A 144179-nucleotide genomic window follows, 5' to 3' on the forward strand; every position below is an offset into this window, starting at 1 on the left:
CCCTCACTAACTAGATAGGACAGGAAAGAAAAGCAACTGTCTGCAATCACGCAAAAACCCTGCCAAAAATAATGTCCAACACGTCTGATAGAAAAGGCCCTGAAGTCACTAGACTTCAAAATCACTATATCAGCACTCAGGTATATTCTGAAAACAGAGCAAAGAGATCAACCGATCAGAGACAAAAATGGAGTTCAGCCAGTCCCAACCAGGGCTGGCTGAACACAAACACTAAGTAAACCAGACAAAATCTCATGGAATAGCAGAGCAAAAACTTAGCTTTAGTAGACAGGACTAAACTGGAGGCCAGAGCTCAGAGCAGAGAGGATCACCAGTAACCCAGCAGGGCGTTGGCGGCCTTACATCCACTCAGAGATTCCGGATGTCCAATCACACTCCACCTGTTCAGATGACAGGTTTTTCCCATCCAAATCAATTTCACTACCTCCTTTCACCAGCAGAGGGAGTTCATCGGACATCAAAGGTGAAGGAGAAAATGAGGTCATAACAGGAACAATTACAAAAGATCTAAGGGATAATTTGATACCTAAATACCCAAAAACATCATGTGTGTACTTCATTCCTAAAATCCACAAGAATGTTTCCAATCCTCCTGGGCGACCAATTGTCTCGGGCAGAGACAGTTTGTGTGAACAAATCTGTAAATATCTTGATTTTTACTTAAAACCACTAGCCCAGAATTTGCCCTCGTATATTAGAGACACAGGAGACGTTTTGTCCAAGGTAGAGGGCATACCTATGGACAAAGACATGTGGCTGGTTTCATTTGATGTGGAATCATTGTATACTTCCATCAGACACAGTGATCGCATCAAAGCAACCAGGATGTTTCTCACAATGTCAGACCTTAAACCAGAATTAATTGAATTCCTGAATTCCCTCCTACAATTTTCTTTTGAGCATAATTATTTCCTGTTTAAGAACACAGTATATTTACAACAGTGTGGAACTGCAATGGGGGCAGCATTTGCCCCCTCATATGCAAATCTGTTTTTAGGCCACTGGGAAAGAGACATGTTTTTTTCTAAACCCATTGCATTTATTGAGAAGGTCCTGTTCTGGGCCAGATATATTGATGACATCCTTATGATCTGGCAGGGTACAGAACAGGACCTTCTATCTTTTCTTGATATTCTCAATGATAACTCAATGAATATCAAATTAACATGTAAATATGACAGAGAGAAGATTGAATTTTTGGATATTCTAATTTTCAGGGGACCTGACAATCTTCTGCAAACTGATGTGTATAGGAACAATACAGCTGTTAATGCCTTTTTGCATGCATCCTCGTCACACCCTCAACCATTGTTGAATGGTATCCCAACGAGTCAATTCTTACGAATCAGAAGGATCTGCTCAAATGATTACCTTTTTAGGAAACAGGCGAATGAATTAACAGAAAGATTTGAGGATAGAGGGTACTCAAAAATAAGTATTAAACGAGGGTATAATAGAGCAGCAGCAGAAAAAAGGAATAACCTTCTACAATCGAGATCCAGGATACAGGAAAAACAAAAGGTAAGATTTATTTCAACCTATAGCGAGAAGTGGTCCGATATGAGAAGAGCTCTGAATAAATTTTGGCCAATTCTGAAGGCAGATCATGCTCTTACAAAGCATGTCTTTGACACTCCCTCTATCACATATAGAAGATCTCGAAACTTGAGAGATCTGTTGGTCCATAGTTATCATACAGGAGAAGAAATGGACATCAGTATGGGATCTAAGGGATTGAAAAAGGGTTTTTTTCCATGCATGGATTGCATAGCATGTCCAAACATGCAACGAGCGCTCACATTTAAAACAAGTGATGGGAAAAAGATTTTTAAAATCAACATATAACATGTAGCTCGGTAGGTGTAGTTTACTACGCGATGTGTCCCTGTGAGAAAATCTACATCGGTCTTACATCAAGACCTTTGAAAGTGAGAATCAGAGAACATGTGAGAGACATTCACAATGCCAGAGACACTGCCGGTGATGTGGATCTAAAACCCATACTAAGACATTTTAAACAAATTCATGACAGCAATGCTAAACTCCTCAAAGTGATTGGTATAGATAGGGTGTTCATAAGTCAAAGGGGAGGAAATTGGAGGAAAAATTTGGCTCAATTAGAAGCCAAATGGATATTTAGGATAGGCTCTGTTAAACCAGATGGGTTAAAAGAAATTTTGAGTTTTGCCCCTTTCTTGTAATAGGTTTTCATGTACGTCTTGTTTTTATTTAATTTTGTTGGTTTTAATTCTCACTTTTTTAGTTTTTAGGACTCATGTATTATTTCATCATCATTTTTTCAAATATGGAGAAATCCGTACCTGTCTTGTCTGGAGAATTGAGGGAATCTACCTAAGGGCACTTTTAACCTTACTGGAAGGACTAAGAAGAGGAGAAAGGAGAAAATTATGGAATTTTTTTGCAGAATTATTTTTCCCTCCTGTTTTCACAGGGGGATTTTTTGAGTGTACAAGAAAATATCTCTTTTTTCTATCCACTTTATTGTGGGATTCTGTTGTGGATAGTAAGCTAATAATGGTGGAATCATTCTTATAGAGCTGGCTCCAGTTCTTTTTCATTAAAAAAAAGCTTTGTAAAAAATTTTTTTCCTCCTGTTTTACAGGGGGATATATATATATATATATATATATATATATATATATATATATATATCCAATTGTACACTTATATACACGTGTATTGGAGAATTTTTTGTCTTCCTTTTTTTTTCTGGCTACATATATTTTTTGTCGGACCCTATGTTGGGTAGTATGTCACTAATGGGGGTGATATTTTTGAAAAGTGAGGTAGTAAAAAAATTTTTTAAAAAATTATTAATTAAGTTGGCACTTTTAGTGTCATAACACCAAGTTCACTGCACTACAAGACTTAAACACAGTATATTAATCTAACAATTATTATCTTTCAAAATATTTTTTATATATTTTTTATTCACGGTCATATCACAAACACATGACTTTGTACAAAGAGAAGGCTGGTAGTGCAATAAAACAGGGGTCCCCAACCGCCGGTCCGCGGCCCAGCACCGGGCCGCTGCAGTGCCCTTGCCGGTCCGCGGACACAAGGGGAGCCAGGGGCGGTCAGTGGCGTAGCGGGGGCTGGGACTGGGGCGGCCAGGGAGCGATCAAGCAGCTCCGCTGCCTGCAAGAGGGAATAGCAGGAGCGGAGCTGCAAGGACCCGTCCACCGTCCACTGCGTCCAGCTTCCTGCCCGCCGCCCGCGCTTCCTGTCTCTGACTGACACAGAGAGGAGCGCGGCCGCTGCTGTGTCAGAGTGAGGAAGCGCGGGCGGTGGGCAGGTGAGAGGAGAGAGGTGGTGTGTGTGTATGTATAATGTGTGTGTGTGTATGTATGTCTGTCTGTGTGTGTACATGTATGTGTGTGTGTGTGTGTGTTGGTCTGTGTTTGTGTAGCCTGGCCCTGGAGGAGATGGGGAGTGATGGAGAGACGGCAGTGATGGGGTGATGGCAATGATGGGGAGAGGGGAGTGATGGGGTGAGGGCAATGATGGGGTGAAGGCAATGATGGGGAGAGGGGAGTGATGGGGTGAGGGCAATGATGGGGAGAAGGGGGTGATGGGGTGAGTGCAATGATAGGGAGAAGGGAGTGATGGGGTGAAGGCAATGATGGGGAGAAGGGAGTGATGGGGTGAAGGCAATGATGGGGAGAGGGGAGTGATGGGGTGAAGGCAATGATGGGGAGTGGGGAGTGATGGGGTGAAGGCAATGATGGGGAGAAGGGAGTGATGGGGTGAAGGCAATGATGGGGAGAGGGGAGTGATGGGGTGAGGGCAATGATGGGGAGAAGGGAGTGATGGGGTGAAGGCAGTGATGGGGAGAGGGGAGTGATGGGGTGAAGGCAATGATGGGGAGAGGGGAGTGATGGGGTGACGGCAATGATGGGGAGAAGGGAGTGATGGGGTGAAGGCAATGATGGGGAGAGGGGAGTGATGGGGTGAAGGCAATGATGGAGAGGCGGCAGTGATGGGGTGAAGGCAATGATGGGGAGACAGCAGTGATGGGGTGAAGGCAATGATGGAGAGAGGGGAGTGATGGGGTGAAGGCAATGATGGGGAGAAGGGAGTGATGTGGTGAAGGGAGTGATGGAGAGATGGCAGTGATGGGGTGAAGGCAATGATGGGGAGAAGGAAGTGATGGGGTGAAGGCAATGATGGAGAGATGGCAGTGATGGGGTGAAGGCAATGATGGGGAGACAGCAGTGATGGGGTGATGGCAATGATGGAGAGATGGCAGTGATGGGGTGAAGGCAATGATGGGGAGACGGCAGTGATGGGGTGAAGGCAATGATGGGGAGACAGCAGTGATGGGGTGAAGGCAATGATGGAGAGAAGGGAGTGATGGGGTGAAGGCAATGATGGGGAGAAGGGGGTGATGGAGCACTTATTCAAAACCTATGGTGAGTTGAGTCACATTATAAATGTTATTTAATTATAAGTATGCACTGCTACACTACAACCGTGTCCATAGCCCCACCCCCTTATGACCAAAGCCCCGCCCCTGCCACACCTCCATCCCCGCCCTGCCGGGCCATGGAAGAATGGTCTTGCTTGAAACCGGTCCCTGGTGCAAAAAACGTTGGGGACCACTGCAATAAAAGACTGCGCTGCTGTGGTAGAATTCAAGATATCTTTATTGCCAATGCGTTTCCTGAGCCAGTCCCAGCTCACTTCATCAGGGCATGTTACAGAAGATCATTGCTGGGGTATATATACATAAAAAAAAAAAAAAAATAAGGGGGAGGCGCCAAGAATAGTGGGGTGACACAACAGCATGGATACATATACATGAATCATACAAAACAATAAAACTTTATTACAACCATATTAAAAACGATGTTTAAAATGCCATAAAAAGAGTGTTGGTATAAAAAACGTGATTAAAAAATAAAAAGACACGGGGGGATCACGAGGTAAAAGATTAAAAAATGGCTCTCGAGTCCTGGGGTGGATTAGAACTTGCCTCAGAGGATATAACTCATGGTATTAGTCCACTATGCTACATGTGAAACTGGAAAGTAAGGAGAAAATGGTTAAATCATGTGTAAATAGCTAAAACTAGTCTCAAATATCTTTTTTCTAGGTGGAGAAAAGAGAAGAACAAGAAGAAACTTTATGGAATAGGTGATATAAAAATGGTTAAAAATTGACTGTTAAGACTTAATAAAAATTAAAAAAAAATTAAAAAAAAATTCATGGTTGAAAAAAAAGTGCATAAAAAAATTTTTCTTTAAAAAACGAAGATGATGATATTAAGGAATTGAAAGGATAAAATATTAAAACACAGGGTCAAAATAAAATCAATAAAAACTTCATTGATGATATTAAGACCATTGGGCTCAATAGATTTGAGTTTGTAGATCCAAAAAACTTCCTTTCTGCATAGTGATTGAAACCTATTGGGGATGTGGTCTGGTATGTGATCAATGGGATAAATGGTGGCTTTACTGAAATCTCTGGAATGTGTGGTGTCAAAGTGTCGTGAAAGTCCATGTTTTTGGAAGCCTATTTTGATATTGTGACGGTGTGAATTCATGCGACAATGTAGTGCGACCTACATACAATCTGGGACAAGGACAGGAAATGACATATAAAACATGAGAGGAATGACAAGTGAGGTGGAATTTGAGGGGAAATTTTTCAAGTGTAATGGGGTGGACAAACACAGACGTACAGTGTGAAATGGTATGACAGCAAACACAATTAGGACGGTGACACTTATAAATCCCTGGTGATGAAATGGTATGGGTAGTAGGCTTCTGAGGTAGAAGTCTACTTGGAGCCAGAATATTCTTTAATGACCTGGCCTTTCGGAAGGTGATAGCAGGTTTGTCTTGTAGGACCCCATTAAGTATGGGGTCCTTCTTAATGATGGGCCATAAATTATTTAGATTTATGGCCCAAATAATTTATGGCCCATCATTAAGAAGGACCCCATACTTAATGGGGTCCTTCCAGACAAACCTGCTATCACCTTCCGAAAGGCCAGGTCATTAAAGAATATTCTGGCTCCAAGTAGAATACTACCTCAGAAGCCTACTACCCATACCATTTCATCACCAGGGATTTATAAGTGTCACCGTCCTAATTGTGTTTGCTGTCATACCATTTCACACTGCACGTCTGTGTTTGTCCACTCCATTACACTTGAAAAATTTCCCCTCAAATTCCACCTCACTTGTCATTCCTCTCATGTTATATATGTCACTTACTGTCCTTGTCCCAGATTGTATGTAGGTCGCACTACACAAGCACTACATTGTCGCATGAATTCACACCGTCACAATATCAAAATAGGCTTCCAAAAACATGGACTTTCATGACACTTTGACACCACACATTCCAGAGATTTCAGTAAAGCCACCATTTATCTCATTGATCACATACCAGACCACATCCCCAATAGGTTTCAATCACTATGCAGAAAGGAAGTTTTTTGGATCTACAAACTCAAATCTATTGAGCCCACTGGTCTTAATATCAACAATGATGTTTTTATTGATTTTATTTTGACCCTGTGATTTAATATTTAATCCTTTCAATTCCTTTTTTTAAAGAAAAACATTTTTATGCACTTTTTTTTTTTCACCCATGAATTTTTTTTTATTTTTTTTTCAATTTTTCAATTTTTTTTTTAATTTTTATTAAGTCTTAACACTCAATTTTTAACCATTTTTATATCACCTATTCCAGAGAGTTTCTTCTTGTTCTCTTTTCTCCACCTAGAAAAAAGATATTTGAGACTAGTTTTAGCTATTTACACATGATTTTAACTATTTTATCCTTACTTTCCAGTTTCACATTTAGCATAGTGGACTAATACCATGAGTTATATCCTCTGAGGCAAGTTCTAATCCACCCCAGGACTCGAGAGCCTTTTTTTTTAATCTTTTACCTCGTGATCCCCCCGTGTCTTTTTATTTTTTAATCACGTTTTTTATACCAACACTCTTTTTATGGCATTTTAAACATCGTTTTTAATATGGTTGTAATAAAGTTTTATTGTTTTGTATGATTCATGTATATGTATCCATGCTGACGTGTCACCCCACTATTCTTGGCGCCTCCCCCCCTTTTTTTTAATGTATATATACCCCTGCAATGATCTTCTGTAACATGCCCTGATGAAGTGAGCTGGGACTGGCTCAGGAAACGCGTTGGCAATAAAGATATCTTGAATTCTACCACAGCAGCGCAGTCTCTTATTGCACTACCAGCCTTCTCTTTGTACCAAGTCCTTGGACCTCGTGCAGACTGCTGCAGCTGTTTTATGCGATTATAGGTGTTGTGACTCTCACAACCCTATAAGGTGAGCCTAACACTTGCTGTGCACTCATCTACTTTCCATACAGACCTACGCATTGGAAGCGCCCTGTCTCCCCCTTTTCTAAACATGACTTTGTAATTTCACATAATCAGGTTAAAATTAACACATTTGATATCACTACGATTGTAAAGCATTTTCACTTATTGCAGACATCAGCATCCTTTATGCACTTTGCATACATATTAAACACAAGCTTATAATCCTCCGGCGATGGAATGAACTCCCCTTGTTGCGGTAAACCTGCTTTAGCTCCGTGCACTTTTATACAATCTCCGTCTTCCTTCTTTTTTCTTCTCCCCTCAGCTCTTGGCGGTGTGCGCTTGTAATTATTGCCGGTCAGTGCGTCACCATGGCAACGCGTCCTAAGCGTGGCCCACCCTCTTCCTTGCCCTGACGCGTCGAGCCGAGGATTATGGGTTGATCACGTGGGACGCTGAGTCTCCTGCCATCACCTCACTAGCGATGTGAAGTAAGCGCCATTACAGACCGCCCAGGTAATAGGAGACATGACTATAAATAGATCACACAACAATACTTGACATATACTTACCCCCCTATTGAAGAAGCTCATGCGAAACGCGCGTCGGGGAACCGCTGCCACTGACAGGTTAGGTATTTGCACTTAGCTGCCATGTTTATTTAATGTGCTGGTTCTTTACTGCGATGATGGGCTTTTCTATAGAGATATGCTTTACCATGGTTGGATATTAACTCTGAGGCTGTTTATTTGTACACCGCCATTAGGTAATTTATACATGTGATATTCATTTCTTATTGCACTTTGCACATAGCACTTTATGAAAGAGATATACATATTCTTTTGACAAATTAACTCTTAGTCTGTCAATTTTTGCCCCTAAGCAGTAGTCCTGAGAACATTCAGCTTGCAATCCATACTAAACATAGTTTGGCAGTTTTTTATCAATCTATTTTGGAAACAAATGCTAGATATTGATCACAGTATTTGGGGACAATGTTATTTATTTCTATATTTTGGTGCACAGGCGTCAAACAAATCGCATGATGTTATTTTCAGCGCACTTTCTTTAGACATACTGTATATCCTGTGCACTATAGCAATACTATACTTAGTCATTTTTTCCTGAAATCTGTCTATTGTGATACCCTTGTTAGTGGTTTTATTGTGCATCGTGTATCTCTATTTTTTGTGATTAATACAATGAGTATGTAATTTTTATATGACCAAATAAATGTTGGTTTTAACCAAATTGAATGTCTGTTATGAAATTGTGGTCCACACTTCCTTTCATTTTTGTTTGATATTCTATAATCAGTTATAGTCTTCGGGATCGGGGGATTCATTTGGGGACATGGGACCCCTTCTCCTGAAGAAAACCTGAGTATTAAAGACCAAAGTGATAGGGGGAGGCTGGAGTAGCCCATAACAAAAGAGATTGAAATGGCTATTATATCTATGGCTAATAATAGGGCCCCGGGGGCAGATGGTATCCCAAGTGAAATTTAGAAACAATTAATTGAGATGTTAACACCTAGAATGCAAAAGGTTTTTGAAGAGGCTCAACGGGAGGGAGAATTACCGGCCTCCATGAGGGAGGCGGTGATGGTGATCAATTCCGAAAGAGGGAAGAGATCCGGGGTTGGCAGAATCTTATAGGTCCATCTCGTTGCTGACGGTAGATGTAAAGATTTTGGCTAGCTGTTTGGAGAGTGTGGTTCAGGATCTTGTTCATCCTGACCAATCCAGATTTATGCCAAATAAGTCTACGGTGATTAATTTGCGTAGACTTTTTCTGAATTTGCAGCTGCCATCGGACAATAGGGGCAGTAGGGTTGTGGTATCATTGGATGCGCGTGAAGCGTTTGATAATGTTGAGTGGCAGTATCTTTGGAGGGTGTTGGAACGCTTTGGTTTTGGGCCGACCTTTATTTCAAGGATACGGTTGCTATATACTTCCCCGACCGCTATGGTGAGTTAACGGGCAAATGTCTGGGAGTTTTGCGCTTCATAGGGGGACTAGGCAGAGGTGCCCGCTGTCCCCGCTACTTTTTGCTTTGGCAGTGGAGCCCTTCGCGCAGACAATTAGGATGGCTTCGGTTAAAGGGTTCAGATATGGCTTGGTAGAAGAAAAAGTATCACTGTATGCAGATGTGGTGTTGCTTTTTTTGGAGGATTCCGGACAGTCGTTGTTGAGAGCAATGGATATTATTAAAACATTTTGGTCTCTATCGGGATTAGAAATTAACTGGGAAAAAGCCACTGTCATGGGTGTAGATGATTGTGTTGTTGATTTGCCAGTGTCAGGGGAGGGTAGTAGGTTGGCAGTGGTGCAACAGCTTAAATATCTGGGCATTCAGGTGGCAGTTCCGATTTCGAGCTATGCAGATTTGAGTTTGATTCCACTGCTGTGTAAGGCTAGTTTCACACTAACGTATTTTTGCGCAGTGCAAACGCATACAAAAAGCGCATCATGCGTTTTGTATGCGTTTGCTGCTTTTTTGTGCATGTGTTTTAACCATTTTTTAGCCATTTTTACGCTTAAAACGCATGCGTTTTTAAACGCAGACGTGCGAATGTCCATGCGCACATCTGCGTTCCCATAGACTGTAATGTGTTTTTTGCGCATTCTGTGCGCATGCATTTTTTTGAGACAGGTCAGATGGACCAAAAATGCAACAGGTAGCATCCGGCGCAAGCTACAAAAAAAACGCATGCGCACGTAAAACGCATGCAAACGCTAGACCATGCGCACCCATGTTAAAGATAGGGGGAAAGGACGCATGCGCATGTATGCGCAAAAACGCAGCGTAAAAAAACGCAAGTGTGAAACCAGCCTTAGTTTAGGCGTAAAGTAGGGGCGTGGTGTAAACTGTATCTTTCAGTAGTGGGAAGAATTAATCTGATTAAGATGATTTTGATGCCCCAACTGCTGTACATCTTGCACAATGCCCCTATCTGGTTTACTAGGCAGTGGTTTCATAATACTGACTATATTTAGAGATCTTGTGTGGGGAAAAAAGCAGCCAAGGATCAGACTTGAGATATTACAGAGGCCCAGGGATGGCGGGGGACTGGCGCTTCCAAACCCTTGGATTTATTGCTTAGCTGCTCAGGGCCAACAGATGAGGGGGTGGAGGGATGTGTCTGGGGCTGGCTCAATAGAAAGAGTCTTGGTCCAGGTGATGGGGAAGGATCCCTTGGTTCAGGGGTTAGAGGCAGGAAGTTTTAGGAAGTTGGGGTTGATGTATCCTACTTTAGCGCTGATACATAGTCTGGGAGGCAATTAAAAAGATTAGGGGTTTGGAATACTTGACAAATTTTTCCCCGATATGGCAAAACGAGACTCTACCGGAATTTGTTAAAATGGGAGAATTTAAAAATTGGATGAGACTGGGAATACAGTACATGGCTCAGGTGCAGGAACTGATGCCCTATGGAAAGTTGCAGGAAGATTATGGGCTACCAGAGGTCTGCAGATTTCAATATGGGCAGTTTAGGCATGCTTATGTTATGCAGAGTAGGACGATGAATATGGAGATTCACAAGGATATATTGATTATGTCTGTGCAGAGGGGGGGGAACAAAAAGGGTAGTGTCAGGCATTTATAAGAATCTAATGCAAGCTTTTTAAAATTATCCTATTAGAGCACAAGGGAAATGGGAGGAGTTGTTGGGTAGGATAGAGGAAGATAAATGGGAAGTGATTATGGAATATATACCCCAATTATCGCTAAGTGAACCAGGCAGACTCTCACAGATATATGTACTCCATATAGTATAATGGACTCCTGAACAGCTGTATAGAGCAGGTCTGAGACAGACTTCTGAGTGTCCTCGGTGTCGAATGGAGGGGCTGGAATACTCCATATGTTATGGCAGTGTCCAAATCTGAACCCATATTGGACAGCGGTGCATAATTCCATAGGAGCGTATGGTTGTAGGATTGAGAGGAATCCTGTGGTGTGTGTATATTGGGAAATGTGGAGGCGGTCCAGGTACATAATATAAAGTGGCAATAGCTAGATTATTATATATTGCGCGAAAACTAATTGCCAGATACTGAATAAATGAAGATCCGTTGAAGGAATTTTTCAGACAGTCTGACTATTCTGAACATGGAAAAAAAAAAAAAACATTTACTTTAAGAGAAAGGGCATAAGAACATTTGAGACAATGTGGACACCTTGGCTGGAGAGATGACCCTGAACTTACGTTACACCATGCATTATTTGCTGCTCTTGTATGTAATGGGGAGGAAGGGGAGGGGAAGGAAGGGAGGGAATTTCTGAAACTAATGACCATTGTTAATGTTGTTCTTATTGCGATTTTTGTTCTATTGTTTTGTACCTTGAATTTGGTTAAATAAAAATTTATCTGATTTAAAATAACCAGCAGAGGGAAAGCCGACAGCTGGGGCCGATGTTTATAGCTTGGAAAGGGGGGGGGATACCCACAGAACTTCCCAGGCTATTAATATCAGCTCACAGCCGTATACTTAACCTTTACTGGCTAATAAAATGGAGGGCCCTAAAAAAAAAAAAAAAAGATGTAGGGGTCCCCCTATAATTAACCAGCAAAGGCTATGCAGACAGCTGCAGGCTGATATTAATATCTAAATAAGGGGCCATGGATACTGCCCCCCCAGGCTAAAAACTTCAGCTCTCAGCCTCCCCAGCAAAAGCACATTTCTAAGATGCGCCAATTCAGGCACTTAGCCTCGCTCTTCCCACTTGCCCTGTAGCGGCGGCAAGTGGGGTGATTGCATAGGGGGGGGTTGATGTCACCTTTGTATTGTCAGGTGACATCAAGCCCCAATGTAAGCAATGGAGAGGCGTCAATAAGACGCCCCCATTACTAACCCGATACTCACATTGTATAAAAACACACACACCAAGAGTAAAGTCCTTTAATTGAAAAAATGACAGACTACTCAAATAATCTTAATTAAACCATACTTATAATCTTGCCTAATTACATTGAAGCCCTCGTTCTGTAATAAACCAAAAATAATAAAAACAATATACCTCACCTCTCCGTCGTTCTGTCCCATGCCGTAATCCATGCCTGGGTCCGGTGTGGTTGCATCATACAGCCTGCTATCTAGATGTAGCAGAGCTGGCTGAGGTCACATCCTGCTGTCCTTGATTTTTCTACAGCACATACACTGCAAGAAAAGTCAACCTGCGTATTTGCAGCATTTTTTCACCATCCATTCAAGTCAATGGGTGAAAAAACATTACAAAAATGCTAAAATAAAGCTAATAGAAGTGACATGCTCCATGTAAAAAAAAAACGCTGCAAAGCACAAAATCCTGATGACAAAAAACTGTGTACATGAGATTTCTGAAATCGCATAGGTCTTGTTGGTACTGTAGAAAGCAGCTGAAAATTAGCATAAAAAAAGGAAAAAAAAGAAGGCAGCAAAAACCCTGTGTGTGAACTTACCCTAACAATGGGCAAAGCACTATGCAATGTTTTCTCGCATAGCACTCGCCCATATTCTACTGTAGTGTGACACCAGCCTTCATCAGCTGCTCCTGCTCTGTAAATAATTAAAAAAAAAAACCTGTGTGTTCCCCTGTATTTTTGATAACCAGCCAGGCAAAACGTATAGCTGGGGGCTGCAACCCTCAACTGTCAGAAAGGTTGGTTAATAAGAATAGAGGGGTCCCCACGCCGTATTTTTGAATTATTTAAATAATTTTAAAAAATGGCATTAAGTCCCCCCCACATTTTTAACTACCAGCCTTGCTAAAGCAAACAGCTGGGGGTTGGTATTCTCAGGCTGGTAAGGGGCCATGGATATTGCCCCCTAGCCTAAAAATAGCCTCAGTGACATCGAGGTTACCTCTGGTCAGAGGCTGCATTCCCAGCAGGGTTGAAAAGCCGTGACCTCAGCACCGTGGGGAAAAGTCAGTGATTAGGTCACCTCAGATCATGGTGAGAAATTCTCACCATGATGTGCTGTGAAGCCACTGTGCTTGAACTGCAGTAACACATTCAGTTTTCCCACGGTGCTAGCAGGGAGCTCACCGAGGTCATAGCAGATCAGCACGGCAGGGAACGCAGCCTCATTGATCGGACGTAACCTCGATGACATCACCGCCGGCTTGAGGCTCCGCTCACAGTAGTTCATTCCCCAGTTGTTCTCAGCCTGGACGGTCATATCTTGGCACCATCCAGGTTGAAAATGATTTATCCCCCAGACATGGTTAACGGTGTGGGACAGAATGACAGACAGGTATGGTATTTTTTTTAATTTTAGTTTTATTACAGAACAAGGGCTTTGGTGGATTTAGGCGAGAATAATTGTTAAATAAGTAAATAGAGAAAGGCACCGTGCTCACAGGACGATTCAAAGATAATAACGTAAAAGTGAAAGTCCTGCCTTTCACACATAAGCCCGATAGTCAAAGCGTGCAGGAGATGAAAATCTGCCACAGCAAGATACACTGATGAGTGGTAAAGGACTTGTACAAACTTACCCTAGCTCTGCTGAATGAAGGTGCTGTGCTGATCACAGTGAATGATCCACAGAAATGCTGGAAAACCAGGTGAGAAGTTGGGAGGATGAAGTGAATGAACTAGCTGACTGGGGTGCAAGTAATGAAGAGAGCTGGGTACCTTGATGAAGAAGCACGTTTTGCTTTGAAACGCGTAGGTTTTTGGCCCCAGCTAGGCTCCGTAGCCTCAGCCTGTGACGTCACACGCTGTCAGTGCAGGACAGTGTCGGCCCCCCTCAGCTGTGCATCCAGGACGCTACCGGCCGGAGCTATCCTGGCTCTGCCCAGCTCTCTTCATTACTTGCACCCCAGTCAGCTAGTTCATTCACTTCATCCTCCCAGCTTCTCACCTGGTTTTCCAGCATTTCTGTGGATCATTCACTGTGATCAGCACAGCACCTTCATTCAGCAGAGCTAGGGTAAGTTTGTACAAGTCCTTTACCATTCATCAGTGTATCTTGCTGTGGCAGATTTTCATCTCCTGCACGCTTTGACTATCGGGCTTATGTGTGAAAGGCAGGACTTTCACGTTATCTTTGAATCGTCCTGTGAGCGCGGTGCCTTTCTCTATTTACTTATTTAACCCTTTTTTGGCAGAACAAGCACAGCTTCTGTCTAGGCACCAGCAGCCCTCCTTTTCTATTGGTAGCGCCGGTGTATATCTGTATACAAGAATAATTGTTATTTTTAAATAAAATCGGAAATGGTGTTTAGTCTCATTTCTAATAAAGGACTTTATTCTGGCTGTATCATTACCAAAAAACTATAGGATTAGCAATGGCTAAGTGTCTTTTAGACGCCTCTCCATTACTAATCCATGTACTTGATGTCACCTGACAATACAAAGGTGACAACAACCCCACAAATATGAACCCGACTAGCCACTACAAGGCAAGTGGGAAACACAGAGAAAAGCGTCAGAATTGGCGCACTTAATAGATGTGCCTTTTCTGGGCAGTTTAGGGCTGCTATTTTTAGGCTGGGCGGGGGCCAATATCCATGGCGCCTTATCAGCCTGAGAATACCAGCCCCAGCTGTTTGGGGGGATCCCACCCTTTTAAATTAAAAATACAGTGTGGGTTACCCCTCTATTCTTGATAACCAACCTTGCTGAAGCTGACGTCTGAAAGTTACAGCCCCAGCTGCAAGTTGTGCCTGGCTGGTTATCAAAAATAAGCAGCGTCAGCTGATGGGAGCTGTAGTTCCATCAGCTGACACCAGTGACAGGAGGTAAACATTTTACTTCCGATCACAGCGGAGCGCTCACGCCGTCTGACAGCGTGGGAACTGAGGCTCTCTGACCGGCGGTGATGATTTCACCGATCAGAAGCGCTATGTCGATGGTTACCCCGCGGTCACACAGCTTGGGAAGCACCAGCTTTTGTGCTGGGCGTTTTCAGCTATTTGATAGACAATTAAAATCGGCAAATATTGCAAATTCGGCAATTGTGAGCCGAACATTGAAATATTCGGTCACCTCTAGTCATAACCACTCAAGATTTGGCCCAGAAGTCGATTACTATAAATTGTTCTGGAATGCCGAATGACTTGATAATAAAGGTCAACACTGTAAATATTGAGTGTTTTCATGAACTTCATGCAATGGAAAAAAAAGTTAAAAACTTATGAAATCTATAATTGTACTTCAGTAACTATAAAAAAAAAAAAAGACTAAAGATGTAAAAAACACTAGCAGAAAACTGAAAAACAGAAATTTGTGTCAGTCATAACATTTGGCCACAATTGTATATTTACAGTGGGGAAAAAAAAAAATTTAGTCAGCCACCATTTGTGCAAGTTCTCCAACTTAAAAAGAGGTGAGGCCTGTAACTGACATCATAGGTAGACCACAACTATGAGAGTCAAAAAGAGAAAACAAATCCAGAAAATCACCTTGTCTGATTTGGCAAGATTTATTTTGCAAATTATGGTGGAAAATAAGGATTTGGTCATCAAAAAATAAACTCAATATTTTGTTATATATCCTTTGTTGCCAATGACAAAGGTCAAACGTTTTCTGCAAGTCTTCACAAGGTTGGCACACACTGTTGGTGATAGGTTGGCCCATTCCTCCATGGAGATCTCCTCTAGAGCAGTGATGTTTTGGGACTGTCGCTGGGCAACACGGACTTTCAAATCCCTCCAAAAGGTTTTCTATGGAGTTGAGATCTGGAGACTGGCTAGGCCTCTCCAGAACCTTCATATGCTTCTTACGAAGCCACTCCTTCATTGCCCTGGTGGTGTGCTTGGGATCATCATCATGCTGAAATACCCATCCATGTTTCATCTTCAATGCACTTGCTGATGGAAGGTTTGCACTAAAAACCTCACGATACGTGGCCCCATTCATTTTTTCATGTACATGGATCAGTCGTCCCGGTCCCTTTGCAGAGAAACATCCCCAAAGCATGTTGTTGCCATCCCCATGCTTCACAGAAGACAGGTGTTCTTTGGATGCAACTCAGCATTCTGTCTCCTCCAAATGATGAGTTTGTTTCTACCAAACAGTTCTACTTTGGTTTCATCAGACCATATGACAGTCTCCCAATACTCTTCTTAATAATCCAAATGCTGTCTAGAAAACTTCAGATGGGCCCGGACTTGTACTGGCTTAAGCAGGGGGACATGTCGGGCACTGCAGGATCTGAGTCCCTGGTGGTTTAGTGTGTTACTGAGGGTAGACTTTGTTATGGTGGTCCCAGCTCTATGCAGGTCATTCACTAGGTCCCCCCGTGGGGATCTGGTATTTTTGCTCACCATTCTTGGGTTCATTTTGACCACATGGGGTGAGATCTTGCGTGCAGCCCCAGATCGATGGAGATATCAGTGGTCTTGTAAGATTATTGCTCCCACAGTTGAGGTCATCAAACAAAGATGCTTGCCTATTGCAGATTTAATCTTCCCAGCCTGGTGCAGGGCTACAATTTTGTTTCTGTGTCCTTCGCCAGCTTTGGTCTTTACAATAGTTGAGTTTGGAATGTGACTGAGGTTGTCGACAGGTGTTTTTTATACTGATAACAAGTTCAAACAGGTGCCATTACTACAAGTAATGAGTGGAGGACAGAGCAGCCTCTTAAAGACGTTACAGGTCTGTGAGCCAGAAATCTTGCATGTTTTTAGGTGACCAAAATAGAATTAGTCTTACCGGTAATTCGGTTTCTAGGAACCTTCCACGACAGCCATATCGGAGGATGTCTCCCCGCCCTAATGGGGGACAGGAAATGCACAAGAGGTTAATTAACCCTCCCCTTCCTGCTACCTCCAGTGTTTTTTCTGGACACATTAGCATATATAGTTACCACCAAAGTGCAGGAATCATCCAATAAGAGTATCAGATAGGGAGGGAAATTAGTGCTGTCGTGGAAGGTTCCTAAAAACCGAATTACCGGCAAGACTAATTCTATTTTCTCTAGTCCCCTTCCACGACAGCCATATCGGAGGAAAACCAACAACTTATTTCTTAGGGAGGGACAACAGCCTGCAGAACACGTCTGCCAAACGTTAAATCCCTGTTGAAATTTAGTCTATATAGTGTCTGGTGAATGTATGGACAGACGACCAGGTGGCAGCTCTGCATATCTGCTCAGAAGATGCGTCCCCTCTTTCTGCCCATGATGTTAATACTGAACAAGTAGAGTGGGCTTTCAGAGATGTAGGAGGAGGAACATTCTGTGACAAGTATGTGAGTGTGATAGCTTGCCTGATCCAATTTGCAATTGTATTTTTTGCCACCTTTTTGCCTTTATTCCGACCTGAAAATTGAATGAATAAATTCTGGTCAATCCTCCAACTCTCCGTCTGCTGGAGGTAGAAGAAAACTATCCTATGGACATCGAGGGTGTGGAAGACTTCTTTCGCTTTGGACAGAAGGAATGCAATACAATGTCCTGGAACCTATGAAAGTTCGAGACTACCTTAGGCACAAAGGAGGGATCTAATCATAGGATGATGCTATCTTCCGTGATGGTAAAGTATGGCTCTTGTATTGACAGGGCCTGTAATTCTCCTATGCGCCTTGCGGTAGTAATTGCTACCAAAAAGTTTTCAATGTTAAGCTTTTTAGAGTCACGGATGACAGAGGTTCAAACGGCTCCTTGGTCAAGCCTTTAACAACTAGGTTCAAATCCCAGGGGGGGACATGACTAAGGAGTCTAGGATGAATTCTAGTTGCCGAGGTCATGAATCGTTTGACCCATCGATGGCTCGCCAGATCTTGATCGTAAAATGAACTGAGAGATGACACCTGAAACTTCAGTGTACTAGGTGTGAGTCCCAGATCGAAACCGTCTTGAAGAAACTCTAAGATCTGTGCGATATTAGGATGGAAGGGGTCTGGAGTATCTGGGGAACACAAAGTTGAAAATTTTCTCCAAACCTTCCTGTAAATGGCGTTAGTCACTGGTTTTCTACTCTTCTGTAGTTTGAATCACTTTCTCGGAAAGGCCTTTAGCATTCCGGCTTCAGTAGCCAGGCCGCAAGGTTCATCTTGTGCGGGTCTGGGTGCAGTAGAGGGCACTGTTGAAGGAGGCCGACCCTATGGGGCAGAAGTATTGGGCCTTCCTGAGCCATGTTCCGTAAAGCTCCATACCAGCTTCTTCCTGGCCACATGGGAGCCACTAGGATTGTAGTGACTTGCTCTGCCTGTATCTTATGCAGCATTCTCGCCATCATAGGAATTGGTGGGAAGGCGTAAGCCAGACTGAATTGCCAAGGTTGGGAGAGGGCATCCACTCCCCCTGCTCAGTCGGTGGGACTGAGGGGAAAAAAAAAAAAATATATTATATATATATATATATATATATATATATATATATATATATATATATATATATATATATATATATATATTCCCACCTTTGCATTTTGGCTGCTGGCAAAAAGGTCCACATCGGGATTTCCCCACCTTGACACCAGGGACCATTTGGTCCCTGGGGTTTGATCTAAGCACCATTCTCCGGGATGAACGTCCTTCCTGCTGAGGAAGTCCACCTCTGCATTGTCCGATGCCCTTAGATGTACTGCTGATATGGACAACAGATGTTTCTCTGCCCAGGAAAAAAATTCTTGCAGCCACTCAGTTTAGGTTGAAGTATTTTGTGCCTCCTTGGTGTCGGAGGTAGGCCACTGTAGTCACATTGTCTGAGCAAATGCTTACATGATGATTTCGGACAAGGGTTGATTCTGCTTTCAACGCCTCCTCTACTGCTTTCTGTTCTCTCACATTTGAGGAGCTGGCTCTGACGTCTGTGGTCCATACCCCCTGGAAGTGTGATCTCTCAACTATAGCACCCCAGCCTCTCTGACTGGCGTCAGTGGTGATGATTTTTAGGGGGGAGCTGATCCCAGCTGAAGATTCTGGTACTCCAGCCACCATAGGTGAGAAGCCTTCAAATGACCAGGAGGGGGAGGGGGGGGGTGTTCTCTTGGTCAGTGTATTCCGAGACTTCTTTGAACACCGGAGTACATAGGACTGACGTCCGAGTATGGGCTTGAGCCAAGGAGACAGCTTGGATGCACATTGTAATTGAACCTAGGATGGACATTGAGTCCCTCAGGGTTGGTGCTCTCTGATCCCTGAACCTGGAAATACTTTGAACAAGGTCGAGCTGTCGCTCCCTGGGTAGAAAAGACGTTCTTTTTTCTGAGTCCAGGATTATCCCTAAGAACTTCTTCCTTGGTGAAGGTCTGATTTTTCTAAGTTTGGGATCCAACCCAAGGACTGTAAAATCTCCAGGGACCGCTCTGCGTCCTGATTCAGGCAAGTTATGGATGGAGCCACTATTAGGTCGTCTAGGTACGGGACAATGCAAATCCCCTGCTGGCGAATGAGGATCATTGCCTCTCCCATTATCTTGGTAAACACTCGAGGCGCTGAGGATATCCCAGACAGGACATTGAATTGGTAGTGGTTGACCTGGTGACCCTGGAAAACTGCAAACATGAGGAATTTCCTGTGGTCTGGATGAATAAGGACGTGATAGTAGGCGTCCCTCAGGTCTCAGGTATTGTGGCCATAACCCAATTCTGACCTATAAGAGGAATTGCTGACTCCATTTTGAATCGTCTGTACTTTACTACTTGGTTCAATGGTTTCAAGTTTATGATGACTCTGTGCTTCCCTAACGGTTTTACTATTACGAACAGGCGAGAGTAGTGGCCTCTGCCTATCTCCTGTTGGTACTGGGGAGATCGCTCTTGCCTGTAGAAGTGTTTATGTCTCACAGCAAGGATTTTTGGAGGTGCGCCTGCAGTGATGTCACTCTTAGGCATTGAGAGGGAGGACTCTCGAATTCCAGTCTCAGTCCATTGCGAATGGTGCAAAGAACCCATTGGTTTGAGGTTATGGATTGCCAACGATCTATGAAATTCGAGTCGGCCCCCGGAGAACAGTCATTGCTTGTCCGTGGAAATTTGTTGTTGGGGGGCAAGAACATTTCTGCCCTTACCTCCTTTAGGATAACTCCACCTGCCCGTTTTGCCCTTCCCCTTGAATTCTCTGGGAGGACTGGTCACGGGGGTGGGGACAAAAAAATGGTTTCCTAGGTTTCTTTGGTTGTGGAAGCGACTTCATTTTATCAGTGGCTTTCTCCAAGATATCATCCAGAGCTGGGCCAAATACATACAGTGGGGCAAAAAAGTATTTAGTCAGTCAGCAATAGTGCAAGTTCCACCACTTAAAAAGATGAGAGGCGTCTGTAATTTACATCATAGGTAGACCTCAACTATGGGAGACAAACTGAGAAAAAAAAATCCAGAAAATCACATTGTCTTTTTTTTTCATTTTATTTGCATATTATGGTGGAAAATAAGTATTTGGTCAGAAACAAAATTTCATCTCAATACTTTGTGATATATCCTTTGTTGGCAATGACAGAGGTCAAACGTTTTCTGTAAGTCTTCACAAGGTTGCCACACACTGTTGTTGGTATGTTGGCCCATTCCTCCATGCAGATCTCCTCTAGAGCAGTGATGTTTTTGGCTTTTCGCTTGGCTACACGGACTTTCAACTCCTTCCAAAGGTTTTCTATAGGGTTGAGATCTGGAGACTGGCTAGGCCACTACAGGACCTTGAAATGCTTCTTACGAAGCCACTCCTTCGTTGCCCTGGCGGTGTGCTTTGGATCATTGTCATGTTGAAAGACCCAGCCACGTTTCATCTTCAATGCCCTTGCTGATGGAAGGTTTGCCCTCAAAATCTCACGATACATGGCCCCATTCATTCTTTCATGTACCCGGATCAGTCGTCCTGGCCCCTTTGCAGAGAAACAGCCCCAAAGCATGATGTTTCCACCACCATGCTTTACAGTAGGTATGGTGTTTGATGGATGCAACTCAGTATTCTTTTTCCTCCAAACACGACAAGTTGTGTTTCTACCAAACATTTCCAGTTTGGTTTCATCAGACCATAGGACATTCTCCCAAAACTCCTCTGGATCATCCAAATGCTCTCTAGCAAACTTCAGACGGGCCCGGACATGTACAGGCTTAAGCAGTGGGACACGTCTGGCACTGCAGGATCTGAGTCCATGGTGGCGTAGTGTGTTACTTATAGTAGGCCTTGTTACATTGGTCCCAGCTCTCTGCAGTTCATTCACTAGGTCCCCCCGCGTGGTTCTGGGATTTTTGCTCACCGTTCTTGTGATCATTCTGACCCCACGGGGTGGGATTTTGCGTGGAGCACCAGATCGATGGAGATTATCACTGGTCTTGTATGTCTTCCATTTTCTAATTATTGCTCCCACAGTTGATTTCTTCACTCCAAGCTGGTTGGCTATTGCAGATTCAGTCTTCCCAGCCTGGTGCAGTGCTACAATTTTGGTTCTGGTGTCCTTTGACAGCTCTTTGGTCTTCACCATAGTGGAGTTTGGAGTCAGACTGTTTGAGGGTGTGCACAGGTGTCTTTTTATACTGATAACAAGTTTAAACAGGTGCCATTACTACAGGTAATGAGTGGAGGAAAGAGGAGACTCTTAAAGAAGAAGTTACAGGTCTGTGAGAGCCAGAAATCTTGATTGCTTGTTTCTGACCAAATACTTATTTTCCACCATAATATGCAAATAAAATGAAAAAAAAAAATAGACAATGTGATTTTCTGGATTTTTTTTTTCTCAGTTTGTCTCCCATAGTGGAGGTCTACCTATGATGTAAATTACAGACGCCTCATCTTTTTAAGTGGTGGAACTTGCACTATTGCTGACTGACTAAATACTTTTTTGCCCCACTGTAATTTCCCTGAAAGGGAATATCACAATTTCGTTTTTGATGTAAAGTCTCCTCCCCAAGATTTCAGCCACTGAGTTCTCCTGGCTGAGTTGGAGAGGACCGCAGATTTTGCTGCTACTCGGACGGACTCAGCGGAAGCATCCGCTAGGAACCCTGTCGCTTTTTGTAACGGGGAAGTCAAGAATTTCTTCCCTGGTCGTCCCCTGAGGTGATCCTCCAGCGTACGCAACCAGCGGAACAGGCACCTGGCTACACACGTAGAGGCTATATTGGCCTTAAGCAGGGTTGTGGAGGCATCCCAGGATTTCCCAAGCAAGCTCTCCATCTTCCGATCCATAGGATCCTTGAGTTGAGATGAATCCTCAAATGGAAGAGCAGTTTTAGTTACCCTGGACACCTGCACGTCCACATTAGGGACTTCCCATAAGGAGCAATCCCTGTCCAAGGGAAACAGATTTCTCAGTTCTGAGGGGACACCAAGTCCCTTCTCGGGAAGGGCCCATTCCTGCAAAACCAGATTCCGGATATTTTCATGAATGGGAAACCCCTTTTGGGCCTTAGGCTTCAGCCCACCAAACATCTCATCCTGTATAGAGAATTCCACTTCCTCCGCTTCCAATCCCATAGAGCCCCATACCATACTAATTCTCCCATATCTTCGGAAAAGAAATAGTATTTTTTATTACCGGATTTGGTGACGGAAGTGGAACCCTCATTTTCTCAAGTATCCTCTGAGTTAGAGGTATCAATTTTGCCTGAGTCAGATTCCACAGGTGCCAATTTCCTTTTCTTAGAAGGAAGTGGCTGGGATGTCGGGGTCTGGGAAAATGTTTCTGATATGGCGGAAAGTTTTTATACTGTCCAGTAGGGAGGGCTGCTCTGCACGCAATAAATCGTCCGTGCAGGGCTGACAGAGCTTCTTCCTATATGAAGGAAGTCTGGAACCAGACACACTTGCAGCTTGGCTTCTTTTTAGAGTCAGAGGCCTTGTCTCCCTACAAGCGAGAGAGAGAGAAGGCATACTAAGTCACCTCAGACAGAAAAGGGGGGACCCACCCTACTTACAGTAGGCGGGCGACCGCTGGGCTCCGCAGAAGCAGGCAGTAAGGGTTTGTCGCCATCCATGGTCAGTCTGTCACAGTCACCTGTAGATATAATGGCCTTACCTGGATTCACCCAGACCAGGATTTAAATAACTGAGGTCCATCCAGCGTGTTGTGTGCTCCTCCTCCCCTCAGTCCACAGGTGGGGGTCATTTCAATCACCCCCTCCTCCACAGCTGATTCTCCAGCTGCTCAGTGGCTGCCCCATCCGCCGGTCCGGTAACTGCAGGCCGCACGTGCGCTCCAGCCTGGAACGCAGGTGGGATGAAAACCGGAAGTTCGGCGCCGGTCCCGACGTCATTTCCAGTGCGCGCGCAGCCCGGGATCACATGCTGCATGGGGAGGATGACGCCGGGGAGCTCCAGGAGGACCCCGGCAGCACAGCACCGAACCGCTTTACCCCAATGAGGGGGCGCAGGAGGGGCGGGCAAGGGTACCGAGTACCACCGAAGTGGAGACGGGAGCAGCCTTCCCACAAAGGAGAGCAGAGCCCCCGACCATTGGCTGCCCGGCAATTACAGGTATTCTGATGTTGTAGTGCCTCCGGTCGCCGGCCACGGCAGCACTATCAGGACCTCTTCATGCCCCATAGGGGACAGGAAAAACACTGGAGGTAATCAGGCAAGGTGATCTCTGGATTTTTCTCATTTTGACTCTCATAGTTGTGGTCTACCTATGATGTCAATTACAGGCCTCATCTTTTTAAGTGGGAAAACTTGCACAAGTGGTGGCTGACTAAGTACTTTTTTCCCCCCACTGTACACGACTCAGAATATTGTCACAATGTGTAAACTATGGACTTAGGCTACGTTCCCACAGTCGGTAATCGCCAGCACTTTGGATGCAGCACGTCCACTGGGTCCAGAGCTGCCGGCCTTTGAACGCAGGCGATGCCACATGTGTTCACTGAACCATGCGGAATCACAGAGTCCAATACATTGGACAGGTGAAATTTATCTTGTGGAGACTAGAGTTTTCGCAAGTTATTTAAATGGACATGCTGCGGTCTGGAAAGACGTGCTGCATGTCAGTCTCCGAGGGTGTCCGTGCGCACAGTGAGAGTGGGATTTCTTGAAATCCAATCCATTATGCTGTAACCTCTAGATGCTGTGAGCTGGACGCCGTGGATGTATGCAGCATCCAACCCGCAGCATTAATTGACCTAAATAACCTAAAGCAATGTTCCCCGACTCCAGTCCTCAAGAGCCACCAAAAGATCATGTTTTCAGGATTTCCTTAGTATTGCACAGGTGATTGAATTCTTGCCTGTTCAGGTGATGCAATTATCACCTGGGCAATACTAAAGAAATCCTGAAAACTTGTCCTGTTGGTGGCTCTTGAGGACCGGAGTTGGGGAACACTGCCCTAAAAGGTATGTTCTCACGATGAGCTTTTGGTGCCTTTTTTTTGACATTGCAGAATTTCTGCACCTGTTCAAGTTGCTTGCTTGCATTTTCTTCATTACTTTAACATGCATTTTTTGTATGTTTGGCACTTCATTCTTTAAACAAAAGCTGCCTTGTTTTTGAAACTTTCTGGCATTTTTATTTCATGGCACTTTGACATATGTAGGTGCGGATTACATGCGTTTAGTGCATTTCCACTGCGGAAAAGCACTAAAAACTCATGTGCGCTTACCTGCGGACTGCTGCATCTGATGTCAGTCTATGGGGAACATCTGCACAGAAAAACTCCGCATACCCGTAATTGAAATTAACAAGCTGCAGGTTTGACAAAAAAAAAAAAAAAAAAAAGCACAAGCAAGTTTACGTAGCATAAATAAGCACAGTGGGCATGACACTTCTAGTAGTACCAACTACTAAGTTGGAACTGTAAGACGCTGCATTTTTGACACAGGGGAAAAAAAAAAAAAAAAAAATTAAAAGCTCATAGTGGGAACAGACTAAAAGGGCCATAATTTTTCTTGATAATGAGAAACAACATCTCTCAATGTGGACATATTTAGTATTACAGTCGATGACCTAGATCTGGCATAGTCTATCAATGTTACATCCTGAAATGAAAAATTCTTAAACTACAGTTGCAGGTGCCCTAATTGGAAAACCGAAACAGATTGGGTTGAGCTTTCATTTACGGTAATTAAGCACAGTAGATCAAGGTGTTAACATTTGTACAACACAGACACAAGGCTTTCCAAACAAACTTTTTGCACATTTATTTATCCCTTAAAAAGTGAATAGTCTGGCAAATATCTTTTTCAATATGCCTTCTCTCCGTTTCTGTATATACTTGAGTCGCATCATAAATTACACTTTTGCCAACATGCATGTTTATTGCTCATGAGGTTTACACTACAGCCAAATATGAAAAAGCAAAACATTTCAGATTTTCAATGTGCATAATGAAACCAGCAGGCAGTAGAATAACTCTAGAGAAACCTGGGTTAAAAAAAAAAATAAAAATATTTGCTGTTTTTTCTTGAAACTGCTTTGATGAATTGGGACCTATTTGTTGGCCCATGAAGCCATTATGCCGTTAATGCGGTTTCTTATAAAACGTGGTGTTTTCATGTATGCAGCAATCGCCGGCAGAGCCTGAAAGGGAAAAAAAAAACCCATTATATATAGGGCAATTCACTTGCTACTTTATCCAGAAAAATTGCTGTAACTTTGAAAAGACAATCATACTGAAATTTTAACTGTATATACCTTGGTTCATGAGAAATGTCCACCGCTTACATGTAAGCATGCGCTGTTCCATATTACTGAATGCAAAAGAAAAAAAAAAAAAAAGAAAAAAAAACCTCCAGCGACAAACCAATGTGAAGAAATTGTTAAGAAAAAGTACTTTCTTTATTGAATCAAATATATAAAAAACTAGTGACTACTGGTCACCAAGACATAGCCATTTCTTTCTGATTTTGCCGTCAATGTCCGAGACTGGGACGGCTCAGTGCATTTCCACTCTACAAGTCAAGGCGTATCGTGATGTGGGGAGCTGACTTTCCATTTCCTCTTCCCTTTTCCTTATATATTGTTGAAAGGGGCCATACCCTAAATTTCTCTGTGTTCTCCGAGTGCCTGTAATGTTCATGGCTTGTTTAAGTACACTCGACCTTTCAAATGGCTCTAAAAGTAAGCTTCCTCAATGCCTATCCAGTAACGTTCCTGTACATTCCAGCTTATTCACCAATGACAATACAGGGTTTGGATGGTGCATTTTGACCTCCAAACTTTTTAGAAACTCACTTTGGCACCTCTAAGGATTCGGCAGGAGTGAAATGCAAGCACCACACAAACTACTAACACGAAGAAAAGCGTGCAGCAGCAAGTATCTCACAGTGGAAATGACTGGCAGAGCAAGACAACCATTCGGCGCAAGGATGTTTCTTGTTGCTAAGGTTCCTTGCACTCACTTCTCATGAACCAACGTAAGGTTTCAGTATGGTCGACAGTCTTGGAAATTACAGCAATTTTTCCAGGTAAAGTAGCAAATGAATCACTGTACAACACCATTAATTTCCATAGCACTTTACAGACATCAGTGTCTCCACTGAGGCTCACAATGTAAAATTCCCTAGCAACCACTGTAAATAAAAAACACTATATGTCCCCACCTGCTATCATTAAAAGAAAGCTTCCTTGTGATTTTTGGATTCATGATACAGTAACAGAAAAAGAGCTGCCATGCTTTCCATAAACAGGCTTACAAGCCTTCTTTCATTCTAATTTTACCTATTAACATTACCCAGTACAGCCATGGTTTGGAACATTTAGGCCATGTTCTGATGGCTGCATGTCACAGTTTGACCGAATTACTATATACTTCTCGCAGTACAGAAGGAGCAGCATGATCAAATATAGTAAAATATACATCATAAAAAATAAACAAGACAATGTGAAAACTACAGGAATAGTACAATGTCTACATGGATCAAATACAGGAACCAAAAAAAGGCAAACCATTACATCCTATATAATACTAAAATAGTGAATATTAGTATAGGTATGAACTATAGCTAGATTATGAAATCCATTTTTTTTTTATAAAAAAGTTAATATGCATCTTGGGGTTATAAAATAAAAAAAAAAAAAGTAAAAAAAGTTGCACTCTAGTGCTAAAGCATATCAATATGAATCGTAATACTGCTTCTGGATACTAGGAAAAAAAATGAGACGCCTTAGCACATAATTTGGCCAATTCATGCATGCCCAGCAATCAATGACAAGGTGATCTCAAAACTGCTGGGTCCCAACGTGTCTAGTGTCAATACCTCTCTAAGGCTGAGGTCACACTTGCGTATGGCATCCGATGCGATAGTATTGGATGCGATATGCGAATGATCCTCGGCTCCGGCTCTGCTGCGAACGGGAGCAGAGTGTCATGCTTATGTGCGCCGAGCCTCTAACACAGAATCGGAGCACAGCTGCCGAGGCAGATCTCCTCCATTGCCGGCATTGGCTTACAGTACTCGGATGATACCCGAGTGATGTGTGCTGTGTCACACGCACCCATATGCGTATATATGTGCGAGTGCGCCGAGACTCAACTGAGTGTCTGTGCAAATCCAGCATGCTGCGATTTCACTCGGGCGCTGAAAACGGCCAAGAAAAATAACGCTTATGGGAGCTGCCCAATAGATCAATACTGGTCCGAGTGCTATGCGATGTTTTATTGCATAGCACTCGTCCGTATACCTCACAAGTGTGACTCCGGCATAAGGGTACGTGCACACACTGCGGAATCTGTTGCGGATTCATCCGCGTGGATTTTGCAAAATCTGCAGATAAATCCGCAGGTCAGAAGACCTGTGGTTTATCTGCGGATTATCCTGCGGTTTGGCCCTGCGGTTTCACCATCTCCACAATGGTGGAGATAGGAATCCGCAGAAAGAATTGACATGTCAATTCTTTCTGCGGTTTAGAAACTGCAGATAATCCACGTGGAAAATTCCGCAGCGTCTGCACAGCGGTTTCCATTTCCCATAGGGAATAATGGTACTGTACACCGCAGCAGAAACTGCTGCGCATCCGCAGCAGCCAAATCCGAAGCAGAATCCGCAGCGTGTGCACACACCCTAAGACTGAGGTCTGAATTCCTGGGTAGATGTGAATACCTCTCTGCAAAGTCTGATTTTATGGGTAGGTAGGACCTCTGTTGCAATTAAAATACACCTTGTAGTTTGTTTTTTTTTGTTTATTGTATATGGAGGTAACTGCTCCTAGTTTGCATCTGTTCACATTAGGTTTCCAAGTGCAAGTCAGTCTTTTTGTCATCGCTGGGTTATAGTTAGTTCAAAAATGGAACATGGAATATAGCGCTTTTCTATTCCTGATAAAACTGCAGAGGAAGTGAAACATGCATCGAGGTTCGGTATACAAACCTCACATCCTCTTTATCATGGCCACAGGTAATGGATCTAAGGAAATGTATACCTTGATCCGCTGTGCTATTTTAGCGTGACTATCTAGCCATTCTGTATATTTTTTCACATACTATTTCTGTGTAGCCATATTTGAATTTGTGAACATCTTTATTAGTTATATTTATGAACCAACTATAACCCAGAGATGCTTATTACCATTTTGATATAAGGTCTTTCATCATCTATTTATAGTTCATACCTATATTTAATGTTCACACTGTTATTTTAGTATTAATTGTATAGGATGTAATGGTTTGCCTTTTTTGGTTTCTGTATTCATGTTCCATGTACTGTAGACCGTGTACTAAATCTGTTTTTACATTGTGTCGTGTATATTTTTTATGGATTTAATAAAGGTTGTATACTTTACTAAATATTTGATCATGCTGCGTCTTCTATGATGCTATAGGTATACTATATGTAGTTTTAAAAGGATTGATTGTATTTTTATGTGAGGAATACTATTGGATTTATGACTAAATTACAGTGCCCAGACTGAATATGGCTCTCGTGATCCCAGCTTACAGCCTCATAGGAATTTATGAGTTTCAGGTTAGGTGACTGGAGGGCAGTCCATACTTGGACCGGTCTTTACAAATATGTGAAACTGGCCCCAGGTTATGTGCACATGAAGTCTTTCAGATGTCGGTATCCAATCCGAGCTTTTCAAGGTAAATGCACACGATGCATTTTTCCTGCGGATCCACAGCGGATTTTACCGCATAGAAACGCTGCAGATCCACAAAGTAATTTACAGTACAATGTAAATCAATGCAAAAAAAAAAAAAAAACGCTGTGCAGACGCTGCGTTTTTTTCCACGCGTTTTTTGTGCGGTACAAAAAATGCAGCATGTCACATCTTTTGTGCGGTTTTCCACCTGCTTCATTCTCCAAATCCGCAGGGGTAAAACAGCAGTGGAAAACCGCACAAAAAACGCTGGAAAACCGCAATAAAAAAAAGGAAGAAATCCGCAGGAAAAATGCAGGTCATTTGACCTGCAGATTTCTTCAAATCTGCACGGAAAAATCCGCAGGATGAAAATCTACGTGTGCACTTAGCCTTAGTAAAACGCTGGTGGCATCTTCATTGGCATTCCCCCCCAATCGTTGTCAGTTTCGCAAAATTAAAATTTAATGTCTTCAAAACAGCCAAAATAATACATTTGCTACCTTTAAACACTTCACGATTTTCAACGCCTGAAGCAGTTTGACCCCTTCATGCTGCAGCCCTGTTTAGTTTTTGCATTTGTTTTTCGCTGCCCTTATTCCCAGACATATAACTTTTATTTTTAACTCAATATGACCATGTGAGGGCTTGTCTTTTGCGGGACGAGTTGTAGTTTTTAACGACAATTGGTTTTACCATGTCACGTACTCGATAACGGGGAAAAAAAAAAAAAATCCAAGTGCGGTGAAACTGCAAAAAAAAAAAAAAAAAAAAAAAAAAAAAAAAAAATATAATACAATTCCACAACCGTTTTTGATTTTTTTTGCTATGTTCACTAAATGCTGAAACTAGCCTGCCATTATGAGGTCATCACGAGTTCGTAGACACCAAACACGTATAGATTTTTTTTCACCATTTAAATAAACAAAATTGTGTCATTTTCAGAGACCCGTAGAGTCTTCATTTTTTGTGATCTGGGGCTAATGAGGGTTTATTTTGCGCGACAAGCAGACTTTTTAATGATACCATTTTGGTGAGGCTACGATCTTTTCATCACCCGTTATTGCATTTTAATGCAGTGTTGCGGCGACCGAAAAAAAAACAAAAACAAACAAACAAAAAAAAAAAAAAAAAAAACAATTCTGGAGCTTTGACTTTCGCTACGCCGTTTACCGATCAGATTAATTATTTTTATAGCTTGATTGGGTAATTCTGAATGTGGCAATACCAAATGTGTATATATTTTTTTAAAATGGTTTTATTTTGCATGGGGCAAATTAGGGAGCTATTTGAACTTTTATATACCGTATTTTTCGGACTATAAGACGCACCGGACCATAAGACGCACCCCAATTTTCAGAAGGAAAATAGGGAAAAAAAATAATAATGTGTCAAATGGGGGTCCGTCTTACAGTCCGAATTCAGCTTACCTGGGAAGGGATCCGACACAGGTGGAGGAGTGATCACAGGGGTCATTCAGTGGTCCAGGCTCGTGCGGTGGCGGCTCTGTGCTGGGGCAGGTTGGTTGTGCTGGAGAAGCTGGGCTGTACTGGGGCAGGTGGGCTGTGGCAGCTGTGCTGGGGCAGCTGAGCTGGGGCAGCTGAGCTGAGCTGGAGCAGCTGTGCTGGGGCAGGTGGGCTCTGTGGGGTGAGGGTGGCGGCTCTGTGCTCCGGTGCAGGGGCGGCGGCATTTCCTCCAAGCCCAGAGGCCCCAGCACATCCCTTGCTGGAGCATGGACGCCGGGAAGATGGCCGCCGGTCCGGGGACTGCGCATGTGCAGGTTCAGATCTCGTCCCGAGATCTCGGAGGACGAGATCTCGTTGCCGAGATTTGAATCTGATCCCCCGAGATCTCGGGACGAGATCTGAACCTGCACATGCGCAGTCCCCGGACCGGCGGCCATCTTCCCGGCGTCCATGCTCCCGGAGGCAACCGCAACATGGCGGCGGCCAGCAAGGGATGTGCGGGGGCCTCCTGGCTTGGAGGAAATGCCGGCGGAGCCGCCACCCCTGCACCGGAGCACAGCCCGCTGCCACCACCGCACTACAGAGCCCCGCGGCACCCGCACCAGCCTCGGAGGTAGGAACATTGTGACCATAAGACACACCCCCCACTTTCCCCCAAAATTTTTTGGGGAAAAAAGTGCGTCTTATGGTCCGAAAAATACTTTATTTTTTTTCCCACTGTCTGCTTACTTCAATAGTCTTTATGGGAGACTAGAAGCTGCAGTTGTCCGATCGCCTCTACTACACAAAGGCGATGATCAGATTGCCTGTGTGTAGCAGAAACGCTCACTTTCTATGGGCAGCGCTCACAGAAATCCGGCAATGACAACCATAGAGGTCTGCTGGAGATCTCTGGTTGTCATGACAACCTCTCCTCTCGGTAACCCACAATCTTGTGACAGGGTAACCTGTGGGTGGGATTAGTGCGATCAAATTAAATGTTGCTGTCAGAGGTTGACAGCGGCATTTAACAGGTTAACAGCCATGGGTGGATCGCAAATCCACCTGCGGCTGTTAGTGGCACATGTTAGCTGTTCAAAACAGCTGACATGTGCCAAAAAAAGATGTGGGCTCAGTGCCAGAACCCACATCAAAGGGAGGGACACGACATGAGCAGCACATGCTGTGAAGGGGTTAAAAAGTGACAAAAGACTGAATTTCCACAGCAAGTCATTTTGCTATGAATCATTCATCCCTTGTAGTTTTTTTAGTATTTCTCTGATAGTTTTAGGCTGAATCCAACTGAAAGACTGAAGACTTTTCAAATTTTTATTTTTAGTCAGTGTCACCACAAAACTACAGTACAATAGCAGTAGATACAGCCAGATACTGAAGGGAGATTTTACTTATGTTATCACACTCCTGGCAAAAACATTCCAGTATTGGTCCTCCATAGGTGGATGAAAACCTCAAACAGTGGCATTAAGTCAGTGTCTTCATAGGAGAGAATTTAAAAAAAAAAAAAAAAAAAAAAAGTGAGCACTCTTATGCCCCGACCAAGAGTTTTTAAACTGAAAATATTGATATTGTACCTTTATCTTCTGCCGTACAATTACAAGTTGTGTGAACTGTGGATTGCACAAGTTAAAAATAATTTAAGCATATTGTGTAAAGTGGTGTGCTGTGCCTACAAATTCTTCTTTGATCTCAGACTGTCACATACTTTAGTGCGATGGGTATTTATTTTTGCTTTCTTACGAAGACATTTGTCAACTCCATGAACCAAATAAGATTTTGTACTTGGCAAAAAGTGAGAATTGTCCCTAGCAGAAGAGAGGAAGGATTAATGTTTGATTGCCTACCGGTTCTGTAGTTTAGAGGCATAAATATAAAATGTACCTCAAATCTTGCATGGAAGTCCTGCAGGTTCTTGAACTTTTGAAGGCAGGTAGGATCCAATATGTTGTGCTGATCCAGGACATCATACATGAGAAAGTCAACAAATGTAATCTTTGGGATAGATGGAAATGCAACAAATGTAAATAGTGATGTATAAATTAACCAGCAAGATAGAAGTATACACTATAGGAGCATGAAAGCATCTATACTACCCAAAAAAAGGCCTAATATAGATTTACCTTGTCCCCGAGAAACCAGTGTTTTTCCCCTAAAAACTGAGAATATCTTGCCAACACAGTCGGGAGCTTTTCAAGGTATGGGCCCTTCAGCTCTTCCTGAAATATTGAAAATCAAAAGGATTATTTAAACATTTTAACCCCTTCACCGCCAAGGGTGGTTTGCACGTTCATGACCGGGCCAATTTTTACAATTCTGACCACTGTCCCTTTATGAGGTAATAACTCTGAAACGCTTCCATGGATCCCGGTGATTCTGACATTGTTTTCTTGTGACATATTGTACTTCATGATAGTGGTAAAATTTCATTCAAATAACTTGCGTTTATTTGTGAGAAAAACGGAAATTTGGCGAGAATTTTGAAAATTTCACAATTTTCCAACTTTGAATTTTTATGCCCTTAAATCATAGAGATACGGCACATACAACTTGATAACTAACATTTCCCACATGTTTACTTTACATCAGCACAATTTTGGAACCAAAATTTTTTTTTGTTAGGAAGTTATAAGGCTTAAAAATTGACCAGCGATTTCTCATTTTTGCAACACCATTATATTTTTACAGACCACATCACATTTGAAGCCAGTTTGAGGGGTCTATATGATAGAAAATACCCAAAAGTGACACCATTCTAAAAACTGCACCCCTTAAGGTGCTCAAAACCACATTCAAGAAGTTTATTAACCCTTTAGGTGTGTCACAGGAATTTTTTTAAATATTTAAAAAAAAATGATCAACTTTTTTTTCACAAAAAAAAATACTTCAGGTTCAATTTTTTTTATTTTACCAAGGGTAACAGGAGAAATTGGACTGCAAAAGTTATTGTGCAATTTGTCCTGAGTACGATGATACCTGATGTGTGTGTGTGTGTGTGTGTGTGTGTGTGTGTGTGTGTGTGTGTGTGTGTGTGTGTGTGTGTGTGTGGGGGGGGGGGAAACGACTGTTTCGGCACATGGCAGAGCTCAGAATGGAAGGAGCGCCGTTTGACTTTTTCAATGCAAAATTGGCTGGAATTCAGATCGGACGCCATGTCGCGTTTGGAGAGCCCATGATGTACCTAAACAGTGGAATCCCCCCACAAGTGACCCAATTTTGGAAACTAGACCCCCCCCAAGGAGCTTATCTAGATATGTGGTGAGAACTTTGAACCCACAAGGGCTTCACAGAAGTTTATAACGTACAGCGGTACAATTAAAAAAATCATTTTTTCCAAAAAAAAAAAAATGATCTTTTCACCCCCAATTTTTATTTTCCCAAGGGTAACAGGACCCTAAAAGTTATTGTGCAATTTGTCCCGAGTATGCTGATACCCCACATGTGGGGGTAAACCACTATTTGGGCGCATGGCAGAGCTCAGAAGGGAAGCAGCGCCATTTGACGTTTTGGGCTGGAATTGAGATCGGACACCATGTCGCGATTGGAAAACCCCTGATGTACCAAAACAGTGGAAACCCCCCACAAATGACACAGTTTTGGAAACTAGACCCCCCAAGGAACTTATCTAGATGTGTGGTGAGAACTTTGAACCCCCCAGTGCTTCACAGAAGTTTATAACGCCCGGGTGTGAAAATAAAAAATTCGTATTTTTTCCACAAACATGATCTTTTAGTCACCATTTTTTTATTTTCTCAAGGGTACCAGGAGAAATTGGACCCCAAAAGTTGTTGTCCAATTTGTCCTGAGTATGCCGATACCCCATATGTGGGAGAAAACTACTGTATGGGCACACGTCGGGGCTCGGAAGGGAAGTAGTGACGTTTTGGAATGCAGACTTTGATGGAATGGTCTGCGGGTGTCATGTTGCCTTTGGAGAGCCCCTAATGTACCTAAACAGTGGAAACCCCCCACAAATGACCCCATTTTGGACACTATACACCCTAAGGAACTTATCTAGATGTGTGGTGAGCACTTTGAACCCCCAAGTGCTTCACAGAAGTTTATAACGCATGGGCATGAAGATAAAAAAAAAAAAAAAAAAAATAATTTTTTTCCACAAAAATTATATTTTTGCCCCCAATTTTTTATTTTCCTAAGGGTAACAGGAGAAATTGGACCCCAAAAGTTGTTTTGCAATTTGTCCTGAGTAGGCTGATACCCTACATGTGGGGGTAAAAAACTGTTTGGGCGCATGGCAGAGCTTGGAAGGAGCACCATTTGACTTTCAACTCAGAATTGGCTGGAATTGAGATCAGACGCCATGTTGCATTTGGAGAGCACCTGATGTGCCCAAACAGTGGAAACCCCCAATTCTAACTCCAACCCGAACATCAACACACCCCTAACCCTAATCTCAGCCCTAACCCTAGCCCTAGACCTAACCCTAATGGGAAAACGGAAATACATACTTTTTTTATTTTATTATTTTTCCCTAACTAAGGGGGTGATAACGGGGGGTTTGATTTACTATTTATGGCGGTTTTTATGTTTGGCAGCTGTCGCACGCTAAAAGACGCTTTTTATTGTAAAAATAGTTTTTGCATCACCACATATTGAGAGCTATAATTTTTCCGTATTTTGACCCACCGAGTCATGTGAGGTCTTATTTTTTGCGGGACGAGTTGACGTTTTTATTGGTACCATTTTCGGGCACGTGACATTTTTTGATCACTTTTTATTCTGATTTTTGGGACGCAGAATGAACAAAAACACGCGTTTCATGAATTTCTTTTGGGTGGTGCGTTTACGCCGTTCCGCGTGCGATAAAATTGATAAAGCGGTTTTATTCTTTGGGTCAGTATGGTTACAGACCTCATTTATGTCTTTTTTTATGTTTTGGCGCTTTTATGCAATGAAAACCATTTTATATAAAAAATGATTATTTTTGCATCGCTTTATTCTGCGAGCTATAACTTATTTTATTTTTTTGCTGATGATGCTGTATGGTGGCTTGTTTTTTGCGGGACAAGATGACGTTTTCAGCGGTACCATGGATATTTATATGCGTCTTTTTGATCGCGCGTTATTACACTTTTTGTTTGGCGGTATGATAATAAATCATTTTTTGCTTCGTTTTTTATTCTTATTTTTTAAGGGGTTCGCTAAAGGGGTTAACTAATGGGACAGTTTTATAGGGCGGGTCGTTACGGACGCGGCAATACCTAATATGTGTACTTTTATTGTTTTGTTTTTTTTATTTCCAAAAAATGGATTTATTGGGGGAATATTTTTTTTTTCTCCAATTTATTTGGCGTTTTTAAAATTTTAACATTTTTTTTTTTTTTTTTTTTAACTTTATTACAAAGTCCCAAGTGGGACATCACTGTCCTGTGACAGATCGCTGATCTGTCACATCACAGATCACTGTGACAGATCAGCGGTCACAGGCACTGCTGACTTCCTCATGCCTGCGCTTTGCAGGCACTGAGGAAGCCAGCTCCCTGCAGGCCCCCGTCGCCATCTTGGATTCGTGGGCCTGTAGGGAAAGAGCCCCCCCGCAGCAGCGCTGCACATTGCGCTGCCGTGGGGGGCTCAGGGAAGCACGGAGGGAGCCCCCTCCCTGTCGATGCTTCCCTTTAACCCCCGGTACACCGCAATCATGTTTGATAGCGGTGTGCAAGTTGTTAACGTGTCGGGGGTGGTCCGTGACCACCCGACACATAGTGCCGGGTGTCAGCTGTGATAATCAGCTGACACCCGGCCGCGATCAGCGGCGCTCACCACGTGGGCGCCGCTGATCGCGCTAGACGTACTATCCCATCCATGGGCATAGGGGCCCGGGTCACATGGACGGGATAGTACGTCTGATGTCAGAAAGGGGTTAATCTGCAGCCATGCCCATAGTCTAGTCAAAATTATGTGTACTACCATGAGATATGCGTTACTGCATATACAGTATTTACACCATTCATACTATGAAACTCAGGATTTAGGCTGGGGTCACACTACTGTATAACACAGCCGAGGGCCATGTGATAAAACATAGCACTGCCCAATGTTATACTATGGGGCAGCTCAGATCTGGGATTTTCTCATGCCGATTTGGTACTTTTTGAATAAGCACAGCATGCTGCAATTGGCAGCAAGACTCTGCTCACTCACAACCATACAAGGCTATGTGAACATGTGAAACATCTGACTGCACTCTGGTGTCATCCCCTTGCAGTCAGATATACGCAGAGTCAGGCCATGGAGGAGATGGAGAAATTACTTTCGCCATCTCCTCCGCACCTGTGCTGAGATTCTTTCAGCGCACAGTAGCATGACACTCAGTTCACTGTCAGTAGAGCAGGAGCTGAGTGTCATTAGCAAATCACATCCATAGCTCTCACATCGTGTGCCAGTCTGATACCAGCTTTAGGCTGTGTTCACACACATTTTTTTTCGCGTTTTTCCCACGGATTTATCAAAAAATGTTATTGCATTTTGCACTTTGTGCATATTGATGCGTTTACCGCGAAAAAAAAAACGCTTTGCGGTAAAAAACGCAGCATGTTCATTAGTTTCGCGGTAAATTCCGCATTTCTGGCTATTTTCTGTGTGTCTGGGGACGCGCAGAAAAAAAGCGCGTTTTCTGGGAATGCGTCCTGTTTATATGCAGAAATTTTCTGCATACGTGTGCACATAGCCTTACAGTGATTGGGTATTTACCAGGGTAGAAACATGATTTTATTTTTTAAAGAACAGCATTGGCTCTGAGTTTAGACAATCAGAAGAATTTAGGAGTTTTACATAAGTGCAAATGTCCATTCTTTTCAGCTTTTACCACATTTTATAGATTATACCCACCTGAAACAGACATTGTGTAGCAATACCCCAAGTTTATTCATGCATTGCAGATCCTGCAAATGAGGAAGTTACCAGAATTCTGTTTCCAGAAATCCATGAGCTAGCGGCCCAAACAATTTCACTAACTTGTATAGTGACTCGACATAACAGTATACCCCAACAAATTTGTCAGAAAAACTTACATTTCTTTTCAGAATCAACATTTTTCTATGGGATACTATACTACAGAGTGTTCCCACAAAAAAAAGCAAAAAAAAAAACAAACTAATTTTGTATGCAAATTCGTTTTTAATAAACTCAATGGTACAAATTATAAATGGCCACAGATAGGCATACCCATATAAACAAACATAAAATGAAATTGCTACTTCAATAAAGTTAGAGAAGTTTATGTATTAATTATTTCTGCTAATCTAGCAATGCAAGAGTCATTATTGGACCCATAAGCAAAGAAATACCGTATTTTTCGGACTACAAGATGCATTTTTTCCTTCAAAAAATGGGAGGGGCCTCTTATAGTCCAGATGTACTTGCTGTGGCTGTGGATGTGGGGGAGCAGCGGATCACAGGAAGCAGCTGCTGTGGCTAACACCATGCCTGCTGTTAAAAGAGATGAATATTCACTGCTCCCCTCACCCATAGTCCCTCCCACCTCTTTTTACCATAAGTAAAAATAATTTAACGTAGTGTCACAATTGATCTGGTGGTTGTCAGCACAATACAATAATCAGCAAAAGTATCAGTGCCTCAAGAGCAGAGATCAATTTTCATAAAATAGTAACACAATGGAAGAATGACAGCAATGGATAAATAGGTACTGCTCTAGAATAGAAGGAAATATCTTAAATATTAGAGCAACACTCCCATTAGTCAAAATCATGCTGTAAATTAGAGACCAGCCATGATCCTGTTAGGGTATGTGCACACGCTGTGGATCCGCAGCAGATTTTGCTGCGTTGTACAGTACCTTTATTTCCTATGTAAAAAAAAAAACAAAAAACACTGTGCACATGCTGCAGATTTTTCCGCGTGGTTTTGCTGCGGTTTACAATCTGCAGCATGTCAATTCTTTTGTGCAGAACCGCTGCGGTTTCACACCTCATCCATTATGAGGTGTGAAACCGTAGGGCAAAACCGAAGGCAAATCGGCAGATAAAATCGGCAGATCCAAAAAACTCTGTGTGCACATACCTTAAAGACCACAACATTCACCCCTTAATGACAGGACCTTTTTTGGTTTTACGTACTTTTTTTATTTTTCCGTCAATATGGCCATGTGAGAGCTTATTTTTTGCAGGATTAGTTGTACTTTTGAACGACATCATTGGTTTTAGCATGTAGTGTACCCGAAAACGGGAAGAAAATTCCAAGTGCGGTGAAATTGCAAAAAAAAAAGTGCAATCCCACACTTGTTTTTTTGTTTGGCTTTGTTGCTAGGTTCACCAAATGCGAAAACTGACCTGCCATTATGATTCTCCAGGTCATTACTAGTTGATAAGAAAGAACCTAGACTTGTTTGTCTATCTAATTGGTGAAAACATATTCCAAAATGTAAAAAAAAAAAAAAATTGGGGCAATTTTCCAAGACCTGTAGAGTCTACATTTTTCATGATCTCAGGTAGGGTGAGGGCTGTAGATAAGCCTCCGATGTAACCTGAAAGAGAAGAAAAACACGTTTTATAATAGATTCACCGAGGTGGGCGGTCCGATGGGTGTTGTGGTCCGGCACCTCCCTTCTTCATGCGATGACGTCCTCTTCTCCAGTCCTGAAATGGCTCCGGCACATTGCTCTGCCCTGTTGAGGGCAGAGCAGAATTCTGCAGTGCGGAGGCGCCAGACCTCTCCCGACGCCTGCGCACTGCAGGACTCTGCTCTGCGCCGGAGCCATTACAGGACGGGAGAAGAGGACGTAATCGCATGAAGAAGGGAGGCGCCGGACGGGACGGCGACACCCATAGGACCGGACCGCCCACCTCCGTGAGTATAATATAACGTGTTTTTCTTCTCTTGCAGGTTACATCGGAGGCTTATCTACAGCATTACAGAATGCTGTAGATAAGCCCCCAATGTCTATGCCGGCAGCTGAAAGGCCAAAAAAAAAAAAAAAAAAAAAAAAAAAAAAGGTGACAGATTGCCTTTAATGATAACACTTTTGTGCAGATACGTTCTTTTGATCACCTGTTATTGCATTTTAATGAAATGCCACGGTGACCAAAATGGGAGACTAGAAGCTGCCACAACTTGATCGCCTCTGCTACATACAGGCGACGCTCAGATCGCCTGTATGTAGTAGAATTACAGCACTTCTGAGTGCCGATCACAGGGTGGCGCTCATAGCAATCTGGCATCAATCATAGAGGTCTCAAGGAGACCTCCAATTGTTATGCCGACGCACCGATGACCCCCGATCACGTGACAGGGCTCAGCAGTGCACGCATTTCTGACCAAATGGCCAGAAGCGCGCGTTAAATGTCATTATCAGTGTTTGACAGCGGCATTTAACTAGTTAATAGGCACGGGTGGATTGCAATTCCACCCGTGCCTATTGTGGGCACGTCAGCTGTTCAAAACAGCCGACATGTCCCCGACTTTGATGCAGGCTCACCGCCGAAGCCCACATCAAAGCGGGGGTTACTGCCATTGGATGTACTACTCTGTCCAATGGCAATAAGGGGATAACAGATCAGAGGATATAATGGAACCATACATATACAACCTGGTGGTGAGGTAACACTAACCCCAACACGCATTTTGCTGAACTGCAGACACGGTGAGGTTAGTGCCATGTCACCAATTAAAATGATATCCTTGTTGATGAAATCAGTCTTGTGGTTGTTTAAACTTTATTTGTAGATTTCATTGAAGGAGATTCTCATGCTCCAGGGTGGTTAAATTTGGTTCTCTGTTCTCATTCATCCTTATGGGCTTATGACAGGTCACTGAACCATCAGTGACCTACCTCCAATTTTACAACATACTGCATATAATAATGTTGTCTTTAACCCCTTTCTGCCATATGTTGTACTATCCCGTCCATGTGCCCTGGGACTTAATTCCCATGGACGGGATCGTAAGTCATCACGATCAGCAGCGCTCACGGGGGGGAGCGCCGCTGATCGCGGCCGGGTGTCAGCTGATTATCACAGCTGACACCCGGCACTATGTGTCAGTGGCGGACACGGACCGCCCCCAGCACATTAACCCCTGGCACACTGCGATCAAACATGAACGCAGTGTACCAGGGCATAGGAGAGAAGCGCGCAGGGAGGTGGCTCCCACTGTGCTTCCCTGTGACCCCCTGGCGCAGCGCAATGTGCTGAGTCGCTCCGAGGGTCCTCCTCTGCAGGCCCCTGGATCCAATATGGCCGCGGGGGCCTGCAGAGAGCAGGCACGAGGAAGCCTGCAGCAGCGCCTGTCAGATCGCTGATCTGACAAAGCGCTGTGTGAAGTGTCAGATCAGCGATCTGACACCTTATAGTGATGTCCCCCCCGGGACAATTAAAGAAAAAAAAAAAAAATTCCCCAATAAATTTTTTTTGTAAATAAAAACCATAAAAAAAAAAAATAAATAAATAAAAAAAAAATGCACATATTTAGTATTGCCGCATCCGTAACGACCCGCCCTAAAAAACGGTCCCACTTGTTAACCCCTTTAGTTAACCCCTTCAAAAAAAAAAAAAAAAAAAAAACGAAGCAAAAAACAATGCTTTATCATACCAAACAAAAAGTGCAATAACGCGCGATCAAAAAGACAGATATAAACATGGTACCGCTGAAAACGTCATCTTGTCCCGCAAAAAATGAGCCGCCACACAGCATCATCAGCGAAAAAAAATAAAAAAGTTATAGCTCGCAGAAAAGCGATACAAAAATTATTTTTTTTTATATAAAATTGTTTTCATTGCATAAAAGCACTAAAACATAACAAAACCAACATAAATGAGGTATCGCTGTAATCATACTGACCCAAAGAATAAAACTGCTTTACACCGTTCCGCGTGTGGTAAAATCGATAAACGCATCCCCCATAACAAATTCTTGAAATGCTGGTTTTTGTTCATTCTGCGTCCCAAAAATCGGAATAAAAAGATCAAAAAAGGTCACGTGCTCGAAAACGGTACCAATAAAAACGTCAACTCATCCCGCAAAAAATATAAGACCTCACATGACTCGGTGGGTCAAAATATGGAAAAGTTATAGCTCTCAAAATGTGGTGATGCAAAAACTATTTTTACAATAAAAAGCGTCTTAGCGTGTGACAGCTGCCAAACAAAAACTTGCCATAAATAGTAAATCAACCCCCTCCTTTATCACCCCCTAAGTTAGGGAAAAATAATAAAATTAAAAAAAAAAAAAAAAAAAAAGGGTATTTCCATTTTCCCATTAGGCTTAGGGATAGGGCTAGAGCTAGGGTAAGGCTGTGTGCACACGATGTGGATTCTACTGTGGATTTTTCCACGCAGATTTTGCTAAATCCGCAGGTCAAATGACCAGCGTTGTACCTGCGGATTTAGTGCGGATTAGCCTACGGTTTTCCCCTGCGTTTTGACACCTGGTAATGGAGCAGGTGTCAAACCGCTGCGGCTTCCGCACAAAAGCGACATGCTGCGGATTTAAAACCGCAGCAACTCCGCATGGAAAAATCCGCAGCATGTGCACTGCGTTTTTCATTTGCCATTGAATATAAAGATACTGTACAACGCAGCAGAAACTGCTGCGGATCCGCAGGGCCAAATCCGTTGCGCATCCGCAGCAGAATCCGCAACGTGTGCACACATCCTTAGGGTTAAGACTAGGGTTAGGTGTTGCGAGCTCATCTGTTCATTCATCTTTTGTGTCCGAGGATCTCCCTCTTCTGGTGAAGGAAGGTAGTGAGGCTGATTTAGATGAAAGAAACCAAACACCTGATCAGGTGGATGGTGACTGGGTAACGGGAACTACAGACTGGATATAAGGCAGCCGACGCCCTTCTGAGTCGCTGGTGATTTCTCTGCTGGATTCTTGGAGACCAGTCTGATTCCTGCTTTCCAAAGAAAAGTTTTTGCTCTGCTATTGAAATTATTAGTTTTGGTTTTGTTTACTTTGTTTTTTGGAGTTCAGCCATCCCCGGCCGGGGGTGTGCTGATTCTTTTTCCTTGATCAGTGTTCTTTTGCTCTGCTTCCAGAATATTCTGAGTGCTGATATAGGGTTTGAAGTCTAGTGACTTCAGGGTCCTTTTTGCTTATCAGTTGTGTTGGTAATATTTTTAGCAGGGTTTTCTCGGATTGCAGACAGCAGCTTTTCTGTCCTGTCCTTTTTAGTTAGCTTGGGCCCCATTGTTTGCTCAACCTATCTTTCTATCTGAGTTAGTGTTTTCATCCTGCTTCACCGTCATTATATGTTGGGGGCTGCCTATTGCTTTGGGGGTCTGCTCTGGGGCAGTCGGTTTTTCCCTTTTCTCTCTTTAAGTTTATGTAGATCTCCGGCTGTGACGAGGTGTCTAGGATCACCGTAGGAACACTCCACGGCTACTACTAGTTGTGTGATAGGATTAGGGGTCTGCAATCCGCTAGTTTCCAACCTCTCTGTTTTTTCTGGGCTGAGCTTGTGTTTTGTTTTTTCCTCCTCGGTGACTCAATCATAACAATTAGGGATGTGTTGGAGTTAGGGTTGAAGTTAGAATTGGGGGGTTTCCACTGTTTGGGCACATCAGGGGCTCTCCAAACACAACATGGCGTCTGATCTCAATTCCAGCCAATTATGCTCCTTCCCTTCCATGCTCTGCCATGCGCCCAAACAGTGCTTTACCCCCACATATGGGGCATCAGCCTACTCAGGACAAATTGCACAACAAGTTTTGGGGTCCAATTTCTTCTGTTACCCTTGGGAAAATAAAAAAATTGAGGACTAAAAGATCATGTTTGTGAAAAAAAAAAAAAAAGATTTATTTTAATTGTACTTCTGTGAAGCCCTTGGGGGTTCAAAGTTCTCACCACACATCTAAAGTTCCTTTTGGGGTCTAGTTTCCAAAATGGTGTCATTTGTTGGGGGTTTCCACTGTTTTGGCACATTAGGGGCTCTCCAAATGCAACATGGCGTCCGATCTCAATTCCAGCCAAAAAAAAAATGGCGCTGCTTCCTTTCCGACCTCTGTCATGCGCTGAAACAGTGGCTCCCCCCGCATATCAGGTATCAGCGTACTCAGGAGAAATTGGACTGCAAAAGTTCTTGTGCAATTTGTTCTGTTAACCTTGGTAAAATAAAAATTGGACCTGAAGTAAATTGTGAATAAAATTTACATTTAACTTAACATTCAAAAAATTCCCGTGAAGCACCTGAAGGGTTAATAAACTTCTTGAATGTGGTTTTGAGCACCTTGAGGGGTGCAGTATTTAGAATGGTGTCACTTTTGGGTATTTTCTATCATATAGACCCCTCAAAGTGACTTCAAATGTGGTGGTCCCTAAAAGTAAAATGGTGTAAAAATGAGAAATCGCTGGTCAACTTTTAACCCTTATAACTTCCTAACAAAAAAATATAATTTTGGTTCCCAAATTGTGCTGATGTAAACATGTGGGAAATGTTATTTATTAATTTTTGTGTGTGCCATATCTCTGATTTAAGGGCATAAAAATTCAAAATTGGAAAATCGCGAAATTTCAAGATTTTCGCCAAATTTCCGTTTTTTTCACAAATAAACGCAATTATATGAATTAAATTTTACCACTAACATGAAGTACAATATGTCATGAGAAAACAATGTCAAGAGTCACCGGGATCCATGGAAGCGTTCCAGAGTTATTACGTCATAAAAGGGACAGTGGTCAGAATTGTAAGAATGGTCCCGGTCATTAACATGCAAACCTCCCCTTGGGGGTAAAGGGGTTAGGAAAAAAAAACCAAAAAAAAAAAAACACACAACTACATACAAAATCTGTAGTAGCCCACTCTACAAATCCACAGTTCTCACCCGATTTGGGTGAAATTTGGCACGCCCCCTCTCCACCCACAGAAGCACAATTATTATTTATTTATATAGCGCATTTAAACCCCTTTCTGACATCAGACGTACTATCCCGTCCATGGGACTCGGGCCCCTATGCCCATGGACGGGATAGTACGTCTAGCACGATCAGCGGCGCCCAAGTGGTGAGCGCCGATGATCGCGGCCGGGTGTCAGCTGATTATCACAGCTGACACCCGGCACTGTGTGTCAGGGGCGGTCACGGACCGCCCCCGACACGTTAACCCCTTGCACACCACGATCAAACACGATCGCGGTGTACTGGGGGTTAAAGGGAAACATCGGCAGGGAGGGGGCTCCCTCCGTGCTTCCCTGAGCCCCCCACAGCAGCGCTGCGGCGGGCTCTTTCCGTGCAGGTTCCCGGATCCAAGATGGCGACTGGGACCTTCGGGGGCCTGCAGGGAGCTGGCTTCCTTAGTGCCTGCAAAGCGCAGGCAAGGAGTAAACCTGCACACTGCCTGTGACAGATTGCTGATCTGTCACAGTGATCTGTGATGTGACAGATCAGTGATCTGTCACAGTACAGTGATGTCCCCCCTGGGACAACCTAATAAAGAAAAAAAAAAAAAAAAAAAAAAAAAAAGTGTAAAAATTAAAAAAAAAAGTACACATTTGGTATCGCCGCGTCCGTACCGACCTGCCCTATAAAACTGTCCCATTAGTTAACCCCTTTAGCGAACCCCTTAAAAAGTAAAAAAACGAAGCAAAAAATGATTTATCATACCGAACAAAAAGTGCAATAGCGCGCGATCAAAAAGACGCATATAAATATCCATGGTACCGCTGAAAACGCCATCTTGTCCCGCAAAAAACGATCCGCCACACAGCATCAGAGAAAAAATAAAGTTACAGCTCGCAGAATAAAGCGATGCAAAAATAATTCTCATATAAAATTATTATTGCATAAAAGCGCCAAAACATAAAAAAATGACATAAATGAAGTATCGCTGTAACCGTACTGACCCGAAGAATAAGACCGCTTTATCAATTTTACCGCACGCGGAACGGTGTAAACGCACCCCCCAAAAGAAATTCATGAAACGCTGTTTTTTGTTCATTCTGCATCCCAAAAATCAGAATAAAAAGCGATCAAAAAGTGTCACGTGCCCGAGCATGATACCAATAAAAACGTCAACTCGTCCCGCAAAAAATAAGACCTCACGTGACTCAGTGGGTCAAAATACGGAAAAGTTATAGCTCTCAATATGTGGTGATGCAAAAACGATTTTTACAATAAAAAGCGTCTTTTAGCATGGACAGCTGCCAAAAATAAAAACCGCCATAAATAGTAAATCAAACCCCCCGTTAATCACCCCCTTAGTTAGGGAAAAATAATAAAATTTAAAAAAAAAAAAAAAAAAAAAAAAAAAATGTATTTATGTCCATTTTCCCATTAGGGTTAGGGCTAGGGTTAGGGAGCGGTTAGGGTTAAGGCTGTGTTGGGGTTAGGGTTGGAGTTAGAATTGGGGGGTTTCCACTGTTTGGGCACATCAGGTGCTCTCCAAACGCAAAATGGCGTCTGATCTCAATTCCAGCCAATTCTGCGTTGAAAAAGTCAAATGGTGCTCCTTCCCTTCCAAGCTCTGCCATGCGCCCAGACAGTGTTTTACCCCCACATATGGGGTATCAGCCTACTCAGGACAAATTGCTAAACAACTTTTGGGGTCCTATTTCTCCTGTTGCCCTTAATGACAATTTTTTATTTTCCTATCATTTTTGTGAGAAAAAAAATACGATTGTTTTTATTTTCACGCCCGGGCGTTCTAAACTTTTGTGAAGCCCTTGGGGGTTCAAAGTTCTCACCACAGATCTAGATAAGTTCCTTAGGGGGTCTAGTTTCCAAATTGGTGTCATTTGTGGGGGGTTTCCACTGTTTAGGTACATCAGGGGCTCTCCAATGGCAACATGACACCCGCAGACGATTCCATCAAAGTCTGCATTCCAAAACGTCACTACTTCCCTTCCGAGCCCTGACGTGGGCCCATACAGTAGTTTTCTCCCACATATGGAGTATCAGGGTACTCAGGACAAATTGGACAGCAACTTTTGGGGTCCATTTTCTCCCTGTACCTTTGGGAAAATAAAAAAATTGGGGACTAAATGATCATGTTTGGGGAAAAAATACGATTTTTTTATTTTCACGCTCGGGCGTTATAAACTTCTGTGAAGCACTGGGGGAGTTCAAAGTGCTCACCACGCATATAGATTTTTTAATTGCACTGCTGTATGTTAAACTTCTGTGAAGCCCTTGTGGGTTCAAAGTTCTCACCACATATCTAAAGAAGTTCCTTGGGGGGGTCTAGTTTCCAAAATGGGGTCACTTGTGGGGGGTTTACACTGTTTAGGTACATCAGGGGCTCTCCAAATGTGACATGGCGTCCGATCAGAATTCCAGCCAATTTTGCATTGAAAAAGTCAAACGGCGCTCCTTCCCTTCAGAGCTCAGCCATGCGCAGAAACAGTGGTTCCCCCACATATCAGGTATCAGCGTACTCAGGACAAATTGCACAATAACTTTTGCAGTCCAATTTCTCCTTTTACCCTTGGTAAAATAAAAAAAATTGAACCCGAAATATTTTTTTTGTGAAAAAAAGTTAAATGTTCATTTTTTTTTTTTTAAATATTCCAAAAATTCCTGTGAAGCACCTGAAGGGTTAATAAACTTCTTGAATGTGGTTTTGAGCACCTTGAGGGGTGCAGTTTTTAGAATCGTGTCACTTTGGGGTATTTTCTATCATATAGACCCCTCAAAGTGGCTTCAAATGTGATGTGGTCCGTAAAAATAAAATGGTGTTGTAAAAATGAGAAATCGCTGGTCAACTTTTAACCCTTAACTTCCTAACGAAAAAATTTTGGCTCCAAAATTGTGCTAATGTAAAGTAAACATGTGGGAAATGTTACTTAAGTTTTTTGTGTGCCGTATCTGTGATTTAAGGGCATAAAAATTTCAAAGTTTGAAGATTGCGAAATTTTCGCCAAATTTCTGATTTTTTCACAAATAAACACAAGTTATATGAATGAAATTTTACCACCAACATGAAGTACAATATGTCACGAGAAAACAGTGTCAGAATCACGGGGATCCATGGAAGCGTTTCAGAGTTATTACCTCATAAGGGGACAGTGGTCAGAATTGTAAAAATTGGCCCGGTCATGAACGTGCAAACCACCCTTGGGGGTAAAGGGGTTAATTCCATGGTGCTGTACATGAGAAGGGGGGTTACAAAGTTATAGATATTGTGAACAGTAAACAAATTTACAATGACAGACTGGTAAAGAGGGGAGAGGACCCTGTCCTTGCGGACTTACATTCTAATGCTGCGCACGCTAAATCTCACTAGCGTCCCCCCGTTAGGGCCTAACTTTGGTGGTCCCAATCCCCTATACATTAAATGGAGTCGCTGTTGAAGGGGCCGCACCACCACACACACAATTTCACAAACACCATACAAACATCACAGACAGCACACATACACCAATCCGCAAGCACAACACCACACAAATGCCACAACACAACCATCACCCCACACACACACCACACTCAGATGGATGCACCCTATGCACACAGATGAACATTACTGAGCAGCAATATTGGTCAGGTGAAAAATGCTTCATAGTAAGAATCTCATTATTGCTTACTATACAGGGAGCTTTCATCGCTGAAGCTGCTGAGGTAAAGTGAAACCTGGAGTTCTGATTGGTTGCTATGGGCAACTAGACAAGTCTGCTTGTGAGGCGGATTTCATTCCAGAGATGTGAGCTCCTTCAGGTCATAGTAAAACTGTGTGAGGGCTGCTCTGTATTTCCTATTCATCCTATTACATCTCTTATCAGTGTCAGATGAATTCTAAGGTTCATAATACTAAGGACTGTTTTTTAAAATGCCGCCCAAAAAAATGACCATCTATTGGGCAAGTTCATCGAAAAGCTAAGAAAGCAAAATCGTGTCAAAGAGCTGAGACAAGTGAACAACGTGACTTGCGGCTTGAAAAGAAACGGATGAGACAGGCTAAATGTAAGGCAGCCGAGTCATCAGAGCAACGGGAATGTCGTCTTCACGAGACTGGGATAAGCAAGGCTGAAGCAAGGAATATCGAAACATCTGAACAAAAGGATTAACCTTGTGATAATGACCGCATATACTGTAACATATGCAACATGTGCAAAGATGTAGGCAGGCTGATTTGAGTTTGGAAGCATTTCACAACCCAATTCAAGACTATAGGTCACATGAGAAAGTCATAATTGGCAAAATGGACATAATATGAAAACATAGTCAAGAAAAGAAGTTTAACTTTGAATCGCCTGGTATGAGCTGCTCAAACAGCAAGGTCAGTTTGCCACCTTTAAATCTACCTCCTGAGCCACTTCTTTCATACATGTCAGGAGCAACTCCCAAGTCCAAGCATTTTCTGCAAAATATTAGGCGATACAGTTAATCTTTCCAGATGGCATCCTTCGGTACGAAAGCTGGACTCCAGGAAGCAGGATTTATGAAATTTAAAGTCCAGAGCCAAATATATATACACACACACTAGATTAAGGCCCGATGCTATCGCATCGGGAGGATAGTGATGTAGCGTTGACCACGTGTTGTGCGGCACTGAGCAGCGCACCTTGAGAAGGAGATGTGGTGAACAGCCATCCAGCCTCTCTCTTTAGCTGTTCACAAAAACCCAGCCCTGTTAAAAGGGGAAATAACATAACGGCATATAGGATGAAGTGTGGTAGTAACTGGTTCCACATGCTGATGTGGAAGCATCCTGTTGTGAGTCTACTAATAATGATTAGGAAGAAGCCGTCTGTTGTCGGCGGTGACGGCGTGCAGAGGCGTCATCAGCCAATCTAATGGATTTAGAGATAGGGGATTCGTGTGTGAGACGACGGCGTTTATAAGCCTTAATCTTGTCAAGGCGATGGTGTTTTTCCTCAGGAGTCTCATTAGCACGGCGTTGTTTTTGACGTAGTGCTAAAGCGGCTTTCCTTTCACTGGCATTAGCATACTTTTTGGTATGACTCATGTTGGCACAGGTAAAGGAGTCTACTTGGCAGTTATCTGGCAGTGAAGAATGCATCCTGGAGTATTGTAGTGTAAACAGAGACTTATAGTACTTCTAGCCTTCTTATAGAAGTGGGGTACAGCAACACAGGGCATATAAACAGCGTGAGATAAATGACTTATTAACTGGTGTAATTATGCAGAAGACTTAAACTGGGGTCCTCCTGTAGTTATGCTTGACGTTTGAAGAAACTGGTGTCCTAGTCGAGGCAAAATTGGCGAGATTTCGCCGACACCATCTTGGATCCCGACATCGTCCACGCCATCTTGGATCGTCGAAATCCCACGATCCTCAAGATGGCGTAGGCGAAATCTCACGAGATTTCGCCGACGACATCTTGAGTATCGCGGGATTCTGCCGATCCAAGGTGGCGTCGCCGCAAGAACATGTCGCCGGCGTGGACAACGTCTGGATTCAGGATGGCGCCGGCGGAAAATGTCGGGGATCGTGCCGATGGCGATCGTGGAGCAGCAGCGATGACGGCGTGAGTATGAGAGAAGGAGTGAGAGAAAGGGTCGTATCTGGAGTGAAAGGGGGGGGGGGAACGTGAGTGGAGATGGTGAAAGGTGAGAGGAGTGTGTGTTGAGGGTTAACATGGCAAGAGGTGTGTGGTGACGGCTGGCATGGTGAGGAAGGTGTGCATTAGGAAAGTATATGGTGTCGGGGAGTGTGCGGGGCGCAGAAGAGGTACAGTGCTACCGCCAAAGGCAGCTTCTGTCTGGATGTGACGTCACCAAGTTACAACCAGACGGAAGCTGCTTAGCGCATTTTTATACAATTATCACAAAATCGGTTCAATGCTTCCAGTAGCAAATGAAGATCTAAAGTTTTTACAAATGTATTTTTTGGGAGACGAACAAAATGCAAGCCGATAGACATTCTGAAGCTATACTTGAGACCAAAAAAAAAAAAAAGTGTGCTGATGTAAAAATCTTTGCAAATTCAACAATCATTTAGTAAACCTTTTTAAAAATAGCCTTAGAAAGAATGCCAAGTGATGAATATCAAGTTGTAATAAGAGCAGACAAGATACCGGTTGGCGAACATGAAAGGCGATTTAACCCTTTTCTGACTTAGGACGTACTATCCCATCCAGGTGACCCGGGCTCGTATGACCGTGGACAGGATAGTAAGTCATACCGATCAGCCGAGTTCACGGGGAGAGTGCGGCTGATCGCGGCCGGGTGTCAGCTGATTCTCACTGAATGGATCTGTGCAGTTTAGCAATGTGAAAAGAGCATGAGTGCGATACATAGGAGAGGAGAGGCATGAAGGGCTGATATGGATGGAGTGTAAAGAATTAATGCAAGGACAGTGATGAGTGAATGCAGCAGCTAGGACATACATTATACAAATGCATATGGTAAAAGTTGGTGGTAGTCCAAAAGTACTGGGAATAGGTTTGTGTAAATGTCTTACCTGTCTCCTGCCCTGTCTAACTGTCATGGAATAAGTGTCAAGTACTTTGATAAAATGTACTTTGATTAAAATGTTCATAAATGCTAACCCCTGCATAAATGCTTCCCCAGGCTGTGTCTCCAAAAAAAAAAAAAAAAAAAAAATAATAATATATAGGAGGCTAGCTCTAAGATCTCTCACTATTTTACCTCATAGCAATCTACCGTACATACTGCGTGTATAAGCCGACCCCCCTAATTTTGCCACAAAAAAATTGGGAAAACTTATTGACTCGCATATAAGCCTAGGGTGGAAAATGCAGCAGCTACTGGTAAATTTCAAAGATAAAAATAGATACCAATACAAGAAAAGTTATTTGAGACATCAGTAGGTTAAATGTTTTTGAATATCCATATTGAATCAGGAGCCCCATATAATGCTCCATACAGTTCATTATGGGCCCCATATTCATGGGCCCCATAAGATGCTCCATACAAAATACACCCCATACAATGCTGCACCAAAGGTTAATAATGGCCCCATACAATGCTGCACCAAAGGGTTAATAATTGCCCCATACACTGCCCCACAGAGGATATGCCCCCATACGCTGCCTCCATAAAATGCTCCATATATTATGCCCCCATATGCTGCTGAAAAAAAAAACAAAAACAAAAAAAAAACAACAACAGGCCATACTCACCTATCCTGCTCAGGACCTCACCTGTCTGGGGGCCATCGCTGCTCACCGCTGTTTGCCATGTTGTCTGTCAGTGACGTTCAGGCAGCAGAGGGCGCAGCGCGCAATAACCACGTCACCGCGCCCCCTGCTGCCTAAACAGTCACAGACAGAGGATGCAGCAGACAGCGGTGAGCAGCGATGGACACCCCGGACAGGTGAATATCACTATACTTACCTCCCCTGGCGCGGTCTCGGCAGCGGCAGCCTCGTTTCTCCACGGTCTCCCTTCCCGCCTTCAGCGGTCATGTGTACCGCTCATTACACTCATGAATATGCGCATAATGAGCGGTACCATGTGACCGCTGAAGGCAGGAAGGGAGACCGTGGAGAAGCAGGGTGGCTGCAGAGACCGCGCCAGGAGAGGCAAGTATGATCTGACACCCCCGCCGAACCCCAGGTATAGGACTCATGTATAAGCAGAGAGGGGGACTTTCAGCCCAAAATAATGGGCTGAAAGTCTCAGCTTATACAAGAGTATATACGTTAAGTTAAGACAGCAGAACACAATAAATGTAGTGAACATAAACAAAATGTGCAAGCCTACAAGGATCATAAACCCCTGAAAAAAGTTACATGACCTCACACCATCAAAGTACAAGCAAAGTAAGTTGAATAAGCTAAATACCATTACAAAATATGTCTAATAAAGAGAATATTTTAAATCTATCAACTTGGTTCGCTTCCTTCTGGTGGATACAAAATATTGTTGCCAACTCATTGTTTAGCTCACTCACATAGAATAGAGTGATCACATGCAGGATGGATCAGTGCAGGAGTTGATAATTAGGTAAGATTTGAGGTCATCTATGAAGGAGGATCTGATGGAGGCGATACCATTTCTCAACAAATTCATAGACTGCACAAGTGTTATTCAGTACGTTTATTGAAAACTGCCCCCCTACTTACACACTATGCAGTAATAAATTGTAAATATGCAAATTTTTTTGTTCTAAAGTTGTATTCCAATAAATATACAGGGTGGGTCATTTATATGGATACACATGGGTTGGCCATTTATAAAATGGTCGCCACGGTCACCAACCATCTTGAAAAGTTTTCCCCCTCCCACATACTAATGTGCCACAAACAGGAAGTTAATATCACCAACCATTCCCATTTTAATTTAGTTGTAGCCATATAAATGGCCCACCCTGTATTTTATGTCCTATCTAAATGGCATGATTATTGTATCATAATGATTAAAAGCCTGATTATTACCATTTTACTACAGTAAATTTATCACTTAAACATGAGCCATGTATGAGGGAGACGGAGTCATGGAAATTGAGGAGTCAGAGGTTTGGCTTACCGACTCCACAGCCCTGCTACGGGGAGTGTGTTAGGCTATATTGAGGACTATGGGAAGCATATTATACTTTATGGAGGACTATAAGGTGCATTATACTGAACAAGCAAAATGCTGCCTATTCATCGAGTGATTTAATTGTTTATGCAGGAACAAAAAACGGTAATTAGACCTACCGGTTAATTGTGTTTCCAGGAATCCATAAGCAGTGTCCACATTATTTACATTGCATTTATGGTTATGATAACCAGGGAGCAAGTCTGTGCTTTATCTAGCTAGCTGTCATTTTGGATATTTTGATCTTGCACTATGCAAATATACTCTATGTATTTGTCAAGTGGCACCTAGCACTTTATGCATATTATGCACTTTGTTTGCAATAATGCACAACAGATTTTTTTTATGTAACTATCAATGGCTGTCATGAAGTTTTATAAGAGGAACTAAGCGCTTTATGTAATTACTTTGAGTGCATATTTTGTTCTTTTGAGATTACAATACGCTGTTTTCTCCGTATTCTGGTGTAAACATTTAACCCTGGCATATTTTTGGAAATTTCCTTGTCTTGCTACATTTTTTTAATCTTTGATTGACAAATTGAGATTTTATATATATTTTTTGGCCTATGCCTTTCTTTTCTTGCATTATTCACATGTAAGATTTGGTGATATTATATAGTATTGGAAGGTGGTATTCTAATATTGTGGATGATTCGATATGTATACATTATCCACAGTGGGACAGGAAACCACAACAGTTTTAAAGGACCCTCCCCCTACCACCCTTCAGTGATTTTCCAAAGTAACACATCTGGATGGATGCAAAAAAGGAGATTTTTATTTAAACCAACATTCATCATACACATGTTACATCACAGTAGTATGGAGATTATCATAGGGAGGGAACTAACAGTGCTGTCAGGATGGATTCCTGGAAACAGTCTAATTACCGTTTTCCAGGTCACCACCTGACAGCACGCTGGAGTAGTACCAAAGGAGATTGGTCCTAGGGTGGGACTACTGCATGGAGCACTTTCCTGCCGAATGCTAGTGGCGTCGACACCACATTCAATTTGTAATGCTTAGAGAAGGTACTGAGACTTGCCCAAGATGCGGAACTGCAGATCTGTTCTGCTGAAGCCCCTCCCCCCCTTCTCTGCCCATGACGCGGCCATGGCCTTAGTTGAGTGGGCTCTAAGGCTCCCTGGGGGACTCTGACCCTGTGCTCTGTAGACTAAGCTAATTGTGGATCTAATCCACCTTGCAATTTTGGATTTTTATGCTGCTTTCTTTCCTTTATTCGGACCTCTGTATTGAACAAAAAGATTATTATCCTGTCTCCAAGGCCTGGTTGCGTCCAGGTACCTGTTTCCCTGACATCCAAGTTATGGTAGGTACTTTCCTTCTTATTTTTAGGAAACTGACAAAATGAAGGGAGCACCACCTCCTGATTCATATTTGAATCACAGATAACTTTAGGGAGAAAAGCCGGGTCAAGCCTTAAGACTAACCGATCCTCAAACACCTGTAGGTAAGGATTCTGGATAGATAGGGCCTGAAGCTCTCCTAGCCTTTTCGCTGACATGATGGCTACCAGGAACGCCGTTTTCAGTGAGATTACCAATCTATCTCTGCCGCTAGCTCGTATGGGTGTCTGCATAATGCGTTCAAGACTAAATTAAGGTCCCAAGGAGGGACAGTTTTTCTTATTAAGGGTTTCAACCTCTGAACGGCCCGGGAGAATCGGGCTATCCAAGGGTGCGACAATAGGGTAGAATCATAGAACACGCTTAGGGCTGCGATCTGTACTTTAGAGTACTGGGTCTAAGGCCTTTCCTGAACCCTGCCTGTAAAAAGTCAAGGATCCTTGGGATGTCACGGCAGTCAGTATCAACTGTTGCCTGTCAGGAACACCGCACTACACTCGCTCACTGAGCCAGTGTGCGTGTCCTGAATACAGAAACAGTGCTAAAAGATACCTGTGGAGCAGGGCAGCAGAGGTGACAATGCGTGCTTCAAACTATCGGTGTCAGGATCCTGTCAGCGCCGGAAAGTAAAGCTGCACAGGACCTGCGGACACTGAAGTTAGCAAGCTGGCACAGGACCTATGGTCATGTGACTGCAAGGGGCGGGGCTTAGCGTCCTGCTTTCAGATATTACAGGACACCATACAACAACTCAGTCAGGCAAAACGGAGGTCACACACAGTATGGGCAAACGAGGCACAGGAGGGACAAACAGACGGGTGGTCAGACAAAGCCAAAGGTCATACACAAGAGGGCGACGTGGTACCAAGGGGACGAGCAGAGAGAATTCGGGTAACAAGCAGAGAGTCATACACGAGAGGTAGCGCAGTACAAGAGGGACAGGCAGAACTCGTAACAGAGACAGAACCGGATCAAAACCAAAGCAGCAAGCTAGATATCAGGCACAAGGCACACGTACACACAAGGTCAACTAACTCAGCCGAGGGCAGGAGTATAACTGATACCGGACCTAGGTCCAGTGAGCATTAAATGGCCGCCCTCTGCCAGAGAGAGGCGGAACAATTAACCCCCAGTCTGATCAGGACGGGCCAAAGCGAAACCCCGTCCTGGATCATGACATCACCTGTTGTGAGTTCATTTTTCCCTTCATCATTGAGGTCTGATGAACTCCCTCCTCTGGTGAAGGAAGGTAGTGAGGCTGATTACCAAACACCTGGGCAGCTAGATGATAACTGGGTGGCTGGAATTGAGGACTGGATATAAGGCTGCCGACGCCCTTCTTCCTGGCTGGTGATTTTCCTGCTGGATTCTTGGAGACCAGTCTGATTCCTGCATCTCAAAGCTAAGTTTTTCTGCTCTGCTTTGTAATCTTCAGTTTTGTTTTGCCTTGTTTTTTGGGAGTTCTGCCATCCCCGGCCGGGGGTTAGCTGAATTCCATTTTTGTCTCTGATCTGTTGATCTTTTGGTCTGTCTTCAGAATATACCTGAGTGCCGATATAGTCTTTTGAAGCCTAGCGACTTCAGGGCCTGTTTTTCCCATCAGTCGGTTGGCTCATTTTGATAGGGTTTTTGCGGATGGCAGACAGCAGCTTTCCTATCCTGTCCTATGTAGTTAGCTTGGGCCCCATCATTTGCTCAACCTATCTTTCTATCTGTTTTAGTGTTTTCATCTTGCTTCACCGTCATATGTTGGGGGCTGCCTATTGCTTTGGGGTCTGCTCTGGGGCAGTTTAGTTTTTCCCCTGTCTTTAGGCTATGTAGTTCTCCGGCTGTGATCGAGGGGTCTAGGGCACAGTAGGAACCCCCCACGGCTACTGCTAGTTGTGGATAGGTTCAGGGGTCTGCAATCCGATAGCTGCCAACTTCTCTGGTTTTTCTGGACTTAGCTGGTATTTTGTTTTTTCCTCCTTCGGTGACTCATCATAACAATCGCCTCTCGACAGAAGCTGCAGAATTTCTTCCAGATTTTGTTATAAATTGCGGAAGTCACCGGTTTTCTACTTGCTTGGAGGGTAGAGATAACATCTGACACACCCCTAGATTTTAGGACCTGACGCTCACTGGACCTTGATGAAGGTCTCCTCTTCTTGGCAGGAGAATGGGTTCCTCTTCTGACATTTTCTTCAGCAAGGGGAACCAACTCCTCTTCGGCAAGAAGGGCACCACTAGTAGGACTCTGGCCCTGCCCTCGCAAATCTTCCTAAGAGTCCTCGGGATGAGAGCGAGAGGCGTATAACAGGCCTCTGCTCCATGATTGTGACAGTGCGTCGATTTCTGCTGGGCCTCCCAGAGGGTTCAGAGTAGAAAGTCTTGACCTTTGCATTTTGCTTGACCGCGAATAGGTCCATCTCCGGTCTTCCCCCACCGCCTGCATAGGCCGTTGAACACCTAGTCGTTCAGCTCCCATTCCGTTGCGGCTACTCTTCTCCTGCTGAGGAAGTCCGCAACTTGGTTTCTGGTACCCTCCAGAATCTCCCTCTCTGCCCACCTGAAGATTAGTCCTGCCAGGCGTTGTAGAGATGGGTGTCTTGGACCGCCCTGGAGACGGAGGAAGGCTACAGTCGTGGTATTGTCTGACAGTACCTTGACGTGTTTGTTTTTTTACCAGGGACCAGGTGGCGGGTGGACGATAGCACCTTCCAGACCACGTGGAGTCCCTGGTATCTTCCCCGCACGTGTCCACCCCATTCTTGTCAACTTGCGGCCGTGGTGACTATGACCTCTGTAGACTGGACCCATGAGACATCGTCCTGTAGGTTTCTCAGGATGGTCCACCAAAATTGGCTCCAACTGATGCAGGGAATGCGGGAGGTCATTAGACCCAAAATCTGGTTCCTTGTGAACTGACGAATCCTATCCTTCATACTGGTTTGCTTCTCCTTTGGTAGGTAAGACATTCTTCTCTTTGAGTCAAGCATAACTACCAAAAATTTTACTTTTGTCTTGGGTACTAGATCTCATTTTGCCCAGTTTTTGATCCAACCCAACTTCTGCAGTGTGGTGGTCAAAGACTGACAGTCGATTCTGAGCTGAGCTACCGAATCTGCTACGATCAAGAAATCTAGGTAAGGGGCTACCGTGATGTTCTGATTTCTTAGGTAAGCCACTACGTCTATCATCAGCTTTGTAAAGATTCTGGGGGCTGATGCTAGGCAGCGAAGTTGATAATGGTAGATTCTGCCATCCTTTTTGACTGCAAATCTGAGGTATTTTTGGTGGTCCGGGTACGTGGTAATGTGCACTCTTTAAATCTAGAGTGCACATTACCACCCCCTTTCATAACAGGGGAATCGTGGATCTTATCGATTCCATCTTGAACCTTTTGTATCTTAACCATCTGTTTAGGGGCTTGAGATTTATTACCATCTGGGGAATCCAGATTTTTTTTTTTTTTTTTTATATAAATTGAGGCGGCTTGAGTAATGTCCTCTCCCTTTTTCTCGAGCGGGTACTGGAATGATTGCGAGCGGGTTTTGGAATGATTGCAGCCATCTCCAGGAGGTCCTAAATATCCGACCACATAGGGGAAGCTGAACAAAGATGGGAGCTGGTTACTAGAAACCTGTTCGGAAGTAGGGAGTTGAACTCTATTCTGTACCCCTGAGAGATGACCTGTAGCACCCAGGGGCTGCTGGAAATCTCTTGCCAGAGTTCCAGGAAACTGATCAATCGCCCCCCTACTCTGGTGGCGTCATTTCCTTCGGGAATTTGACCCTAAGCCGGAGAAGATGGTATCTATTTCTACCCCTGCTCTCTCCCCCTTTGGGATAGCTCCATCTTCCAGATTTCCCTTTCCCTCTGTAGTCAGTCTTCTGATTAAAACGGGGTCTACAAAAGGGCTGATATTTTTTGCGTTTTTTCTTCGGGGAACCCTTTTTTTTTCGTCTGAGGCTCTCTAAAATATCATTGAGGACAGGCCCGAAAACCTCCCCCCCCCCCCCCCGGAAGGGAACTGAGCAGAGCTTGTTTTTTGATTGCATATCCCCTGACCAGCTTTTTAGCCAGATGACTCTTCTGGCTGCGTTGGACAGCGACTGACTCCAGGCCGCAAATCTGACACTCTGCTGAGGCATCAGCTAGAAAGCCGGTTGCCAATTTCATTAAGGGAAGGGATTTCAAGATAGAACGCCGAGGGAAACTCTCTGTAAGGTGCTCCTCCAAATCATCTAGATGCATGGAGTGCGCTACTGATGTTGCAGCTATATTGGCCCGTATGACTGCTGCTGAACTCTCCCAGGCCCTTTTAAGAGTCCATCTGCTTTCCGGTCCATAGGCTCCTTTAGGTTAGAGGAGTCCTCAAAGGGGATAGCCATCTTTTTAGACCCCTTCGCTACCGGGATGTCCATTTTGGGGATTTCTTCCCAGACTTTGACTTCTGGGTCAAACGGTAGGCGAAGTCTAAAGTCTCTGGGAATAGTCAGACTTTTCTCTGCCTCCTCCCATTTTCTAAGATCATTGCTCATATATGAGTGTTTACTGGGAAGACCATTGAGGTCTGCGAACGCAGCCCCCCAAACATCTCGTCCTGTACTGAGAGAGTTGTTGGGGGCTCCTCTATTTGCATAGTTTGCCTAACTGCTCCCAAGAGCTCGTCCGTATCCCCGGACGAAAAGAGATGCTTTCCCTTTCTCTGGAGGCTCTCTTATTTCTTCCTCCTCTGATTCAGACAGGATTTCCTCAGACGAGGTGTCCGATTCCCTTGGCCTTTTCCTGGATACCTGGGGGTTCGATTGCAGGTTCTGGGGGAAGACAAGGCCTGACACCGAAGCCTGCACCTCTTTTCTTATAATAGACCTCATGTTAGACATGTGTAGCCTGCTCCTCCCCCACGATCCGAGAGATTTTTGCCAAGTGTCCTTTAGTTTTTTCGAATAAATAAGGCACTTGTTATCCTTCCCCCTCTTGGAATCCTTTTCTGCTGAGGTGGAGGTTCCCCCCTGGAATATATAAAATAGGTGTCCTGAGGGATCTGCCCCCTTGGGGCCCTGAAGTGACCTTTTACAGGGAACTTACGTGACCCTGGCTCTCTGGCCCCATCTCTGTTTTAGCCTGTTCCTCCATACCATCGGGTATGGAGGGCTGCCCTGGAGCTGCCGTACCGCCTGCTGACCGCGTACCCGCTTGCTGGCCACGCCGCGCTGTCCAACCTGCTCCAGAAATACTCCTCTGTTGCTCTGGAGGAGATGCCGCCCCACCTCCTGCTGGCGAGCCGGAAGTGACGCGGCCCGCCCTGTGCTGGCCGCGACCCAGAAGTGACGCGGCCGCCTGGAGTCTGTGCTGCTGCGACCCGGAAGTGACGCGGCTCTCCTCTGCTGGCCGCGACCTGGAAGAGATGTGGTCGCCCTGCTTCTTGCCCTTGGCTGCGACCGGAAGTGACGTGCCGCACCCGGCGTGCAGGGATGCCCTGCAGCGGTAATCTGCTCCCAGGACCAGAGTACTGGAACTGCGGTCTCCATAGAGGCAGCCCGGGCTCAGGGACATCAGAGGCGACGCCTGGAGTAGAGAGCCCCCGTCAGGAGGAAGCGACCCCGTCCCCAGGAGCAGCACTACACTGGCTATGCTGAGGGACCCTCTGGCGGGTGTCAGCTGCAGAAATCTTGAGGCAGGAAGGGAAAGGTTGGGCCCCCCCAATCCTCACCATCTGCCCGGAACGGTCGGATCTTACTCTCGCCGTTCCTATCCGCAGTGGGACAGGAAAAACACTGAAGAGTGGTAGGGGGAGGGTCCTTTTAAACTCTCGTGGTTTGCTGTCCCACTGTGGATAAGAAGGACGTCCTCCAGCGTGCTGTCAGGTGGTGACCTGGAAACTATTTTTCTCAGCGGCATAGTGTCGGGTGAAAACTGTAGAAAGGCTGTTGATAACATGATACTGTATGGGGACAGACTGATCTTCTAGTGATCGTTCTGCCCCTATCACTCTTCCTCAACCGATGTAAAGAGGCGAGGAAACAAGCAAATGACTTCAATATTGTTAATCAAGCTCGTTTAGTGGCCTGAAAGCAGCATATGTAAAAATACAACCAAAATGTTTCTGTGGGATGGTGCAATATGTGAATTTGGGGCCCATTTTAAACTGTTGCCCAGGGACTCACTTGGTCTAAAACCGGCCCTGCTCTATATTGAAAAAGATGCTGCCATCCATGTCCTTGATAGACATGCACTTTTCCAACATGACAAAATGATCCAAAAACACATTTAAAGACATTGTTGCGTTTCTGAAGAATAACAGGATGAAAGCAATTCTGTGACCAAGTACGTCTCCTAATCTAAATCCAACACCTATAAGGAATTCTGAAGAGACAAGCTGAGCATTTCTCCATCCAGCATCCAGGCTGTAGGAGAGGTGATTCTTCAAGAGTGAGAAAATATAAGATGTTGCAATATGTGACCAATTTGTTAATTCCTTGCCATTCTTAAAAATTATGCAGGTCATACAAAATACTACATCTAGTCTGTATTCATTTTACATCAGCTAATTTGACTAAACTGAAGATTTTACAGTGAAAGTTATATTAACCTTACTTTCAGGTTATGATTTGCAAAAATGTTCTACAAAATTCAGTCTTGTCAAAATTTTGGCGTTATTCTTGTGTTAAGTGAGATACTAATTAAAAATCTTATTTTTCGAATGGGATGTACTCCTCATTTATGCCAAGTACTGTTTAAAGGGAAGGTGCCACAATTTTATATAATTTGCAAAAAAATAGTAAGTAACAAACCATGTTGTTTCAGCAAATGTTGTACTAACCAGGATTTAAGGTTTGTTTGTAATAATGTTTAAATGGAGCCACTGGTCGCTGCCATCTTGATTTGCAGATCTGTGGAGGACTCATACAGTCTGCAAATATGGCCGTCCCTGGACATAGGAGTCTGCGGTCGTCTCCCGACCCCACATTGCAGCCTCATTAGCAGTGAACTGGGCACACCCCTGTGGGCTGCACCATTCACTGCTGTAGGTGTGGCTGGGCGCCATTTTACTGTAGCCCAGTGCTATCTGCTGAGCTCCACTTACCCTCTATCACAGGACCACTTGTGGCATAACGGGTCCTGTGTTGTGAGGAGAGGCTGAAGATATGGAGAAGGTGGTCAGCAGAGGAGAGAAGCGCTCACTGGAGCCGGAGGATGGAGAGTGGTGAGTGCGGGTGACTCATCTATGCTCCTCTGTCCTGCTTACTCCAGGCTCGGCCCTGTGCTTCCTGCTCTACTGTGTTCTTCTGCTCTGTCTCCGCCTCCTCACACACACAGCCCCAGTGATCTCTGGTAATCTGACACCTTCCCTTTTATGACAGCTTTTATGGCTGTCTGAGGACAGTGACTTATACAGCCCATAGTCTAGTGTATAATTGGGGGGGCTGGAAGTTTCACCAGTGTGGGCATATCTGTAATACTGTCTTGTGCGATACTGCCTGCTGAGCCGTGTATCTAATCCTCTCCTGTGTGATACTGTCTGCTGAGCCGTGTATCTAATCCTCTCCTGTGTGATACTGTCTGCTGAGCCGTGTATCTAATCCTCTCCTGTGTGATACTGTCTGCTGAGCCGTGTATCTAATCCTCTCCTGTGTGATACTGTCTGCTGAGCCGTGCATCTAATCCTATCCTGTGTGATACTGACTGCTGAGCCGTGTATCTAATCCTCTCCTGTGTGATACTGTCTGCTGAGCCGTGTATCTAATCCTCTCCTGTGTGATACTGTCTGCTGAGCCGTGTATCTAATCCTCTCCTGTGTGATACTGTCTGCTGAGCCGTGCATCTAATCCTATCCTGTGTGATACTGACTGCTGAGCCGTGTATCTAATCCTCTCCTGTGTGATGCTGCCTGCTGAGCCGTGTATCTAATCCTATCCCGTGTGATACTGCTCTCCTGAAATACTCTGTGCTGCTGTCACCCTGCTGGTTTTGTGTGAGATCTACATGGTGGTATTGTGTATGATCTACATGGTGGTATTGTGTATGATCTATATGGCGGTATGTGAGAACACTATGGCAGTATTATCTGCTAAAAGGGGACCCCTTCTAGGGTGGTTCTGGCTGAGCACCTGCACACAGGTCAGGGGTAATAGGTGCAGTCAGGGGAGGGCTGGTGAGGCAGCTGAAGAGAGGGGTCTCATTTTTATCGTTACTGTATGGCTACATTTCCCCCATCCTGCTTCCCAGCGTCACCCCGGACTGCGCCTGTCGCCTCGCTTTCCCACATTGCCAGGACAGGATCTGAGGAGGGGAATGTGGTCTTTGCCTGCAAAGTCTGGATCAGGCTGATTGAAGGCCGTTCTGATCCAGAGTTTACATGCAAAGACAGTCAGTAACTTTGCAGGCCCCATCAAAATGGCTGCTCACTGTGTTCCTAGATGTCATAGGTTTTTGTGCCAGATTTCAGTAGCTGCTCCCCCTAGTGTTAACAAGTGGAAATGCCAAACTTTTTAAAATTATTTTTCATATTTTGCAAAATTAAAAACAAATGATAATATTTAAGAAAATTTAAACATTAATTCTTTACATTTTTTCAATTGCTGAAAAAAAATTTTTTGGATGGCACCTTCCCTTTAACAAAAAAAAAACAAAAAAAAAAAAAAAACAGCCTTTAGTAACAAAAACCTTATACCCTTAAGGCTTAAGACATTCATGCAAATCACCAAACATGAACCGCTAATGCACGGTCAGGCTGCGGGCCTCCCAACCTGAGCACAACAGCGTCATGTATTTCAATGTGATTGTCACGGACAGGTTGGGAGACCTAAACCAGTCCATGCTCCGAGATCTGAAATTGGACTGAGGACCACCAATGTATGCGTGAACCCTTACTCTTTCAAATGACATTTTTCAATTAAGCGCAAGCAATTGTGTACATATTGAAATTTTCATTTTTTAAACTGACATTTGGGCCAGGCAACATACAAATTATCAACACCTAGCCCACCCGCACTCTCAAAAATCTTTAACACCAAACATTTTTCTTTTCATAATGAAACTTCATGCACAGCAATTCCTTATACAGTATAAGCTAATGATCCTTATTTAACCATAGTTGCTGTGTGTTTACTTACTTTTGTGCAAGAGCCGGACTCAGCTTCTGGGAAGCAGAGTCATACTTTTGACATCCTAACAGTTTAAGATTTCACCAACCAGAACTTCATTCCATTATAATATCCATAAAAACCCAACAAGTTTCCTCTGGAGGTTTTACTTACAAACTTGGGGTTGTAGGAAATAGAAATAAGCCGCATCCGAAAATCCATAGCTTCATTTTCTAGCATTGACTCAATGTTCATTTCACTCTCAGAATTAGCACCTGCAAAACACAATAATCACAGTTGGCTCCTACTGTGCTCAAGTGAAAGTTAATAATTTTATTTTTATGGTGCCAACAAATTCCACAGCACTTTACAATTTAGAGGGGGACAAGTACCAGTAGAGACAAAAACATCACAAAGTAACACCTAGTTCAACAGTTACGCAAGCTTACAATCTGGAAAGAAATAGGGGGAGCACAATAGGTAAAAAGTGCTTGTCATGTATTGTCCAGTCATCGTTACAAATAGGATATTTCAAATAAGCTGCATGAGCCATCATAAGCCAGTATCTGCCCAAGTACAGTTACCAAGTGATATTGGGTGCATGGAAGATGAAGAAACAGATGAGTAAGTTGGGCCAGATTTTGAAGAAAATTTAGAAAGAAGGAAAAAGGGAGTGTTAAATTAATGAAGTGAGGTGATAGGCTTGTCTAGAGATGCGTTTTTAAAGCATGCTTAAAAATCTGGGGGCTAGGTAGTAGTCTGATCGCCTGGAGTAGTGCATTCCAGAAAAATGGTGCAGCACAAGAGAAGTCTTTGAGACGGAGGTACGAGGTTTGGTTTATGTTAGATCAGTTGCAGATCTGAGAGCACAGGTAGAACATAGATGAGAGAGAAGACATAAGGTGGTGCATAAATGTGGGGACCTTTGTGGGTGAGAGCGCCAAGTTTATATTGTGTTTTGTAGCAAATAGGAATCCAGTCTAAAAGGCATAGATGTAGCAGCTAGATAGAAATAAGATTCTGGCTGCCACATTCAGGACAGATTGGAGAGGAGAAAGTTTGGTCCCCCTCTAACCTATCAGTAGAGTTGCAGTAGTCCAGATGAGAAAGAATAAGAATGACCGTACATTTTTGCAGTCTCAAAAGGTAAGAAAAAGCCGGATTACATATCGGTAATGCTCTTTTAATGAGTCCATGACAGCACCCACTGGAGGTATCGGATCCGCTCCACTTGGAACAGGAAACCCTACAGGAAGATAAAAAGGGGCGGTCCGACTTTCCTCCTCAGTTTTGTATTTCAGAGTACCAGGAGGACCGCCAAAGGTTAGGCAATGTCTTTACTTTTCTAAATTTTACTTATTCATCCTTAGCAGATACACTTATTTATTGATATCTTAGCAGGGAGGGAGTGAGCGGGTGCTGTCGTGGACTCATTAAAAGAGCATTACTGGTAAGTAATCTGGCTTTTTACCCTTCGCCACGACAGCACCCACTGGAGAGACTCCAGAGACCATAACCTGGGTGGGACCACCGTTCCAAGGATAGTCCTGCCAAAGCTTAGGTCAGAAGTTGATGACAGGTCAAGTCTATAGTGATTATAGAAGGTAAAATGGGTTGACCAAATTGCTGCCTTACATATGGCTTCAATTGGAACGTCTCCTCTCTCGGCCCAGGAGGTTGCCACTGCTCTGGTGGAATGTGCTCTAATGTTCTCCGGAGGCTCTTCATTTTTCGCAGAGTAGGCTAAGCGAATGGCATCCCTGATCCATCGGGATATGGTGCTCTTCGTGACTCCGTACCCTTTTTTTTTTTACAGCCCTGAAAAGATATGAACAGAGCCCTACACTGCCTCCAGCTCCTGGATCTCTCAATATACTTTAGGACAGTTCTTCTAATGTCCAAGGTGTGGAATTTCCGCTCCTCCGGAGTGGAGGGGGTCTCCAAAGAAGGTCGGGAGAAGTATCTCTTGAGATCTATGGAACCTTGCTGATACGTTAGGCAGGTATGAAGGGTCTGGTTTTAATATTAACCTATCCTGATATATCGGAAAAAAAGGGTGGGTCTATGGATAGGGCTTGAATATCACTCACTCTCCTAGCTGACATTAGTGCCACTAAGAGGGCCGTTTTGAGTGACAAGCATTTCAGGGATATCATGTCTATTGGCTCGAAGGGTCCTTCCATAAGAGCGTCTAAGACCAGATTTAATGAAAAGAAGAAAACAAGGAGACCACAAAGGGAATTGCACACCACCAATATATAATTGCAAAAGGAGCTTCATTAACACCACTGTTTAAAAACAAATAAAAGCAACAAAAATGACAACCCATCGTTGACCCTAATCTATACAAAAATAAGAATTGAGTCATATGCATGTGATACCTGAATGAACACACGGGTACAATTATAAAGTGCATGTACATCAATATGATAAATATGATCTCACCCTGGTACCCCAAATGACATGCAGGACTAATAGGATCACAACAATCTACAGCCTCCAGGTAGGATGTAATAATAAGTGTACCAGCCAGAATTACCATGTGGAACGGCACCATGCAGAATATCAAGGAGGCACCTAAAAATTATGGCTGGGTCATAGATAAATTATATAACCCATGTATGCACAAAAATGTGCCCAGACGTATCCCATAACACAAGATGTGTAAATGAAACCTGCACAAGTATTGTACTGTGAAAACGAACCACTAAAGGAGGTAGATAAATAACACAATTATGGGATACTCCACATATTCATTACCATTCTCTTTCGTTGGCTGTATCACCAGTAAAGGATACTATGCATGCAGCCAATGTATATCCGTGATGTCAGCCCTCCAATAATGGGGGCAACAATTCACATGTAAGGCAAGGCATAGCACAATGAATAATAGGAGGTCCATACCGAGGCACAAATGCAGATGGGGTAACAGATGGGAAGAACCCAACGCGTGTCGCCGTGCTCAGACGGCTTCGTCAGGGGAAGTGTACACACAAATGTTAGCGCCTTTAAATACCTCTATATGCGCTGCTTAGTGATGCCACCTGTGTAGAGGCGAGTGGGGTCGGTAACAGAAATGATGCGACGGGCTGAAGGCCTGGCAAACATCTCTGCCCAAAATAACTAGTTTGCGCGCGCTGAATGTCCAGCGCGACGCGGAAACTGAAGTGATGCGGCGAGCTGAAGACCTGGCAGACGTCTCTGGCCAAAGTAACAAGTGCGCCTGCGCTGAATGTCTAGCGCGACGCACAAAATAAGAGACTGGACTTGTATGAGCGCATGCGCAGCTCCCTGGAGTCTAGTTGCAGCAAAGAGAATACGGCTGATAAAACAACATACAAGCATACATAAACTGAATAAAGTCAGAAAATATGGGCAGTACACATCGGACCACTATGAAAAAGTCTGAAATAGCACATAAAGTAATTATACTAAATGATCATTATAAAGAAATATAAGATCACATATAAATGGTAAATAGCATATTGTTAAAGCGCACATGAAATGAATACAATAAAACCCTATATATTATAATATGGTGCATATTAATATTTGTTTTAGAGAAACTTCAGATAATGCATAGGGGATTACAATAGCCAATATAAATAATGAATGTGAACATATAAGGAATATAAGGGGAATAGGCTCAAACCCCACTAGCGCTAAAGGGTAAATGTTATTAATACATACAGGCACAATTAAATAGTATATATGCCTCAAGTAATCAGTGTCTATTTCAGAAGATAATACATGTATACAAACAAAGACAATAAGACAATGATTTAGAATACACATAAGAAAAAATATAAATTCTTATCTCATATATGATACAGGAAAGATGTATATCGTGCACAAATGGACAGCGACAAAGATATATCTCATATAATCACTCATTGATAGTTGTATACAAAAAAAAATAAAAAGAATCCGTTGTACAGGTGAACAGTCCACATCTCAAAGCTACAAGGACTCCCCATGAGAAGGTCCCAAATGACTATCCACAAAAATACCCAGGAGGTTATCCATAAAGTTCATCAGCCGGTCCCATAATGTGCAGAAGGGGCAATTCAATGAGAGTAGAGGAGATCAAGGATTCAATCAATACGATAAATAGCAGCTGAATCACAGAGCTTGACAAGAAGAAATTATGAAGATCAACCAAGAAAACCTGTAAAAAGAAGATCCTCATTAATGCCCAAAGGAGCCATAGAATGTAAGATGATCCATCATGACTCAGCCTGTAGTAATTTCTGTTCCAGAGAGCCACCCCATCAGATGATTTTAAATGTTCCAGCCCCAAAACTCTCGTATTACGATAATTTCCGGCATGCTTAGATAGAAAATGGGAAGCCACCGAGGTAAGAGTCTTACCTTTGCGAACATCCACCGAAGCAGTGTTAATTGAAGAGAAATGTCTTTGTATCCTGCGACGCAATTCCTGTGAGGTCTGACCCACATACATCTGCGGGCAAGGACATAATAGCATAAACAACATTGGTCGTCTTACAATTAATGTATGATTTTAGCTTATGTTGTTCATGACCAATGGGATTGCAAAAAATATCCCTAGTGGGACTCATGAAAGGACAAATATTACAATCCCCACATGGAAAAGAGCCCCTTAGAACGATCCCCCCATTTAGTCTGAAAGTAGGTCTACTATAGTGACTACTGGTAAGGATGCCTTTTAAATTGGGTGCTCTTTTAGCAGTGATTAAGGGTCGTTGGCTCACAACCTGAGAAGTCTGCAGGTCCGTAGTCAAAATAGTCCAATGTTTCTGTAAGATTTGTCTTACCTGTGGCCAATGTGTGTTGAAGTTTGTAATAAACCGGACATCATCATCTGTTTTTCTCTTGGTTGGAGTAAGCAGGGATATTTGCGTCTGCGATTTAGCCCTCTGGAAGGCCCGAGATATGGACTTATTGGGATACCTCCTTTTCTTAAGTCTCTCCGTGAGATCACGTGCCTCCCTCCGAAAGTCCACATCACTTGTGCAGTTTCTTCTGACTCAAAAATTGCCCCACCGGGATTCCATTTCTGGTGTGCAAAGGATGAAATCTACTGTTACGCCCCCGGGCTCCACTTACCTTGCTGCGCGCACTTCCCGGCGCACTCCTGCTCCCCGACGCGTCCCCGCGCCCGGCCTCAGACTCCCCCGGTGTCAGGCGCCTGCGCACTGCCTCCCTCCTGGCACGCAGTCCCCTGGGTAGTATGACGCGCTGGCCCCGCCTCCAACATGGCGGCACCCAGCGCTACTTATGGCCGGCTTCTGGACAGGTAAGACGCCTGTTCTAATGTGGTGACGCTGTCTCATTGCAGCACTCTCCGTGTTTCAGGCCCCTTCTACCCTGCCTCTGTTTGCGCAGTGTTCCTGGCCCTTATCACCCCTATTCTTGCTGTATCTTTGGCTCCCTCTCCCTGTGCCTCCGCCTGCACTGCCTCTGTCAGTTTCCCCTCTGCTCTTCCGCGATACGGTGCCCTCTGAAGCTCCTTACTCCTTCCCTGTCCTGCTTCATCCATCCTCCCGCTTTGTGTTTATCCATGCTTCTTCTTTTGCAGCCTCCAGCCATTGCCACCCGCTGCGCTCCGGTCCTGCGCTCTGCCCATCTCCACGGTCTCTGTGCTCCTCTGTGCTCACTGTACAGATATGCCTGTGTCTCCACTCCTGTCTAGCCCCAGTCGTCCCTTTGGTTCCAGCTGTCGCGGTTCCATCCCCTGGGGGTCTGCCCCTAACACTCCCTGTATAGGGGGTGGTCCTCACCTGGGCGCTCGCCCTTGGGGGCTCTGGAGCCGTGACCCAGAGGGTCCACTTCAGGGTTGCCTCTACGCGCCTTCCCGCTACAGCGTAAGCACTACCATATTCAAGTAAACTGTTTGTCGCAGTTGGCTTGCGATAAAGACAAGTGGATAAAATACCCTCACGACAGGTAATACTAAGGTCCAAGAAATTAACTGTAAGAGATGAAATGGTATGAGTCAAATGGACATTTAGAATTCTCTAAACAAGAATTCTCTCAAAGGACAGACATTCCTCTGGAGGGCCAGACCAAATGAAAAAGACAGTCTATGAATCTTGACCAATATCGTACCCTATCCTGAAAAAGTCTGGAAGTATATACGATGGTGGCCTCCCACCATCCCAAAAACAAATTTGCAAATGCCGGGGCACAACGAGCCCCCATTGCCACATCAGAGATTTGGAGAAAGTACGTCCTATCAAATAGGAAAAAGTTTTATGTTTTAAGGCAAAATTCAGTAAATCCAGAAGGAAAGAATCATGCATCCTATCTGAATTTTGTTGTTGATCTAAAAAGAAAGCAACTGCGCGCATGCCATCCTCATGGTTGATGTACGAATACAATGATTCGACATCACACGTTACCATGATGTCATCAGAAGAACGAACAACATTCTGGTAAGATGAAGTAAAATGCGAAGAGTCTCTGATGTAAGAAGGTAATTTGAGTACTAAAGGCTGCAAGAAAAAAATCAATATATATGCATGCCGTTTCGCAAAGGCTGCCAATACTAGACACGATAGGCCTACCAGGTGGTTTATGTAGATCCTTATGGACTTTGGGCAGCATATAAAAGGTAGATGTGATGGGATGTTCTACCCAAATGATATCACGTTCACTTGAACTAACGATACTCAATTCCAATGCTTTATCACTTAAGGACCTCCATTTGGTAGAGTATAGTCCAGTAGGGTCCGAGGGAAGCTTACGATAAAATTTTTGATTACCCAACTGTCTATGAGCCTCTTCTTGATATAAACTATGGGGCCATAGAACTACATTCCCCCCCTTTTGTCAGCCTCACGAATAATGAATTCATTATTAGATCTCAAATTAGACAGAGCTCGTTTTTCTGATGAAGTTAGATTAGGCATCACATAGCATCTTGGAGATAATGCTTCAATGTCCTTCCTCACCATTTCAAAAAAAATTCTCACAGCAGGCACAATAGAAAAGGGTGGAGAAATCCAAGATCTATTTCTATGTGGGAACCTGGGCCTACCTGTAGCATCATCGCCCTCATTCAAAAGGTCCATCAAATCCTGAAAGACTCTTTGGTCAATATTGTCAAGGAAAGGCGACATCTGTGGTTTATTATGAAGTACTTGAAGGACAATCTTCCTACAAAATAGAAATGAGTCTTTGATTAGGGTAAATTTGTCCATTTGTTGGACTGGATCTCCAGTCCAACACATGGACAAATTTACCTTAATCAAAGACTCAGACTTATTTCTATTTTGTAGGAAGATTGTCCTTCAAGTACTTCATAATAAACCACAGATGTCGCCTTTCCTTGACAATATTGACCAAAGAGTCTTTCAGGATTTGATGAACATCCCATCCCATCTACTTTTTATATGCTGCCCAAAGTCCATAAGGATCTACATAAACCACCTGGTAGGCCTATCGTGTCTAGTATTGGCAGCCTTTGCGAAACGGCATGCATATATATTGATTTTTTCTTGCAGCCTTTAGTACTCAAATTACCTTCTTACATCAGAGACTCTTCGCATTTTACTTCATCCTACCAGAATGTTGTTCTTTCTTCTGATGACATCATGGTAACGTGTGATGTCGAATCATTGTATTCGAACATCAACCATGAGGATGGCATGCGCGCAGTTGCTTTCTTTTTAGATCAACAACAAAATTCAGATAGGATGCATGATTCTTTCCTTCTGGATTTACTGAATTTTGCCTTAAAACATAAAACTTTTTCCTATTTGATAGGACGTACTTTCTCCAAATCTCTGGTGTGGCAATGGGGGCTCGTTGTGCCCCGGCATTTGCAAATTTGTTTTTAGGATGGTGGGAGGCCACCATCGTATATACTTCCAGACTTTTTCAGGATAGGGTACGATATTGGTCAAGATTCATAGACTGTCTTTTTCATTTGGTGTGGCCCTCCAGAGGAATGTCTGTCCTTTTTGAATTCTCTAAAACAAGAATTCTCTCAATGTCCATTTGACTCATACCATTTCATCTTACAGTTAATTTCTTGGACCTCAGTATTATCTGTCATGAGGGTATCTTATCCACTTGTCTTTATCGCAAGCCAACTGCGACAAACAGTTTACTTGAATAAGGTAGCTTTCATCCTTTGCACACCAGAAATGGAGTCCCGGTGGGGCAATTCTTGAGTCAGAAGAAACTGCACAAGTGATGTGGCCTTTCGGAGGGAGGCACGTGATCTCATGGAGAGACTTAAGAAAAGGAGGTATCCCAATAAGTCCATATCTCGGGCTTTTCAGAGGGCTAAATCGCAGACGCAAATATCCCTGCTTACTCCAACCAAGAGAAAAACAGATAATGTCCGGTTTATTACGAACTTCAACACACATTGGCCACAGGTAAGACAAATCTTACAGAAACATTGGACTATTTTGACTACGGACCTGCAGACTTCTCAGGTTGTGAGCCAACGACCCTTAATCACTGCTAAGAGAGCACCCAATTTAAAAGACATCCTTACCAGTAGTCACTATAGTAGACCTACTTTCAGACTAAATAGGGGGATCGTTCTAAGGGGCTCTTTTCCATGTGGGGATTGTAATATTTGCCCTTTCATGAGTCCCACTAGGGATATTTTTTGCAATCCCATTGGTCATGAACAACATAAGCTAAAATCATACATTAATTGTAAGATGACCAATGTTGTTGTTTATGCTATCATATGTCCTTGTCCGCAGATTTACGTGGGTCAGCCCTCACAGGAATTGCGTCGCAGGATACAAAGACATTTCTCTTCAATTAACACTGCTTCGGTGGATGTTCGCAAAGGTAAGACTCTTACCTCGGTGGCTTCATTTTCTATCTAAGCATACGGGAAATTATCGTAATACGAGCGTTTTGGGGCTGGAACATTTAAAATCATCTGATAGGGGTGGCTCTCTGGAACAGAAATTACTACAGGCTGAGTCATGATGGATCTTCTTGTTACATTCTATGGCTCCTTTGGGCATTAATGAGGATCTTCTTTTTACAGGTTTTCTTGGTTGATCTTCATAATTTCTTCTTGTCAAGCTCTGTGATTCAGCTGCTATTTATCGTATTGATTGAATCCTTGATCTCCTCTACTCTCATTGAATTGCCCCTTCTGCACATTATGGGACCGGCTGATGAACTTTATGGATAACCTCCTGGGTATTTTTGTGGATAGTCATTTGGGACCTTCTCATGGGGAGTCCTTGTAGCTTTGAGATGTGGACTGTTCACCTGTACAACGGATTCTTATTGATTTTTTTTGTATACAAACTATCAATGAGTGATTATATGAGATGAGAATTTATATTTTTTCTTATTAATATGTATTCTAAATCATTGTCTTGTCTTTGTTTGAATACATGTATTATCTTCTGAAATAGACACTGATTACTTGAGGCATATATACTATTTAATTGTGCCTGTATGTATTAATAACATTTCCCCTTTTGCACTAGTGGGGTTTGATCCTATTCCCCTTATATTCCTTATATGTTCACATTCATTATTTATATTGGCTATTGTAATCCCCTATGCATTATCTGAAGTTTCTCTAAAACAAATATTAATATGCACCATATTATAATATATAGGGTTTTATTGTATTCATTTCATGTGCGCTTTAACAATATGCTATTTACCATTTATATTTGTAATTTCTTTATATGTGATCTTATATTTCTTTATAATGATCATTTAGTATAATTACTTTATGTGCTATTTCAGACTTTTTCATAGTGGTCCGATGTGTACTGCCCATATTTTCTGACTTTATTCAGTTTATGTATGCTTGTATGTTGTTTTATCAGCCGTATTCTCTTTGCTGCAACTAGACTCCAGGGAGCTGCACATGCGCTCATACAAGTCCAGTCTCTTATTTTGTGCGTCGCGCTAGACATTCAGCGCAGGCGCACTTGTTACTTTGGCCAGAGACGTCTGCCAGGTCTTCAGCTCGCATCACTTCAGTTTTCACGTCGCGCTGGACATTCAGCGCGCGCAAACTAGTTATTTTGGGCAGAGATGTTTGCCAGGCCTTCAGCCCGCCGCATCATTTCTGTTTCCGACCCCACTCGCCTCTACACAGGTGGCATCGCTAAGCAGCGCATATAGAGGTATTTAAAGGCGCTAACATTTGTGGGTACACTTCCCCTGACGAAGCCGTCTGAGCACGGCGACACGCGTCGGGTTCTTCCCATCTGTTACCCCATCTGCATTTGTACCTCGGTATGGACCTCCTATTATTCATTGTGCTATGCCTTGCCTTACATGTGAATTGTTGCCCCCATTATTGGAGGGCTGACATCACGGATATACATTGGCTGCATGCATAGTATCCTTTACTTGTGATACTCATTACCATTCTCTTTCGTTGGCTGTATGTGGAGTATCCCCAAATTGTGTTATTTATCTACCACCTTTAGTGGTTCATTTTCACAGCACAATACTTGTGCGGGTTTCATTTACACATCTTGTGTTATGGGATACGTCTGGGCACATTTTTGTGCATACATGGGTTATATAATTTATCTATGACCCAGCCATAATTTTTAGGTGCCTCCTTGATATTCTGCATGGTGCCGTTCCACATGGTAATTCTGGCTGGTACACTTATTATTACATCCTACCTGGAGGCTGTAGATTGTTGTGATCCTATTAGTCCTGCATGTCATTTGGGGTACCAGGGTGAGATCATATTTATCATATTGATGTACATGCACTTTATAATTGTACCCGTGTTCATTCAGGTATCACATGCATATGACTCAATTCTTATTTTTGTACAGATTAGGGTCAACTATGGGTTGTCATTTTTGTTGCCTTTATGTTTTTAAACAGTGGCGTTAGGCTAGTTTCACACTAGCGTTTATACGACGCAGCGCACGGCGCCACTAAGCCCCGCCCCATCCGGTCATCACCGCCTACTATCGCACATGGACGCTTGCGATCTGCACACCCTATCTTTAGCATAGGGTGCGCAGATCGTGCACTATTAGGATTTTGGCGTGCGCTGCGCACTTTTGAAGGTGTGCCGTGCGCGCTGAAATGCAACATGCTGCATTCGGCGCGCACAGTGCACCTTCAAAAGTGCGCAGTGCACGCCAAAATCCTACTAGCGCACGATCTGCGCACCCTATGCTAAAGATAGGGTGCGCAGATCGCAAGCGTCCATGTGCGATAGTAGGCGGCGATGACCGAATGGGGCGGGCAGGGGGCGGGGCTTAGCGGCGCCGTGTCGTATAAACGCTAGTGTGAAACTAGCCTTAATAAAGCACATTTTGCAATTATATATTGGTGGTGTGCAATTCCCTTTGTGGTCTCCTTGTTTTCTTCTTTTTTCATTTGATTATATGACCATTTATTTGCACCCCCATTATTTGATATTTTGTGTAATATTAGCAGTGCGCCCTTTCTTTTTGTATTCCAGTAAGACCAGATTTAAGTCCCATGCAGGGATTGCAGGTATGTGAACCGGAGTTATCCATTCGCAAGCTGTAATGAATCGTGAAATCCACTTATTTCCTGCTATGCTATGGCTGTACAGTGCCCCTAATGCGGACACCTGGACTTTCAGTGTGTTTACTGCCAGGCCCAAGTCCTTCCCTCTGTGTAGAAATTCTAAGATAGGAACTATCGGGACTTCTGTGATATGAGGCGCCGTATGAAACTGCAGGAATTTTTTCCATATCCTTGTATAAATCTGGGTAGTGGACTGCTTCCTGCTCTGTAGGAGTATAGCAATTAGTGTTTCAGAAAACCTTCTTGATCTTAGTAGCTGCCTTTCAAATTCCACACCGTCAAGTGTAAGCTGTCCACTTGGGGGTGGAAAAAAGGGCCTTGGGAGAGTAGGTTGGGAATCGAAGGGAGGACCCAAGGATCTGTCACCGACATAATTCGTAGCCATGAGAACCACGGTCTCTTGGGCCAGAATGGTGCTATCAAAATTATTCTCGCCTTGTCCTCTCTGATCTTCCGAATGACCTGTGGTAGGAGAATTATCGGAGGGAAGGCATATGCCAGGTTGAACTTCCATGAGGCCTGGAGGGCGTCCAGTATGTCTGGATGATCTGACAGGGAGGCAAACGCTTTTATTTGTCTGTTCTTTTTCGTGGCAAAGAGGTCCACCTGAGGTTGCCCCCATAGAGCTACTATGTCCTTGAATATTCAGTGATTGAGGCACCACTCCCCTTGCCGAAGTGTGTGTCGGCTTAAGAAGTCTGCCTCCTGGTTGTTCTCTCCCCTGATATGGAGGGCCGAGAGGGACAACAAATAACTTTGGGCTAAGTTTAAGATTCTTGCCGCAGAAGACATCAGTCTCTGATCGAGTACCTCCCTGTCTGTTTATGTAGGCCACTGTAGTGGTGTTGTCCGATAAGATCCTGACATGCTTCCGTTGGAGCTGTGGAAGAAAATGGTGTAGAGCATAATATACCGCCATTAGTTCTTTTAGATTAGACGAGTAGCCTAGTTCATCTCCACTCCACCTTCCTTGACAAAAGCTATTCCCCATATGGGCTCCCCAGCCGTGGGGGCTAGCATCGGTGGTTAGGATACAAGATGGTACTATGACCCATGGGACTCCTGCAGACAGATGGTTATCATCTAGCCACCATTTTAGAGAAGCCAAGACCTCCTGTGACAAGGTTATCTTGCGCTCGAGGTGACCACTATGTCGCCTGTCCTCTTGGAGGATCTGATGCTGCAGTGTGCAGACGCGATAATGGGCCGACCGGACTGCCGGGGCACAGGAAATGAGTGACCCCAATAGCGACATTGCCCCTCTCAGAGACATACGTGGTCTACTTATGGCTGCCTCCACCTTCTCTTTTGTGAGTGTAATTTTTACCTGAGGGAGTAGACATCTCTGGGTTGTGAAGTCTAACTGGAACCCTAAGAACATCTGAAGGGAATGCGGAACGAGTCTGGACTTCTGGAAGTTGATGATCCAGCCTAGATCCTGCAAAGATGAGACCGCGTCAGCCACACGTCTGGTACACTGGGTGACCGAGTTCCCGATAATTAAGAAGTCATCCAGATAAGGCACGATTAGTGTCTTTCTGATAAAGATAGGCCATAACCTCTGCCCTCACTTTGGTGAAGATTCTTGGCGCCGTAGAGAGGCCGAAAGGCATGGCCGTATACTGAAAATGACGGATCTTGCCTTCGAATACCACCGCGACCCTTAGGTACCTTTGGTATCTATCATGAATAGGAAGATGATAGTAAGCATCCTTCAAGTCAATCCCCGCCATTACACAGTTTGGAAAGAGAAAGTTTTATGGTGGATCTGATTGATTCCATTTTAAACTTATAATTCTTTATAAACATATTAAGCTTCCTCAAATTTATAATTGTCCCAAACGTACTATCTGGTTTGGAATTAAAAATAAAGGAGAGCAGAACCCTCTAGTCTCTTGTCCCTCTGGGACCTCTGCTAAACCCCCCTTGGATAGTAGGCTCTGAATTTCTACTTCGAGGGCCTTTTGTTGTACTATAGAGTTAAGGCGGGTTATGATAAAGAAATCATAAGGGATTTGAAGGAATTCCATTTTCATTCCCTCTAATTAAACTTAGGATCCATGGACTTGAAGTTATTTGTTCCCATTTTGAAGAAAAAATTTTTTAGTCTACCCCCTACTGGGAGGACTGATTTTTTAGCATTTATTTTCCTTTCTGAATGTAGAACCTCTAAACATGCTACCCTTTTGTTTTTCTTCCTTTGTGGGCCATTTATTTGATCTATCCGCTTGTCTAGAAGAATCAGGGAAGGCCTTCTTCCTTTCGCTTTGGCAAGTTTGTCATCTAGGGCTTTCCCAAAGAGAAACTCACCCTCGCACGGGGTTGCGCAAATCTTAGATTTTGATTGCGTGTCCCCCTTCCAGCTCTTCATCCATAATGCCCGCCTGGCGTTGTTTACAAGACCAGCTGACCTCGCTGCCAGCCGCAGAGTGTCTGCTGATGCATCGGCCATGAAGGCTGCCTTCCCTCTAATTAATGGAATAGCGGCCCGTAGTTTTTCCCTAGACACCTTCTGCTCGATTTGTTGATCCAATTGGTCCAACCACACGAGCATAGACCTGGCGGTGCATGTGCTGGCTACTGCTGGCTTAAAAATGCCTGTGGTGGACTCCCAAGACCTTTTTAATGATGACTCCGCTTTACGGTCTAGCGGGTCCGCCAATAAGCCTGCGTCCTCTACTGGAATAGTAGACTGCTTCGAGGTAGAGGCTACAACGACATCAACCTTTGGAACTTTGGTCCATTTTAATAGCGCGTCATCGCTAAATGGATACTTCCTCTTTGAGGCCGATGGGAGAAAACTTCTTTGATAGTGTTTTTCCCACTCTCTCTTTATTAGGGCCTTAACTGCCGGTATTACTGGAAACGCTCTCCTTTTCTTTTCCGCCAACCCCGCAAAAATTATTTCTTGTGCGGTTTGGGAACCCCTTGTCTCCTCACACCCCATAGTGTTCCTCACGGATTTGACTAGGTTATCCACACTATTCAGGGGAAAACAAGATCGTCCCTCAATGTCTGATGATGACGATGATGCGAGTGAAGAATCAGAGATTATCCCCTGTTCTTTCTCTGACTCTGCGCTGAGGGTCACCGTTTTTTGCTCCTAGCTTCTGAGGGAGTACTGGCACGGGTGATAGCCTGTATTTCCTCCCTAATTATGGCCCGAATGTCCATTGAAGACACTGCCGACCCTTGTCTAGCCTCTCTGGTGCATTGCTTAGGCTGGTTTCACATTTGCGTTTTTTAGCGCTGGAAAAAAACGCTAACCTGCGCATGCGTTTTTTCCCCTATATTTAACATGGGTGCGCATACCTGCGCGCTGCCATGCGCATGTATGCGATTTTCATGCGCTGCGTTTTTTTGGGGTATGCGTTGGTATTTTCCAGACGCAGCATGTTGCATTTTTTGGCCCTGCAAAAAAGCGCATGCGCACACATGCGCACGTTTTGCGCTAAAAATGGCCATTATAGCCTATGGGTGCGCATATGTGCGCATTGGCATGCTTATGTATGCGTTTTTTTGCACAAGCGTTTTTTTTTTTTTTAACCATGGAATTTAGGGGTTTGGGTTAGAGTTAGGGTTAGTTAAAGGGGTTTAGGGTTAGGGTTAGGGTCAGGGTTAGGGTTGGGGTTAGGGTCAGGGTTAAGTATGGTTTTGTTAAGGGTTAGGGTCAGGGTTAGGGTTAAGTATGGTTTGGTTAAGGGTTAGGGTCAGGGTTAGGGTCAGGGTTATGGTTAAGTATGGTTTGGTTAAGGGTTAGGGTCAGGGTTAGGGTCAGGGTTAGGGTTAGTGTTAGTTAGGGTTAAGTATGGTTTGGTTAAGGGTTAGGGTTAGTTAGGGTTAGGGTTAGGGTTAGTAAAGTCTTGGTTTGGGTTAGTGTGAGGGGCCACCTAATGTTGGAAAAAAACGCAAACGCGGTAAAAACGCACTAAAAACGCTTACAAACGCATAAAAACGCTGCGTTTTTTTCATGCATGCTCATAAAAATGCTTGAAAAAAAACGCAGCAGTTGTATGCGTTTTTTTAATGCGTTTTTTTGCGGGAAAAACGCGCTGCAAAAAAAAGCAAGTGTGAAACTAGCCTTACAGAGCTTTTTGGGGTAGGAGTCAGGGAGAGGCTCAGCGCATTCTTTATGTTTGGATTTCTCTTTTTTCTTCGCCTGGAAGAGGGGAGACATGGCGAAAGGAGGGGGGGGGGGGGAGGTCAGCTTAATAGGCAGAGTATATATATTGCACACACCCAGTGAAGATTTTTATTACCGGATCAGATGGCTGAGATCCTGTCCTAGGTCTTGACTCTCCCGCCTCGCTCCTGCGGGCGGTGTCTGCCCTGGTAGCGTGTCCCCTGGAGGAGCTGCCCCCCGCAGAGTCTCCTGCTGGAGCGTGTACTTCCGCTGGGGATGACATCACTTCCTGCCACTAAACTGCGGCGCTTGTTTAAATAGATCTTTTTTTTTTTCCTCCCGGATGTCGCTCCTCCTCCCCGGGTTCACCGCTCATGCGCTGTTGTGCTCCTCAGTCATCATGCCACGGAAGTTCACTCATTACTTCCGGGGCCTAGGAGCATCTGCGCCGGCCTGCGCTTCTCCCGACATTGCCGCCACCGCTGCCTCTATTTCCCTTTTTTTTTTTCTTCTTCTTCGTGCCACTGGCGCACTTACCGCTTCCTGCAGCAGTGGCTCCTGCGTGCTTGGTGCCACCTGGCGCGCCCCTAGGTGAGACCAGGCGGCCATTCCCGGACCCGGTCATCTCCTCTAGCCATCAGACGAGGGGGGAGCCATCTAACGGAGTCTCCCCCCAACGCTGCTTCCAGACCGCAGCCCCTGCAGTTCTCATGGACACCGCGCAGGCGGCGTGCATATGGCCCAGGTACGTCTTCCTGAAGGATCAATCCTGAGGTTCCCTGGGAACAGGAAACCAAAACTGAGGAGGAAAGGCAGACCGCCCCTTTTTATCTTCCTGTAGGGTTTCCTGTTCCAAGTGGGGCAGATCCAATACCTCCAGTGGGTGCTGTCGTGGCAAAGGGTAAAAGGTTGGGTTCTGGAGAGGCTTTAATATGCAGGTAACAGGAGAGTGAGCAGTTGGATATAGGGAATAAAGAAAAGTTCTGTATCAAATATGACCTCAAGGCAGTGAATATGCTGCTTGGGGGCTTACGGTTGAACCATCCAAGGCAACTACAATCTGTGGAGTATAGGTAGGTTGGGTGAGGAACATAAGTTCAGTTTTAAATAAAACTAGGACATTATGTTAGAGATTGCATAAAGACAATCCCTGCATTTTGGAATCAAGTGAGGGTGACTTCAGGAGAATATGCATAATTGGGAGTTGACGTATCACTGAAAGGCACCCCACAAACCAATATTATACCACCAATTCAACAAAAATCACTGACTGGTGGACAAAATTATATTATATATCTTAATGATAGTCATTTTATACAAAGGGACCACCATGTTTTGTGTACAGTCTAGCCACATTTCATCAGGCATACATTTTATAATGAATACAAAAAAAATGTGAAAAGACACTGGTATTTAGTAAAAAGGATGCAGAGAGGATATTCAAAAGGAATTTTCAGTATAGAATATCTCCCGCATCACATTCCCACTTAAGGGGAATCGTCCATCTTATATCACAAAAATGGGGGATAGGCATCGATTATATTGCACTAGACCCTTAATGTCTCTTTCATTAGGTCTATCACTATACGAAAGTGCTAGATTTATTGCAAATTGCCCTCATACCCATACAGAATACAATCAGTTTATGTTAAACTTAGGCATGTTTCACATGGTGGCAGTACATAGTGCATACAATTAAGTTTAACATATACACAATGATTGTGTTGTGTGTATGGACCTAAGGGCAATGTGCAATAAATCCAGCAGTTTGGTATAGTGATACTTCATGAAAGACATTAAGGGTCTACTGAATTAAGGGTCCATCTTTATTATATACTAGTGTCTTTTCACATTTTTTGAATCCACTATAAAATCTGTGCCCAATTATTACTATGGACGAAATGTGGATAGACTACAGAGAACATGGTGGTCACTTAGCCATTTTATATTATCATTAAAAGTTATATAATTAGGAGTTATCACCATAGAGAAGATACTGGAAACCAAACCTGCTAATGGTTCATCCAATAGGTGGGGTGTAGAGAGAAGAGGAGTGGGACTAGGACTGAACTCTGAGAAACCAAAAAGAAGGTGGGGGAAGAAGTGCCAGCAAAAGATAGTGAAGATCAACAGTAGAGAATGGTGTCTGAGGGGAGATAAGAGAAACATTGTGATGAAAAGTTGGGGATCCAGTGTGACAGTTGATACCATGCACCCAAGTGGATAATGCTGAGCTAATGTTTTTATCACTGTTGTGCATTTTTAAGTATTAATCTTTACTAACGTTCTTCCCCTAAACCGGGAGAAAAGAAAAATTCACAAGCAAGAGATATTGAGGAAAGCCAAGAACTCTGAACTTTTGCTTTTATTTCAAGATGCATTAGTCTCCAAAGTCTACATTTAATAAACTAGAAGTCCGTACTCACACAATCCATGCTTTCGGGCGATGTAGCGCATAATAGTGTTACTCTGCGTCAGCTTAATGTCTCCATCAAAAAGGTAAGGCAGCTGCGTAATACAAAAGTGGTATTATAACCAGGAAGGATGTAAAATACAAAACTTCTGTTACTATACCCATGAAATAAATCCCCAATTACCAAGTTGCACTTAGAAATAATGATATCACTTTTATACATTCACATACATTTGGAAAGTCCAAGCACAGCTTCTCCTTCTCATCAAGCCATTGACTCTTGTCATAGTCGGGGGCTGTAGGAGGAAACAGTATTAGCTTCAAGACAAAGACCAAAGTAGGTGGTAGATACATTGCATAAAATATATAAGGCCAAACTAGGCTTGTTTCACAGTGCAATGCATAGGACGCGGAGATTCAGCACGGTTCAATAAACACATGCGGAATCACCTGCGTCCAAAAGCCAGCAGCACTCTGGATGGAGCAGACATGTGCTGTATTCAAAGCGCTGCCAGATACTGACCATGAGAACATAATCCAAGTTGCAATAACAGGAGCATTTCAGAATATGTAACTGTACAGTGCATAAGATACAGATTGTCTGCAATACACAGTAACATGAGGTAATATACAAAGTGATGATTACCTATTTAATACAACATACCGTATATACGACAAGATTTTCAGCCCATTTTTTGGGGCTGAAAGTCCCCCTCTCAGCTTATATTCGAGTCATATACCTGGGAGTCGGCAGGGGAGGGGGGAGTGTCAGATCATACTTACTCCCCCTGGCGTGGTCTCTGCAGCCCCCCTGCTTCTCCACGGTCTATTCCTTCAGAGGTCACATGGTACCACTCATTAAACTCATGAATATGCACATATTTATGAGTTTAATGAGCGGTACCATGTGACCGCTGAAGAAGGGAGACCGTGGGAGAACGGGACTGCAGAGACTGAGCCAGGACGGGGTAAGTATAGGCTGTATTCACCTGTCCCAGGTCCATCAGTGCTTGCTGCTGTCTGATGTGTCCTCTTGTCCGTGACATTCAGACAGCAGAGCGCGGTGACGTGGTTAGTGCGCTCCGTGCCCTCTGCTGCCTGAACGTCACTGACAGATGACATGGCAGATAGCGGTGAGCAGCGATGGACGCGGGACAGGTGAATGTCTCAGGTGCAGGGGCCTGAAAGCAGTGACACCGGCACCTGGCACCCAGTGACGGAGAGGTGAATGTCATTTTTTTTTTTTATTTGCAGCAGCAGCATATGGGGGCATGATATATGGAGCATCTTATGGGGGTAGCATATGGGGGCATAATCCATGAAGCAGCATATGGGGGCATAATCCATGGAGCAGCATATGGGGGCATAATCTATGGAACATCTTATGGGGGCAGCATATTCTATGGAGCATCTTATGGGGCCATAACCTTTATGGAGCAGCATATGGGGCATATTATTCTAGGGAGCATCTTATGGGGCCATTAATAACCTTTGTGCAGCATTATATGGGGTGTATTTTGTATGGAGCCTCTTACGGGGCCCATCATGAACTGTACGGAGCACTATATGGGGCTCCCGATTCAATATGGCCATTCAAAAGCATTTATCCTACGGATGTCTCAATTTTACTTTTATTGGTATCCATTGTTATTTTTGAAACTTACCAGTAACTGCTGCATTGTCCACCCTAGGCTTATATTTGAGACATTAAGTTTTCCTAGTTTATGACAAAATTATGGGGGGGGAAATCAGCTTATACTCGAGTCTAAGGTGTGTATGCGTGTATAAAATTTTCATTCAACAATACTAATGTTTTAACCCAGGAAGAGTTCAGAAATCAATTTTTTGTGATTTTTTAAAATCACAGCTTTCATGAGTCTTGGCATGCTTTCCAAAAGTCTTTCACACTGCTTTTGGGCAATCTTATGCCACTCCTGGTACAAAAATTTAAAGGGAATCTGTCACCCATTTTTGTGATATGATGTAAAGATATCATTCAATTTAGTGTCGCATTATAACAGTACTTTTGATACACACACACCCCCCCCCCCCCCCCCAACTCCCCACCTTTGATGCATAAATACCGTTTTTAGCTCTCCTGCAGTGTATGTAAATCCCTGTGGTCTCATCCGATAGGCGGGGCTTATTCTCCTTCTCTCCCCCCCTTGGCTTGCTGTACGTATTGTGATCTGTGCATATCACAGATATCGTAGAGTTTCTGCACATGAACAGTATGCTTTCCCCAACTGTGGGCAAAGCATAAAATCACTATCTTGCATGCGCCAGCATACACCATTACCTTCTATGGCACAGAAGTATCACAATAATGATTTTATGCTTTGCCCACTGAGCATGCGCGAGATGCCATTTCAATGCGCACGTGCGGCAACTCTACGGGATCTGTGATATTCACAGATCACAATACGTACAGCAAGCCAGGGAGGAAGAGAGGAGAGCATAGATTTACATACACCGCAGGAGAGCTAAAAAAGTTATTTATGCATCAAAAGGTGGGGAGTCAGGGGGTATCAGAAGTACTGCTATAATGCTTATGTGACACTAAATTGAATGATATCTTTACATCATATCACAAAAAAAAAAATTGGTGACAGATTCCCTTTAAGCAGTTCTTCGTTTGATGGCTTGTGACTATCCATCTTCCTCTATTACATTCTAGAGGTTTTCAATGGGGTTCAGGTCTGGAGATTGGACTGGCCATGACAGGGATTTGATGTGGTGGTCCTTCATCCACACATTTATTGACCTAGCTGTGTGGCATGGCGCATTGTCCTGCAGGAAAAATCAGTCCTCAGAGTTGGCAAACATTGCCTGAGAAGAAGGAATCAACTGCTTTTCCAGGATAACCTTGTATGTGGCTTGATTTATACATCCTTCGCAAAGACTAATCTACCCAATTCCAGCCTTGCTGAAGCATCCCCAGATCATCACGGATCCTACTCCAAATTTCACAGTGGGTGCAAGCCACTGTGGGCTTGTACGCCTCTCCAGGTCTACATCTAACCATTAGACGACCAGGTGTTGAGCAAAGCTGAAAATTAGACTCCGGGAAGATTACCTTACTCCTGGTCATCCTGGTCAGTGGAGACCCGTTTTCGCCCTCTGTCAGTCTGTAAGATTGTTGTCCCCAATGTCTGCTGCTTGACCTTGTTGTAATGGACTGCCATCTTAGAAATTTTAAGGATGGAGGCAACATGACGCTCACTGTATCCCTCTACTAGTAAAGCCAGAATTCTGCCCTTTTCCTCACTCAAGACTTTTCTTTTCAATTCCTTTTGAATGGTTAAAAGTTATTTTTTTCATTCCTATTACTTTTGGGATATTACTAGCACTTGTTTTGCCATCCAGCTTGTCCTATTGCAAGAGGATTGTGACCACCACAGCAGAGTTTTTTTTTTTTTTTTTTTTTTTTTTTTATACTTTCCTTCATTAAATAAGATTTCGTTCCGGTGATGAACTAATCAGAAGCACATTAAGTAGAATGAGGTGTCCTCTGGTTGGAATACAACTGACAGTGGAACATTTTTCCCACACAACTTGAGCCAAATTCTGCATTTTCACAAGCGCAACAAGAGAAAACATACAAACACAATTTGTTGTACAATTTTCCTTAGTTCAGAAGAGAAGCACCACCATATTGGAGTTGAGATTTTGCTGGAGTGGTTGAGCATGCTATGTCACATTGGCAGCGCCCCCAAGATGCCAGAATTACAGAAGCTTCTGTAAGTGATTCCACAAACACCTCTCAATGAGTCCATCTAAGGCTGCAGTGAACATTTTGACATCACATGTGCCTCACAGAAATGTATACCATTGGACGGTGAAGAAATTACGGTACGTTTTCAGTTAAAAAAAAAAAAAATATATAAACGCTCAGATTGTTGTGCAATTTCTCATGATTTGCAGGGTACTGGCCCAGGGATAGGGAACTACTTTTGAGGCACAGTGCAAAGCCCAGAAGGGAAGGTGCACTATATTATTGTGCATTTTCAGTTTTATGGTTTGCGGGTGTCATGACCCACTGGGAGAATGGAATGAGAGGCCTATATATTGTAAACTCCCCAAAGTGATAAAAACTGAATCCCTCAAATACGTCAAAACTTGTCGGAAAATATTTTAACCCTTCAGTTGCTACACAGGAATTAAAGAGATTGCCCACTATGACAACCCCTTCTCATAACACCCCATGCTTGGCACCAATAAAATAAAAGTTTTTATTCACATTCGCACAGTGTTGGCACTTGCAACAACCGCACGAGAGTCCCAAGGAGGGCAACACATGACCCCAGTGTCCAATCAGCACTGGCATCCCTGTCCCCACCTTTAGACAAATTGAACATGGAAAGGAAGTCCGGACTGCAGCTGATGTCCGACTTCCTATTCATGTTCAATTTATCTGAAGACAAAACAGGTTATCCACTACTTGGATAACCCATTCTCAAATCATATTGAGAGTAGAGCGATGGAAACCAAGCAAGTGTATTTAAACAACCACACCAGTGTTTTTAGATTAGTTTTTTTTTCTTTCACCAATGGAGTGGTGCTTTAAATGCAAGTTCCCTACCCCCAGTCATATACTAACTCTACAGTTTTTCGGCGCTATCTTGTGAGCATAGTGTCTGAAGTCAGAAGGTACGTCACAATCTCTCCATGAGAGTCAGAACACAACTTTAAATGATTAGCCCCCCCCCCCCCCTTGAAGAGCCAAGTGCCTGTGCTTTGGTTGAACTTTCATTATGTGATGATTGTTCCTTTAAGACAGAAAAAGACCGACAAACAACAAATCAGCTGCAGTAAAAGGTCTGGTGAGGAATCACAAAGGAAACCAGAGTTTAGCAACATCTATGGCTTCCAGATATCAGTAACTGCCTGCAAAAGGATTCTCTACAAAGTATTAAAGATGAACATTTTATTTTTTTTTGGGGGGGGGGGGGGGGGGGGGGCTCGTCCGGATGTTGGCCTGAGCGGAAGCAAACTTACAGAGCTCCCGCCAGGCTTCCTGCTTTTTCGGATTGCCGAGCCTGCGTTTTCTCCACTTTCTTGATGGGTCCCAGGAGACAGAGGACCTCGTGGCTACCGGATCCACTCCAGCCAACTCTGTGACCGCTTTGGGCACTTTCCTCCTGCGGGAGCGGAGCGGCGTGTCAGCCCGGGCGCCATCTTGCTCGGAGGGAGAGGGGTCCGGACGACATATGGAGGCTGCAGTTCCTGGCGCCTTGGATGAAAGGGACTTGCAGCCATGTTCGATGGAATTGGACTCAGGAGGTGGTAAGGAGGATAATGATGGGGGTGATGTCCCACGGCGGCAGCAGGCTGGAGGGGGATCAGGGGAAGTTGATGTCCTCTGGATCTGGACAGTTCACTGCAGAAAATGGCAGTAAGCCACAGGCTGAGAAAGGAGGACATTTCTCCTTCCCCTCCCAACAGAGCAATTTGTTGGTCCCCCATGCTTCCTTCCGGACCCACAAAGACCCTCATGGATCAATGCAGTAATGGAGAAGTGGGGGGAAATGCTTCTTAAAAAGAATTCCTCTAAGTTAACAGCTAAAGTCACTCAGGAGGGGAAGTGGAGTGAATATACATGGAAGACCTATGAGGAAGATGAGGCCCATATGGGAGATCAACCTCTGCTACCATGTATGAAATTCTTTCCACGTTTTCCCTCAAAGGACGATTTTAAAATAGTTGATAGCAGAAGTTAAAGATGACCTCACCAGATCTCACTCAGCTGAACTACATCAGACATCTATTCTGCCGCAAAAAACTGTTAAAGAACTTTGGGTTCAATTGGAGAATCTGGATAACCAGGGCAGGAGATGTCATAATGATTAAGGGCGTCTAGCCAGAAACGCGTAAACAATGTTCTGTTGTCTGAACAGCACTCAATAAATCACCAGAGCACTTCAGCTGGATCATTTCTTCTTTTATTACCATTCAGTTATTCCCAGACTTGTTGCGCATTACCCTGAAAAAAAGGCACCATCTCAAATCCTTACTGACCATACTAAAGGATCTTCAGATTCCGTACAGATGGGGTTTCCCCCTTTGCTTTAACGACCCGGAGAGAGGGAATATCGGCAACCCTGCGCTCCTTGGAGGAACTCCCAGCATTTTGTGACTCACTGGGGCTTCAGATCCCTAAGATCGTTGACTGGGAAGCTCCTGAAGGCCCGCCACTTCTACCCGGTCTGGTCCCAGAAAAGAAGAAAGGAACGAAGAGGCAAAAGAGGATCATACAACAATGGACTTTGCTGACCAGACAATCTAATCTGTTAATTATTCTCTTAAATACAGGAGTCAGCATACTGAAGTTGAATTTGTCTCCCTAGGCGCTTTCGCCAGTGCATGCTTATTTTTATAATGTTTTGTAAGAATCTCAAAGTCGCTCAAACTTTTATGCTGATATCACCGCAGAATAGAGTTATTTGCCTGGGGGGAGCCTGGTCTTTCCCGCTGGAAGGACTCCTTCTTGCCCTGTTTTCTGAGCGGGATACTAGGGTGGCGGAACCCAGAGTGTAATTTTTCCTTGGGCTACGATGTTTTATTTCATTTGATCTCTTAGTGGGCTCATTTTGATCTACAGAATTAGCCTTGGGCCAGGTAACTAAGATTTTTTTTCTCTTTTCATTTCTAGTGCGTGCAATTCTTTATTTTTTCTTTTGTCTTGGCCTTGTCGTTCCCTTGCCCTCATGTCTCCTTCCTACCCATTTGTTTTGATGTTCAAGTGATATGAGCATGGAAAGTATTGCCTGTCACTGTTTGCTGGTGGTTGTGGGAGGGATGGCAGTTTCCGGGTCCTCCGAAGTTGTGAGTATCTCATATACACACACACACACACACCATGACTCGTATAATAATATCACTGAAGGTCTCAATTTTGTAAGCTAAAACTGTTTAATAAAAATAATCTGATTTAAAAAGGTTAGGGGTCTCAAGTCCCCCAGATATAGGAGGCTTGCTCTTCAGGAAATGAGATCTCAGAGGGCTGATATAGTCTTACAGGAGACTCATTTTGATTACTCTGATACCTTCAAGTCTGCCTTTAATTCCTTCCCTGTGTCCTAGTCTGCCTTCAACAAGGGTGCAGTGGCAATATTGATATCTTCTGGCTGTCCATTGCTGGTGAATAAAACACATTGATCAGGGGGTAGGTTTGTGGTGTTAAAAGGTTCACTGAGTGGTAGACCTATCATTTTATGCAATCTATATGCTCCAAATACTGGTCAGATCAGATTCTTGCGTGGGGTGTTCTCCCTGATCCAAAAACTTACTCCAGCTGCCTTATTAATTTGCAGGTGATTTCAACCCCTTCACGACCGGAGCTTTTTTCGGTTTTGCGTTTGTTTTCTTGCTCCTTCTTCCCAGAGCCACAACTTTTTTATTTTTCCATCAATATGGCCGTGTGACGGCTTATTTTTTGTGAGATGAGTTGTACTTTTGAACGACATCATTGGTTTTACCATGTCGTGTACTAGAAAACGGTTAAAAAAAAAAAAATTCCAAGGGCGGTGGTGAAGTTGCCAAAAAGTGCAATCCCACACTTGTTTTTTGTTTGGCTTTTTTGCTAGGTTCACTAAATGCTAAAACAGACCTGCCATTATGATTCTCCCAGTCATTGTGAGTTCATAGACATCAAACATGTCTAGGTCCATTTTATCTAAGTGGTGAAAAAAATAAATAAATTAAAAAAAAGCCATTTTCCGAGACCTGTAGCGTCTCCATTTTTCGTGATCTCGGGTTGAGTGAGGGCTTATTTTTTGCACGCCAAGCTGACGTTTTTAATGATACCATATTGATGCAGATACATTTTGCTCACCCGTTATTGCACTTTAATTCAATGTTGCAGTGACCAAAAAAACGTAAATTTGGCGTATTGTGTTTTCCGCTACGCCATTTAGCGATCAAGTTAATTTTTTTTATTGATAGATCTGGCGATTCTGAACGCAGTGATACCAAATGTGTGTGTTTGATCTTTGTTTTATTTTGAATGGGGCGATTTGAACTTTTATAGTTTCTTATTTTTAAAACAATTTATCTTTTGGCATGCTTCAACAGCCTCCATGGGGAGGGGGCTAGAAGCTGCCATAGCCCGATCGGCTCTTCTACATAGAGGCGATGTTCAGATCGCCTCTATGTAGCAGAATTACTGCATTGCTATGAGCACCGACCACAGGGTGGCACTCATAGCAACCCTGCATCAACAGCCATAGAGGTCTCTGGTTGTCATGCCGACACCAGTGACCCCGCGATCACGTGACACGGGTTGCCGGTGTGCGCATTTCCGGTCTTATGGCACCAAAAGCGTCATTTAAATGCTGCCAGAAGCGCCATTTAAATGCAGGGGATACTGCCATAGGACATACTATTCTGTCCGATGGCAGTAAGGGGTTAATGTCCCTTTCTCTGACGTATTTGATAGACAGTGTCACCAAAAAGCCTGTATCAAAAAATTTAATTAGGATGGCGAGGGATTTTAGGAAGTTAATCAAGGCCAATTCCCTGTTGATTTTTGGAGAATTGAACACCTTAAAAACAGGGCCTTTTCTTTTTATTCTCCCCCTCATCACACCCACACCAGAATTTATTTTGTGCTAACATAACCCTTAGGCTGTAGTCACACTGCCATAATTCTCATGCGAGAATCGCATCGTAAAACTTGCCCTGGCCGGCACCTTTCCTGACCTGAGCTTGACAGCTGCATAAGTAATCCATTATGCTGTCATGCTCAGGTCAGGAGAGGTGCCGTCCAGTCCATGAAGTGCGATGTGATTATCGCATGAGAAATATGGCAGTGTGACTCCAGCCTTAGGATGATGAAGGTGGTTGAGATGGGTCCAATCACCTGGTCTGATCATGCCCCGGTTGTACTGGACCTCAAATACACTCAACTGTACATAAGGGATCCAAATTAAAGATCCATCGATCCGTAAGACCCTACTGGACCATCTCACCGTCTTTTCGACTCATTGAGGGCTCATTTTCCTCTCCTTCAGTTTTGTGGGAAGCCCATAAGACCGTTATGAGGAGTTGTTGTATCAAGGAGGGTTCTAGACTAAAAAGGAATGCCAAGTTTGAATTCAAACTAACCTCTCAATTAGCCAAAGAAGAAAGTTGTCCATTTCACCCTCATTAAGGGTACTAAGGAAGGTAACAGGACTAAGAAATAGCCTAAAAGATCTTTCTATGCGTAAAGTCGAAAAATTACTTCTGTATACAAAACAAGTATTACGAAAAAGGTAATAAGGCCCACTCACTATTGGCTAGGATATTAAAGGAGAGGGCTTCGTCTTCTTGTAGGGTCGTAGGCCGGACTGGGGGGTGGTCCCTCTGTATACCGCGCAGTGACGTATAGACACAAGATGGAGGCAGATTTCGGGTGCAACAGGTCCAAGTTCGCCTGACGGCCTTGCAGCACACCACAATCCTCTTCGAGGCTCTCCGGTTACAGCACACTTCGACACAACGTACTTATCACCTGAGACGTATATATACGCACCGTCCCTTTACACTTAGGAACGCTCTGACAGCTCCGTCACTGTGGTTGCCTTAGGCCTGTACACCAACAGTAATTTACTGGTCAATCGTCGTTCCCAATACGGTGTCCCACACCCGGAGCCTCATCTACACTGCGGTACTTCGTGTCAGGACCACCCCCCTAACTTCTCTCTCCTCAGTCCCCTGGTTGGGTTCTCCTCACAGTGCACCAACTGTCACAGACTTCCTGTCACTTGAGCTCCCCCTGGGGACTGGAACTTTCTGGAACCCTCCTGTCAAATTTATAATTTTCCCGGGACTCCGCCCCCCATGACCAACGGTTTCTAAAGCCCTAAGCTGCTAAGTCCTGAACTTACACTCCTCCCTGCCATCTAGTGGTCAACCCAAGGTACTGCACATCACCTACACTTTCCTAGCCGTTTTCCCTTCTGTCATAACTGACAACCACCTAAAATGTGCAAACCCTCTTTTCCACTTGCTGACAAGTCCATCCGTCAGGTCACCTTCCCCACATTCTCATCCCCAGGCCCTTAGAGGAGCTGATGGAACGATCCATTACAACCCAACTGAAATCTCATTTATTTTTTTAATTACTACTGCAAATTATATAACCTTCAAGATACCACCCCTTTAAATAGGGTTGATGGAGATATTGAGCTGAAAAATGTTCTATCAAATTTAAACCTTCCATTCCTTCCCCCTGAAGCCATGTTGTCTCAGTCAACCAATAACCCAAGAGGAGATTGTGGGCATCTTGAAGGATCTTCCATTGGGCAAGTCTCCCGGACCAGACTGGTTGACATACTTATATTACAAAACTTTCCTAGAGGAGCTCTCCCCTTACATGGTTAAACTATTTAATTCCTTCATGGAGGGCTCTCCCATACCAGACACGTTATCACACTTATTTAGTTCTTATTCCAAAAACTGGTAGAGAACTAAAAATTTTCATCTGCATATTGGCCAAAAAGTTTAATTACTGGTTACCTCAACTTATCAATAAGCATCAGGTTGGGTTCATCCCTAATCAACAGTGAAGAGATAACACTAGACACTAGATTTGATTGAGGTTTCTAGTAGAAATAATTCAGTCCCTTCTATTGAGTTTACACATCTAAAAGGCATTTGCCTGATTAAGTTGGTCCTTCATGTTTGAGATTTTAAAAATCTTTGGAATTTCAGGTCCCTTCATGACAGCCATTAGTGCATTGTATAGCTCCCCGTCGGCCTCAATTAAATTGCCTTTCCACACTTCATTTACCATCTCAAATGGCACTCGGCAGGGCTGCCCTTCACGGCCTCTACTACACAGAACCCCTTGCAAAGAGAATTGACAAAACCCTAATATATCAGGAGTTGAAGTTGGAAACAAAGTGTTTAAGATTTCTTTATTTGCAGACGATGTTCTTTTAACTCTAAACTACATTTTACACTACCTAATCTTATGAAAGATTAAGAAATATGGGGACCTGTCGGGTTATAAATTGAACGCCTCTAAATTGGAAGCTCTGCCAATAAATATCCCTCCTGATCTATTGGACCATTTAAAGTTAAATTATAAGTTTAGATGGAAATCTGAGGCTATTAGGTATTTAGGGGTCAACCTGTCTTTCTCTTACAGCAATCTATTTGCATGCAATTTTCCATCACTTCTGGGTGAGCTGAGACTGTTGGTTAGAAGGATGCCACTCTCGCTCTCATTTATAGGCCGTATAGCTTCAGTCAAAATGTCTCTCCTTCCTAAGCTGCTTTATTAATTTGAAACTCTGCCGGTTAAGGTTCCCATGAGTGAACTTAAGGCCCTTCAAGCATCCATAATGAGGTTCATTTGGAATGATAAGCGCCACAGAATATCCAAATGTGTCCTTGTCTCCCATAAGTCGCAAGGTGTCTTTTCAGTCCCTGATGTTAAAAATTATTGGGCGGCTCATTTGCATAGGATCCCCTGGTGGACTTTCAACAAGTGGACAGAGATAGAAAAACTATGGATGGCTCCTATCCATCTGAACTCATTACTGTGGTCAACTTCAATCGCTAAAATAACAGTTTCTTTGTTGGGCCCTATGCACTTAACGAGGGAGGTTTGGACTATATATGAAAAAGTATATCCTGACTTCCCCTTATTCACCTATGATTTATTTGTTTTATCAAGCTTTGATACCGAATAGTCTGGACTTTGTAATGATTTACCCATGGATCTCTGCGGGATTATTCAGGTTTGCTCGAGCTTCTTTCGTTTGATACCATCAAGTCTAAATTTGAGATTTCTAACAAAGTTCTTCCAGGTGGTTTGAGGGTGTCCATGCCTACTGATTGAGAGAATCTGCAAAAGGGGTACGTTAACTAGAGGATTGATTTCAGATATATACCAGACACTAAACTGTCCTCAGGAGGGCCAACAACTAACACCCCTACATGAGTAAATGGTAACATATCCTGGGGAGATCCCCAATGTTGGCTTATCATATGGGAAAAAGCATCCAAGTATCCGCTACAAGGAAAATCAGTATAAAATATTAATGTTCTGGTATCATACCCCTGGCTTACTCCACAGATTGGACCCCCAACACTCAATTTGTGCTGGCGTTGTGGGTCTGAGGTGGGCAACAATACCACATTTTTCGGTCCTGAACCAAGATTGTGGGTTTTTGGGATGAAGTGAGAATCTTGATAAATAGGGTTCTCTATGTAGAGGTGGGGCTTGACCCAGCTATCTATTTGCTTAACGTTTCCAATAAAAAAGGATGGGGAAAATTTCAGCCAGATTGTTACTGCAGCTAGGTGCCTGATTGCTCTTAACTGGTAGCAGTCTTAGCCTCAGTCTCAGCAGCACTTATCAAATAGAATAGCTGACATTCACAGGATGGAGTATATGACTGCTTTGATGGCAGTGACAATGGACAGCTTCAACTCTGTTTGAGCCCCTTGTGATTACTAGTGGACTCAGAAATGTTTGATTACTACCCTGCCTTTTTTATCCTTTGGAATCTGCATCTTTTCCCCCTTCCTTACCCTTGTGTATTTGTGGGATATTATTATTTCACTTTCATTTAATTCTATGTGATTTTCAGGACATTAAATACTGGAGGTAGCTAACGATCTTGCTAGAAGCCTATGTTTATAGGATTTTAAGTTTTTCTGAACTCAATGCTTGATCTTATGTGGCGCTCTAGGTCTAGAGATTGTATTGTACTATATTTATATAACATTTCTTCACCCTGGAGGCCTTCAGGGTTTAATTTAATTACTTTTTGTATGAAGGTACTGACTCATTGTTTGTTCGGACTTGCATCCAATTGTTAAACTATAAATTCTCAATAAAACGTTCCAGTTAAAAAAAAAAAAAAGGTTCTTGTGCTGAGAATAGAGTTGAGCGATACCGTCCGATACTTCAAAGTATCGTATCGGATGGTATCGGCCGATCTTTAAAAAAAAGTATCGGTATCGCCGATTCCGATACCGGAAGTCCCATTCAAGTCTATGGGACTTCCGGTATCGGAATAAGAAAAACCCTTTCCTGCCCTTGTACAGCCTCTCTGGGGTCTGTACGGGCCTTTCGGGGGGCTGTGCCGGCCTGCCAGGGGGTCTGTGCCGGCCTGCCGGGGGGCTGTGCCGGCCTGCCGGGGGGCTGTGCCGGCCTGCCGGGGGGCTGTGCAGGCATCGTCCGATGGGACTACAAGTCCCATCGGGCGATGCCTGCTACCATGACAGTGATTGACACATTAGCCAATGATGGGACAGTAGTAGTCCCATCATCCGGCTAATGTGTTAAATGTTAAAAAAAAAAAAAAAAAAAAACATACTACATACATACTACATGCATGCTACATACATACCACATACATACCACATACATACCACATACATACCACATACATACCACATACATACCACATACATACCACATACATACCACATACATACCACATACATACCACATACATACCACATACATACCACATACATACTACATGCATGCTACATACATACTACATGCTACATACATACCACATACATGCTACATACATACTACATATATACTACATGCATGCTACATACATACTGCATGCTACATACTACATACAATACATTCATACAATACATTCATAGACATACAGTACATATAACATAGAGTAACATACTTACCAATACTTGTCACATTGTTCCCCGAAGCCATTGTCTTTTCCGGAATAAATATTAACATAACAAACCACAAAAATACTCACCCACGATCCGAAGCAGTCCACGAGTGTGTCCCACGACGATCTTGGGTAAAGAACGGCAGCATCAGATGATGCTGCCGTTCTCTACGGGCTGCAGGAATCCAATGACGGAAGGTAGGTATCCTTCCGCACTGTATTCCTCCGCCACTTAAAAAAAAAAAAAAAAAGTCCCTAGTCTCACTTTATGCCATTGCTGTGTGGGAATTTCCCACGCAGCAATGGCATAAAGTGAGACTAGGGACTTTTTTTTTTAAGTGGCGGAGGAATACAGTGCGGAAGGATACCTACCTTCCGTCATTGGATTCCTGCAGCCCGTAGAGAACGGCAGCATCATCTGATGCTGCAGTTCTCTACCCAAGATCGTCGTGGGACACACTCGTGGACTGCTTCGGATCGTGGGTGAGTATTTTTGTGGTTTGTTATGTTAATATTTATTCCGGAAAAGACAATGGCTTCGGGGAACAATGTGACAAGTATTGGTAAGTATGTTACTCTATGTTATATGTACTGTATGTCTATGTATGTATTGTATGTATGTATTGTATGTATGTAGTATATATGTAGTATGTATGTAGCATGCATGTAGCATGCAGTATGTATGTAGCATGCATGTAGTATATATGTAGTATGTATGTAGCATGCATGTAGTATATATGTAGTATGTATGTAGCATGCATGTAGTATATATGTAGTATGTATGTAGCATGTATGTGGTATGTATGTAGCATGCATGTAGCATGCATGTAGCATGCATGTAGCATGCATGTAGCATGCATGTAGCATGCATGTAGCATGCATGTAGCATGCATGTAGCATGCAGTATGTATGTAGTATGTATGTAGTATGTATGTAGTATGTATGTAGTATGTATGTAGTATGTATGTAGTATGTATGTAGTATGTATGTAGTATGTATGTAGTATGTATGTAGTATGTATGTAGTATGTATGTAGTATGTATGTAGTATGTATGTAGTATGTATGTAGTATATATGTAGTATATATGTAGTATATATGTAGCATGTATGTGGCATGCATGTAGCATGCATGTAGCATGCATGTAGCATGCATGTAGCATGCATGTAGCATGCATGTAGCATGCATGTAGCATGCATGTAGCATGCATGTAGCATGTATGTAGTATGTAGCATGTATGTAGTATGTAGCATGTATGTAGTATGTAGCATGTATGTAGTATGTAGCATGTATGTAGTATGTAGCATGCATGTAGTATGTAGCATGCATGTAGTATGTATGTGGTATGTAGCATGTATGTAGCATGCATGTAGCATGTATGTAGTATATATGTAGTATGTAGTATGTATGTAGCATTTTTTTTTTTTTAACATTTAACACATTAGCCGGATGATGGGACTACTACTGTCCCATCATTGGCTAATGTGTCAATCACTGTCATGGTAGCAGGCATCGCCCGATGGGACTTGTAGTCCCATCGGACGATGCTTGCACAGACCCCCGGACATCAGCACAGCCCCCCGGCAGGCCGGCACAGCCCCCCGGCAGGCCGGTACAGACCCCCACAGGGTGCACAGCCCCCCGGCAGGCCGGCACAGCCCCCCGGCAGGCCGGTACAGACCCCGGGCAGTCCACACAGCCCCCCGGCAGAGACCCCCGGAAGGCCCGAAATGACGGCGCATCATGATGCGCACACACCGCGCATCATGATGACGTCAGTCTGTCAATCAACTTTGAACTTCCGATTCCGATGCCGAATTCCGATATTGAAAAAAATATCGGAAGTCGGTATCGGAATTCCGATACAGCAAGTATCGGCCGATACCCGATACTTGCGGTATCGGAATGCTCAACACTAGCTGAGAATTTTATAAATGTGTCCCTGCTGTGTCTGACCGTGCAGAAATATGGTCTGATCATACCACAGCTCCTGAGCAGGAGTGTGTGTTGGGGGAGGGGGGCAAAAGAGAATATACAGATAGCATAGCATCATAGCTGATTATTTTTGTGAGAAAATATTTCCCTGCCAGTTTTTAAAAAGTGTTTTACCTCAAAGAAAGAATTATTTGCAATCCCATGATATGATGTCTGTATACTCTTGTTTCCTGACCTGGCCAGGAGCTGCGGTATGATCAGCCCATGTTCCTGTATGGTGAGACACAGCCTTTACACAGTACACACCAGGGGCACATTATAAGATTATCTCAGCACAGTTTTTTTAACACAACCAATTGTAGGAGTTATTATTCCAAGATATAGATTAAAATCAACTTTAAAATTACCATATTTTTCATATTATAAAACACCCCCCCCCCCCCAAATTAGGGGGTAAAGTGGGGGTATGTCTTACAATTCAAATCTACCTTGCCAGCTGAAATGGAGTGGGGTCCCAGGGTCACTACATTTTGTGAAAGCCCGGAGCCCTTGCACTTCCAGTTTACGTTGCGGTGGACTCCGGGAAAATGGCTGCTGGGGCAGCAGATGCAAAGATGGGGATCTCGGGTCCAGATAAGAACCATCACCATTAAAAAGAAAAAAAAAAAAAAAAAAAAAAAAATTCCTATTTTTCTCCCGAAAATTCAGGGTGTGTCCTATAAAGTGCAAAACAAGTTAACCGTTTGTGGGAAAACCCCTTCAATTTGTAGTTATTTTTTTTAATTAAATATGACGAGGTTTTGTAGAAAAACTGTAGCAATTCCTAAATGTTTCACAGTATATTTTTGGTCAACACTTAACTATACCTGAACTTCAGTTGGATTCCGTTTCATTTTACCTTTCAGAATAGTGGCTTGCAAAGCCCGAATCAAAGATTAAGTCACTGCCCAAATATTTCTGGGCCTAACTGTACACTGAAATGTAGTCATATTCTGTGTTTATATTATGAATAGGCAATACTATGTTAGAGCCCTGCAACAGTTGTGTGAGAGCGTCACTTATATTATTCCAACATGGCCAATTTCCATTTCATCTCCTCCCAAGAGTTAATTTTTTTTTTTCTGTCCACACAGACGTATAATGGCTTATTTCATTTAATGTCAGTGTACTGTAAAACACTGGTGGAGCAAGGAGGAGATTATTATTTACATTGTGAGGTCAATACTTTTCTACTAGTCAGTAAAATTACAACAATAGCAAACTTGTCCAATTTTGTAATTTTCTCATTTTTGTGGTGATGATTAAAAAAAAAAACAAAAAAAAAAAAAACATGGAAATTGTTTAGCAAAATCGCGACAATAAAAACTTTTTCAAGTTCATGGAACTGTGCGAGGGCTTATTTTTTTGTAGGGAAAATTTCATTGCTACCATTTTAGGAAAGATGACTTGATTGCTTCTTACAGGTTTTATTGCAATGTTGTAAAAAAAAAAAAAAATTATATATATATATATATATATATATATATATATATATATATAAAAAAAAAATTTGAGTTTAACATTTTTTTCTGCTTAAAAAAAAAAAAAAAAAATCAGGTTAATTTATATTTTGACAGATCAAACTTTTGCAGATGCTGTGTGGGAATACCAAATGTGTATTTTTAATCTCTTTAATGGGGGAGGGAAGTGATGATTTAAAATGTGTTTATTACTATTCTTTTGGGACTTTAACCTGCGATCTTCTGATTGCTTGTATAATGCAGAGCAATACCACAGCCCTTAGTGATCCAGTGTGAACAGGGCAGACAAGCCCTGACAAACTCACCATCCCCAATCACATAGCGCTTCTCCTCATAGGGTGTCTCCGTATATTCCAGCAGCAGGCGGATCGGATGGCCAATCTGCACACAAAAGAAAATATGAAATCAGCGGGAGTGTGAGCGGCGTCCTGGCACAGGCCAGCAGCCATTACTTGTGGTGCGTCTCTCACCCCGCGTAAGTCCCAGTAGCCGAGCAGCATCATCTTCCCAGTAACGTCCGTCACCCGCGCCGCTCACTAAACTCTGAGCCTGTTCCTCACAGACTCCGGAGCCGGCTCACTGTTCACGTGACGTAGCTGGGATTCCAGCCAATCACATTGCAGATCTACACCCTCCCCTGTCAGAGCAAAGTTTTGGCGGCAACCTAACCACTGCTGTAATTATGAGCTGTATACAGAGCGGCATAGTTTGGGAGGGGAGCTCCGGGGTGGTTGTAAAAGACCAGCACACATGACAGTAGGAGGGAAAAGTGATAAAGTGTCAGGAGACGCAGCATATTATTTGATTAGTTGCCCCTGGATTAAAAAATGCAGTTTCGTTAATTGCTTTGAAAAATCGCGATTTTTGCCTTTACCGTCTGTTTTGCCAAAATGGACGAAGCTGGGGCTTAACGCCATGTCAGAAATTTTACTCCAGGCTATGGTTATGGCACAGGTCACTTGCTAGACAGTCCTGCTTCATTAAGAGCTATTCGCCTATTGAACCAGGTGCCTCAGACTATAAGGTCACATTCACACGTTCAGTATTTGGTCAGTGTTATACCTCAGTATTTGTAAGCCAAAAACCAGGAGTGGGACAATCAGAGGAAACGTATAATAGAAACACGTCACCACTTCTGGATTTTTGACTTACAGATACTGAGGTAAAATACTGAACAACTACTGAAGATGTGAATGTGGCCTAATAACATGTCGCCTCATCAAGACCAATGAGGATATCGCTAGCATTAACAAATCGGGGCCAGTGTTTTTTGGATGGTTCAAAAGCACAAGTTTTTGAAATAGAAATTGCTTCAGGAAACGCTCCTTTTTTGAAGTTCTATTTTTATTATTTATTACTTCCTGATGTTTCCCAGTGATTTTTGAGCAGTTTTAGGCTGTGTGTACAAAGTGCATTTTTTATGCGTTTTTGTGGAGGGTTTTCCATGTTGAAATGGGCCAAAAACGCTATGGAATCCTTATGCAAGCTAATTCAATGACAATCCTGAAGTGTTGTGCACATAATCAGTAAATTTCCTTTGAGTATTTGCAGTGCATTTTCTGCTGCATGTCAATTCTTTGTGCGTTTCTGCAGCGTTTTTCACCCATTGACTTCCCGTGAGTCAGTAAAATCCGCAGTAAAAACACATGTATAAAAAAGTTTGCGGATTTTCTGAGTTTTTGTTTGCATGTTTACAGGCTTTCTGTGGTGTTTCCCACGCTGTCACCTGTGTGACAGCGTGGAAAGCACCAGCGTACAGGTTCTTATCAGTAGTAACACTACCGCCAGTAAGAACGTCAGTCAGATCACTGCAGGTTCATTCTGTCAGATGTCAGCGTGACCCCGCAGCTATGACTGTGACCCGCGGTAACGCTACCGCCGGTAAGACCGTCAGTCAGATCGCTGCGGGTTGATTATGTCAGCGTGGCCCTGCAGCTGTGACTGTGACCCGTGGTAACGCTACCGCTGGTAAGACAGTTGGTCAGAACGCTGCGGGGTCATGCTGTCAGATTTCAGCGTCACCTGCGGTTAAAAGCTTACTGTAGGTCAGCAAGCGTGGGCCGATGAGAACACTGCTCCCATCGTGCTATGTCTGCTGTCACTGATAACAGTGACGGCAGTTGCTGCTGATGGGAGATATTCTGCCTTCAGGCACGCTGACACGATGTGCAATCCAGCATACAGTATAAACCACAGCTCTGTCTTCCAAAATAAGCAGACTGTTCTCTGTAGTCTAACTTGTTTATTTGTGAAGATTATAGAACATGCGAGGTAAAACTACAAGGAATACAAAAATAACATGCATAAGTATTGGGCAGATGATCACAGCTAACACAATCACAGAAGTGTACATTGAGATGCAAACATTACATAGGAATACATTAGTTTATGATTACATTTACTGAGAACTGGCAACTAAAGGGTTAATGACATCTCTTGGCTGCTAGACAGTAAATAACACCTCTCTGAATCACTGCATTGCAAGAAAACACTGACTCTCACCAGATATGCCTTAGCCGGGTAGTGACTCAAGTAGAGAAGTTGCAGGAAAAAGAAAGGTTACACAGGACGACAAAACAACATTTGCATCCTATGAGATCCACAGAAGCAAAATGGCCCTTCTTCATCCCAGAATACATTGCTTCCTTCCCGTAGAGCACTGCTTTAATCCCATAGTGCATTGTGTTAGGCGTCGGGTTTCTGCGTCTGCTCTGCAGGAATCCAGAGCCTCACATTCTGCGGTCTCCTGCTGTCTATCTACTGCAGAGGAGATTACTTTGCAGCAGACCGCTCCAGAGACTAAGTCCCTCTGTGCTCCTACTGGGCATGCTCACGAGACGATCTCCCATTGGAGATAGGGAGTCATATGCTCAGGTCCTGTTTCTGATCTCATTGGTCCATCTCAGAGATCTGGAAGGTCCCGCACGGCTATAAAAAGCGCGCATGACCGGTCGCTAGTATAGGCTATACTTGCTAGATGTGTGAATGGTGACGGATGTATGATTCTGGTGACCGACTCATTTGAAACCCCTTCCCTCTGATATTACGCATGTGGATAGGGAATTAGTTCAACAGTCAGCGCCAGTCAGTGGCAAGCCTTAGGCCACTGTGCACACCGCACCTCTACGCTAGCGTCCAACATTGCGCTTGCTTTCTAGCTTTGTCGTCGAGCGGCAGTGTCTTACGCCGTGCTGCAGTTGCAGTCCTTCTTGGCGCTCGCAGTAGCGACGCCGCACACATGGTAGGTCTAGATGGATGCAACTCCTCTGTCTTAGGTCCTGCTCCTGTGACCAGATACCATGTGTGCATTTTACCTGAGGCCTGTGACACTAACAGGCTCAGCGTTTTTGTATGTTTATGTTGCGGCGCCTATGTGTGTGAACAGAGCCCGCTCTGCGCACTTTGGGTGAAGTTGAACCCGTGCGCATTATACCGCCATATTGCTCGTCTGTCATTACCTAGCAGCGGTGTAACACCTACTGCACAGTGAACCCCGAGCGTCGAACGCACTTTATTATTTATTTTTATTTAGTGCGTTCCGCCGTTCCTAACACATTGCTTCTGTTAAAGACACAGACTATATAATGTTATCAAGACACTGCTATAAATTCAGCCACCACTGGATGCTGTTATAATTAACCCAGCACATAATAAAACATTCTTTGCCCTATTAAGAGGGCAGAACAGGAGACTTAGTCTCATCAGCCGGCGCCTGGGCTCACAGTTAAAAAAAAAATGTAAGCTCTCTGTGTGAGAGCTGACACCCTGCAGCAATGGCCATGATCGGTGCTAGCACCGATTTCGGGCATTTAACCCCTCTGATGCCATTGTCAGTAGTGAGTTCCCTGCACGCTTCCATCAGGACAACGCGATGCAATCTGTGTGATGGTCTCCGTGGAGATCACCGGCCGCAGGGTCCTTCAGGGAAGGTGGAGTGTCAGTGCCTGCTTAGAGCAGGACCCGAAACGCCTCCTTGCCTGCCTGTCTGACTCTGCTCTGATTCCCTACAGTGCAGAAGCATTGCAGAACATCAGAGCACCGGTCTGATATACAGTGAAAATGGGAAAATGTAAAAAAAAGTATAAAAAAAATTAAGAAGTGTAAAAATATTTAAATAAAAATCCCCAAATAAAGAAAAAAATCCCCAATAAATACATTTATTTATGTAATTAAAAAAACAATATAAGTATACATATTTGTTATCGCCGTGTCCGTAACGACCCAACCTATAAAATTGTCCGTGTATGTGCATACGCTGCAGATTCTGCTGCGGATCCGCAGCAGTTTCTGCTGCGTTGTACAGTACCTTTTTCAGCGGTTTTAAATCTGCAGCATGTCACTTCTTTCTGCGGAATCCGCAGCAGTTTTACGCCTGCTCCATTGTACAGGTGTCAAACCGCAGGCTAATCCGCAGATAAAACGCAGGTCTTTTGACCTGCCGATTTACCTGCGGATTTTACCAAATCCGCGCAGAACAATCCACAGCAGATTCCGCAACGTGTGCACTTACCCTCCCACTAGTTAACCCCTTCAGTGAACACCATAAAATAAATAAAAAATGAAGCAAAAAACAATGCTTTATCATCATACTGCTGTAACAACCCTGCTGGCATCACTGCATGGCCTTCCAATCCCCCGCACACCAACTTACTCACTGATCCAGGTCATGCTGTGAATTCTGTTTGCTGCCAGTCCTATGCTCTGTGCCTCTGCTCTCCTGCATGCTTCCTGGCTATGTGTGTATAGGGGGCGGCGCCAGAACTCTCTGGTTCTTATGCAGTCAGGGAGCACCTGTCTAATATGTCCCTGACCAATCACCTGGAGCCCTTTACTATATAGGGCCACCACACCCACTAACCCTTGCCTGTGCAATGTCTAAACTCAGTTTGCCTTGATGCTGAGGAAGCCAGGCCCTGTTCTGTGTATCTCCTTCTCTGGGGGAATCCTTCCAGCCTTGCTTTGTGTTCTTTGTCTGCCCTCCAGGAGGCTGTATATCCTGGACTCTATGCTATTGCTCTTGTCCTTGTCTTGCTTAGTACCTACTTCTGCCCACCAGGTGGCAATATACCTGTGACGAGCGTCAGCTTATGCTGAGTCGTTTTTCCTTTTAGAGTGGACCCTCTGGGCCGTGGCACCCACCCACCTAGGGCGAGCGAACCTAGTGAGAACCCACCCCCTGTACAGGGAGTGTCAGGGGCAAGACCAAGGGGGCGAGCCACCACGGCTGCTGGACCAGATGGCCGGCTCAAAGAGACACTATTGAGTGTCTAGCAACAGGACGAACAGGATATCAAACATAAGCGAGGTCACAGGGTTTCTTCAGCAAACGTGGGAACACACTTTAATCAGATACAAGGCAAAAACAGAGAGTCCGATGCAGGGCACCAACGGTGAAACACGGCAAGGTGCATGCAAGGGCACGCCAAAAGTTCAGACATAACACGTGCAGAAAACATACCGGAGTCCAGGGCTGGGTACGTGTTAGGGATCACACAAGAGTTCCTAGGAGGGATGCGTGCTAGGACATGCCAGAGTCCAAGACAAGGTGCGCACCGAGAGACACGCCAGAGTCCAAGGCAGGGTGCGTGCAAGGAGACACGCCAGGATCCAAGACAGGGTGCGATGGCATCGGACTCCGGACTACTGGCAACAACCGACAGGATCCAGGCATCAGGTTGCGGAAATCAGCTCCTGACATCAGGCCGCAGTCATCTGGTTCCGGACCTCTGGCAGTGGTCGGCAGGTTTTGGGAATCCGGCAGGCAAGCCAGGGTTCAAGGCAGGGTGCGTGCTTGGAGCCACGCCAGGGTTCAAGGCAGGGTGCGTGCTTGGAGACACGCCAGAGTTCATTCAAGGACGGAGGCCTGCGCATGCAAAGGGCACGCCAGGGACAGGTTCAAGGACAGAGGCCTGCGCGTGTAGAGGGCACGCCAGGGACAGGTTCAAGGACGGAGGCCTGCGCGTGTAGAGGGCACGCCAAGGACAGGTTCAAGGACGGAGGCCTGCACGTGCAGAGGGCACGCCAGGGACAGGTACAAGGACGGAGGCCTGCGCGTGTAGAGGGACACGCCAGGGGCAGAGTTTAAAAGCAGAGTCCTGCGCGTGCAAAGAGGCACGCCAGGGTCAGGGTTCGAGACAAGGTACAGACTAGGACCTGTGCGTGCTAGAGGGCACGACAGGGTACATGGCAAAACCTGTGCGTACTTATATAGAAGCACAGGGAGGTATGCCAAGGGCAGGCGAGGACCTGCGCGTGCTATACAGAGCACGTAGAGCACAGTGCAGAAACAGAGTGAAGTGCAAGGAAGCACAGAGAGCACGACTGGGGCACTGGCTAGCTGATCGGACTGCAGCACTAACAGGCGGGCAAGACTCCAGCGAACCCGGCTGAGGCATAGCAGGCGACACAGCTGTCACTGACCGACGAGCACGGCTGAGGCACAAACAGGAGGCTAGGGAGGCCATGCGCATGCATGCAAAGAGCGCACGAAGCAACAAAGCAAGGCAAGACAAGAAACAAGGCAGAGCTAGGCAGGGAGTGGAACACGGAGAGGAACATAGGCAGAAACACAGAGTCAGGTCAGAGAGGGAACAGAGCTAGCATTAGAGTGTAGGCCGAAGCCCAGAGCCTTGAGACTAGCGTGGAGATGTGCAAGAGAGCACGATAGGACAGAGTACGGAAAACCAGGCAGAGACAAGAAACATGAGAAGTACTACAAGGCTCAGAATAAAGGGGGGGAGAACGAATACAAAAAGACAACCAAAGTTCATGGTGAAAAATATTTTATTTAGTGGAAATGCAAGAAAACAAATGACTAAAAAACATGCAGGTACTAGTAGTTCCACTAAATAAAATATTTTTCACCATGACCTTGGTTGCCTTTTTGGATTCGTCCTCCCCCCCCTTTTTTCTATATGAATTTTGGCAATTGGTCAATTACAGTCCAATGTTATAAATATATTGGGACACTAATTATGGTCAATTGTGACATACTGTTTATTATATTGTCCCATAGGATGTTCACATTATTTTACACTACCCTCTTTGTATAAAGGCTCAGAATAGCAAGGACCAGACATGGTGAAACAGGCTAAGCCAGAGAGCAGCGGAAGTACTACAAGGCAAAGCAAGGCAAGGACAAACATGGCATGAGAGACCACACAAGACATGGCACGAGACAGGAGGCAGAGTACAAGCACAGAGCGTGTGCAGAGACGCACGATAGAGCAAAGTGCAGGGGCACAGAATACAGAGAGCGACCGAGCAGACCAAGCAGCCATACAGGGAAGCAACACGATACTCAGTCCCTGACCATAGGGAAGGATATAGCACCATAGCATCAGCACATCCGGGTCAGGACCAGGGGGGGGACTTTGGGTTCAGATCCTCCAGGATCATAGAGAGCATCACTAGATCAGCCTGGGTAGAACCATAGAGGAGGTCACATGATCAGGGGTTTCCAGGAATACAGCGGATTGCAGAATCAGAGCAGGAAAGGTCACATGATCAGGGGTTTCCAGGAATACAGCGGATTGCAGAATCAGAGCAGGACTGGACCATAGGAAGGGTCACATGATCAGAGGTTTCCAGGAATACAGCGGATTGCAGAGTCAGAACAGGAAAGGTCACATGATCAGGGGTTTCCAGGAATACAGCGGACTGCAGAGTCAGACAGACGGATGGTTACCCATCAACAGCGTGCAGCCATGAGGTAAGGCACGCGTGCACACTGCTCCTGGCATCTTGCGGCATGACAGACATGGCGGACATGACAGACATGGCGGACATGACAGTACCCTGGTCCTTGAGTCTTTGTTCCCTGTACCCTGTCTTGTATTGTCTCCCTGTCTCCTTGTCTGTGGCTTCCTTCCCCACTGGGTCGTTCTTTGTGTCCTCCATGTCTGTGCTCAGCACCTTTGTGTTAGGAATCTGGGTCCTTCTGTGCCTATGCTGAGACCCAGATTCTCACATTTGTCTCCAGAGGCTGTCCTTTTTCCTTGCTTCTGAGCATGCTCATGGGACGAGCGCTCATTGGAGTTCAGGAGTCAGGTGCTCAGGTCCTGCTCCTGATTTCATTGGTTCTGCTCTGGGGATTTCCGGAAGGTCCCGTACGCTATAAAAAGTGCGCATGGCTGTTCTGCCATGCGCTAGTATTTTCTATACTTGCTGCTGTGTGTTTGATGCATGCTTGGACTGGTGACTGACTCATTAAATATCCCCCTCCTTGGTTATTATGAGTGTGTGAGTGATTGGGCCAGCCAGTAGCAGCGCTAGCACCAGCCCGCTCAAGCTCCATCTGTTGCAGCAGCCAGCGTCCTGCTTTGTGCCTGCTATATTGCACTTGCAGTCCATTTTGGCGTTCGCAGTTGCGACACCGTGCACACCTCCAGTTACGATAAGTCTGTTCGGTTGTAGTGACGTTACCAAACTACTCCGGTCTCTGACTACCGTACGTGTGCCGCTGTGATCCTGTGCACTTAACAGGCTCAGCGTACCTTTTCTATTGTTTTCCTGTACAGCTCTGTGTTCCTAAAACAGAGACTGCTTGGTTGCACTTGGGTGATTCAGAACCCTGTGCACACTACCGTTTAAGTGTTCTGCCTCTCTAGCAGCGGTTTCCAGACCTGCCGCACGGTGGACCCCGGGCAGCGAACACGCTTTATTTATATTTTTTTTTAGCGTGTTCCGCCATCCATAACATAATACTAGCACCAGGGTCTGGCTAGAGATGGCAGACCAGCAGCAACTGTTGCAGTGCGTGCGACAGCTCGAGGCTCGCTTGGCTACCCTTGAGAGGGCCCTCGCAGCTTTGCAGGCCACAGATGCTGCTGTCCAGGCACTTACGGACGCGGTAGGGCGTATGTCCATGTCCGCCTTTGCGCCGACAGTTACCCGCCTCCCGTTACCCGAAAAATATTCTGTGGATGGCGCCTCCTGCAGGGGTTTTATCAGCCAGTGCTCGATCCATCTGGAGCTGCTGGCTGCGCAATTCCCTACAGAGCGGGCCAAGGTGGCCTTTATTATATCCCTACTGTCAGGCAAGGTGCTGGAATGGGCTACGCCACTATGGGAGCGTGGTGACCCGGATGTTCGGACCGCAGCAAATCTGCTAACAGCCATCAAGCAGGTGTTTCTCGGTCCACGGGTTACACACGACACCTCTCTCCAATTGCTCGCCTTGTCTCAGGGATCACTCTCAGTCAGTCAATACGTCGTCCGTTTTCGGACACTGGGGTCTGAGTTGGAGTGGTCTGACAAGGCACTGATCCCAGTTTTTTGGAGAGGATTAGCAGATCACGTGAAGGATGCTCTCTACTAGAGAGATTCCTACCTCTTTGGAGGAGCTAATCTCCATCTCCTCCCGTATCGACCTCCGTTTTTCGGAGCGTGCTATGGAGCGTGCTCACTCCAAGCGGAGAGGTACGTTGGCTCCCTAATTTGTTGAGCCTCTGGACCTGCCTGAGCCAGAGCTTCTGCCTCCTGAGCCCTTGGAGGTGTCCCGCGCCATTTCTGAGACATGTCCGTCTCAAGAGTCCATGTGCGGTTCTCACCATCTACTCGCTACTTCCCAGGAAGACAGCGCCCCGCAATGGTCGGATTGTGAGTCGGTAGGCGAGACTTTTGTTTCTCCTCGCCAGTGGCCTAAAGTCCTCGCGTGGGCAATGCGGATGGCCATCGTGGCTATATGCAGACCACGAAGTCACTGGCCAGTTCGTATTGGTAGCCGCACAGGGCTCGGGATGTAAAAAAATTTATTCGGGCATACACCTTATGTGCTTGGGACAGTCTTCCCGAACGGAGTGTGGCTACACCCGCCGATACATGGCGGCGTCTTCCTAACACTCCCGCTCCCATTGTCTCCCGGGTGTCCCTCTTGAGATCTGGCGACCTGGCCTCCCCTGATACCGTCCGCGTGTCCCGGTTTTCGGTTTCACCTACCGGGACATCAGGCTCGCCTTTTAACGAGTCTGAGCTCTGTGCCACTGTTGGGCACAGGCTGGCACAGTTCGGAGGGTTCAGGGAGGAGGGGGCCCTAGGAGGGGGGGTAATGTTAGGAATCTGGGTCCTTCTATGCCTATGCTAAGACCCAGATTCTCACATTTGTCTCCAGAGGCTAAGTCCTTTTTCCCTGCTTCTGAGCATGCTCACGGGACGAGCTCTCATTGGAGTTCAGGAGTCAGGTGCTCAGGTCCTGCTCCTGATTTCATTGGTTCTGCTCTGGGCTCTGGAGATTTCCGGAAGGTCCCGTACGCTATAAAAAGTGCGCATGGCTGTTTTGCCATGCGCTAGTATTTTCTATACTTGCTGCTGTGTGTTTGATGATGGATGCTTGGACTAGTGATTGACTCATTAAATATCCCCCTCCTTGGTTATTACGAGTGTGTGAGTGATTGGGCCAGCCAGTAGCAGCGCTAGCGCCAGCGCGCTCAAGCTCCATCTGTTGCAGCAGCCAGCGTCCTGCTTTGCGCCTTCTATATTGCGCTTGCAGTCCGTTTTGGAGGTCGCAGTTGCGACGCCGTGCGCACCTCCAGTTACGGTAAGTCTGTTCGGTTGTAGTGACGTTACCAAACTACTCCGGTCTCTGACTACCGTATGTGTGCCGCTGTGATCCTGTGCACTTAACAGGCTCAGCGTACCTTTTCTATTGTTTTCCTGTGCAGCTCTGTGTTCCTAAAACAGAGACTGCTTGGTTGCACTTAGGTGTTTCAGAACCCTGTGCACACTACCGTTTAAGTGTTCTGCCTCTCTGGCAGCGGTTTCCACATCTGCCGCACGGTGGACCCCGGGCGGCGAACACGCTTTACTTATATTTTTTTTAGCGAGTTCCGCCGTCCATAACACTTTGCAAGCTCTGTATCTGCTCTGCACCCGTTCACCTTTGCTCTGCTGCTGCAGAACCTCTTACTGCAGCTTCTCTCCATAGACCTTGTGGTTCAGCTTTGCTCCACTCCTGCTGCTGCAGAACCTCTTGCTGCAGCTTCTCTCCACAGACCTTGTGGTTTAGCTTTGCTCTGCTGCTGCAGAACCTCTTACTGCAGCTTCTCTCCACAGACCTTGTGGTTCAGCTTTGCTCCGCTCCTGTTGCTGCTGCAGAACCTCTTGCTGCAGCTTCTCTCCACAAACCTTGTGGTTCAGCTTTGCTCTGCTGCTGCAGAACCTCTTACTGCAGCTTCTCTCCACAGACCTTGTGGTTCAGCTTTGCTCCGCTCCTGCTGTCGCTGCAGAACCTCTTGCTGCAGTATTACGCCGCACTCCTGCGGCTCCGCCTACGCCTCACTCCTGCCTGTATCCATACCTGCTCCTCCCGTGTGAACAGGTCCAAACCTGTCCCGTCATATTCCATTCCTTCCTGACAGTATCAGTTCCTGCTGTGTTTACAGGTCCCTACCTTTTCCTTCATACACCACACCTGCCTGCCCTTAGTCTCCAAGCCGTGCCTGCCTGCCCTTAGTCTCCAAGCCGTGCCTGCCTGCCCTTAGTCTCCAAGCCGTGCCTGCCTGCCCTTAGTCTCCAAGCCGTGCCTGCTTGCCCAGTGTCTCCAAGCCGTGCCTGCTTGCCCAGTGTCTCCAAGCCGTGCCTGCTTGCCCAGTGTCTCCAAGCCGTGCCTGCTTGCCCAGTGTCTCCAAGCCGTGCCTGCTTGCCCAGTGTCTCCAAGCCGTGACTGCTTGCCCAGTGTCTCATCCGTACCTGCCTGCCTGCTTGTCTGTAGCTTCTGTCCAAGTGACTAGTCCCCGAGTGGGATCAGCAGCCACAGTCAGACACCACCCTAGAGTGGCACCCGACAGCTATCTGCCGCACAAGCCTGACCTCACCATCAGAGGCTCCAGTGAAGACCGGGGTAACTGTCGTAGTCACGCCCCTTCCAGGGTAGTCCGGTTTGTGGTACAGTGGGGCCACAACCCCCCGGCTCGCGCCAACCAGCCAAGGCGCGAGCGTGACAACTGCCAAACAAAAAGTGCAGTAAAACACAATCAAAAAGGCGACTGTAAATAAACATGGTACCGCTGAAAATGTCATCTTGTCCCGCAAAAAACAAGTCATCATATAGCTCAATCAGCAGGAAAATTAAAACGTTATAGCTCTCAGAATAAACCAACGCTGTCACACGTCATTTTGGATTCGTGGTAGCTCTGGCTCCACTATAATTTAAATGTAGCTTTTTTCCTTTGAGGCTAGGGTTAAATGTCAGTTTCCTTGCTGGCAGCTGCTTTTATTGCTAATCAGCTGATGTGGGTGGTGACCACTTCCACCATCCTTTAAAAAGTCACATGATACATCAGCTGACTGTCGGTGGTATATCTATGTTGACCAAGCGTGGAGTATGGGTCTCTCTAGTTGCAGTGGTGAACCTGCTGGGTTCATGGAGTTCGTGGTGCTGGTACCGTTCCTCTGTTGTGCGGTGCTTTTCAGCAGAGTCAGTTGTTAAGTTCCCCTTTTACTGTCTGTCTTGTTGTCCCTCTCCGTGTGTTGTTCACCATCTGCATGTCACGATTCATTTTTGGATCTGTGGCAGATTTGGCTTTTTATATTAAAACTTTTTTCCTTTCAGGCCATCGGGGGTTAATGTCAGTTCCCCCCCCTGGTGGCCTGCTGGTGTAATTACATTGCTGCTGGGTTTGCTAATGTCTGTGGTAACCACTCCCACCAACCTTTAAAAGGTCACGATGCATCAGCTGACTGTTGGTGATACAGGTCCTTTTGGATACCAACCGTGCTGAAGACAGGAGGTTGTTGGTTCAGTAGTTCTTCAGCTGAATGCTGTAACCTGGTGCCTTACTCTGCTGTGCGGTGCATTGCAGCAAGGAAAGCTAAGTGTTGTGTTTTTGTTCCCCATTCCCTTTTGGTGTTTCTCTTTACATCGTCTTGTCTCGGTGCAGTGGTGGGACCAGTGTCTTACCTTGCCAATTCCCTACTTAGGGATAGGAGCAGGGCAAGTGAGGGTTTAGGTATCCTACTCAGCGATGGGTTGAAAAAACCTGTATAGGGACGTTAGTAAGAGCAGGGCACATCCTCAGGTGTGTGCAGCAGGTGTCCACTTCCCCGTTCCCTATCGCAGGGCCCACCATTGTTAAAGTTTTCCCTGTGGTTTTGTTTTGCCATTTATTGATCGACAAATTGGTGGGTCGTGTCACACTGGGCCAGTTACTCCGTGACACTGCAGTGGTGAGTCTAGTGTCCTTGCCGGCCAGTGCACTAGCTAGGGAATAGCGAGGAGACAAATAGGGTTTAGGCATGAGACAGCGGCAGGGGGAAGGATCCGCTTAGGGCTTTAGGTGAGTTTAGGGACAGGCGCAGGTTGGAGTTCAGGAGTTGCCCCATCCCTTGTTCCAGTAATTATTTTTAGGTCAATAGACAGTAAAGGCTAATTTTTTTCAGAAAAATACTCTTTTATTAATTAAATACGTGTACAGTAAACTGCACACACATTGTACTAATTGTATTTGTGACTGACTACTATATACAGTATCTACCTATTCTATTTGTATTCACTGTATGTAATCCATCTATTCTATCCTGTCGGCTCCTGCTGTGATTTTCCACTATTCGGCTGCTGAATTGCCAGCTTTTCTTCTATCTATGTAAAATATATATACATATATATGTGTGTATCACTGACATCTATATATCTATGTATTCTATGTGTATATATTCTAACCTGTCACCTGTGATTTTACTGTACGCGGCAGATGAATTGTCTGCTTTTACTCTATCTATCGTGTTTAGTTGAATATTTCCTTTGAAATCGATGTGTAAATGACATAGAGAATTGCGCTATGTAAAAGATCATGTTAAAATCGCCTTGCAATTGAACTGAATTCGGATGTAAATCGGATGCTAAGTTTGAAAAATCGGATTGTATTCGCATGACCATGGTTGGACTGGCACTCCGGAGAACCGGAGGATTCTCCGGTGGGCCCAGGCACTGACACCATCTGGCAAACTGGCCAGAAGCTGCCTAGGGCCCCCAGTGCTCCCGGGGCCCCCAGCCAGTGGCATGTCGCTAATAGCGGCACACCCAGCTGCTATGGGGCCCCTGTGCCAGCGGAGCAGCAGCTGGAGACAGGAGCCTGTCCCCGCTGCTAAAGAGAAATGAATATTCACGCTTCCCCTTTCTCCCCATGGGCGTGGAGAGGAGTGAATACCATTTCACTTTAATAGCGGGCAGTGTTAGCCACAGGCTGAGGCTAACACTGCCCGCAGGAGCGGACATACCGCATGTGATGTACCTGGGAGGTGGGCCCCTGCAGGGTGGTTAACCCTGAGGGCAATCGCTTGGCAGCAGAGCTGCAAGGATCCGATGCCATCCTGCTTCCTGCCCGGCACTTCCTATCTGACACAGCACAGCTAAATGATGTCATCATTCAGGGCAGCTGTTTCAGAGAGAAAGCTGCCTGGATGTGTTGCGGCTGTGGGAACATGCGGATAGGTGAGTGGTGCTGTGTGTGTTATGCCCTCTGAATATAGGGCAAATATGTTTGCATTATGTGCTGGTTTAATTAGCACCATCTAGTGGTGGCCAAATTTATAGCTGTGTCTTTAACAGCATGATGCACTCTGTATACTTCCTGTAATTGTGTTAGCTGTGTGATCATCTGCCCAATTACCCATGTCGTTTGTATTCTTTATAGTTTTACCGCATGTTCTATACTCTTCACCAATAAACAAGTTAGACTACAGAGAATGGTCTGCTTATTTTGGAAGCTAGAAGGTGGTTTATGCTGTATGCTAGAGTGCACACCGTGTCAATGTGTATGAAAGCAGAACAGTGTGTGTGTCTGCATGCGTGTGGTGCTTTGTGTTTGTGAGAGAGTGGTGCAGTGCTGTGTGTATTGGAGATTGGCAATGATGTGGGTGATGGAGAGTGCAGTGATGGGTGTGTGGGGGAGAAGGAAATGGTGGTGGTGGAAAGGACGATGGAGGTGGTGGAATGGGCAATGATGGGGGTGGAGGGGGAAAAAGCAATGATGGTTGTTGTGGAAAGGACAATGATAGGGGTGGTGGGTGAGAAGGCAGTGATGGAGGTGGTGATGATGACTGAGGGGGACAACAATGGTAGAGGGGGACTGCATTATACCCTATGAGGGAGGCTGCATTATACCCAATGAGGTGGCTGTGTTGTTTTTTATGAGGGGGGCTGAATTATATTCTGTGGGGGGTGCTACATCATACTATATGAGGGGGGGCTGCATTATGCCCTATGTGGGGGCTTCAGTATGTTCTATAGGGGGCTGCCTTATGAGGGTGTTGCATTATACTCTGAGGGGATTAAATTATATTCTGTGGAGGGATTCTACGGGGGGCTGCCTTATGAGGTTGTTGCATTATACTCTGAGGGGACTACATTATATTCTGTGGAAGGGCTGCATTATACTATATGAGGGGGGCTGCATTATACCATATGAGGGTGCTACATTATATTCCATGAGGGGGGCTGCATTATATTCCATGAGGGGGGCTGCATTATATTCCATGAGGGAGGCTACATTATATTCTATGAATATAAGCCCCCCATAAGCCCCCCCACGGCTTAATGTTATAAATTTCTGTGAAGTAAATGTAGGTTCAAGGTGCTCAATACACATCTAATGTAGATAAGTTCCCAAAGGGGTCTACTTTCCAAAATGTTGTTTTTCTACACATATTGGGTATCTGCGCACTCAGGAGAAATTGCACAACAAATTCCACATTCCAAAAATTCCTGTGAAGCACCTGACGGGTTAATAAACTACTTGAATGTGGTTCTGAGGCTGTGTGCACACGGTGCGGATTCTGCTGCAGATCCCCAGCGTTTTTGGCCCTGCGGATCCGCAGCAGTTTCTGCTGCGTTGTACAGTACCTTTTATTTTCTATGGAAAATGAAAAACGCAGTGCACATGCTGCAGATTTTTCCGCGCGGATTTGCTGCGGTTTTCAATCCGCAGCATGTCACTTCTTTGTGCGGAATCCGCAGCGGTTTCACACCTGCTCCATTGTACAGGTGTCAAACCGCAGGGGAAAACCACAGACTAATCCGCACATAAAACGTCGGTCTTTTGACCTGCGGATTTACCTACGGGTTTAGCTTATACCATAGCCAGAGCCGCAAAAATCCCGTCTACCGACCGTAACGATGGTGAATCGCTTGGCATGGAGAAGGCCCAGGATTGGGGATCACCCTTAAGAAGGGAGACAATAATCCCCACACACTATTCCTCACTCCCTGATAAACAGGGGTGGAGCCTGAAATATAACTTACAGGCCTCCTGAAAAGCAAGACATTTTTCTCTCCCTCCAGCAAACCTGTCAGGGAGCGATATCTTGGGTTCTGGTTGAGCCTGAACCTGAGCCGAGGCCCAGAACCCCACTAACTGCTGCAGCTGCTGCACCACCTCTCCCCGCAGCATGTTAAGCTCATCAGTGAGGGACTGAAGCAGTGTGGCAAAGGCCTGCATTTGGGCCATGGCTCACCAGAAAAAATGGGATGGTTGGTGATAATGTCACGGGGCAGTAGGAAAAAACAGGAGACATGGAACCTGGGCCCCTGAACTGCACCTCAGGCTAAGGAGGTGCCCTGACTTTCCTTAACTTGGGGGTACACTTGAAGGTAGTGAGGCCCAAGTCCCGATCTGTCCATATCTCCTGTTTAGCCCTAAGCTAAACAGGCAACCCCCTCCCCAGGAGGTGAGACAGGGAAAAAGTGTACTGCACCAAATAACACACGAAAGGAAATATAAAACAGACACCACAGGGTTAAAGCAACTAAAAACCAAAACTTAGGTTTATCTGCTGCTAATGTTTCCAGCAGCAGATTAAGGCAGCTGATCAGCATCCAGCAGCATCACCACTGCTCCAGATAAGCTGAACCCCCTCTGCACAGGTAGGTCCAGTCTTCACCAAGGTTGGTTAGCAAATGACCAGTATCACCAACAGTGATCTGGAGCAGCTGCTGGCCTTTTATAGGAAGGAGGGGGGTGGTCACACCTGCTGGCTAATTAAACGTGTAGTAACACCAGCGGCCACCGGGGGCAAAAACTCCATAGGCAGAAAAGGAAAAAGATTCATATAAGAGTCCAGACTCTGCCACAGATCCGAAAATGGATCGTGGCACCCAGGATCGAGAATGGAGGATGGAGGTTTGGGAGGGGACATCGGATCCAAACTCCAGGACAATGCATCGGCCTTGACATTTTTAGATCCGGGTCGAAACGTAATGGAAACCTGAAACCTGGAAAAAAAAGTGACCACGGGGCCTGTCTAGGAGTCAATCTTTTGGCGTACTCAATGAAAGCTAAATTTTTATGATTGGTAATCATGGTAATGGGATGAGCCACAACCTCCAAAAAATGCCTCTACTCCTCAAAAGCCAACTTAACCGCAAGAAGCACCCTTAATCGTAAAATTCGTGAGAGACTTAACAACCTGTGAAAATCCCCTGATAAATTTCCGGTAATAATTTGCAAATCTCAAGAAGCGCTGTTAACCTTTCAAATCTTGAGACTGAACCAAATCGATGATAGCCTGAACCTACTTGGGATCCATGCGAAAACCCTTCCTAGACACAATAAACCCCAAAAACGATAATTCTTGCCCAAAGAATGAACATTTTTCCAATTTAGCAAAAAGTTGACTCTCCCTGAGTCTCTGGAGAATGGTACGCAAATGGCCCAAATGAGCCTGTCTATCCGAGGAATAAATCAAGATATCATCAAGATATATAATCACAAAGCGTCCGATGAGGTCAGAAAACACAAAATTTATAACATTTTGAAAAACGACTGGAGCGCTTGTCAAGCTAAAAGGCATAACTAAATTTTCAAAAAGACCTTCGGACGTGAGAAACGCCGTCTTCTACTCGTCCCCCTCTCGAACCCTGATCAAATTATAGGCTCGCTGTAAATCCAATTTAGGAAACCATTTTTCCCCGAACAGATGGTTACACAGGTCTGGAATGAGAGGGAGCAGGTGCGTGTTTCTCACCATGATCTTATTGAGTTCACTTAAGTCGAGGCAAGGGCGCAAACCACCATCCTTTTCTTTTTTTTTAGAAAAAAAAGTCCAGCTGCCACAGGAGAAACAGGAGGGTGGATATGCCCTTTACGAAGGCTCTCAGAAATATACTCCTTCATGGCAACGCGCTCAGGACCAGAAAGGTTAAAGGAACGGGCCTTGGGCCGATGTGGCAAAATCTCAGCCTCACTTTCGGAGAACACATCTTCGAAATCCTTTAGGTATTCCGCAATACCCTCCGGACCGACATTGGTCAATACATTTTGACCCCCCCATTGGACAATTTCTCTTGTTTCCTGTTATGATTGAGTCACCGAGGAGGAAAAAACAAAAAGCAAGCTAAGCCCAGAAAACCGGAGAGGTTGGTAACTAGCGGATTGCAGACCCCTGATCCTATCCACAACAACTAGCAGTAGCCGTGGAGTGTGCCTACGGTGGTCCTAGATGCTTTGTCATGGCCGGAGAACTAAATAAGCCTAAAGAAAGAAAGGGAAAATCTTAACTGCCCCAGAGCAGACCCCAAAGCAATAGACAGCCCCCAACATGTATTGTCGGTGAAAGAAGATGAAAACACAGACGCAGGTAGAAAGATAGGCTGAGCAAACGATGGGGCCCTCGCTAACTAGAAAGGACAGGAAAGAAAAGCTGCTGTCTGCAATCACGCAAAAAACCCTGCCAAAAAGAATGTCCAACACGTCTGATAGAAAAAGGCCCTGAAGTCGCTAGACTTCAAATCACTATATCAGCACTCAGGAATATTCTGAAGACAGAGCAAAAGAGATCAACTGATCAGAGACAAAATGGGGATTCAGCCCAGTCTCAGCCAGGGCTGGCTGAACACAAAAACTATGTAAAACAAAAAAAACTCAAATGAACAATAGCAGAGAAAACTTAGCTTTAGGAAGGCAGGAACCAAACTGGAAACCAGGAGCCACAGTCAGGAAAAATCACCAGCAAGAAACTAGGGAGTCGGCTGCCTTAAATCCAATCAGAATCTCCTGATGTCCAATCGCAGTCCTCTTCCTCAGGTGGCCGGTCTCTGCCATTTAGATCAGCTTCATTACCGCCCTTCACCAACAGAGGGAGTCCAGATAGAGAACTCACTACACCTCTGTCAGCACAGCCAGCTCCATAACCCTCACCAGAAGCCAGAGGCAAACCCGAAAATGAGCTCACAACAGTTTCCCAATTGATGACAGGATTGTGACGTTGCAACCAGGGAACATCCAGAACTAACCCCACAGGTAAATTGTCCAAAACAAAATAAGTTATACGTTATACATGTACAGGGCCCACCTTGAGCAAGAACACCTCAGAAACATAAGTGAGTGGGTGAGCGGAGTGGAGTCAATTGCCACAACTTTGAATGGAGTTTCAAGCCTAACTGTCCGTATCTTACAATGAGTCACCAAGTTGGAGTCAATCAAATTAATGGTTTATAAGGAATATACCATCGTCCACCCCAAGTTCCACCAGGAGCAGAATTTTAGAAATTGAGGAAAAGTGTACCTGAAGGTCAGGGCAACCTCCTCGACCGTTGCCCAGACCTAGATGTTTCCCGACACCTTGTAGGATGGAGGGCAAGAAGGGCAGTCCTTTCTCCAGTCTCCCGGAGCCCCACAGTAGAAACAAAATTTGTTTTCCTTGCGGCGTCTCCTTTCCTTTTATTTAAAAGAATCAGCTCCCACCTCCATGGGTTCAACAGGTGACGAGGATTCAACTTTAACGGGGTCCAAGAGGGCCTCCTGTTGCATCTCCCCCCTAGCACAGAGTCTGCGGTCCATGCGGACAGCCTGTGTCATAGCTTCCTCAAGGGAGTCCAGGGGAGGATGTAAAGCTAAAGCGTCCTTAAGATGCTCAGACAGACCTCGGCGGAACAATCCTCTGAGAGCTGAATCGTTCCAAAATACCTTTGCAGCCCACCGCCTAAACGCCAAACAAAACCACTCGGCTGAGTGCTTTCCCTGGGATAGACTCATAACCATGCCCTCAGCCAGTCACACACGATCAGGTTCATAATAGATTTGCCCAAGGGCCTCAAAGAACCAATCCACAGACATTCTTTCAGGAGCTTTAGGGGACAGAGGGAAAGCCCAAGCCTGCGGAGCCTCCCTTAATAAAGAGATGATAACCCCCACCCTTTGACTCTCATCTCCTGAAGAACAGGGTCGCAGAGAAAACAGTAACTTACACCCCTCTTTAAAGGCTCAAAAACTTTATCTTATCCCCAGAGAAGGTATCAGGCAACTTAACTGGAGGTTCAGGAGAAAATAACGAAACATCATTAGCTCCCCCACCCTGATCCCCAGAGAGAGGAGCACTCTGAATGGCATCTGTAACCTCCCTCTGAACCTGCTGATGGGACTGAGCTAAAGCCCTCTGCTCTACAGATAACTTTTCCATCATCTAGGTCAAATTAGTAACCTGCTCTGAGAAAGCACGAAGAGGATCCATAATTAACACGAGAAAACTTAACTGCCCCTCGTGAGGGAAAGATTTTAGGTCAGTGATAATGTGACGAACACCAGAGGGAGCAAGGAGGGAGCAGTAGTCTAGAGTCAGAGCTTGCGGCCGCATGCTAAGTGCGAGCCGCATGAGAGCAGGACCTGAGACACCTGATCACTGGGGGAGTGGCTGGAGGTGGAGCTAACTCCCGTACGGGAGAGAGAATGAAAGCGGAAGCCGGCGGAGCCAGGAGAGAGGTCAGATAAGCCGAGATCAGTAACCGGAGGGTAACGCAGAAGCCTAGAGATGAGACAGGAGGATGGTGCAATACAAGTCAAAGTCAGAAACCAGACAGTAACGCGGTAACCAATGGCGTAGACAGGAGGGAAGTCTGAGAAATTAGTCAAGGGTTAGAACCGGAGCTATAATAGGAGTACAGAATCACCAAGCAGACACAGAACGTGGAACAAGCCGAATCATACACAGAGCAAGCCCAAGGAGGAACAAACGGTATACACCAGAGTCACTACGTCAGCTGCTCAGCCGAGAACAGAAGTATCACTGACAAAGAGCCCAACACCAGAGCAAGTACAAATAGCCCTCCCCAAACAAAAGGGAGGCCATGCAGAGTTAACCCCAACAAACCCAGGACGGAGAAGGAAATCCCGTCTTGAGCCATGACAATGGCATGTGGAGGTGGTGGATGGCATAAGGAGAGCTTTAAACTAGAACAACATGGGAAGGGAAGCAAAAGACCAGAAAAAGCCATACACCTGACAAATGCTATTGAGAACTCTGCTATTAGAAGTGGAAAGGAAGATCAAAGACAAAAGAATCTAATTAATAAAAATATTGGAGAAAGAGAAACCTATCACAAACTAAAATGTTTCTATACTAATGCACAAAGCATGGGCAACAAACAAGGAGAATTGGAACTACTAACACAGGAAAAGAAATATGATGTCATTGGAATCACTGAAACTTGGTGGGACAATACACATGATTGGAATACAAGACTTGAAGGATACAACTTATTTGCAAGAAACAGACTTGATAAACGAGGAGGAGGTGTCGCATTGTATGTTAGAAACGCATATATCTGCACAGAGATTGAAGCTTCAGAGACTGGGAGTTCTGTGGAAACTGTTTGGGTAAGAATACAAGGACAGAACAATGGAAAGGACACCATTGTAGGCATTTACTACAGGCCACCTGTGCAAGCTGAAGATATGGATGAACTCTTTATGCATCAAATGGCCAAGTTCTCCAAATAATATGACATAGTTGTCATGGGAGATTTCAACTATCCAGACATTTGTTGGGAATCTCTCTCAGGCAAAACTAACAGGTCAAGGAAATTCTTATACTCTCTTGCTGACAACTTTATCTTCCAAAAAGTAGGGGAGAAAACAAGGGGAACTGCTACCTTGGATCTAATCCTTATAAACAGGGAGGAAATGGTTGAGGAGGTAAAAGTGTCTGGGACCCTAGGAGGTAGCGACCATGCTATTTTAGAATTTTGGATAACTAGAGGCGGAAGACCTGTGAAGACTCAGACGTCAAGGTTAGATTTCAGAAAGGCAGATTTTAAGGGATTCAGAAAGAGAATTGGAGGGATCCAATGACTGGATATCCTTAAAGACAAAAATGTCCAGGAAGGATGGGAAATCTTGAAAAATGAAATTCTCAAAGCACAGTTGTTAACAATTCCAAAAAGAGGGAAGAATAGGAAGCATTTAAGGAAACCAGGATGGATGAACACAGAACTTAAGCACATGCTAAAAATGAAGAAAAAATGTTTATAAAATGGAAAGAGGGAGGCATATCTAAAGAAGAATATAATGCTGTCTGCAGAACCTGCAGGGCACAAATCAGATTAGCTAAAGCTGAAAATGAATTGAGGCTTGCAAGAGATGTCAAAAGCAATAATAAAGGATTTTGGGGATATGTCAAAAGTAAAAGAAAAGTCAAAGATGCTATAGGATTTTTACAGGATGAAAATGATGGAATGGTAAGACAGGATGTTGAGAAGGCTGAACTTTTAAATTCCTATTTTGCATCTGTTTTCTCTCAGAAAGGAAATGTAACATCAACTGTTCTTCACTGTCCTATTAAGGGAATAGAAGAATCCAGGATATCTATAAACAGAAAGATAGTGAGGAAACACTTAGCTAAACTAAATGAATTCAAGTCTCCAGGTCCAGATGAATTACACTCCAGAGTACTGAAGGAGATAGCAGAAGAAATTTTTGAACCCCTCTCCATAATCTTTGAAAATTCTTGGAGAACAGGAGAAGTGCCATAAGACTGGAGAAGAGGAAATGTTGTTCCTATCTTCAAAAAGGGGAAGAAGGTGGACCCAGGCAACTATAGGCCAGTGAGTCTGACTTCTATACCAGGAATGATCTTTGAACAAATTATTAAACAACATGTATGTCAGTACCTGGATAAGAATGAAGTGATTAAACAGAGTCAGCATTGGTTTGTAACTAATAAGTCATGTCAGACTAACTTAATTTCCTTCTATGACGGAATCACTGATTGGGTGGATCAAGGAAATGCTGTAGATATAGTTTATCTTGACTTCAGCAAAGCATTTGACAAAGTCTCTCATACAATCCTTAATGAAAAAATGACTAAGTATGGAATGGACAAGGCAACTGTTAGGTGGATTCATAACTGGCTTAGTGATCGGACCCAAAGAGTGGTCGTAAATGGCTGCACATCCAGTTGGAAGAATGTCTCAAGTAGGGTACCACAGGGCTCTGTCCTGGGCCCTGTATTGTTCAACATCTTTATCAACGATTTAGATGAAGGAATTGAGGGTAAACTGATTAAATTTGCTGATGACACAAAGCTAGGAGGGATAGCTAATACTAGAGAAGAGAGAGAGAGGATTCAAAAATATATAAATAAACTAGAGAAGTGGGCAGCAACTAACAGAATGGTTTTTAACAGGAAGAAATGCAAAGTACTACATCTGGGCAATAAAAATGAAAAAAGCATATACAGAATGGGAGGAATAGGGCTAAGTGACAGCACATGTGAAAAAGACTTGGGTATACTAATAGATCACAGACTGAATATGAGACAACAGTGTGATGCAGCAGCAAAAAAGGCAAATGCAATTTTAGGATGTATTAACAGAAGCATACAGTCTAGATCACGTGAAGTCATTATTTCCCTCTACTCCTCTTTGGTCAGACCTCATCTGGAATATTGTGTCCAGTTTTGGGCACCACATTTTAAAAAAGACATCAACAAACTGGAGCAAGTTCAGAAAAGAGCGACCAGAATGGTGACCGGTCTGCAAACCCTGTCTTATGAGGAAAGGTTGCAGGATTTGGGAATGTTTAGTTTGCAAAAGAGAAGACTGAGAGGAGACTTAATAGCTGTCTACAAATATCTAAAGGGCTGTCACATTGTAGAAGGATCAACTTTATTCTCATTTACACAAGGAAAGACTAGAAGCAATGGGATGAAACTGATTGGGAGGAGACACAGATTAGATATTAGAAAAAACTTTTTGACAGAGTGATCAATGAGTGGAACAGGCTGCCACGAGAAGTGGTGAGTTCTCCTTCAATGGAAGTCTTCAAACAGAGGCTGGACAGACATCTGACTGGGATGATTTAGCGAATCCTGCTTTGAGCAGGGGGTTGGACCAGATGGCCCAGGGGGTCCCTTCCAACTCTACGATTCTATGATTCTATATGAGAATGGGGAGATGTGTGACAGATGGAATGTGAGTGGTGAAGATGGCATGTGAAGGAGGTAGATTACATGAGAGAAATGGAATATCACAGGGGGAAAATGGCATATGAGAGCAGGGAGACTTGGAATGTGCGATGTTCATGTATTTTGACACGTCATGTCAGAAAGGTGACACTTGTCAGCAAGGAAGTGAATAACACATGTCAAGTAGGAGAAGTTACACGTCATGTCAGCTAGGAGGAGGCACATGTCATTTAGAAATAAGGCCCCCAACACGAAATGTCAGCTAGGAGGAGGCACATGTCATTTAGGAAGGTAAAAAGCTCTGGGCTTATAACGGTGAAGTGTCTTTCAGACACCACTATTACTTACCCGGTACTAAAAAACAAAACAAAATTAATTATTTGCAGCTATTTATTAAAAGAATTTTTTATCACAAAGCGTGATAAGATTACTCTACGAGCCCAAAATCCAACTCCAGCATATGAATAGCAGGAAAGTTCATGCTGATATACACCTGTACATTACTAACTCCAGGGGTTGATGCCAACTGTGTTTTCTAATGTATCATAGCTGTCATCAACCATAACTGTCATCAACCATCAAACCATAGGTTTGTAACTAAGTCATGTCAGACTAACTTAATTTCCTTCTTTAACAGAATCACTGACTGTGTGGATGAGGGAAATGCTGTAGATATAGTATATCTTGTCTTTAGCAAAGCATTTGACAAAGGATCTCACACCATCCTTATTAAAGAATGACTAAGTATGGGATGGACAAGGCAACTGTTAGGTGGATTCATAACTGGCTTAATGATGGGACCCAAAGAGTGGTTGGAAATGGCTGCACATCCAGTTGGAAGAATGTCTCAAGTGGGGTACTGTTATGAATGAGTCACCGGAGGAGGAAAAGCTAAGTCCAGAAAACCGGAGAGGTTGGTAGCTAGCGGATTGCAGACCCCTGATCCTATTCACAACAAATAACAGTAGCCGTGGAGCGTTCCTACGGTGGTCCTAGACGCCTCTTCACAGCCGGAGAACTACATAAGCCTAAAGAAAGAAAGGGGAAATCTAAACTGCCCCAGAGCAGACCCCAAAGCAATAGACAGCCCCCAATATGTATTGTCGGTGAAAACAGATGAAAACACAAACACAGACAGAAAGACAGGCAGAGCAAACGATGGGGCCCAACTAACTAGATAGGGAAGGACAGAAAAGATGCTGGCTGCAATCCGCAAAAACCCTACCAAAAATGTCCCAACACGTCTGATAGGAAAAACGGCCCTGAAGTCACTAGACTTCAAAATCCCTATATCAGCACTCCGATATATTCTGAAGACAGAGCAAAAGAGATTTAACCGATCAGGGACAAAAATGGAAATTCAGCAGATCCCCAGCCGGGGCTGGCAGAACACAAAACTAAGCAAATCAGACAAAATCTCATGGAACAATAACAGAGCAAAACTTAGCTTAAGAAGACAGGAACTGAACTGGAGGCCAGAGCTCAGAGCAGAGAAATCACCAGCAACCCTACAGGGCGTCGGCTGCCTTATATCCACTCAGAGATTCCGGATGTCCAATCGCAATCCACCTGTTCATGTGACAGGTTTCTCCCATCCAAATCAGTTTCACCACCTCCTTTCACCAGCAGAGGGAGTTCATCGGACATCAAAGGTGAATGAGAAAATGAGCTCACAACAGTACTTCCCCTTTGAGGAGGGGTCACCGAACCCTCATCCACGCCACCAGGCCGATCAGGATGGGCCCGATGAAAAGCACGAACCAATCTTTCAGCATGAATATCAGATGCAGAGACCCAAGAATTATCCTCCTGGCCATAACCCTTCCATTTAACCAAATACTGGATTCTCTGTCTAGCCAGACGAGAATCCAGTATCTTCTCAACCTCATATTCCACATTACCTTCAACCAATACAGGGTCAGGAGGTGCCACCACAGGAACTACTGGCTCAACAAACCTCTTCAACAGAGAATTATGAAACACGTTATGGATCTTAAATGTAACAGGAAGAGTCAATCGAAAATAGACCTGATTAAGAATCTCCAAAATCTTGTAAGGTCCAATAAATCTAGGTTTAAACTTTGGAGAAGCCATCTTCATTGACATATTCTTTGATGACAACCAAACCATATCACCCACCTTAAACCGGGGACCAATGGTCCTATGCCGGTTGTAAAACCGCTGGGCCTTTTCCTGGGAGAGAGACAACTTATCCACCACTTGGTCCCAAATCTGGTGCATTCTCTCCACCACAGTGTCAACACCTGGGAAGCAGAAGATTCCACCTGCCCTGAAGAGAATCGAGGATGAAACCCAAAGTCACAAAAAAAAAGGTGACATCAAAGTGGCAGAACTAGCTCTATTATTTAAAGCAAATTCGACCAAGGGCAAAAATGAGACCCAATCATCCTGATCAGCAGAGATAAAACATCTCAAATAAGACTCCAAAGTCTGGTTTGTTCTCTCCGTCTGCCCATTGGTCTGAGGGTGAAACGCAGAGGAGAAGGACAACTGAATTCCCAGCTTGGAACAAAAAGTCCTCCAAAATCTAGAGACAAACTGAACTCCTCTGTCAGATACAATGTTCTCAGGAATCCCATGCAAGCGAACCACCTGTTGCAAAAACAAGGGCACCAACTCTGAGGAAGATGGCAACTTTGGGAGTCGTACAAGATGGACCATCTTAGAGAATCTATCACAAATCACCCAGATAACAGTCATTCTCTGAGAGACAGGCAGATCAGAAATAAAATCCATTGAAATATGGGTCCATGGCCTCCTGGGCACCGGCAAAGGTATCAACAACCCACTAGAGCGAGAAGAAGGTTTAAACCGGGAGCAAGTCCCACAGGACTGCACAAAATTCCTGACATCACGAGATAAGGCGGGCCACCAAAAAGACTGACTCACCAAGTCTCTAGTACCAAAAATACCTGGATGACCAGCCAATGCGGAGCAATGAACTTCAGACATTACTCTCTTCCTCCACTGGTCAGGAACATACAATTTTCCAATGGGACAACGCTCAGGTTTGTCCTCCTGAAACTCTTCCAGAGCACGTCTCAAATCGGGCAAGATGGCGGAAAGAACTACCCCCTCACCTAAGATGGTAGCAGGCTGTGACATCGGCTGTGCCCGCCGATGCCCCTTCAGCGGCGGCGCACGCGGCAGCATCCTCTCACCTGCGTGCCCCCGTCCACGCGCGCGCCCGCTTTGCGTTCTGCCCTGCTGCGGCTCCAGGCATCAGCCCTCGGTCACACGTGCGCACCCTCCCGCTCTCTCCCTCCAGCGGTGGGCGTCGCTGAGGGGCAGGGCCAGGGGACGCACTTCCGGGTGCTAGGATATTTCAGGCGTCCTCTCTATGAGGAGGGCTCCTGATGATCGTGTAGTCTTCCTGCACCCTCTGGCCGCTACAGTTCTCCTGTAGTTCCCTGCCGTCCTCTGTGTAGTGCATTCTCTTGTCTCCAGCTTGTCCTGCCTCTGTCCCCTGTCGTCCTCTGTGTAGTGCATTCTCTTGTCTCCAGCTTGTCCTGCCTCAGTTCCCTGCCGTCCTCTGTGTTGTGCATTCTCCTGTCCTCCCTTTTAGCCCCGTCCACTATCCGTCAGTTGCTAATCCTGTTCTTGGGGATCCTTCATCTGTTTTCCCACTCTCCTTGTACCTTTCCCTGCTACCTCTGACTCTCGCCCCTTCCTGCCCAGGAACCCTGCTTAGCTTCTCCTGGTTCCGTCCATCTCCCTTGTCCTTATTTTGTCCGTTGAGCCGTCCCTCTTGGTTCCGGCTGTCGCGCTTCCGTCCTCTGTGGTCCTGCCCCAAACGATCCCTGTATAGGGGTCGGTCTTCACCTGGTGTGCTCGGCCCAGGGGCTCCGGATCCGCGATCCAGAGGGTCCACTCTCTGACGTAGCTTGTACCTAAAACGTCACAGTATCATCAGGCCATGGACCCCGCCGGTGCCGCGGCTACCACTCAGAAGGAACTGCTTTTTTTTAAGTGAGAATCAGACCCGGATTATGTTCTTCATGAAATCCATGGACACCCGGCTCTCCGCCCTGCAAACCACTGACCCAGGGCATGCTCCTCTCTTAGCCAGCCTCCAGCAGGAGCTCGCGCAGCAGCGCGATGCCCAATCTCACATTTTGGGGTATATGGCGTCCGTGGATGATCGACTGCTTGCTCTGCAGTCCTCTGCGGCCGCTTCTACCCAAGCCCGGGATGCTTTCTCATCTCCACCCCCCTGCCTGGGAAAGCCCCCCAGGTATAGTGGGGACCTGAAGTTATGTAGGGGTTTTATAAACCAGTGCAGACTGCACTTTGAGCTTCTGCCCCAACAATATCCCACGGACCGCGCTAAAGTGGCCTTTACCGTGTCCCATCTCGAGGGAGAGGCGCTGGCTTGGGTGAATCCGTTGTGGGAGAGGGATGACCCGGTGGTTACCAGTATCCGGAGTTTTTTGGAAACGTTCCGCAAGGTTTTTGATGAACCCGGGCGCCTTGCTTCCACTACGGAGGCCCTCTTTAACCTTCGCCAGGGATCCCTTACGGTAGGACAATACGCCATCCGCTTTCGGACACTGTCCTCGGAGCTGGGGTGGAATAATGAAGCCCTTGTAGGTGCCTTTTGGAGAGGTCTTTCTAGTAAAATCAAGGATGAGCTTGCCGGGCGTGACACTCCAACCACCCTGGAAGATCTCATCTCTCTGGCTACTCGTATTGATCTGCGTTTTCTGGAACGTAGCAGAGAGTCAGCTAGGGAGAGAAGGCCCTTTAGGTTGTATCAAGCCCCTATTCTGCGCTCTGCTGCACCTCCTATTAACTCTGCTCCCGAGCCCATGCAGGTAGATCGCGTCAAGCTGTCCAAACAACGGCGCAGGGAGAGGATGACTAATGGACTCTGTTTGTATTGCGGTGGAGCCAACCACTTTGTACGCACCTGTCCTGAGAAATCGGGAAATGCATCCACCTAGGCCAGGTAAGAGAGGGCCTCCTAGGTGATCATAACTCCTCTCTCCCACTTACCCTTTCAGCTCTGATTATTACAGGTCGGGAGCGTGGATCTGTGGAGGCGTATGTGGACTCGGGCGCAGCGGGCAACTTCATCCGCCAGGAAGAGGTTGACAAACTCCAGATTCCCGTGGTCATCCTAAGGAACCCGCGTGCAATCACCTCCGTCGATGGCAAACCTCTACCTGAACTCATCACCACGGTTACCACCGAAGTTGACCTGCAAATTGGTGCGCTTCACCTCAAGAAGATAGCCTTTTATGTCCTGTCTCAATTGTCCCACGCCGTTCTCTTAGGGTTACCCTGGCTCAGGCGGCATGAGCCAGTTGTCGACTGGCGCTCAGGGGAGATCTTGCGTTGGGGGCACGCCTGTCATGCACGCTGTTTGCGGGCCCTTGTTCATCCCCATTTCCTGCCTAGGCCAGCCGATCTCCCGGGTCTTCCTGTTCCATATCACGCGTACGCCGATGTTTTCTGCAAGAAGGAAGCGGATTCTTTGCCACCGCATCGGTCCTACGACTGCCCTATCGACTTGATTCCCGGAGTTGCTCCCCCCAGAGGAAGAACGTATCCTCTTTCCCCAGCTGAGACCACGGCCATGACGGAATACATACAAGAAAACCTGACCAAGGGGTTTATTCGGAAGTCCTCATCCCCTGCGGGTGCAGGTTTTTTCTTCGTCCGGAAGAAGGACAGATCACTGCGACCTTGCATAGATTACCGGGGCCTAAAAAATATCACCGTTAAAAACCGGTATCCTCTTCCGCTGATTCCTGAACTCTTTGACCGGCTGAGAGGGGCCCGGATCTTCACGAAGTTAGATCTGCGGGGAGCTTACAATCTGATCCGGATCCGCGCAGGGGATGAGTGGAAGACGGCCTTCAATACCCGTGATGGGCATTATGAATACTTAGTCATGCCGTTTGGTCTTTGCAACGCTCCAGACGTATTACAAGAATTCATTAACGAGGTGTTCCGGGATTTACTCTACTCCTGTGTGGTGGTGTATTTAGATGACATTCTCGTTTTCTCGCCCGATCTGTCCTCACATCGGAAGAGTGTACGCTTGGTCTTGCATCGCCTTCGAGACAATCGACTCTACGCCAAGATTGAAAAATGCCTTTTTGAGCAGACGTCATTACCCTTCTTGGGATATATTGTCACCGATTCCGGCCTGAAGATGGATCCTGAAAAACTCAGTGCGGTACTTAAGTGGCCCCGTCTAGTGGGTGTAAAGGCCATCCAGCAGTTCCTTGGGTTCGCTAACTATTACCGACAATTCGTGCCTCATTTTTATACGGTTACCAAACCCATCACGGCTTTGACCCGTAAAGGAACGAAGTCCAACAGCTGGTCCCCCGAAGCTGAAGACGCCTTCCTGGCTCTGAAACGTTCTTTCGCATCTGCGCCCATCTTACATCGCCCGGTAGCCAGCAGGCCCTTCGTCCTAGAAGTGGATGCCTCCTCCACCAGAGCTGGGGCGGTTCTGTCCCAGCAGGCCTCATCTGGACATCTGTTACCTTGCGTTTTTTTTTTTAAAACCTTTTCGCCTGCGGAGTGCAATTACTCCATTGGAGACCGGGAATTACTTGCCATTAAGATGGCCTTGGCAGAGTGGCGATATTTACTCGAAGGGGCAGTACACCCCTTCACCATCTTTACGGATCACAAGAATCTGGCCTACCTGCAGTCTGCCCAGAGACTCAATGCCAGGTGGGCTCTGTATTTCTCCCGTTTTGATTTTAAGCTTCACTTCCGACCTGGCAATAGGAACATCAAAGCAGATGCACTTTCCAGGTCCTTACTGTCGCCAGAGAAGGATGAAGATCCATCCTATAGTATCGAGCCTGCTAAGATTATCACCGTGGCTCCTGTGAATTTTTCCACTCCTCCGCCAGGTAAAACATTCGTTCCTCAAGGCAGACTTTCGGAGGTGCTGCGCTGGGGGCATTCCTCCAAGGTTGCTGGGCACGTTGGGACTAAGAAGACTTTCTTGGTGCTTTCCCAGTATTACTGGTGGCCTGCTCTTCGCCAGGATGTGATGGAATATGGAGCCTCGTGCACAACCTGTGCCCAGAACAAGGTGACAAGGGCTCTGCCCTCCGGACTTCTTCACCCATTACCTGTTCCAGAGGCTCCTTGGCAGCAAATTGCTATGGATTTTGTGACTGATCTACCCCGCTCAACTGGATGTACCACCATCTTAGTCATAGCAGATCGTTTCTCCAAGATGGCCCATTTCATTCCCTTACCAGGACTGCCGTCCACCCCGAGGTTGGCCGAGATCTTCATCCACCAGATCTTCAGGCTGCATGGTCTTCCTCAGTGGATCGTGTCAGATCGGGGGGTCCAGTTTACCTCTCGCTTCTGGAGGGCTCTGTCGGCTTATGGGTACATCCCTCGACTTTTCCTCTGCATACCATCCTCAGACCAACGGGCAAGTGGAGCGGATTAATCAGGTGTTAACTACCTTCTTACGTCACTTCTCCAACGCCCATCAGTACAATTGGGTCGCTCTCCTACCGTGGGCTGAATTCTCGCACAATAATCATCCCAGCGAATCTACCGCCAAGTCACCATTTTTTGTGGTAACCGGTCAGAATCCAGGTATTCCGCTGCCCTTTTCCACGTCTACGGGAGTGCCCGCAGCAGATTCACTCGCCATGGAATTCTCGCAAATTTGGAGGGAGACCAGGGAGGCGCTCAAGAGTGCCAATACCCGAATCAAGAAACATGCGGACAAGAGACGGAGGGACGTTCCTCCATACCATCCTGGTGACAAAGTCTGGCTTTCAACCAAACATATTCGTCTGAAAGTCCCTTCTTACAAATTGAGTCCTCGGTACATCGGGCCGTTCGAAGTGATTGGACGCATTAATGAAGTGGCTTATAAACTGAGGTTGCCTGCTTCGCTCCGGGTCCCCAACACCTTCCATGTCTCGCTCTTGAAACCTGTGGTTCTGAATCGGCTCCAACCAGTTTCCACTGCCTCTCCTTCACCAGTTGGCTCAGACGACATCTTTGAAGTAAAAGACATCTTGGCTATGAAAAGAGTCAAAGGAAAAACTCTTTTTCTTATTGATTGGAGGGGTTTTGGCCCCGAGGAGAGGTCCTGGGAGCCTCGAGAGAATATCAATGCCCCCCTGATCCTGAAAAAATTTTTGGCCAATCTCAGAAGGGGAGGACATAAGGAGGGGGGTACTGTGACTTTGGCGGCTGTGCCCACCGATGCCCCTTCAGCGGCGGCGCACGCTGCAGCATCCTCTCACCTGCGCGCCCCCGTCCACGCGCGCGCCTGCTTTGCGTTCCGCCCTGCTGCGGCTCCAGGCATCAGCCCTCGGTCACGCGCGCGCACCCTCCCACTCTCTCCCTCCAGCGGTGGGCGTCGCTGAGGGGCAGGGCCAGGGGACGCACTTCCGGGTGCTAGGATATTTCAGGCATCCTCTCTATGAGGAGGGCTCCTGATGAACGTGTAGTCTTCCTGCACCCTCTGGCCGCTACAGTTCTCCTGTAGTTCCCTGCCGTCCTCTGTGTAGTGCATTCTCTTGTCTCCAGCTTGTCCTGCCTCTGTCCCCTGTCATCCTCTGTGTAGTGCATTCTCTTGTCTCCAGCTTGTCCTGCCTCAGTTCCCTGCCGTCCTCTGTGTTGTGCATTCTCCTGTCCTCCCTTTTAGCCCCGTCCACTATCCGTCAGTTGCTAATCCTGTTCTTGGGGATCCCTCATCTGTCTTCCCACTCTCCTTGTACCTTTCCCTGCTACCTCTGACTCTCGCCCCTGCCCAGGAACCCTACTCAGCCTCTCCTGGTTCCGTCCATCTCCCTTGTCCTTATTTTGTCCGTTGAGCCGTCCCTCTTGGTTCCGGCTGTCACGCTTCCGTCCTCTGTAGTCCTGCCCCAAACGATCCCTGTATAGGGGTCGGTCTTCACCTGGTGTGCTCGGCCCAGGGGCTCCGGATCCGCGATCCAGAGGGTCCACTCTCTGACGTAGCTTGTACCTAAAACGTCACACAGGCTTGGTCACAATAGGAGAATCAGCAAAGAAACTCCTAGAGAGGGCGTCTGCCTTGACATTCTTGGTGCCCGGAAGAAAAGAGACCACAAAATCAAAATGTGTGAAAAACAAGGCCCACCTAGCCTGTCTAGGATTCAAGCGTTTGGCCGACTCAAGGTAAATCAAATTCTTGTGGTCAGTGAGGACCACGACTAGATGTCTAGCTCCCTCCAACCAATGTCTCTACTCCACAAATGCCCATTTCTTGGCTAACAGTTCCCGATTCCCCACATCATAGTTGCGTTCAGATGGGGAGAACTTTCGGGAAAAGAAGGCACAGGGATTCATTTTAGACGTCACCGGATCTTTTTGGGACAAAACAACTCCTGCACCAATCTCTGAAGCGTCTACCTCCACCTGAAAAGGAAGTGAGACATCAGGTTGCCGCAAAACCAGAGCAGAAGTGAACCTCCGCTTCAGCTCCTGAAAGGCCGAAACAGCCTCTGAAGACCAATTCAGCACATCAGCACCCATCTTAGTTAAATCAGTCAGTGGTTTAGCAATACCAGAAAAATTAGCTATAAATTTACGATAAAAATTAGCAAAACCCAAAAACTTCTGGAGGGCCTTCAAAGAAGTGGGCTGAACCCAATCATAAATGACCTGTACCTTGGCCGGGTCCATTTCAATAGTTGACGGAGACAAAATAAATCCCAAAAATGAAATCCTCTGTACACCAAAAAGGCATTTCGACCCCTTAACATACAAGGAATTCTCCCTCAAAATCCGGAACACAGTCCGAACATGTTCAACATGAGAGTCCCAATCCCTGGAAAAGATCAAAATATCATCCAGATAGATAATCAAAAATTTATCCACAAAGTCCCGGAAAATATCATTCATGAAGCACTGGAAGACAGAAGGGGCATTAGGGAGCCCAAAATTCATCACCAGGTACTCAAAATATCCCTCCGGAGTATTAAACGCCATCTTCCATTCATCCCCATGCTTAATGCGAATAAGATTATACGCCCCCCTGAGGTCAAGCTTGGTAAACCAGCAAGCACCTTTAACTCTGGAGAATAGATCAGAAATCCGGGGTAACGGGTACTGATATTTAACAGTAATTTTGTTGAGGGAACGATAGTCAATACAAGGCCTTAATGAACCATCTTTCTTGGCCATGAAAAAAAACCCCGCACCCAAGGGTGAAGAGGATGGTCTAATATAACCCTTCTCCAACAACTCCTTAATATAAGATCGCATAGCCTCATGCTCGGGTACAGATAAATTGAAAAGTCGACCCTTGGGAATTTGCACCCAGGGCTCAGCTCAATTGCACAGTCATAACTCCTATGAGGAGGCAAAGACGCAGACTTATTCTCACTAAATACATCATAAAATTCAGCCAAATAGTCAGGAACATAATGCAACTGGGGAGAGGTGGAGAAAACAGGAGTGTCACTAAGAGCACACTGACAACCCAAACTCACCACAGACTCAGATTTCCAATCCAAAACTGGATTATGGATTTGCAACCAGGGAAACCCCAGACCAATGGTATCATGCAAATTATGCAACACCAAAAATCTGCAATTTTCTTGATGGTCTGGGGCGACCCGCATTACCACCTGGGTCCAAAACAGAGGTTTATTCTTCACCAAAGGAGTAGCATCAATACCCCTCAAAGGGATAGCCATCCGCAAAGGTGTCATAGGAAACCCACAACGTTTAGCAAAATCCAAGTCCATCAGGTTCAGAGCCGCTCCTGAATCTACAAAAGCCTTGGCGGAAAATGTGGACAGGGAGCAGATCAGAGTAATTGCCAGAAGAAACTTAGGTTGTACACCACCCACAGCAAATGTGTGTGCAAAATGTTTCTTTCGTTTAGGGCAGACAGAAATATTATGAGAGGCATCTCCACAGAAAAAACACAGCTTATTACGCCTTCTGAACTCCTGACGTTGCGCCCTAGACAAAACTCTATCACATTGCATAGGTTCAGACATTTGTTCAACAGGTGGCAACATTTCTCGTGTAATTTTACGCTCACGTAAACGCCGATCAACCTGAATGACTAATGACATAGAATCGTCAAGATCAGAGGGAACAGGAAATCCCACCATAGTATCTTTTACGGTTTCTGACAAACCCTTCCAAAAGAGAGCTGCCAAGGCACCATCATTCCAGGTAGTAAGGACCGCCCACTTTTGGATTTTTTGACAGTACAACTCTGCAGAATCCTGACCCTGACTCAATGCCAACAGGGCTTTTTCAGCTTGATCAATAGCATTAGGTTCATCATACAACAACCACAAGGCTTGAAAAAATGCATCCACATTAGTTAGAATAGGATCATCAGGTGTCAAAGAAAACGCCCAATCCTGGGGATCGCCGCGCAGCAAAGAGATGACAATTTTAACCTGCTGCGCAGAGCTCCCCGATGAGCTAGGCTTCAAGGCAAGAAATAATTTACAATTATTCTTAAAATTCAAAAATTTAGACCGATCCCCAAAAAACACATCAGGAGTAGGGATCTTTGGTTCAGCAGCATGTGAATGAGCAAGATAGGCGGAAATTCCCCACACTTCAGCAGCGAGCTGCTCCACACGATCAGACAATTGCTTAATCTACATTAAGAAAAAATTCCTCCTACGGCCCCAGAGAAAAAGAGGAAAAAATAAACATTTAAAAAAAAAAAATTGTGACACTTTTTTTTTTTTTTTTTACAATTCTTTCCTGCTATTGAGTACCCTAGAATCTGCGGTATGGCTGGTGATTCTGTTATGAATGAGTCACAGGAGGAGGAAAAAACAAAAATGCAAGCTAAGTCCAGAAAACCGGAGAGGTTGGTAGCTAGCGGATTGCAGACCCCTGATCCTATTCACAACAACTAACAGTAGCCGTGGAGCGTTCCTACAGTGGTCCTAGACGCCTCTTCACAGCCGGAGAACTACATAAGCCTAAAGAAAGAAAGGGGAAATCTAAACTGCCCCAGAGCAGACCCCAAAGCAATAGACAGTCCCCAACATGTATTGTCGGTGAAAACAGATGAAAACACAAGCACAGACAGAAAGACAGGCAGAGCAAACGATGGGGCCCAACTAACTAGGTAGGAAAGGACAGAAAAGATGCTGGCTGCAATCCGCAAAAACCCTATCAAAAATGTCCCAACACGTCTGATAGGAAAAATGGCCCTGAAGTCACTAGACTTCAAAATCCCTATATCAGCACTCCGATATATTCTGAAGACAGAGCAAAAGAGATTTAACCAATCAGGGACAAAAATGGAAATTCAGCAGAGCCCCAGCCGGGGCTGGCAGAACACAAAATTAAGCAAATCAGACAAAATCTCATGGAACAATAACAGAGCAAAACTTAGCTTTAGAAGACAGGAACTGAACTGGAGGCCAGAGCTCAGAGCAGAGAAATCACCAGCAACCCTACAGGGCGTCGGCTGCCTTATATCCACTCAGAGATTCCGGATGTCCAATCGCAATCCACCTGTTCAGGTGACAGGTTTCTCCCATCCAAATCAGTTTCACCACCTCCTTTTACCAGCAGAGGGAGTTCATCGGACATCAAAGGTGAACGAGAAAATGAGCTCACAACAGGGTACCCCAGGGCTCTGTTCTGGGCCTTGTATTGTTCAACATCTTTATCAATGATTTAGATGAAGGAATTGAGGTTACACTGATTAAATTTGCTGATGACACAAAGTTAGAAGGGTTAGCTAATACTAGAGGAGAGAGAGGATTCAAAAAGATATAAATAAACTGGAGCAGTGGGCAGCAACTAACATAATGGTTTTTAACAGGAAAAATGCAAAGTACTAAATCTGGGCAATAAAAATGAAAAATAAAAATGAAAAAAGCATATGCAGAATGGGAGGAATAGGAATAGGCTAAGCAACAACACATGTGAAAAAGACTTAATATACTAATAGATCATAAACTAAACATGAGTCAACAGTGTAATGCAGCAGCAAAAAAGGCAAAGACAATTCTGTATTAACAGTAGCATACAGTCTAGATCACGTGAAGTCGTTATCCCCCTCTTCTCCTCTTTGGTCAGACCTCATCTGGAATACTGTGTCCAGTTCTGGACACCATATTTTTTAAAAAAAGACATCAACAAACTGGAGCAAGTTCAGAGAGGAGCGACTAGAATGGTGACCGGTCTGCAAACCATGTCTCATGAGGAAAGGTTGCAGAATTTGGGAATGTTTAGCTTGCAAAAGAGAAGACTGAGAGGACACTTAATAGCTGTGTACAAATATCTCAAGGGCTGTCACATTGTAGAAGGATCATCTTTATTCTCATTTGCACAAGGAAAGACTAGAAGCAATGGGATGAAACTGAATGAGAGGAGACACAGATTAGATATTAGAAAAAACGTTTTCACAGTGTCTGGGATAATTTACTGACTCCTGCTTTGAGCAGGGGGTTGGACCAGATGACCCAGGAGTCCCCTTCCAACTCTACCATTCTTTGATTCTATTATTCTATGAACTACCAAAACAATGTTTGCCACTACACCAGTGCGATCAGGAAGACACAATCAAAGTGTCACATTTGGAGCATGTAATGTGATTTACCAATTCTGTGGTGGCTGCAGGGTTTTATTCTTATACTGGGAAAGGCACAATAATCAGAGACCTTCCCAGACTGATACTATATGCCCCCAGTTTTACCTGACACCACAAAAGTATTTTTCGTAAAAAGTAATACAGTAATCTACACATGCAAGACCCAATGTAACGATTCCCTGCGCAACCTACCGCAGGGGGCTGCACACTGAAATAGGAGTGGTAACTGGGGAATGTAGATGAACTTACTAGACTGTGCACAGAACCTGTCCCACCTGACTGGGGGGAGTAGCCAGGGGCGGAACCAGGTGCCAACGGCCAGCAGGGACAAAGAAAACCAAAGACAAGTCAATGCGTGCCGAGGTTAAAACCGAGAGATAAGGGAGGTACCATGGACTGAGACGTAGGGGTAGTCAAGTCAAAGCCAGAGGTCAAAAAGCCAGAACGAGCAGTGCAGCACAATAGGAGAAAACTGTAACGGAGTAACAATAGCCAAGCCAGAAGGTCAGACCCGAAGAAGACAATAGTACCAAAACGTGAGACAGAGAAAAGAGTGAGCGGACAGACCAGGTCATACACGGGAGGCAATCAAGCAATGCAGTATACACGCACACGAGGGGGTCAGGCACACAGTCAGAACAACAGTATAACTGACAGAGAATCTTAGCCAGGAAGAGGTACGTCCCTCTCAGATCCAAAAAGAGGCACACAACATTAACCCCATGATGGCTGGGGTGGAACCCCATCCGTAACTATGACACCCAAATGATTTATCCCACAGATACAGTTGTGGCCAAAAGTATTGACACCCCTGCAATTCTGTCAGATAATACTCAGTTTCTTCCTGAAAATGATTGCAAACACAAATTCTTTGGTATTATTATCTTCATTTTATTTGTCTTAAATGAAAAAACACAAAAAGAATTGTCCTAAAGCCAAATTGGATATAATTCCACACCAAACATAAAAAAGAGGGTAGACAAAAGTATTGGCACTGCTTGAAAAATCATGTGATGCTTCTCTAATTTGTGTAATTAACAGCACCTGTAACTTACCTGTGGCACCTAACAAGTGTTGGCAATAACTAAATCACACTTGCAGCCAGTTGACATGGATTAAAGTTGACTCAACCTCTGTCCTGTGTCCTTGTGTGTACCACATTGAGCATGGAGAAAAGAAAGAAGACCAAAGAACTGTCTGAGGACTTGAGAAACCAAATTGTGAGGAAGCATGAGCAAACTCAAGGCTACAAGTCCATCTCCAAAGACCTGAATGTTCCTGTGTCTACCGTGCGCAGTGTCATCAAGAAGTTAAAAGCCAATGGCACTTTGGCTAACCTCCCTAGATGTGGACGGCATAGAAAAACTGATGAGATTTCAACGCAAGATTGTGCGGATGTTGGATAAAGAACCTCGACTAACATCCAAACAAGTTCAAGCTGCCCTGCAGTCCGAGGGTACAACAGTGTCAACCCGTACTATCCGTCGGCGTCTGAATGAAAAGGGACTGTATGGTAGGAGACCCAGGAAGACCCCACTTCTTACCCCGAGACATAAAAAAGCCAGGCTGGAGTTTGCCAAAACTTACCTGAAAAAGCCTAAAACGTTTTGGAAGAATGTTCTCTGGTCAGATGAGACAAAAGTAGAGCTTTTTGGGCAAAGGTATCAACATAGAGTTTACAGGAGAAAAAAAGAGGCATTCAAAGAAAAGAACACGGTCCCTACAGTCAAACATGGCGGAGGTTCCCTGATGTTTTGGGGTTGCTTTGCTGCCTCTGGCACTGGACTGCTTGACCGTGTGCATGGCATTATGAAGTCAGAAGACTACCAACAAATTTTGCAGCATAATGTAGGGCCCAGTGTGAGAAAGCTGGGTCTCCCTCAGAGGTCATGGGTCTTCAAGCAGGACAATGACCCAAAACACACTTCAAAAAGCACTAGAAAATGGTTTGAGAGAAAGCACTGGAGACTTCTAAGGTGGCCAGCAATGAGTCCAGACCTGAATCCCATAGAACACCTGTGGAGAGATCTAAAAATGGCAGTTTGGAGAAGGCACCCTTCAAATATCAGGGACCTGGAGCAGTTTGCCAAAGAAGAATGGTCTAAAATTCCAGCAGAGCATTGTAAATAACTCATTGATGGTTACCGGAAGCGGTTGGTCGCAGTTATTTTGGCTAAAGGTTGTGCAACCAAGTATTAGGCTGAGGGTGCAAATACTTTTGTCTGGCCCATTTTTGTAGTTTTGTGTGAAATGATCAATGTTTTGCTTTTTGCTTCATTCTCTTTTGTTTTTTTTCATTTAAGACAAATTAAATGAAGATAATAATACCAAAGAATTTGTGTTTGCAATCATTTTCAGGAAGAAACTGAGTATTATCTGACAGAATTGCAGGGGTGTCAATACTTTTGGCCACAACTGTATCTATATCTATCACCAAAACATCTGTTATTTCTCTTTTGCGTTCAATTTGACTGCGTGACACATGGATATTGCACACGGACGGAACACAAGTACACACAGAAGACAGACAAATGGCACACATGAACACAAATAACACCAGTTCTTTTTTCTAGTACCAGAAACATCAGAGCGGGTGAAGGAGAACTTAGTTCAGATAAGCCGCTACATTAATGGAAAATGTAGGATTTATTGATGGAAGAAGCCTTTTCCAATTTTTTTATATGCCTTTTCATTTTTTCTTTTCTTTTTTTTTATTTTTACAAAAATGTCTGGCTGCATTCTTAGAGAATGTGGTAGTCGTACCAACAAGAAGGCCTTTTTTGAAGGAATAATAAAGTTGCTGAAATAATCATGGATGGGAAGAAAACTACAAGTTTAGAATCTGTTGAAGCTGAGTGTTACATTTCCAAATCACAGAAAAAAATAACGCCTGAATGATTCCGCAGTGCAAACCATTTTTCCTAGTAAAAATGAAATCCCGCCCACCAGCAATATTACGTTGAATGTTTGAAGAACACAACTATTTTCCTGTAAGCAAAGGCATGAGAAGTGATCCAACTTGTTCTACCACCAGCAAAAGTACTTTGATTATTTGTAGAACACAACTATTTTCCTGTAAGCGAAGGCATGAGAAGTGATCCAACTTGTTCTACATCTTCAAAGGCAAACAGCCTGAAAAAACACATTTTGAAGAAACAATTGTTTTTTTATTGACAACAAGAACTAGCTTTGGATCGGTCAAGCATGTAAATGTTGGAGTATACAACACAGCCCTTAAAAGGAATGCTGCAACTAATACAATGCCTTGTATGGTTCAATATTGTGGGTCAAATACAAAAATAAGATCTATGGATGCATTCACAAATTTTCAATATGGACACTGGATGTAACACAGAAATTTTTAGTCAGGACAGTGGTTATCAGTTTCCTGAACCAAATGATATATTGGAACATAGGGCTGCAATTCAATTGGATCATTTCTATCCACTGAGATTTTCTACACCCAGAAAAAGAGCAATCAACACCTGTGACTGTAGATGCCAAGAAAAGGACTACTTTTTAGAATTAAGCAAAGTTTCATCTTTGGATGTCACTGAAAACATTGATCCAGACTCTGACCCCAACAGTGAAAGTACATTGCTAGATTCTGATTGTAATGTAAGATATGATGTTGCAGAACTTTCTAGAAATCTCTCACTTCACTCTGATGAGAAATTTAGCCTGTCACAAGCTTGCAGAACCCTCCTTCCCCCCTCCTCTTTTCGCCCACAGCTTACACACACACACAGACCAGTGCCCCCCTGCTTGCAGCTCTGTGAAATCTGAACTCACACTGAGGAATTCTTCCCTCCCCTCCCCCTGCAAGGGATGTTAGTTAAGCTGAGTGGAAAAGAATGTCTTTGTTTGAACGATGCAGGGCAAGCATATGAATGAGAGATATTAAAAGAAGCCTAGTGCAGGCTCCGGTCACGACAGAAAAATGAAACGGACATTTCTGTGATCCGCGTGGATCCGGCTTTCCTACGGTGGCTCTTGCAAAACCCTAATCCCGCCAGAACCTGAGATATGGATTGCTCCCAAATGGAGTGTCCTATCTAGTGCATTCTTGATGTTTTCTTGTTGGGTTCGTTACACTGGGAAACATGATACCCTTGATGAGTTCATACGAGCTTCACCCATTAAGATATAGTTATTCTAAGTTTTGTAGCCAAATCATAACTTGGAAAGAGGGAGGTTGGACCTCTCCAGACCGCCCCTTTCATGAGGTCACAAACCCTAATCTATAGGCATTCCCTACCATATCCCAGTCAGTTAAGCTGGAGTTCTGCTGCTGAACAGACCTACCCCCATGTCTTGGGATGTCTGGTTGGCTGCCCATCCCCCTCCAAGCCACTTGGGTTGCCTAACACCAACTGACCACATGTAAGTGTACTTTCTTCTTTCATCCACTTTCTTTTATATTTGTATTTGTACATATGTAATGTCTCAACTTTATAGCAACTTTTATCTATGTAATCACTGCCCGCATTCTTTTGGGAATAAATGATAAAAAATCTATTAGCTCTGTCTCCATGCTCTAAGAAACGAACTATGCGCCTTTTTTAGATAATCGCTACTAATTTGGAGTTTGTCACGGACCCTCTTAATTAACTCTTTGATTAAGTAAAGCGTGGCTGGTGGCAGCATGGTGTGCACGGCTGGCTCGGCTAGCTGGCAGTACAGAAGGGTCTTACATGCTGAATGAGGGGCTGTGTCCACAGCATTGATAATTCCCTTACTGCAGTAGTCTAGTGGCCCGTGCACAACAAGCAGCCCGTCCGGCGACTAATTATCCTAGGTGCAGTTCCCTGACTGACCTGAGGGTAAGGGGGGCGCCGGAGAGCTGCGGGTTCCAAAGTGGAACTGAGAAAGTGGGCTATACTTAAATCCCCGCAGTTCTTGGAAGGTCGTTAGCAGTGGTGGGGCATCCAAAATTCCCCCCTGTGGTAAATTGTTAGAGCAAGATTAGCTTGCTGTATTTTTTTGTCACATATTGGGATAACTAAGATAAGCCCCCACTGTGCCTGTGACAGCCGTGTGCTGGCAGAGTGTCGCGTCCCTCCATCCGCTGATACACCCGTGTCAGTGGAGGGATTGTGACATATTGGTGACACAGGGTCCGCTGTCCGTCAGGTTTTGATGGCAGTGGGTCTCCCGTTCATCACATATTGGTGGCAGAGCGGTGGGATGATCCTAGAGCATTAGTGATATGGTTTGAGCAATCATTCCTCTCACTAAAGACCTGCACGGTTCCTGCGGGAATCCTGCATCATAGGTTTTGGAGAACAGACTCAGTGGTTACTAGTCCTGAGACATTTTTGTGTACTTGCAAGTATTCCCTCCCTTTTTCTTCATTTTTCTTTTCTATCTTTTATTTGGCAACCATGGCGGCGATGGGAGCAGAGTGGTATAAGCAGCAGAAAAAGGAAACTCTTGCTGGGTTATGCAGGTACTGGGGCCTTGTTGCCACGAACCAGAACAAAGACCAACTGATCGCGGCTCTGGTGCAGCTGGACAACACCCAGAGCCCAGCGGGCACAGGAGCCGGCCCCAGCCAAGGGGGTACTGCAGCTGAGGTCTAACCACCGTATGCCGGCCCCACATGCAACCAGGCCAGGCTGGACCCCTACCTGCAAGCGGCCTTGAACGCACTCCCTGCCAAAGACCGTGATGGACGTGTGACGCTGATCCAGCAAGCTCAGGAGAGAGCTGAGCACCAAAGAGAGGCTGAGAGAGCTGAGCGCCAAGCAGAAGCTCAGCGAGCCCATGAACTAGAGATGCTCCGACAAGGGGGGAATGCCCCCACAGCCCGAAGCAGTGAGCCCAGCAGCGTCCAGACTCCTAAACCCCGGCCAGAGCATTTTCCCGTGATGGAAAAGGACGGGGACTTGGACACGTTTCTGCGAGCCTTTGAGAAAGCCTGCAGACAGTACCAGCTGGAGAAAGTCCAATGGTCCAGGTACTTGACTCCAGGGCTAAAAGGCAAAGCTCTGGAGGCGTTTGCTTCTCTTCTGTCAGAAGACGACGACGACTATGATGCCATAAAGCAGGCCCTGATCGCCAAATATCGGCTGACACCTGAGGTATACCGAAAGACGTTCCGGCACTTCCAACATGGCCCACATGATAGCTACAGTGATGTGCAAGGACTTCGGACCCACTTTGACCAGTGGATCCATGGACTGTCAGTGAACACCTTTGAGCTGCTATGGGACCTGATGATGAAAGACCAGTTCCTGCATCTATGCCCAGCTGAGGTCCGACAGTTCATCCTGAACAGCGAACCACCGAATGCGGACAAAGCGGCGCAGATCGCCGACAACTATGAGGCCAACCGGAAGTCAGAGGCACGGAGGCCAGTCACCACCAGCTGGAGAGGGGGTAAGCCTGCAACCAACCCCAGTGCCCCAGCTAGCCGTCACTCCGGAGGCCCTGTCACTGTTGCCAACACCAGGCCTACTATTGACAGTCGCCTGTGTCACCACTGTAAGCGGCCTGGTCACCTTAGTTACACCTGTCCGGAGAGGCCGAAGAACGCCCCAGCCAAGGCCTCTGGGCCCAACGCCTCTGTTCTTTTGGTGGGAGGTGTGGTTGGGAGGTTTGACGACAACGTTCAACCTGTTCAGATGAGGGCCCGTCTTGCTACAGGCCTCAAGGACACCGGGGCTGAACGAACCCTCATCCGTCCTGGACTGGCGGCTCCTGAAGAGTTTGTTGAGGGGAAAACCCTGACTGTCACCGGGATTGGAGGCACCTGTTGTCCCTTGCCAGTGGCCCGGGTTTTTCATGATTGGGGTGCTGGGAGCGGGTTGAGGGAGGTGGGAGTGTCTGAAAACCTGCCCACTGATGTTTTATTGGGGACTGACTTGATGGTTGCATACTAAGTCCCTGACACCCTTCCCCAATCTGATAATAAGGGTAACATTAACCCTGGTGCTGATGATGATGATGGGAAACTGAATGTGTTACCTGCTATTGCCTTGATGAGTAATGATGCAACTAACAACCATTCTTTCCCCAGGAATGATGCTGATGGTGATGTGAATGTATCAAAGCAATCTGATAGCCATTCTTTTCCTAGGAATGGTGATAATGATGATGATGATGTATCTGTGCCGAATGAACCTGTTAACCCTTTCTTTGAAACGGTAGATGTGTCCACAGGTACGGAAGTGCTCAGCCCCGTCACTCTGCGGAGTGAGACGGCTGAGGAACCCCTGGCAGGAGCAAGCAACGGTGCTCAAGGAAATGGGGAGGTGCATGGGGACCATGAGGAAGGTAATGCCATGCAGCTGACCAGTGCCACCGAGGAATGTAACTGGCCCATAAGTAGTACTGCTCCTGAAGTGTTGGGGGTGGATGGGGAGGTAGAGCCCATGGCAGCGCCGATTGGTGGGTCTGTAGAAATCCCCAGGGAGACAGCATACATAGCAGCTATCACACGCAGTCAGAGTGCCCAGATCGCAGGTAGCGCACTGTCTTCTGGACTCTCTTCTGCTACAGGAGAGTCTGAACCAGAGGTGAACCCAGACCCGGTTCCAGAGGGTCCCAGTAAGGAAGGGACCCTGACGCCACTTCTGGCAGCCTCCAGCAAGGAGTTCCAGGCTGCTCTGCACTCAGATGCCAGCCTGGAGAAATTGAGACCTGAGTTGTTGCGGACTGCCCATGAGATTCCTCTCGCTGGACACTTGGGGATCAGCAAAACAAAG

The 144179-nt window shown here is 44.9% G+C and overlaps 1 protein-coding gene across 1 annotated transcript; it reads right to left on the reverse strand.

Moving 5' to 3' along the window:
- Nucleotides 1-25344: 25344 nt before the first annotated feature.
- On the reverse strand, nt 25345-99347 carry LOC141047392 (glutathione S-transferase Mu 4-like). Its single transcript, XM_073542449.1, has 8 exons — nt 99191-99347; nt 99026-99101; nt 81847-81911; nt 81629-81710; nt 63737-63837; nt 32830-32925; nt 32591-32701; nt 25345-25748 (listed from the first exon to the last, which is right to left on the reverse strand). The coding sequence occupies exons 1-8, from the start codon at nt 99221-99223 to the stop codon at nt 25659-25661; spliced, it is 654 nt and encodes a 217-aa protein (XP_073398550.1). The 5' UTR covers nt 99224-99347; the 3' UTR covers nt 25345-25658.
- Between the last annotated feature and the right edge of the window lie 44832 nt (nt 99348-144179).

This window comes from Dendrobates tinctorius, unplaced genomic scaffold, assembly GCF_039654945.1.
Source record: "Dendrobates tinctorius isolate UK_male_01 unplaced genomic scaffold, ASM3965494v1 ptg000127l, whole genome shotgun sequence".
NCBI classification, from domain to species: domain Eukaryota; kingdom Metazoa; phylum Chordata; class Amphibia; order Anura; family Dendrobatidae; genus Dendrobates; species Dendrobates tinctorius.

What these genes read in the sequence shown, in the direction of transcription:
- LOC141047392 (XM_073542449.1), bottom strand. Translation starts at nt 99,223, where the DNA reads ATGATGCTGCTCGGCTACTGGGACTTACGCGGG. An exon ending in TGTGCTTGGACTTTCCAAAT is followed by an intron (nt 81,711 to 81,846) that starts GTATGTGAATGT and finishes TGTATTACGCAG; the next exon opens with CTGCCTTACCTTTTTGATGG. An exon ending in TTTCCTACAACCCCAAGTTT is followed by an intron (nt 32,926 to 63,736) that starts GTAAGTAAAACC and finishes TCAATATTTCAG; the next exon opens with GAAGAGCTGAAGGGCCCATA.